Source organism: Ruditapes philippinarum, unplaced genomic scaffold (genome assembly GCF_026571515.1).
Source record: "Ruditapes philippinarum isolate M1 unplaced genomic scaffold, ASM2657151v2 ctg7367_1_1_1_1, whole genome shotgun sequence".
Lineage (NCBI taxonomy): Eukaryota > Metazoa > Mollusca > Bivalvia > Venerida > Veneridae > Ruditapes > Ruditapes philippinarum.
Window position 1 is genome coordinate 20,411 of NW_026862244.1, and position 133,350 is coordinate 153,760.

At 32.1% G+C, this 133,350-nt stretch overlaps 1 protein-coding gene and 1 long non-coding RNA gene across 2 annotated transcripts; both read left to right on the plus strand.

The window, feature by feature from the left end:
• Positions 1-19,174: 19,174 nt before the first annotated feature.
• LOC132718409 (uncharacterized) lies at positions 19,175-22,519 on the plus strand. Its single transcript, XR_009624083.1, has 3 exons — positions 19,175-19,918; positions 21,676-21,735; positions 22,400-22,519. It is a non-coding gene; the product is annotated as an uncharacterized LOC132718409 (long non-coding RNA).
• Positions 22,520-52,525: 30,006 nt separating this feature from the next.
• Positions 52,526-102,188, plus strand: LOC132718408 (chromodomain-helicase-DNA-binding protein 5-like). The gene is made up of 42 exons (XM_060702102.1): positions 52,526-52,749; positions 55,109-55,162; positions 57,602-57,717; positions 59,707-59,856; positions 60,160-60,328; positions 61,235-61,435; positions 62,238-62,362; positions 63,701-63,805; positions 64,626-64,817; positions 65,743-65,886; positions 66,491-66,672; positions 67,148-67,283; positions 67,917-67,997; positions 68,349-68,548; positions 68,961-69,089; positions 70,121-70,253; positions 73,624-73,815; positions 74,388-74,524; positions 75,075-75,276; positions 75,702-75,823; positions 79,891-80,064; positions 80,636-80,774; positions 81,172-81,303; positions 82,040-82,157; positions 82,842-82,966; positions 83,299-83,527; positions 84,013-84,182; positions 85,567-85,640; positions 86,614-86,717; positions 86,920-87,091; positions 87,253-87,439; positions 87,917-88,225; positions 88,680-88,866; positions 89,327-89,446; positions 90,329-90,546; positions 91,583-91,644; positions 92,080-92,212; positions 93,056-93,251; positions 94,761-94,982; positions 95,330-95,395; positions 97,515-97,674; positions 102,097-102,188. Exons 1-41 carry the CDS (start codon positions 52,683-52,685, stop codon positions 97,670-97,672), a joined length of 6,132 nt encoding a protein of 2,043 aa, XP_060558085.1. The 5' UTR covers positions 52,526-52,682; the 3' UTR covers positions 97,673-97,674; positions 102,097-102,188.
• The last annotated feature ends 31,162 nt before the right edge of the window (positions 102,189-133,350 follow it).

The following is a 133,350-nucleotide window of genomic DNA, read 5'->3' on the forward strand; positions in this document are numbered from 1 at the left end:
AAAGGCTCGAATGAGGATTTAAAAGCTTCATGCACGAAAAAACTCGAATGGCTGATTAAAGCAAAGATATACCATACATTTACTAACTTTACCAAATGAATGACATTTTTATGCATGTGTTAATTGATAGTTTGTCTTATTACTGTACATGCAAGTTGAATCATTATTATCCATCTAATGTACTTTATAGTTTTTGTATATTTGGTTATAAGATTTCCATATAATTGAAAAATGCTATTTTATAGCAAATATCAAAAAACTAAAGTTTTCCGATAAAAGTACCTTATAAACACCTCTTTTATAATAAAAGTCATTGAACAAAAATAATGATGACTGTTTCTATTTTGCAAATACATGTACGTTCACGTGATTTACAGAACACGCTCTCAATCATTTCTTCTGTAACGACTTCGTGGCACTTATTTACCTTTTCTTCATCGCAAAAATCATTTATTTATTTTTAATCCAGCAAAAACGTTAAAGTTTGATACCAGTTAAAATATTGGCAGATATACTTGATTAGTATTGTATAGAAAATTAAACCATGGGACATAAATTTTTCTGACGCAATGACATCATACAGTGGCAAAATTACATACTTATGCATGCTGTATCAAGGCAAAATGTTACAATAATGTTTATAAATTGTAGTATTTAGATTAATAAACTTCACTTACCTTTGACCATGAAGAATCGTTTGTTCTTTATAAGACAAATATTACATGCGTCACAATGAAATTGACCGAATCACCTCAAAACTGATCTCTTATTCAATATGGGTCATCTTTCAGTACACCAAATCTCTAGAATGTAGGCAAAGTCGTTTTGTTATTGGCCATGGAAGCTTATGAGAGATAGTGACCATAGCCTTGGATCTATTGGTGTTTGAATTAAAAGGAGTCCTTCATTTGTTATGTACAACCTTTCATACACATTCTTGCATTTAGCTGGACTTGTAAGGTTTGTAAGGTTTAAGGTAGACCATGGGTAATGCATTACCTCCACTTTGGAGAGTATTCAAATAGGCTAGAATCGCTTGTAAACTACATTGAAATTGAGGGGCGTGGGTTCAAACCCCGGAAGGGGCAACTTTTTTTTCTTTCTTTTTTTTCTTTTAAACATTATTTATGTATCTCTCTGATCCCTTATGGAAGAAAAAAAGTTTGATTTAAATTATATTATTATTTTAGGTATTTTTTTTTTGCTAAATAATGCCAAAATTTATAGCAAATATGATACCAGATATTTTCAAAGATCGATAAAATAAAAACTACACGGTAAAAGTTTTTTTATATTTCGCATGATCAACTAATATACCTTTGAGAAAATTTAGGCAAACTTTGAAAACAGACCCTCATTTCGATAAATTTAAGGGATATTTTGAATAAGGAATTTTAGATAGGGAAATGGTAAAATTAGTGTTAAAAGTGGGTGGGGTAGGGTAACATTTTTATATATTAAGAACATTTTGTTTAGAAACAAACATTTTGCTTGTGTAATGTGTTACCTGAATGTTATTATTTGTTTCTTATCAATGAGCAATAGAAAAACATTTTTTATAATGATGATATAACAGATTATTTACAGTTTCCTCATTTCTGAAAATAAGCCCTTGTAATGGCAAAGTCTTAGTTCAGAAATATATCCATAACTCATAAACCACAAGGTGAATTTTATTTAAATTTTGCATACAGGTGACCTTGAAGACATATAACTGTCCCATGTTGTCAATTTTACAGTTCCTTATGGTGCCCATTACCCATGGTCTATGGTTAAAGTGGTAAATGTCATGGTATTCTTGACCGTTGAGGTTATAAACTACGCTAAATCATAAGACTTTAGGTTAAAGCTTTCCTAGTTACTGGTTATACAATATGTCAGGCTCAAACCACAGTACTTAACATTCACTTTTCATTAGTGAACCTCAAAATCAAGAGGGATCACAATCTACCAGCCATTGGAAATGTTCTTACCAAATAACAAGTTAACTACGGCTTATTACTTCTCAAGTCATTTATCGAACAAGAATATTGTCACGACATAAAGCGAAATAAATATGAGAAACCGATAAACATTTAGTGTAGGTTTTTATGTTTTAGATTTATTTTACCAGGTTTATTTAGTGATATTTCATATTTTTAAATTTTTCAAAGCTCACAATTGTGTAGAGTAAAACATTTGAGCAGACGATTTGGTCTAATGAGAGCGTGGCCATGAATACCTTTATATCAAGTTCTAACATTATTAACAAAATGTGTATAATCTTTTTAAAAAATCTTAGTAAGGACAATAACAGTTTTGTTGGATATAAACCGGTATTAATTTATAAAATATTTTTAACGATTCATAATAAAAGATTGCTAACAATAAACATAGGGTATAACTTTGTCAATAACGAACGATCAATGGCCAAGGTTTGCTTTTTGAAGAATTGAATGATCGATATGGTTGTTTGAATGTGTTACTATTGTATTTGTGTATAATTAAAGCTCGTCAATTCATATTGTAAACTGTATCTTTTTAAGATCTAAGCCTATTCTACAACAAATAAATGTTCACGTTTTAAAAACCTTTAAAGGACAATATCACAGATCTCAGATAACTTTGTATTTTATGGATTGCGAAATGGTTTTTTTTTTCAGGCCCAGCTAGGTAACCCCATTTATTTCAAATTCTTCGGATTGCGAAATGATGTGCGTTAATCATGTTGGTACCCAAATGTACATTTTTGTTTGATATAATATATATGTCATATAAATTACATCTATTGGTTGGTAAAAGTTCTCAATTATTGTTTGAAATATGAATACCCTATACAAGTAAATCAATAAGAAAATCTCAGATTTACAAAAAATATATATATTTTTATATGTCAATTCTCCCTCAATCCATGTTTTAATCGACATGTTCTTTACCTAGTGTTATATTGATGAAATCTGCCTCACCTTGCTAGTCTTTGTTCTTATATATTTTTAAAAAAGTTAAATGCGTTCAAGACACATGCAACCATTTTACTTACTTAGCTATGAAAAAGCGAGGAACTGCAGCATCATGCGCACACATGCAGCACCAGAAAAATAGGTGATTTACTATTTGATACTTATACTATACCCGAAGCCTTTGGTAGTCAAAACAAAAGATATGTCATCAAATCTAATAATAGTAAAATTGTTTAATTACTTTATATAAAACATTTTATAAAATTGTACGCTGTTTTCCGCCATATTAGTAAAAGGGTTATACATTCTATTGAGATGAGAAAATAAATACAAATAGTATACAGTAGTCAGGTCGCACTATGGTTGCATTTTTGAAAATATTTTCTTGTACGTGTCTTAATTCACGTTTTATGATAAGCAATTTAATATATCCGCCAAAAAGCTGTAAGCAAATACGTAAAATATATCATTCTGAGATCAATATAAATAATATATAATCACATTCAGGTCACTATGTAAATAAATTTTCATGGCATTTTTATCATTTGTGAATGAAGTAAACTAATCATTTAAAACGCATTTGAGTAGTTTAAAATATAAACTGGTTATATTTAGATCTAAAACAAAACAAAGCAATCTTTAAAACAATCAGAACAATCCTACGCCTTATAATTTTGAATGACCTAGCATTAAATGGGCTATAATTTACGTATATAGAGACATAGTTGAAGGTGTGTATGTCAATACCAGACCTTATTGTCTGTGCCAAATCTCCCGGCATCTTTGATAACTTTAAGGCTGTATTACTTAATGCAAACGCAATAACAGTAGTAGACTTTTTGAAACTTGCCCCTCCAACCATCAAAAGCGAACTAGGAAGTTAATGTTATAACTTAGAGTGGGACATTTTTGTCGTTATTAAACCAAATACATAATTCTTTCATTATCTCCAATTGTATTCTAAATAAAAATGTCATGAAATGAATAAATGTCAACTTATTTTTCATATGGGAGAGAGATATCGCACTAAAGGTTTATTCTTTCGCATTCAGCATATAAATAGTTTACCTTTGCAAGAAAACAATGTAATGATTTTTATGTTAAATTCAAAATTAATCTTAACAGTATATCTTAGTATACTAGTAATAGTATAATATAATGGCCTTCTGTCTTGTTTATGCTCGCTATCAAAGAAATTTGGATTACAGATATAACTATAGAGCAGACTATATCATTTAAATTGTTTATATTACGAAACAACTTTCTTGCCTCTTCAAAGATAAGTATTATTGACGCTCTGTGTGGAAAACAAGTATTACGTCACCCAGATATTATGACGTGGTTTGATTATTCGGCAAAATATCATGATATCACACATTACCTTATTTATTTAACATAAATAAGTTAAAGGAAAAAGGAACTGAAACGACAATGATGTCAGCAATCATTAACAAAAGATCAATGGAAATTAGAAAACTATTGAAACATTTGATCAGTTAAAAAGCATACAAAACCAAGGAAATCGAGTAAACGTGCACAACCTCTTATACGGTCAAAGCATGGGCCATCTCTAAAAGATCACGTGGTACTTGTCAAAAATGGACTTATATGCCTTATTTTTTTCTGTATTGTAGAAGCTATGTAACATGTATGGATTTTAAGATAATATTATTGAATATAGACATTTATTAATTGACAGTTTTCTGGTCTGTCGTTTAAACATATATTAATAAGTATGTATGTTTGGCAATGTATAATGACAAATATTTTCTACAATGTACAAAGCCATTGAAAGTTAAAGAATCTAAACTGATTAATGACACATATTATATCATGCGTCATGTGCACGTGTAATCATTATACATGAATATATTTCAAAGTTATGTTTACGTGCGATGGTAAGAAATAATTAATATTTTGAGCATTACCTAGTATTTATCTCCTTGTTCTAGAATACGTATATAGTAAAGAAGCGTGTATTTTCTTTTTTTTTTCCCTTTAGGAAACCTTATTATCTTAGCATAATAAAATGTTTATATAGCCTTTTTTTCCGTTATTTTTAATATAAACCTCCGCCAAGGTTATCTGATCACCACATCATGATATACATTTACTAACTAGGTATGTTATTTCAAAGTTAGGTACATTAAGAATAATCATTGGTGCATTGAAATAAAGTCTTTTGTGCAATATGATACCTTTACCGACGTCATTATTGATGTAAACCTGACCTAGCCTATAACTTATAGTAAAAACATAATTCTTAAGAGTACCTTGATCATGGACTTGATCTCAGATTTGTTCAAGGTTAGATAACACAGTACTTATTAAACAAAATCATATTAGTTGTCATCTATTTCATTACTCTTCTGAGAGCTCTAGTAGAAAAAGTAGCGAGATTTAACCTTTAGAAAAATCTTGCGCGTCAATAGGTGTCATTTAAACTTGCCATATGTTCTTAATTGTTAAAAGTTCACTTAATAATAACTAACTTACTTAATGTTACTCAATTGACCCTGCTGGAACGCATCCGGGCTATAGAAGTTGTTTACAATATTATGGCTGAAGTTTAGGCAGCTAATTTCATTTATCAGGTACGTTAACTTATATATAAATAGCAAAGGTAAGTGTGCATTTTACTTAGAATATAGAAGACAACAAAATTAAAAATATTGCTGGCAACCTGTTTATGGTTCATGGACGGTATTAGGGAAATATAAGTTACCGCTGGGGTAATAGTTCGTGTAAAGTATAACACCTTTATTTTAGTTTAAAACAATGTTTCTTGAATTTTAAAGCTATATTTTTAACATTTTTACATGTTTCTTTTTCAGGTTAAGCTCAGAATTTCAAGACACGACAATACATAAATTCTTTAAGTGGGAAAAACAATGGCTTCATATAACCCTAAACTGTTAAACCAGAAATACATAAACTGGGTTAAAGGTCAGTTTAGCTGTGTTTTTTACTAAAGAAGGGGACTTGAAACCTTTTTTTGTAATGAAATTCAACAATTTCAATTTGAAATGCTTAGATGATATTTGCTACAACAATGGCATTTTAAGTGGGACTATATGCTCAGGTTGTAGCACGGAAAATGTTGTTAAGTGTCCTACAAGAGGTATATGTATTTTCGGGGGTGGACAATGCAGTTTTCACACAAATTCAAAGTACAAACTAACAGGCTGTCCGCATAGGATATGCCATTATTTCAAATCAGGAATACAGAAAGCTCATAGGCACCCTTGTCCATCATACAAAAACACTGATGCTACCCAGTGGTGCAGTAATTCATGGGAAGTGGCGAAATGCTTCATGCCCCCAGATGGTTATAAAGACAAAGCATCTGCAACAGAAACAGACTTTAATGGTATAATCAGCGTTATCCTCAATTACAAAGACTTTCAGGGGAAAGTACATGAAAACCTTAAAGAAGATACCAATGTGTTTAAAGCGGTAAACATTATTTAGATACTTTTTATGAAGACTGTACTTCACATCAGGGATTATATATTTGTCTGGCCCTTTAAAATCATTGATTCTTGCTCTTTAAAGTAATGAAAATTAAGTACCGCTCAAGCCAATGTTAGGAGGCGTAAAGGATGTTTGGCCTTTTCGTCATCCCTCATGTACAGACTGAATGGAAGGCGTGACTTGGATGATTATTCAGAAACATAAGTCATGCGCGCACCGCCGCACCGCATCCTTCCTTCTCATAGACACGTCCTACCGTCTGACATTTTGTCTTAAAGCATATCTTAAAACTATTTAAGGTATCAACTTGAAACTTCATAGGTGAATAGATCATATTGAGGAGGAGTGCAGTACACTAGAATGATAATTCTTGCATATCAGACAGGATTATCTACTGTTTACACAGGTGCTAGAAAAAACCTGTCTTACACCTCTATGTAAACAGTTACCCTCAAGATAGATATTTCGGTCTGTTCCGGCAGCCGGTGTAAGATTCTTATACTCTATCCTGTATAATTTTTCAGTTATTGCCCTTTGTTATTTTTCAAATTTAATTTTTGTCCAGTGCATAACTCAAAAAGCCTTTGAGATATCAACATGAAACTTTATAGGTGGATAGTGGAGGTGTAAACTGCACATGAAAGATAACTCTCCCCTTCATAATCTGAGTTATTGCCCTTTGTTATTTTTCATACTTAATTTCTCACCTGAGTAGAGCATAACTCAAAAGTCTTTGAGATGTCAACATGAAACTTCATAGGTTGATCGATCTTATTGACTAGGAATGTTGTGTGCAAGAATGATAACCCTTAACTTTATAATTTATGAGTTATTGTCCTTTTTTCATACTTTTTGTCCGGAGCTTATTTCAAAATGTTTTAGAGGTATCAACTTGAAACTACATAGTTTGATAGATCTCATTGAGGAGGAGTGCAGCACACAAGAATGATAACGCTACAGCGTATAATATTTCAGTTATTGCCCTTTGTTATCTTTCATGCTTATTGTTTCGCAGACGGGTACTCATTAAGTTTTTACTATATAAGGTATTCACCTGAAACTCAAAATATAACTTAGTCTCCATCCATCCGTCCGTCTGTCCTTCCGTCCTACATTTTTGTCCGGAGCATATCTTAAAAAGTGTTTAGATATCAACTAGTAAACGTTCATAGGTGGATAGGTAGCCTGCCAGCACATAAGGAATGATAGTTGCCTAGGAGCCGTGGAATTATTTTCTTTCAGATATATACTGTCTCTTCTCCCAGTTCAATAAATAGCTCTACATTTTTTGTTCTCAGTGATCATTTATACTCACAAAAAGAACTCCTTTGAATTTTCCAGTCAACTTAAATATGAAAAGCTTCATTAATGTGAGGAATATAATACTCTAAGACTCTGGTGAAGCTTTGTATAAATAAGTGTGGATATATCTCGTCTCAGGTGGTGCGCTTTAGATTAATTTTATTTAGATTATTTCGTCTCCCTTTGTTATATTTTCTATTATTGTAATTTATGCTTTCCTCTCTACTTTCTAGTGATTTGTTCAATGACCTCATTAAATTACTCTCTCTCTCACAACACTGACTCGTGAAGTCATTTGAAATTTCTCATATAGAAACAAAACTCTTACCTGTGTGTGTGTTATTAGTCAACTATGAAACTATGTGATAGGTAAGTAGAGTATCTTAGTTGCCTATAATGGAATGGAGAGAATAACCTCTACCTATATTAATTTGTGTGCGTGCAAGATGTGATATGTCCTGTGTATTCATACCTTCTTTCCGGAGATGCTTATCTACATAATAAATTGTGGTAGAGCTATTGTCCCTTTTGTTATTTCATTACTTTGTTCCGGAGGCTTATCTCAAAAGGTATTCAACTGTGTGTAAGAGAACTTGGCTCGATAATGCGTGATAGCTCTTAGATCTACAACTTTTGTGCAGAAGGAGTGCTGGGCACATAGCATCTCAATGTATATATGGAAGTAACGTCTTGCAAGCCCCACACTCAATTAAGAATGATTTAATCGACTTATTGCTCCCTTAATGTTCTTTTTCATACTCCTTTTCAAGTTTCTCTCTCGTCCAGTATTACTTATTTCAAGGCTCTCATCAAGAATGCTCTATTCATCAATTCTTCACACATCTCTCATGTCTTCAATCTCTACGTCAAAAAAGTAACACTTCTACGTCCTATTTCAGAAATTTAGATCATATTACCCTTAAAAGGCTTGCCTTCTCTACTACAATATAACATTACTAATCCTATTGTGAAGCTAAAATCATCATTCCTCGGTCGTTCGTGACTACATTAGTCCATCATGTTAACACATCCTCATGCTATTGAGCATTTCAACATAGTAAATTCGATGCGCATGTATATGCTGACTCAAGGGCCATGTTACAAGCTCTATTTCTCGTCTATGGATATATTTTTCACGTGGTTAAAAATTTTCTGTTACAAATAAACGACCAGGTTATTTTGTATATGACATGATCAGCGTGTGAAAACAAACATCTCTTTATAACTGCTCTCCATCGGAGTGAGTGATAAATATATTTTACGTCTTAAAACAATCTTTAAGTTAAACTCAAACACGAGACAATGTTGATATGTACATTCGACCATTATTATAGTAGATTTAAAATCTCTGTTATTGGTGAATCTTAAAGATTAGTAATATATATAAAGATTTCATCTTGTACCATATATCGAAACAAGCTCGTGACGAGAATTTGCACAAAGGATATGATGGAGAACGTTCTTATACTGTCATAACTTTGATATAGATAAGTGGTAGATAATAACAATGTATGCTTCTCTCAGGTCCATAATTACTCTCTGGATCAAGTATATTAACAGGCCAACTAACTTTCTGGAGTCCCGACAAATAAATGTTAGACTTACAAAAGCGACGTCTGAACATAGCATCAAGTAAGCTAAACAAACAAACGAAGTATAAGAAGATAGTGTAAAGACATTCCAATACGGCTCAACATATCATCGTCTATTGTGACAATAAAGCCAGCCTACTGGCATATTGCTATGAATTATTTCGCTCCAATAGGTGTGGCATAATCTTAAGATCAACAAGCAGGACAAGGATAGGAATCAAAAAAACATAATTAATGAAAATTTTTATACCTTTTTATAATTGAAACACTTTTTAACTGAAAATTAATGTCTGTTAATTTATCATCGACGTAGGTATAGATGGTGTTCGGTGACTGCAAAAGGTTGAAACAAATAATCTAAAATAGGAGTACGTACAACAACAATAATAAAACTATTTTCGGGAGAGAAATTATTATGTGTTAATATATGCTTAAATACCTGTTTATTGAAATGACTTGTATGAAAAATAATACAAAAGTGTCTATCATTTATAAACTATCTAATTTAGATTCCAATAGTAAATTAATCAAAACTCCCAACGAAAATATGCAAAGTTGGACGATTTGTTCAGTTGATTACAGCATAAAAATCCAGAAGAAAATTAATAGAGTCAGAATATCAAAATAAATACAACAATAATGAATATTACAAAAATAAGGTTAACAACAAGTATAAATGAAATTAAGAAACTTATAATACTAAATTTCCATAACGTATTTGGTCTGAAAACAGTCTAAACACGCAATTTTTTAACCACAATGTTAAAACCAGTGAACCTGGACAGTGCGTGTTAAATTTCAACGTGAAACCGAAGAAGAAAAAAATAATGAGAATATGCGTTTCGACAAAGCCTATTGCCGTAAGAAAAAATACAAGCATGTTTTTATAATTAAATGTATTTTGGAGTACATTTGTATTCATTTTAAATTTCCAACATTATTTTTGTTTACTACAGGTGGAATAATATTTGCTTTATACACTTTTTTCTTAATTTTAGATCATCATTTACAATTTTACATAATTATCATAGTGATGACAAACATTGCACACGTGTTTGTTAAATAAAGGCAATTGTAGATACAATATTTCATATATAATGTACACTTTAATAATTAACTGACATTATTTTTTTATTGATATAGTATTTTTTCCTTATAAATTACAGCTAGAAAATGACACTCTTGTCATTGGTAATGATGATAGAAAGAAAGCACTTGACGATGTTGTCAGAAGCACTTTCAGGACAAGATAAAGGCTGGAGTTAGATGAACAAATTTGACAGAAATAAAACTTATAATGCGATAAAACAGACTAAATTGAAGGAATATAACCAAAAAACAAAGGTCTTTGTCCCGAATATGAAGAGGAATTACGGAAAAGAACTAAAGACAGCATATTTTTAAAGACGGGGAAAGATGAAGAATATGTGAATAACAGAAAAAGTGAGTGGAATTACATTGTTATCACATGGCATAATAACTTGTAGATTTCCATTTCCAATAAACAACGTATTTTTAACTTCACACTTTATACATTATAACCACTCAAACGTCACCTTTCCCCACGTGACATTCCAAAAATATCCAATCATTATTGGATCTTATAAATTTATTCTCGGGTCCAAAAATCTGTATCAAATTCATATTATAATCTATCTAGCATCGCTTTTATTTTCCAAAGAAAAATCTAGTATCAAATCCAATTTATACCTCATCAAGCCTCGTTTTCATTTCTGAGGATCAAATTTTTATTGTACTCGAAGTTATTGAATCTCGTTTATACAATACTAAATAAAGGATATTAAATGTGTGATGATTTCAGTACTAAATCAATTGAACGAGTTGAATAAAGATCATATTATGTTAGATTCTGAAGAGCATAATATTGTTTTATGAAACAAGTTCAATTTATTTAGTATCTAATCTACACGAACATTAAATCCAATTTAACACATGTCCAAAATAAAAAACAGTTTAAAAGAGACATTTTTCATTGTCACGCCTCTAGGGATACGCTAAAATGAGCGAGCTTTAACACTGTATTTTGTATATACGCAAATGATGTCACGTAAATTTGTTTTTACACTACTAAACAAGAAGTCTCTAAATAAAAAAGATACTCGGCCGACATAAAACTGGTTTATTTGCATACCGTATCTAAGGAAACATAATGTGCAAAGGGGCTTATGTGTCTTTTGACATTTCTTGTTTATTAGCTCACCTTAACACAAAGTGCTCAAGGGTGAGCTTTTGTCATCACTCTGCGTCCGTCGTGCCTCGTGCGTCCTTCAAAAAAAGGCGTCAAACGTTTCAAACAACATCTCCTCCTAAACCACATGGCCGATTGCAACAAACCTTCACAGAAATGATCCTTTGGTGGTCACCTTTAAAATTGTTCAAAGAAATTAAATCCATGCAGAACTCTGGTTGCCATGGCAACCGAAAGAAAACATTTTAAATATCTTCTTTTAAAAAACCCAGAGAGCTAGAGCTTAGAAATTTGGCATGAAACATCTTCTAGTGAGTGTCTACTAAGTTTGTTCAAATAAAAGCCCTAGGGTCAAAATTGGCCCCGCCCCAGAGGGACATTGATTTTCCCTATATCCATATAGTAAAAAACTTAAAAAAATCTTCTTTTAAAGAACCCAAAGAGTTGGAGCTAAGATATTTAGCATGAAACATGTTCTAATGGGTGTCTACAAAGTTTGTTCAAATAAAAGCCCTAGGGTCAAAATTAGCCCCGCCCCGGGGGTCATTGATTTTCCTTAAATGTGTATAGCAAAAACTTAAAAAATCTTCTTTGAAAAAAACCCAAATAGCTAGAGTTTAGATATTAAGCATGTAACATCTTCTGGTGAGTGTCTACAAAGTTTCTTCAAATAAAAGCACTGGGGCCAAAATTGGCCCCGCCCCGGGGGTCATTGATTTTCCTTATATGTGTATGGCAAAAACTTAAAAATCTTCTTTGAAAAAAAACCCAAATAGCTAGAGTTTAGATATTAAGCATGAAACATCTTCTAGTAAGTGTCTACAAAATTTGTTCAAATAAAAGCCCTGGGGTTAAAACTGGCCCCGCCCCAGAGGTGTCATTGTTTTTAACTATATTTGTATAGTAAAAACTTAAAAAATCTTCTTTGAAAAAACCCAGTGAGCTAGAGCTAAGATATTTAGCATGAAACATCTTCTAATGAGTGTTTACCAAGTTTGTTCAAATAAAAGCCCTAGGGTCAAAATTGGCCCCGCCCCAGAGGGACATTGATTTTCCCTATATCCATATAGTAAAAACTTAAAAAATCTTCTTTTAAAGAACCCAAAGAGCTGGAGCTAAGATATTTAGCATGAAACATTGTTCTAATGGTTGTCTACCAAAGTTTTGTTCTCAAATATAAACCCTAGGGTCAAAATTAGCCCCGCCCCGGGGGGTCATTGATTTTCCTTAAATGTGTATAGCAAAAACTTAAAAAAACTTCTTTGGAAAAAAAAACCAAATAGCTAGATTTTTAGATATTAAGCATTGTAACATCTTCTGGTGAGTGTCTACAAAGTTTCTTCAAATAAAAGCACTGGGGCCAAAATTGCCCCGCCCCGGGGGTCATTTGATTTTCCTTATATGTGTATGGCCAAAAACTTAAAAAAATCTTCTTTGAAAAAACCCAAATAGCTAGAGTTTAGATATTAAGCATGAAGACATCTTCTCATAAGTGTCTACAAAATTTGTTCAAATAAAAGCCCTGGGGTTAAAACTGGCCCCGCCCCAGAGGTGTCATTGTTTTTAGCTATATGTGTACAGTAAAAACTTAAAAAATCTTCTTTTAAAAAACCCAGTGAGCTAGAGGTTAGATTGTTAAGCAGGAAACATCTTTTTATGGGTGTCACATGGAGGGAGAAAACATTCCAGCTGCATATACATGTATTCTCTAGCCTATGGGGCTGATTTGTGCCATTCGTGTTTTCACCCCGCCAAGCTAAAAGTCGAAAATTAGCAGGGCGCGGAGTGAAAACACGCTAATAACACGCTAATAAGCGAGGGCGCCGGGCGAAGTTTAAGCAGAAGATTTAAAAAAGAAAACGGCGGGGTCTCAGGACGAAAATACGCTAATCAACAGGGTCGTGTTGCGAAGTTTAATAACTAAAACTTCGCCGTGTTCCCGCTAATTAGCGTGTTTTTGTCCCGCGACATTGCCAAGCGAAAATTTGAGAATAAACAAGTTAAAATGGCGGTGGCGCGGAGCGAAAACACACTTATTAGCGAGGTCGCGGGGCAAATATTTATAAATAAAACTTCGCCCCGCGGGGGCGCGGAGCGAGATTTAAGAAAGAACACGATGGCGTTGCGGGACGAAAACACGCTAATAAGCGGGGGCGCGGCCGAAGATTAGTAATTAAAACTTTGCCGCGCGACCCCTCTTATTAGCATGTTTTCGTCCCGCGACCCCGCCAAACGAAAAGTCAACAATTAAGAAGTTACACTTGGCGGGTCCGCGGAGCTAAAACACGCTTATTAGCGAGGGCGCTAATTAGCGTGTTTTCGCTCCGCGCCCCGCCGTTTTTATTTCTTTAACTTCGGCCCGCGCACTCGATAATTAGCGTGTTTTCGCTCCGCACCCCCGCCATTTTAACTTGTTAATTTTCGACTTTTCGCTTGGCATCTCGGGGCGAAAACAATCAGGGCACAAATCAGCTACCAAACTAGCCAGTGTTTATTGCCAGTTTAACACCGGTATTTTTCTTCTTTGTCTATAGTGACAAAATCACGAGCAGTCTTAGGATATTTAATAAACGTCAATTATTTTTCTGAAGAAGACAAAACGTCGAAAGCTCAAGAAAATCATTTTTTTATTGAACTGATTATACATTGTTTTACTAGCGCAATATCGTTTTCATTAAATGGCTTTAATACACTCCTGTGCGGGGATTCTTGTGATAAAACCGCATATTTGTTGATTTTGTGTGATATATTTAATTTTATGTTTTCTTCTTAAGAAATTGTGGTGGAATTTATTGTTGATTAGGCCTTCCATACTGACGCTAGCGAACACGATGCTAGTTTAAGAATACCAATGCAACTACGCGGGAAATAGGGCATATACGTAAAAAAGTATATTGATTGGTTAATGAGCATAGCCAATACGAACTTAGGAATTTATAAAATAAGAGTCAACACTTTGTTGCTTTTTTCAATCACGACAGTCGTTGCAAAAAAGGCCAATATGTTATCCCGGATCAGTTATGTTATATGATTATACTCAACATTGTATAATAAACTTATAATTGTAGATGACAACTCATGTGAAAAGTTATTTTTGTGTATGATGAACTGTAAAATATATCTTGCAAATACTATCTAAAAAAAAGTATGCCTAATCAGTATTCTCTCCTTTTTAAATAATCTTGATTCATTTAAATCCATGCAAACTCATTTCATTACGATTAACACTTATATAATATTTTACTTGTTTGTGTTCATTGTATGTTAATGGTTTTAATTCTATAGACATATGAAACAAATAATTTCAGATGCTTGGATTTATAATGCTCGAAATACTCAATTATTTTGCATCATTTAGAATTTTTTTCTTAAACTTTATGGAGCAGATTATATAATTGTCTAATTCTTTTCTTGAATAAATGTATGTCAGTCCGTCTCTCTGTTTGTCCGTCACAAAACTACACAAGACTACTCCTCAAAAACAACTTATACAATTTCATCCAAACTTTTCAGGAATTATCAGTGCCAAGTCTAGTTGGGCATACCTCGGTATTTTCCGGTTCAATGATTTTTGTTAGAGTAATGGCCTTCTTATACCACTAACGAAATTTCAATGAAACTTTACAGGATTGATCAGTAGCTCAAGTACTTACGCATTTTACTTTGAGTTTTTGCTTGTAAGATTAACGAGTTATGGTCCTTCCATAAGAAAGGTGGTTTTTCGTGTTTCCAATTACACAGAAGCTTGTCCGGACTTCTTCTCAAATACTTTTGGTGCAATTTATCGAAAACTTTACAAGAATGATAAGTACCAAGTCTAGCTGTGCAGTATGTGCATATCGTCGGCATTTTTGGTTCAATGATTTTGGCCGAGTTATGGCCCTTTAATGATTTTAATACACTCCTTTTATACCATTAACGCAATTTCAATTAAATTTTACTCTATGATCAATACTAATTCTAGTTGTGCATATCATCGGCATATTTTGGTTCAATGATTTTGTCAGAGTTATGGCTCTCTTTTCATTTTTATTTTTGAAATTTATCCGGACTACAACTACTGCTTTTTTACCACTATTGCAATTTCAGTGCAACTTTACAGGATTAATCGGTACTTCAAATTCTTGCACGGGTTTTCCACTTGAATGATATTTTGGCGAAGTTATAGCTCTTGAATAAAAAATGCGTTTTGCACAGTTGATGATTGTGTCTCCTGCTACACAGTAGCTGCAACATGCAATTTGCTTTCATGAGGCATCACCATCTATCAAAGCCATATAGCACCAGTTGTAAAAGCAACGTCACCATTGGACAATTAATCAAAAAGATATCACCACTGTAAATATGTGTTTATAATATATATAATATTATAATACTGCACATTTGTAACGTCACTTTTCATTGGATAATCGTGACGTTTATATAGTTTTATATACACGGCTGCTGTCAATTTATAAAAAAAATCTCACCTTTTTCTTTAAAAGGAGGGAGTGTGCAGTATTATAAATTCGTTATAAATATTCCTAAAAAGTTATATGGCCGAACATAAATGGTTGTTTGCAATATAACCCTGGCTTGGCGGCTCGGGTTATATTTACAAACAACCGTTTTTATAGGGCCATATAACCTGTCAACAAACTTTATAAATAATATTTTAAATTTTTTTTTAATAGAACTGCACGTTTGTTACGTCGCTTTTCATTGGATAGTCATGACGTTTATATAGTTTATATACACGACTGCTGTCAATTTATGAATAAATTGTATTTGATTCCTCTAAATATGATGCTTGCTGTATTATAAATTCGTTATAAAGATTTTTTCAGGTTATATTGCCGTATATAAACAGTTGTTTGCAATATAACCTTCGTCTAGCGGTTCGGATTATATTTGCAAACAACCGTTTATCTAGGGTCATATAACATGCAAAAATCATGACGCATTAATAGTCTCACTAATAAAAAAGGAAAGCGAATGGAAACAAAAAAAAGAGTTTTTTTAACCATTTATTAACTTTACATTGCATTAAATTAAATTGGATATACAAAAAATATTGAAATTGATACAAATTGTATTCGTCTGCATTTTTTCAACTCAAATAGCAGACGGACATAACTTTTAGATAATTTGTACGAAATATTTTACTAAATTCATTCAAAATGTCTTAAGAATACCTTTTTGCTGTATTCACTGAGCATCTCACATTATATTTTTTCTACTGTATACATTCTTTTAAAAAAATCAACTTTGGTAGTCACGGTCATTACTAAATTTGAAATGCACCTAAGAAACTTTGCTCTGGCTTAACTGTAATGAACATTAAACTATTTATAGTACAGCTGACAGATGTCGATATATATGGAGCGCCGAAACTGCCTTATATTATTCCTTATAAAGATTTTTGACAGGTTATATGGCCCTATATAAACGATTGTTTGTAAATATAAACACTGACACCATTAGAATTGATTTGTTTTAATTCAACACGTGAATGAATTATAATAAAATGTCAATTACTTCTGTTTCAGAACTAAAAGATGAACTTATTACGTGGTACAACACCGATCACAGTACAGTTCCTCTTTCACCACTCATAGATGATCCCCATACACCTCTAGCCGGGTTCTACATTATGCCAGAAATTGACATACAGACTAATTTACTAGGCAGAAGGAAAGAAACAACTAGAGTCAAGTCGTTACAGGGCCTGTTTACATCTGGTAGAAAAGTTCCACGTGAAATATATTTATCAGCTGCTGCTGGATTTGGGAAAACAGCATTTTCAAAATATCTTGCTATAACATGGTGCCAAGCTCATAAAAAGGATGAAAATTATAACCACTTTAAAAAAGAAGAATTAGAGGCTTTATCTGGCTTCGAGTTTTTATTTCTAGTGCTATTGAGAGATTCAGCTAAAGTATGTGATGTCGACGACATGATTGAACAACAAGTCATACAATATATGCCTAGCTCATCTTCAATGCCGAAACTTCTTTTGAAGGACATTTTACATGATGAAAAATGTCTTGTTATATTAGATGGACTAGATGAATGGACTCATCCTGACAACAATTGTACAAGACTTCCTAAAAGTATTCCACATCGATATGCACGTGAAAAGTGTGTAATTTTAACAACGACTAGGCCATGGAAACTTGGGGTCTCAAACTTGAAGACGAATCAAATAGACAAAGCAGTAGAGCTAGTTAAAATAGATAAACACAATGCAAAGCAATTTAGCTTAAACGCAATGAAAATATTAAAAGGCAATATTGAAGAAGAAATTCTGATCAATGAAGTGTGCAGATTTGAAGAATCAATCAGTGACCATGATCTTGACGATATGGAATCTACCCCTCTTCTGTTACTCTATCTTATATGCTTATGGGTTGCAGATATTCCGATAGGTAATTCAGCAGTAGAATTATATACAGGCATAATTCAGCTCCTTCTATCTAGAACAGAAAAGTTACATGGAAAGTTTCATTCATCGTGTGAAATATCCCCTAGTAATGTTCCTGAATGTTTCAGAAAACATCAACATTTCTGTAGTTACTACACGTTTCTGAAGACCATTGGGAAACTAGCTTTTTACACATTATTCAGTAAGAAAAAGGAGCACAAATTAGTTTTTGATAAAAATGTTGCAGAAATATATCTTTACCCAGAAGATTTGAAATCAAGCTGTTTATCAGGAATATTATCAGAAAATAAAGTGAAAACAATAATAAATGAAAATTCTAAAATATCATTTTCACATAAAACAGTGCAGGAATACTTTTCAGCAATATTTATAAGTTTTCAAAATACAAATGAAGTTCAGAAAATCATCTTTAAAGAGTGCAACTGTTTACCAAATATTCTGGACATGTCAAAAGTGTTTGCCTTTATTAGTGGTATGAACCCTAAATTAATGTCTACAATATCAAGTGATTTCATGCCTGTAATAACCAATGATAAAAAAACAAGCAAATACAGAACTATGACATATTATGATCACATGTACATTGATCCATTACATAACATACAAGACATGTACATTTGTTGTGCCAAAGAAAGCCAGGAAAACAAAGACCTCAAATTGTGTTTACAAGATTTCTTCATTAATGAAAAATGTCAACAAGAAAACTACTTCAAGCAATTACAACGTCTTTGTCACCAAAATAAAGAAAATATAAAATCAATAATGATACATAATAAATGTACTTGTAGTGTACAAGAAATTATCAATTTATTTACACTCTCTGACCTTCCACATATAGAGAAATTATACTATAAAGGTGAAATTGTAGAAGAGGAAATAATGAGCTTGTTATTGAACCCTTTAAAATGTTTAACTGTGGCATCAAGTAAATGGGAAAATCATGAATTTGTAGAGAGAAACGTTGCCAGCTGTCCCTGCAGAGATTAAATGGAGGACTGGTAAAAATTTAAACAAACACCTGGAGTGTTTAAATATAGAGGTTTCACTATGACCCACGAGGTAATGGAGGTAATTGTTAAATTTCCTCACTAGTAAAAAATCAATGAAAGAAATATCATTGGACAGATTATACTGTAGTACCATGGTACTTTATGTAGGGATTCAACCTTGACCTGTCCCCAACATTCACAACTAAGATGTTTAGGATTGAACCTGATACCTGTGTACAAATTAAAAATGGATGTATCATTGTTAGAGGAATGTGGTGTAGGTGAATATTATAAACCTGGTGTTTGTGTCATCTTATCTCAGTCAACTACCAGCTGCCAGTAAACTACAAACATTTCAGTGTAGTAGTCTAGAATCTTCCAGTGACATAGAAACAATGTTACAAACATTATCATTGTTATATCATGTGAAAGTTGTTGGGTTGTATTACATCAAACTAGGTGAAAGATCATTAACACTGTCACCTCAAATGATCAATATTGAACGTGTTCACTTGTTTTATATAACAATGTCTTGTTCAGTGTTATATGATCTCATTACTGTTATAAACAAACTACCACATACAGTGACAGTATGGATGTATGGTTGTGATATAAAACCAGAAACAGAATTTGAAAACTTTAAAACATTTATAAAACAATCAGACAATTTTGTGTTCACCTATGATGGCCCCTCGAAGTCTGGAGAGTACAGGTTTGTGTTTAAAACAACAACAAGTACTGAGTAACTTTAAATGAACTTGTGAGAAACAATTTATAAATAGATTATGAGACAAGTGACAGGTGAAATAGACATCATTTTTTATTTAATCAATATTCTCAGGTGAATGTTTTATAGAGATGGATACAAACACCAACCTGAAAAAAATATTTTAATTATAAAGAGAACTAGAGAGTCATTTTTGATGTACGACACAATGGAATTATCCTCAATTTAGTGATGATTGATCTTATGCGTTGAAAGTCTAAAGGTCAGTAGTATTTACTCTTATTGTTACAGCATTTAAATCAGTTTTAGAGCTAAGATTTAAAAGTTTTATATTTATATTTATTAATTTTGATGTTAAATTATTAATTTTTAAAATTTAATTTATTTGAATAAGAATTTAAAGTTACACGAATTTAGCTTATAGTCTTCAACCTACCCGTTTATAGCTCGACTTTTTTTTCTTTTTTTTTTTTGAAAAAAAAAGTAGAGGTATTGTTATAGTCGCGACGGCGTTGCCGTCGCCGTCCGCAAACTTGTAACCTGGATGCATAACTTTTTTTTATTTCTTGAATGTATTGTCTTCATACTTGGCCACAACAACCCTTGGACAAGACCTTTCAGTAGACCACACTAACCTTGACCTTCAGGCCATAAAATGACCTTGACCTTCAAGGTTAAAAGTCCAAAATTTGCTTGTTCATGCTGTTATTGGTGTAACTTTTGTTATTTTTGAAAATGGATTGTCTTTCAAACTTGAACATAATAATCTTCAAGGATATCCCTTAAAAATAAACAGACCAGACCTTGACCTTTCACATCATTAAATGACCTTGACTTGAAGGTCAAAATTATTGAAATTTTCATTTTTTTGGCTATTATTGGCTGTAACTTTGTTTATTTTTGAATGAATTGTCTTCAAACTTGAAACCATAATAATCTTCAAGGATAACCCTTAAAAATAACCAGACAGACCTTGACTTTCACTCTTTAATGACCTTGACTTTGAAGTTCAAATTATTGAAATTTTCATTGTTTGGCTGTAACTGGCTGTAACTTTGCTATTATTGAAGGGATCAACTTCATATTATAACAGAACATACTTAAAGACAAGACCTTGTTGTGTATCAAACACTTGGGCTCTTTAATGACCTTGACCTTGAAGGTTAAATTACTGAATTTTCTCAGATTTGTGCATTAAATGACCATTTATATTTATTGGTGACACGACCACGTAAATCTACCACGTGACACCACCACGTCACTTTACCACGTCACTTCACCACGTGACTCTACTACGTCACTCCACTACGTGACTTTACCACGTGACACCACCACGTGACTTCACCACGTAAATCCACCACTTGACACCACCACGTGACTCTACCACGTAACTCCACGTGACTCTAAGACGTGACTCCACCACGTGACACCACCACGTCGTGACTCCATCACGTTCGTGACTTAACCCACGTGGACAGGCCCACACATGACTTTAAAACCACGTGACTCGGGGCCAGCGTGACTCCACCATGTGAATTAACCACGTGTTACCACGTGAATTCCACACGTGACTTCCACCACGTGTCAACCACGTGACACACACCACGTGTATCTATTAATAGAATTGCAATGTTTCTATTTATATAATTTTCTATTTATGAGAATTGTGTGTTTTCTATTTACATATATATATATATTATATATATATATATATATATATATATATATATATATATATATATATATATATATATATATATTATATATATATATATATATATATATATATTATAAATTAGTATATTTATATATACAAAATATATGACAAAACTTGTATGACAAGTCAGACAGGATTAATTTTATAAAAAGGAAATGTTAAGATTTTGTTCAAACATTTAGTGAAAGTAAAAAGTCGAGCGTTGCCCCCGCCCGGCGGTGGCTCTTGTTATCTAAGTAAGCCAGTGTATATACAATTTTTAACAGTACAGCACTACAGTGAATATTTTTTCTTCGTTTCAGTGCACTTTAATAGATATGTACATGCACCTACTCGACATGTGCACCTGTATGACAAACTAAGTAAGTTATTTTTACTTGTACCTCTTTGTGCTTCTCGTGTATTCCTTTTAATTAGGGTCTGTTATATGTCCGATAGTAATAACTGTAAAACTATATCTACACAGTGTATATACTTATGCACCATTTTAGCTCGTGTTTCGAGCAATTATAATTGTTGTGGCACTGTCGTCATTCAAAAACTTTTATGTTATTACTAGTAAAAGTATCAATATGAAACTTTGAATGACAATTTGCAGTTGTTAGACAAAGGGCACAATTCTGAAATCTATATTTTTGGAGTAATTCCCCTTTTTACTTAGAAGTTTTGTCAAAGGTGGTTATTTTAACAGACAAGCTTGAACACACACCGCATGTGGTGCTCTTGTATTTTAACCCACCCTCAGGAAATTTAGATTTTCTGACATCTTACCGTGTTCGACAATGTCCGTTCCAAAAGCCATTTAAAGCCCCTAATGAAAATACAATTTTTGATGCCGCATATGTCAGTTCTGGTGTCAGAAATTTTTTAACCATCAGTTGAATATTTCATTGTTTAACACAATGATTAAAATATTGCTCTATAGTTACAATGTAATAATGGTACAAATTGATGTGAGATTAACGATGTTACTTCAGTGTCTTTGCAACGTGATAGATAAGCATGTTTTATTTTTCTATATTTCAGAGGATCCCTTACTGTACAATTGCTGTATCACACCGTACAATCAAATGGGCAGACAGCTGTTCCAGCGTCCACAGCTGTACCAGTATATACATGTCGGCGCGGGGAATACAATTGACGTACGATAAGTATTCATCTATTTTAACCTATCCAAACTGTGTTCGAGTAAATCAATGTAATGGATTCATAGTCAACATCCAAAGAAGCATGCTAACAATTTCTGGCCCTGTGCAAGCTTTAACTTTCACATGAATTTTTGACTGAAAAAATAACCACAGTAGTCCGATGAGATGCGGTATTAATTTAGTTTGAAGTCACAAAAAACTTATATTTTCTCAATGATAATTAATCCTTTTTTCAAACGATTCGTAAACGTCAACATTTTGTCACTAAATATTCCAAACCATACCTTCAAAAAAGCTTTTCTGTTAAAGTTATAAGGTATTTAAGTTTGAGTGTCATCAAAATTTTAGTAACGTCATCAGCTGTTCGCCTCTTTTTAATGATACCATCGACAGCAATTCATCGGCAAGGATGAATAACGCTGAAAGCTGTTCAAAGAAACAATTTTCAGAGCTTTTGTCCTACAGTAACTAGGAAAAAGTAAAACTCTTTTGTTCATTTAAAATATTACTTTATTCATGATACTTTCTGATTATATTATTTTTATTATTACTTTCTATCATTTGTTGTATCTTAGCTGAGAGGCCTATATCTCCATTTACCGCACTGTATTTCAATATTGATATTGTTCATATGAATGAATGAATGAGTGAGTGAGTGAATGAATGAATTAATTAATTAATTAATTAATTAATAAACGAACGAACGAACGAATGAACAAACGAACGAATGATGCAATATAGTATATGCTAAAACAAATTGTCTGTAGAAAGTATATGAGTTGTTATATTCTAAAAATAACATATTATACATTCATTTTGCTTCCTATGTATGTCCTGTTGTTGTTGTTGTTTTCTTTTTCAGAAGGCCACATTGGAAATAAGATTAAATGATTGTTATTGTATGTTATTAATGTATAACCTTTTTTTAAATAAAGATATTATTTTTATTATTATTATTATAATATAAAAAGGTAGCAAGATCTATTAATATGTTTCTGAAATGTTAAATTCAAAGAAAGTAAAGGCAAATTAAACGCTTAATACGAATACTCTGTATTATAACTAAATCCATCAAGTGTTATTATAAATAATGGCATATAGTAGACATGTCCCATGCAGTAAATGGATGTGTAACCCGAGATGTCTGCCATATAAAATGATTTATTTAAAAAACAAAAATTTGAATATTTTTTAAGAATGGTTATTATTTCTATTGCACTATACATTAAAACAGATTTCAAGGATAAACAACAACATGTTTTTCCATGCACTTTCATATCTCGGGTTACACAGCCATTCACTGCGTAGGACTTGTCCATTTTGTGATTTTTTTTATAATTACACTTGATGGATGCCTTCATTTACAAGACTGAATATTCATATTAAGCGTTTGCCTTTTGACTTAAACATTTCATAAACCTATTACAGGAACTCCACTGAGGTTTATAAGCCTAAAACATGAAATTTTATTTTTTCACATAAAAAAACATGAGCACTAAAACATAAATATAAATAAAATATAACCAAGAAATATAGGAGAAATACATTGAAAATCATATGTTTGTGCTATTCTCAGTCCGATTTGAGTGAAAAGCGTTTAAACTCTTTTCAATTGTTGGTCATTTTTTCACTATTATAATATTCTGGAAAAACGGAGCAAGCTAATGATCGGAACTTTTGCATATAAGTTATTAGTATAGATCTACATCAAATGGAGAAATAATCTCAAAAAATTATTTTCAGTCCCGTCATGTCAAAAAACCTTAGTGGAGTCCCTTTAATAGGTTTTGCTACCTTTTTATATTGAAATACAGTGCGGTAAATGGAGATCAAGGTCTCTAACCTAAGATATAACAAATAATAGAAAGTAATAATAAAAATAATATAATTAGAAAGTATCATGAATAAAGTAATATTCTAAATTAACAAAAAAGTTTTACTCTTTCCTAGTTACTGTAGGACAAAAGCGCTGTTGTAAATACATGTAATTGTTTCTTTGAACAGCTTTCAGCGTTATTCATCCTTGCCGATGAATTGCTGTCGATGTTATCATTAAAAAGAGGCGAACAGCTGATAACGTTACTAAAATTTTGATGACACACAAACCTCAATACCTTATAACTTTAACAGAAAAGCTTTTTTGAAGGTATGGGTTGGAATGTTTAATGACGAAATGTTGATGTTTACGAATCGTTTGAAAAAAGGATTAATTATCATGAGAAAATATAAGTTTTGTGACTTCAAACTAAAAATTCCGCATTTCATCGGATAGTGTGGTTATTTTCAGTCAAAATTCATGTGAAGTAAAGCTTGCACAGGGCCAGAAATTTGTAAGCATGCTCCTTTGGATGTTGACTATGAATCCATAACATTGATTTACTCGAAGACAGTTGGGATATGTTAAAAATAGATGAATACTTATCGTACGTCAATTGTATTCCCCGCGCCGACATGTATATACTGGTACAGCTGTGGACGCTGGAACAGCTGTCTGCCCATTTGATTGTACGGTGTGTGTATACCCGAAAACATAGCAAACAGACCGCTTATGTCCAGTTTCCACTGATATATGACAATCGTGTATATGCCAAACAATACAATTTGATGCATTCGTTGGATAACAGATCTTGATCTTCAACAAAAAATAATACATGTGTTGAAAGTAATGAAAGTACTTGTGTGGTTTTTGGTCGGAAGTTTTATTATTGATATAAAATCATAATTGTCTCATATTAACGTAAATTAAAGTTGTTTACAAGTTTATGTCATGATCATTTCTGTAAATTTTTTACTCCGACATACAGTAGAATATTGTAAATGTTTTATTGTAAATATTATATTTTTAACTGTGCTATGAGAAAAAATGTGCAGCATGGTCGACAGTCGAGCCCAGTACCGTCAGAATACCGTTTTGCAGCACTGCCGACTGAACTTGACGGTCGCTTACACCTTGTCTCCCTATACTAGTTTAGCTTTTGTTAATGATGATAGAAGGAAGGTAACCTATTTCGTATTCAAGCCCTAATGTGATCATGATTATATTTCCTTATCCACGAAGCTCACATTGAATAAGTCTATAATACATTATTTGCAAATAGTTTTTCTATGCATCATACTATGTATATTATATAACTTTTGATTTTTTTTTTTTTTTTTTTTTTTTTTTTTTTTTTTTTTTTTTTTTTTTTTTTTTGTTTTTTGTTATTTTTTTTTATGTTTTTTTTTTTTTTTTTTTTTTTTTTTTTTTTTTTTTTTTTTTTTTTTTTTTTTTTTTTTTTTTTTTTTTTTTTTTTTTTTTTTTTTTTTTTTTTTTTTTTTTTTTTTTTTTTTTTTTTTTTTTTTTTTTTTTTTTTTTTGAAATGTGTTCCAGTGTATGACTTTTTACTCAGGGAACAGCAATATTTAGTACATCAATATTTAGTGCTGTAAATTGTAATATTCATCAATGTTTCAAATATGTTCAGCTTTAACTAAGGAAAATTGTCGTATCATAAATTCAGTGTATATATTTAACAAAATTGTTGTATCATAAATTCAGTGTATATATTTAACAAAATTGTTGTATCATAAATTCAGTGTATATATTTAACATCCCACATGTCATAAGTGCAACATCCCACATGTCATAAGTGCAACATCCCTCATGTCATAAGTGCAACATCCCTCATGTCATAAGTGCAACATCCCACATGTCATAAGTGCAACATCCACATGTCATAAGTGCAACATCCCTCATGTCATAAGTGCAACATCCCTCATGTCATAAGTGCAACATCCCACATGTCATAAGTGCAACATCCCTCATGTCATAAGTGCAACATCCCTCATGTCATAGTGCAAACATCCCTCATGTCATAAGTGCAACATCCCTCATGTCATAAGTGCAACATCCCTCATGTCATAAGTGCAACATCCCTCATGTCATAAGTGCAACATCCCTCATGTCATAAGTGCAACATCCCTCATGTCATAAGTGCAACAATCCCACATGTCATAGGTGCAACATCCCAAATGTCATAAGTGCAACATCCCACATGTCATAAGTGCAACATCCCTCATGTCATAAGTGCAACATCCCTCATGTCATAAGTGCAACATCCCTCATGTCATAAGTGCAACATCCCTCATGCCCCCTATCAGAGTGGTACTCGATTGACAGACATGTTGCTAAAGGATGCATTTTAAACCGGAAGACCCGTTATATTCAACATCTGATAAAGCATATAGAACGCTGGTATCATTAGTTGTATCTTCAGGAAAAACAGCAAAGTAATCAATCAAAATGAAGCTTGAAATCGAGGAAATTTTATTGCCAGCGTTTGTCTGTTTGATTGGGTTTTACGTCACACCGACACAGTGTAGTTCATATGGTGACATTCCAGCTTTACTGGTGGAGGACGACATGAGGTGCCTTCCGTGCATTATTCAGGCACGAACAGGCAACCGAGTAGAACCACCGACGTTCTGTAAGCTAGCTGGATAGCTTCCTCACATGAAATAATCCAAAGTCCCTGTCGGGAGTCGAACCCACATCGGTTAGGGGTAAGTGTTTCTCCTGCGTGTGACTACGATACATAGAGCCCGGCAATTTGGACTACCGGAATACTTGCTCGTGCATGGATGATAGATCAGCGTTTGGACTACAAACTGGTGCAATCTTAAGCGTCCAGAAGCAAAACTCATGATGTGACGGGCGGAAAACCTATGTCCGGAGGCTTCCTAGTGGTGTGCGCGTTTGTCAGTTTTTAGACCGAAAGTTGATGTCGGCGCTCTAAGTTGTCCTCTTTAGGTTCCTAGCTTTCCCACGAGATGTGTCCCATGAGTACAGGATCTGAAAATGGCGCCGCAGTGCAAGAAAAATGTTAAGGAAAAGTGGCGAAACTGGCTTTTTGACACACATATATATTGAGCAGGGAGCATCATCGTCGGTTATCGACGGTATATAATCCGTACACACTGCATTAGATAATGTAGTATGTACGAAATATATACCGTGGGTAACCGACAATGAGGAAGCATCAGACCGCAAAACCACGTTTTATAGAACGTTCCTATTTTAAGTGATATACATCGCTCTTGAAATAAACTAAAGGACATTTAGATAAGAGTGGTTTTACAATGAAAGCACTTAAATTTCATTTCGTAAGTATAGATTCGTTTTAACGCCGTTACGAGGGTTGTCCAAAAACTTCGTGCACTGCAGTTATTGTCGAGAGATTTATTAATAAAAACAAATAAATTATAAATCACTTGAAAGAGGAATCTGTCTCAAATAAGAAAACAAAAGAAAAAGTCGAGTAACCGGCTTGTCGTGTAAAAGAATGGTCATTGAATTACCTTAGTAACGTAATACCGGCGCACGACAAAAAATTGGGTTAGTTCATTAACTGTAATTGTATTAATTGTTTGTTGCTTGTAAAGTGGTATTATTTGCTATTTATGTTATAATTTGTTTTACTGTCAATAGAGGAATGATTGATGCAAAGTATTGTGTTGTTTTTATTGTTTTTATGCAAAGTACATGTAGCATATACCACCAGTGCAGGAATATATTGGATAACCCTCGTCACATGCGCCGGCATTACGGACGGATGTCCGCCTGACCGGTTGTCATCGTCTACCGACTCTATTTCTCTTCCAAAGATCGTTTGTGCTATTTAAAAACCAGCCTTCGTGACACTGAACTTGTCCTGCTTGCCCTTTTAAGTTCTTTGTAGGTATCTGTTGGTGTTTTACCAATATCTGCACCAAATTTAATGATCGTCCGTATTTCGGACGTTTAGCGACTGACATTTTCACGTAATTACAGTATTGACGACCACACAGAAATGTCTGTTTACGACTGTTACAATAAAGCAAATGACTCCATATTTTCTAGTGACTTTAGGAATACGTACAGACACTTTTCCCTGAATTTTAACGTTAATATGTAGTATTTAAAGAATACCGTGAAGTATCAAAGCAATGAACTAACCCAATTTTTTGTCGTGCGCCGGTATTACGTTACCAAGGTAACTGTATGACGATTCGTTTTCAGGACATGCCGGTTACATGTTTTTTTCTTTTATTTTCTTATTTAAGATATATCTCCCTTTCAAGTGATATATAATATATGTTTTTCTATCAATAACTCACACGACAATAACTGCAGTGCACGAATTTTTTGGACAACCCTCGTATAAGACAATTATTAAACATGTCAAATCGAGTATGTACGGTGTCACAAAGGTGACATGTGTGTGTTTTCATTTACCTCGTGGCTACGAGATACTATGTCGTGGTCACGAGTTACTAAGTTGTGGCCACGAGATATCTAAGTCGTGGCCACGAGTTTCTTTGTCGTGGTCACGAGTAACTAAGTTGTCGCCACGAGATAGATAAGTCGTGGCCACGAGTTTCTTTGTCGTGGTCACGAGTTACTAAGTTGTGGCCACGAGATAGATAAGTCGTGGCCACGAGATACTATGTCGTGGCCACGAGTTACTAAGCCGTGGCCACGAGATACTATGTCGTGGCCACGAGATACTATGTCGTGGCCACGAGTTACTAAGTCGTCGAAACGAGATAGCTAAGTCGTGGCCACGAGATAATTAGCCAATCAGAATAAACTATATATATTATGAATTTTTTAAACTTAACAACTTACTTTTACATGCAACATTAATCTTTGAAAATACTGAAGATATTCACTTTGAACATGTCTTTAAGATCATATTAGAAAGTCACCTTACAAGGCCCATCAAACATTAATTTCGACTATACATGTAGCTCTTTGTTGGGCAAGTTTGAGATAGAATTGGTCAGTTTGTACATACTTCGGCCTGTTAACCTTGTTTATACGATTACATGAGAAGGAATAAATCCTGTTTTATTTTATTTGTAAGGGACATTGCCCATGGACAGTAAAAAGCCAATAAGGTAAAATACTTGTCTGATGAATAATTTAGAAATGATAAGCCATGGCTAATGTTACCCAGAAAGATCATTGCACCTGATCAGTAGATGAAATCTAATAATTTCGAGGTCATTTGGGCAAAAATCAGGGTAACAGGGTAAACTTATTGACAAGTCAATAAGTTGTATAAGGCTGGTGAAGAAAGGGCATCCTTGTACTATATAGCACATGTCTAGTTAATTAGAGAAATTTACATAGATGGTGTAATCTCATTGGTTATTTATTTTGTGGCCACGACTAAGCTATCTCGTGGCCACGACTTAGTAACTCGTGGTCACAACATTGTAACTCGTGGCCACGACATAGTATCTCGTGGCCACGACTTAGTAACTCGTCGCCACGACATAGTATCTCGTGGCCACGACTTAGTAACTCGAAGGTTTATCCGGTTCGCTGCGAAAGTGAATCTTGGCTCGCTAATGCTCGCCAAGATATACTTTTTTGCTCATCCGATAAACCTTTCTCATCCCGACATCAACCATGTATTCTCTATTTCTTTGACGTCAGAAGACGCCATAATGGGCGAATAAGGGAGACGCTATAATTGGTGAATAACAAAGACTTATCTAACGTCGTCGAAAGACGCCATACACTTCAATGAAGGCTTTTCTGACGTTGGAAGACGTTATAATGGTCAAGTAACAAAGTGAGACACCATAATGGGCAAATAACAAAGGGATACGCCATAATAGCCATTTTTGCAATATGCTGAATGAGGTTAAAGGTTAATATTTGGTTAGAACTGTCGTTGATTCAGTGCCTTCTGTCGTATCGCATTGTCGTGCATCTCTTCGTGTTGTCGAATGTCGTCTCGCATTATTGCAATGTCATATCGCATTGCTGCGATCTCACTTTGATTGCCGGTCGCCGTATTGGAAATACAACGAGCGACATTATAAATGTCACTAATAGGATTCCGTAGTCTTTCGACTTCATAATGTTGCGTCGATCTACGTCAAGTAAGATATTAGAACACTCTTTTTTTAAGTGCGTCAGCATAAAAACACATCTTTAAAAATAAAATAAATATACTGCTGAGGCCGATGTTGTTGCTTCTGTTGTTGTTCTGGGGGGTGAAGTGTCTTGTTCCCGTTGTTATTTCCAGTTTTATGTCCCTCCAGCCTTTTTACGAAGACATTTTGGTGCTTTACATGGTAGGAGAAGACACACGGTACCCCTCTACCGGGCAATTTTCAGGATCAGGCGGGCACCTTGCTTGAACACTGACGTTCGCGAAGTAAATTTTTGACAGTGGTAGGTCTCGAACTCACATCGGTCAGAGGTAAGTAATTCGGAAACCTTAACCGTTCTGCCACGAACATGCCTTAGCTGAGACCGAATTACGCAGCCTCTTTTAAACATGTAGCGCTTTTGTGAACCTCAGGAGCGGAAAGATAGGGTACAGACTCACCAGAGGATTATTGTTTCGTCGTATCGAACCTTTGCCAGTAGAAACAGATTACCTAATGGAATTGGGACACATGAAGGAATCCTTTTGCAAAATGAAACCCCTGCAACTTTCAAAGTACGTACATGTACACTAGATACTATGCCGTTGCCACGAGTTACTAAGTCGTGGCCACGAGATAGCTAAGTCGTGGCCACGAGATACTATGTCGTGGCCACGAGTTACTAAGTCGTGGCCACGAGATACTAAGTCGTGGCCACGAGATACTATGTAGATGCCACGAGTTACTAAGTCGTGGCCACGAGATACTTTCAAAGTATATGTACACGGTACAATATACTTAGAACATGGACCACGAGGTTTTGTTACCTTCCGGTATAATAATAATAATAATGATGATAATAATAATAATAATAATAATAATAAACACTTTATTTTATGAAGGTAACATATTAAGAAATACTAATCTTATTTACAATATGGCCTTCAATTAAACAAGATAATGAAAGTCACAAATGTCATGAAATATGTACACACATATTAAAAACAACATAAACAACAACCATTCAAATTGACAGACACATGCATACATCAGATTCATTTAAATTGTATATCAATCAAATATTTTTTCATATTTCTTTTAAAAGCATATAGAGACGAAGACTCTTTAATATATAAAGGTAAATTATTCCATACTTGCATTGCATTATTTCTAAAAGTTCTTTTAACATATTTCGTATTAGATCTTACTTGTATTATGTTTCTATTTGTAGTTGATCTAAGTGTATACGTTTGATTTTTCGAAAACACTATGATATCTGAAATGTAGGAAGGAGTCAATCCTTGTATAGATTTAAATACTAATAATGCTGTATGATATGTGCATCTATTTTCGAAAGTCAACCAGTTTAATTTAAGGAAAAGCTGTAAAGAAGGCGTTTTAACTGGTTTACACAATATCGATGGCTCAGCGCAATACTGGTCTAACTGCTATTTTTGAAAATGTTCAGGAGAGACAAAAAACTGATTTTATTCAAAAATACTTAGATTAGAAAATATTTTTTTGCTATGTTAACATTAATTATAATAAGAAATAATGCCATTTATATAATTTTTTATTAAAATGTTACAAATTGTGTATTTTAGAGTTAGACCTTTATTGCGCTGAAATTCTGAGCGCAATACAAGACTAACTTGAGTTAGACTCAAATTCCCTCTTGCAATTTGGTAAAAGTGGTACAAATATTTGAGTTAGACCTGTTTTATGTTAAATATTCTGATATAAATGAAATTTTAAATTTTGAACAAAATTGTTTTATCAATTTAAACATTGTTTAAAATATTCTGCAAGTCTGTAGAAGAACTTTACAAAGACTAAATCCTTTAATATTTTTCTATTAATATATCATGCGAGCTGACTTTAGATGAAAGTACACTTCTTTCTTCTTTTTCAATTTGTTTGAGATTCAGATTTACTTAAGATCTTTTGCAGATTATCTGTGCAATAAATTTGAATTCTAAACAAAATGCAAACAGTTTTGATTCATATAGTGTTATGAACAGTAGTCATGAACAATGATGACTGACGATCCAGGTATATATTATGATATCAAACAGGGAATGTACATTTTGTATATCTCACATTTGTACAAAGAAGACACATTTTATTTTCTCAATGCACACCATTACCACCATTGGTGCTTAAATGCTGTGATTCCGATATTACTGTTATGCGCTAAATCTTAATGAATTTAATGTATGTGGTCCTCTTTTCTGATGATATAACATTGCTGATGGTATAATCATTTATAAATATCAAACATTTTCAAAAATGAAAACCGCTGTTAGACCATGCTTTAATTACAACTTTTGTATTTACTTTCTCAACTGTTTAGAGTATATTTTGAAAGTGTAATTTGCAAATTTTATGACATGTTTTGCTTAAACCGTGCATATCTTAAGAAAAGTGTTTCATTTTATATATCAAAGTCATTTTACCTCTAAATTTTGACCAAATAACAAGAGGTTGTCAAACATATTTTAGAGAAAAAAGTAGGGCAGTACAACCCACTATCAGGGATTCATAGAACAAAGTATTGTTAGCACATGATATAATTCAGAATCATTTTTGTAAAGTTAGAGGTGCTTTAAACACTTGCAACAACTTACTCATTCAGATATAAAAAGGCGCACACCTGAAGCACCATGTGCACACCTTAGATTAGCACTAAACAATTTGAATGGATAAATGTTTGAATTTTCTCATTGACACTGATACTATACCAAAAGCAGTTGATAGTCATTACATTTTTAATTTCATTAAATTTGATAGGTAAAATTAATGGCTTTTAGATCTAAAATGAAACATTTTTATCAACTTATAGCTGTTTCTGCCACATAATTCAAAGAGCTTTTGACAATTGCACTCTCGAAAATTCAATGGAGCTGAGTGATGTAAAAAATTATCAGAATACAAGAACTGAAAAGGTCATTATAATATATAAGTGTGCATATTTTGATTTTTTCTGCACATATCACATCAGACAGAAGGATATTGTATCAATAATATAAGTAAATTGTGAAGAGTGTGATTTGCACATGTTGACACTATGTTGTTATTGTATTGTTTGAGTTGATAGTGTAAAGTTTATATTTCTAACACGACCCGCATTTTTCCCTATTGAACATAGAAGAACCGAAAGTGTGTGTCATTATGCTATAAAATCGCTGTTTGACGTTCTATAATTTAGACATGTGACGTAATCATTATACACGTGACGTAACAACTAAAAATGTGACGCGCTGACAATAAGAACGGAAACAAATCAGGTGCAATTTAGCTAAATATCGGGTACGGCAGCATTTATTTGTTAATGTCGTGTTAGAATCGAAATAATATATCCAAATTGGTGATTTTATTGCTTGATAACATTACTGTTTGTCGTTTGGATGCGCATCATTATATCACTCAGGATACGCCCTCGTGATATAATTCCTCGCATCCGAACTCCAAACAGTGATGTTAATGAGCAATAAAATCACAGTTTGGGATATATTATTTCTTAAATAACTTTACTTGATTAAAGAGAGTGATACAGAAGTAGATACATAATTTAAAAATAAAAACCCAGGAACGGCTTCAAACCTTAAATTTGTTATTGTGTTACAGGCTAAGTTTGATTTGGCAGTGAAACAATGTACAGTCTACCCCCTTACACCATCTTAAGCAGAACACATTATATAAATATGAACAAAGTGTAAAATTAAGAATTAGGAAATTTCAGCATATGATTAAACAAAGGTCAAACTAAAAAACAATGAATTTTTAGAGGGGGATCAGGTTATGAATCCACTTAAAGTGTAACACATGTTATTTTCCATTTTAAATGTGTGCATGAGAAGCATACACCATGTACACTGTCTTTTACTAAATTGTACAAAAATGATAGTTTCAACTACACTTTATTTTATGAAATAATACAGTATGAGTATGATGTAATGACTTCAAAGACAAAATAAATGTTTAATTGTGACACTAAATTATTATTAATTTTTTTCAAGATTTTTCGTTAACAGTTACTTGTACATGTTGTAGCGCCGATATATGTCCAAACGTCGAAAAATGTCCAAACGACGATAAATGTCCAAAAATTGACGATAAATGTCTCAATCGCCGATAAATGTCCAAAACTCCTTTAACGATAAATGTCCAAAAATTAACGAAAAATGTCGCAACAAATTAGGTGCTCATAAATGTCCAAATCGGTTAACGATAAATGTCTCAATTTTTCATATGTTAATTGCACTTATTTCTCTGATCAACAGTAATGCATCAGCCAGTTATAAAGGTTTCCATAGGGATTAAAAGTTCCGATTTAAGTATCGTTCTCACCAGCATCCCGGCAAAGCCCAGGACCACCCCAGACGATCCGGGATGAAAATATTGTTGCAGTCTCAATAACCCCGGTAGCATTACGGCGATACCCAATTTCCATACTTATAACAACCAGGATGAACTCCGGGCTATCCATGCAGAGTCCAGTTGAAACTACGGATAATGCAGATAGTAAGTGGACGACGGATGACATAACACGATATTCAAACGCTGTTAAGTCTTCGATCAAAGATATCATAAAAGCTGAGATCCATGCTAGCACAGCCCCGGATGATGTCGGCAGAGTCCCGGATGATCTCGGCAGAGCCCCGGTACGGTCAGATAGAGTGCCGACAATCACCGGTAGAGCCCCGGCAGAGCCCTTGATCATCCCGGACGTTACCGACAGAGTTACGGACGTACCCCGGTCGTTCCTGGATCACCCGACCGACCACTGGGACTCTAGCGGGATGCTTGTGAGATTTTTAAAAAAGTTTAAAAAATATGGGCAACCGGTACCAACGATAAAAAAAGTCAAATAAAATAAATTATTATGCCCACTTCGAAGAAGTGGGGGTATATTGCTTTGACCATGTCGGTCGGTCGGTCGGTCCGTGGACCATGTCATTTCCGCTCATTAACTAGACAATGCTTTGGCTGATGGTCCTCATATTTGGTATGGAGGTTGGTCATGACTAGTAGGTGACCCCATTTATTTTGGGGTCAGTAGGTCAAAGGTAAAGGTCACAGTGACATCACCTTGAAAAGCTTGTATTTAGAAGATATTGAATTTTGGTCGGTTCAGTGGCGTAATATTAGAAATCTGCAATATTATAAGAGAATCTAGATTGGCCAATGCTTGGTTGCACCTTCGGTTATGTACTGATGCCCTTTGTTGGTACAAGATTGCAGATATATGGTACAGAAGACCGTAAGAAATGGCATCAGTACATTACCGAAGTTGCAACCCAGACATAACCAAGTGTAAACCAGTAAATATATGTGTAAAAACAGTTTAAAGATGAAAATATTCCTTGACAAATTGTGATAATTTCAAAATAACGTTTGTCGAATGGAGAAGAAATGTTAAAAGTTTTTATCAACAGATTAAAATAAATATTACACAGTATTCGAATAGTAACATTATAATTGCTATATGATGGTGTCATTTAAACATTTATATTATTATACTTCAATATATCCTTCAATGTAAAACTCCCATAGGGCTACAATGTGTTCTGATCGAATTTCACCCTCCTAGAATATATTCCCCGGGGGAATATTTCTTATATCACCTTGGAGCACAAAACTCTTACATAACTCATTCATAAAGCGATATTGCCTTAGTACCCAGTTAGCATATTATCATTTATTTCCTAGTCTGTCTGTCTGTCTGTCTGTCTGTCTGTCTTTTGTTTTTATCTATATACATTATACTATTTTTGTGTATATCGAACATTTACAGATCAAAATCGCTATAATTGTGAAGTGAAGGTATTTTCTTTCAGGCAAAGACTGCTTTTCGGTATAATAAAATAAATATCACATGGCTGTCGGGGTGATAGAGGATATTGCCAACCCTTGAACTGGCATATTATCATCGGCTGCGCCTCGGTGTAATATACCAGTTCTCGTATTGACAATATCCTCTATCACCCCGACAGTCATGTGTTAATTATATATTAATATACCTCAATATATCCTTCAATGTAAAACTCCCATAGGCCTACAATGTGTTCTGATCAATACCTGTGTTCTGATCGAATATCACCCTCCTAGAATATATTCCCCGGGGAATATTTCTTATATCACCCAGGGGCACATAACTCTTACATAACTCTGTATTCATAATAGCGATAATGCCTTAAAAACCAGTTTACATAATGCAAAAAAAAAAAATATACATACTAAAAAAATCTTTATTTAGCAAAGAATCCCACGTGGAAAGCGAAAGGTTCGTGCGAAACCGTTACAAGCTTGTACATGTTCACGTGTATAAAAGTTACTACATATGAAAATTCTATAGATTGATAATTAAAAATAATTGTAATTTTGCATCCATTAATAATAATTATAATAATTTGATTTTGTTGTTGTTATTTATTTTCTAATGAAGAAATAACGATATGTCTGTCTGTTTGTCTGGTTTTTATCAATACATTTTTGTGTTTGCAGATCGAAATCGCTGTAATTTTGAAGTGTTGATCTGTATTTTCTCTTATGAATGTTTTGGAGCCTAAGGTTTTTTTCGGTATAATAAAACAAATAACATATGGCTGTCGGGGTGATAGAGGATATTGCCAACCCTTGAACTGGCATATTATCCTCGGTTGCGCCTCGGTGTAATATACCAGTTCTCGTGTGGACAATATCCTCTATCACCCCGACAGCAAAATGTTATAATTTATATATTATTATACCTCAATATATCCTTCAATGTAAAACTCCCATAGGCCTACAATGTGTTCTGATCGAATATCACCCTCCTAGAATATATTTCCCGGGGAATATTTCTTATATCACCCTGGGGTACATAACTCTTACATAACTCTGTATTGATAAAAACGATAATGCTTTAGTAACCAGTTAGCATAATGCAATATGACAGCCATGTGTTATTCATATAATATTGTTAAGTTAATATTTGACATATAAGTAATTTTTAAATGTACATGTTTGTATCCTACCAGCACAGCAAGAAAACATACTATTACGTCAAGTGTCTATTACGGTGGAACAGATGTGACACATGGGTGTCTTTATTTATCTTGTTCACACGAGATATTATCTTGTTCCCACAAGATATTATCTTGTTCCCACGTGATATTATCTTGTTCTCAAGAAATAATTATCTTGTTCCCACGAGATAATATCTTGTTCCCACGAAATAATTATCTTTTTCCCACGACAAAATTATAGCCAATCAGAAGCTGTAAAATGGTAATATAGCAGTTACTTCCCCTTATTTTGTTGAACATTTACTGGTCTGGGTCGACACTGGAGGGAAACATGTAAGTAGCCTTTCAAAACTCTGTATTTATAAGGCGGTGGCCCCGCAGTGGCGTTCAGTCCACCACGCGCGAATGAGTAATAATCAAATACAAATGTCTTAAATCAATGTAGCATGAGAAGGACCGTCTTCGCAGCACTTCAGAGAAAAGTCACAAAACCCATTTAACACGTGTTGCGTATATGCTTATAACGACCATTGTTGAACCATATCCCCAGACAAGCAAATGCGTCATCCTGTCAAGGTCTGCACTGTTCGCTGTTTAATCAGTAGGTCAGATTTTAACTGTCAAAGCAGTTAACCCCTTGATTAGCTCACATGGTTTATACAGGTTAACTGCTTTGTTTGCCAGATTTAGTTGCATATTTTTCTTAACTTTTGACCACTTGACAGTAAAGGAATATGCAACTCTGTCCACGCCCACTTTTGGGACGGACACTTAGACACTCGGAACAATGGCAACGCAATATTGAAGAACACAAACAATGCTAAAACGTATTGCTTCGTTGAGTTAAGAAGGCACGTGCCCCCAACGGCCCATCCGGATCTGCAACTGGCCATGCACAATAATGTATGATACATTTTACGTCGGGGGGGGGGGGGAAACCAGAGGGTAAAATCACGGGTTACTTGGATAGACTGTTACATAATCCAATACAATAAATTACAAATTAACATATGAAAAGTTGAGACATTTATCGTTCGCCGATTTGGACATTTATGAGCACCTAATTTGTTGCGACATTTTTCGTTAATTTTTGGACATTTATCGTTAAAGGAGTTTTGGGCATTTATCGGCGATTGAGACATTTATCGTCAATTTTTGGACATTTATCGTCGTGTGGACATTTTTCGACGTTTGGACATATATCGGCGCTACACATGTTATGCAATTGGCTAATATTTCGCAATTAATACAAAGCACTGATGGAGGCAAATAATTTCTAGTGTTTTCATGAATTCTCACATTCTTTATAACACATTTTAATGGGATATGCATATTATTCTGTACCGGGAAATGAAACATTTAAGGTCTAACTCAAGCATTTTTGAGGAAAATTGATATTATTTGACATCGCAATAAGAGACCAACTCAAGTTAGACCTATATTGCACTGACAAAATTGAACTACCTGAGATAGACTTTTTATTTTAAATGTAAATAAAAAAGGCAATAAAAGCATAAATTACCCTAAAATTTTCACAGAATGTGTATTTGACCATACATTATCAAAATATGTAAAAAAGTGATTTTTGGTAAAAATGTCACTTAGACCAGTATTGCGCTGAGCCATCGATATAATCTTTGCTGCGCGTTTCTGCAGTTTATTCACTTTTTCAAATTCAGTTTTATTACAAGTACTCCATATAATACAACAATAATCAAAACAAGGTAAAATATAAGCATTGTAAAACATTTCTTTCATTTCAGCGGATAAAAAGTACGATATACGCTTTAAGAGAGCAATTTGTTTTTGTAATTTATTACAGACGTGCTTTATTATTTAGTTTCCATCTAAGTAAATACCTAATAATTTCTGTGATTTCGTTTGACTTAGGCATGTACCTTCTATATATATCTAAAGAAGGTTTTGATTTTAATTTATTTTCTGACCCTATTACCATGCAAGTGGTCTTTTTCGGATTTATTGCCATGTTGTTTAATTTACACCATTTGCTTATATTATCAACATCACATTGCAGAGTTCCCTGAATCACTTCAATTTTTTTATTTGATGCATGCATAGTTGTATCGTCAGCATATATGTCTATGTTAGAATGTGTTGTACTAAATGGCATATCATTAACGTAGAAAATGAAAAGTAAAGGGCCTTATATAGACCCTTGAGGGACCCCTGATTTCACTGTTTTACTATTTGAATGACTATTTCCATATTTGATAAACTGTGTTCTATTTTCAAGATATGATTTGAAGAGTTTAATTGAGGTGTTTGAAAATTTGTACAATTTTTACTTATGCAGCAATATGTTGTGATCTACCAAATCAAATGCCTTCTTTAGGTCTAAAAAATACTGTGCCTATCAAACAGCCCTCATCTAAATCGTTAAGGAAGGATTCTATGAGTCGTATTAGAGCAGCTGCTGTTTGACAAGAATTTTTTTTTCTGAAACCCGACTGACTTTCATGAATAATATTAGTTTCGTATATATAACTGTGTAATTGTGATGCAATATGCTTTTCAAAAATTTTTGATATGGTTGGCAAAATTGAAATAGGTCTATAATTATTTGGATCTTCTTTTGGTCCATTTTTGTAAATTGAAAGTACATATGCTTCTTTAAGTTTATCAGGAAAAATGCCATTTCTAATGGAATTATTTATTATAGAAGCTATGCTTAAATAGTCACCACAGGCTTTAAGAATACGCGGCCCAATTCCATCATTTCCTGTTGACTTGTTTACATTTAGTTTATCAATAAGTAGTTTTACTTGGAATGGGCTGATTTCATCAATAATAAAAGTATGCCCTTGAAGTTTTTTGTTCAGTTGTTCTTCAAGTGATTTGAAATTTTCTGTTTTGAATTTGTATTAGTTTAGGAAATCAGAAATATTGATAAAATGATCATTGATTGCATTTAAAATGTTATTTTCCCCAGTTATTATATTACCATCTATTGTTATGGAATTAGGCAATCTGATATTCCCGTTAGTACCATTATCGTGAGTAATATCTTTAATATTTTTCCAAAGCGTACTCGGGTCTTTCTTATCCTTGACGGCATTATTGAAGTAATTTCTTTTGTGTTGTTTAATTAAATTATTTGTTTTATTCCGCCACAGTTTATATGAATCCCACTGATTAGATTATTTATAATTATCTCTTTTCAAGCGTGCATTTTTAATTTCTTCATCGTACCAATGTGGCTGTGTGTCCTTTTTTTTACGTTTAATTTTAAATGGTGCATGCTTCATTAGAATATTATTTATCATGTTATAAAACAATTCTATAGCTTCATTTGGATCATTAAATGTCTCTATACAATCAAAATTAGAATCACTTAGTTCACGTTGAAACGATTCTGTGTCAAATTTAGCAAAACTCCTATATTTTATAGTTTTGTGATTACCTGCATGTGTGCTAGTATTTCCTCTAGTGAAACATATTAAATAATGGTCACTGACACAAATTTGTGATACGAAGTTTTCATTAATTTTATCAAGATTATTTGTGTAAATGTGATCAATTATTGATGAACTGTTTTTTGTCACTCTTGTAGGTTTATTAATGATTTGCCTAAGATCGTATTTCAGTAAAAGTGATGCCCATTTATTGTTTAAAAACCCTTCTTCTGAACTATATTGTATATTAAAATCACCTAGAATGTGCATTTCTAAATTCATCTGATCAGCCATTTCAAGATGTTTTTCATATAGGTCAGCCCAAACCTGCTTTGAATCAGGGGGTCTATATACAAAGTTTAAGAGAAATGGTTTACATTTCACAAAATTAATTTCTATCCATATCGATTCAATTCCGGCTGTTTCTAAATCATATCTTCGTTTAAAAGGGACGCTGTCTTTTACATAAACAAGTATACCCCCTCCCTTTTTACCAACTCTGTTTTTTCTCTCAAAAACGTAGCTTGATATTTCAATGTCTTTATCATTTACATTCATAGTTAAAAACGTTTCACATAATCCAAATACATGCGCTTTAAATTCGTTTAGAATTATTCGAATTTCATCGAATTTTGGGAGTAAATGCTGTACATTTAAATTCATGACATGAAAACCCTTTTGTTTAAATTTGACTCTTTCGTTTTCAATATACGAATTATCGCAATGGTCATTTTTACTTAACATTATATTAGAAATCCCATCAGAGGTTCTTGAGTTGTTATTAATGCTAGATAGTTTGTTTAAATGATTACAGCTGCTTAACTTACTATAAATAGTAGATTCTAAATTATTTAATCTTTTACATGTATATGCACAAATATATCTTAGTTCAGAGGATAATTGTTCCGAATTACAATTGTTTACAAAGTCGTAATAATCATAAGTACTTTTTGAATTTACCAAAACGGAATCGGAATTGCTCTGTTCAATAACAAATTTGTTACATATATTACTATAAAAAATATCATTATCAGTAGTATTTGGTGTTTTAACTGATAGGCAGTCGCATTTACATTGCTCTAAATTGCATTTGCTACAAAGATTTACAAGAAAAGCATTGATGCAAAGCATCAAAGGGCGACGCCAAAAGAATTTGATCCAGGTTTGCACCTTAATACTTAACAAAAGATGTGTACTTTATAGCAGTACCATTTCATGTGACCTGGAGGCTAGGCCCAGTTTAAGTTGAAACTTAAACCAAAAAGAAAAGACTCTGTCTTGCCAAGATGCAAAGACAATTTATAGTCAATTAAATAATCTTAAGATTTATTTTACCAGATACAAGGATACCTGAGTCATCATCATATAATCACATGCACGAGTATCGAACCTGGGAAGAAAAAGTATGACCAGATTGATAAAAAAACTGTGTTCATCTTAAAAGTGTCAAAAACCAAAAAAAAATGTAAATAATGACCCCCTTTAAAAATATACTATTAACTTAAAGTATATTTTTAAAGGGGGTCATTATTTACATTTTTTTGGTTTGTGACAATTTTAAGATGAACACAAGTTTTTTTATCAATCTGGTCATATTTTTTCTTCCCAGGTCTGATACTTGTGCCTGTGCATATAATAAAAGCTTATTGCTTAGGTTGCAGAAATGTCATTAACATATATTAGACATATATTATACATAAAAGAGGACCTAAAATGAACATCAGGGGGACACCATCATAAGGTACTCAGAGCAGTAGGAGAATGCGTACCAGCCACATCAAGCAGCTACTATCAGAGATAAGACTTGAACCATGTAAGAATGTCATTACATATGGCAGATGCTTGAAGTTCCATGAAGAAGAAGAAAAAGAACTTCTTCATGTGCAGTATAGTGTGATCAACTGTATCAAATGCTTTTTGTAGATCTAAAAGTATCATGCAATACTAGCTGCCTTTGTCCATTTCAAATAAAATGCAATCTATTAAATGAATCAAACATGTGTCAGTTGAAAAACCACTTCTAAACCCTGAGTTAAACTGCCTGACCATGACTCGAACCCATGACTTTCAGAAGACCAATTAACTGAGCTATTCGGCCGGTTACACATTTTCTCTTTAATAATGAAATAGTTCTAAACCACAACATATTTCCCCACTCTATTGGTTTATGTCCTTGAATTTCTGATGTTTACAGAGCATAGTGAATTAAACTCATGGTTTAATATATGCAGTCACTGGATGAGAAAAACTTTCAGCTTGACCAGAACTCAAACCTGTGACCCACAGAATAATGTACCGCGGCTGTTAGCGATTGAACTATCTGGCCGCTTACACATTTTCTGGCCTAAATAGTGAACAGTTCTAAACCGTGACAGATATTTAGATTTTTAAATTAACAGATAATTAATTCTTAATTAATAAATAAGAAATAAAAACCTTACATACTCATAGTCTAAATTAAAATAACAATTTATATATTATGTATAATTATTTTTTCTAAAAAGGGCTTAGACAGTAAACTATTGGTTGTGCCATTATTTATAACAAGTCAATTTGAAAGTGAACATAACTGTGCTAATACATGTACAATATCTATTTTTTGTACGGATAAAAAACTAACCTTTTTTCTATGATAAGAAATTTTATGAAGGCTGATTTGTATTTTGCATCAAGGGCACTGGGCGAAAACATGAAAATGCAACAAACACACCACTTTGTGTCTGGCGCCCGGTTACTTTTTTGTACTTTGTTGGTTTTCATGTGGCACAAATCACCCGCTATAAAATTTAGTGTACAAATTTATTCAAGTGCAAGTAACAATCTACTCTATGAAAAGTCTGTTGTCGGGTTGACTCAGGAGACCTAAGCTTGGAAATTGAGACCGGTGTCCCTCCATTACAAATAGATAAGACAGAAGCTGTCATTTTCAATCTATGCACATGTTAGAAAAAAGTTAGAATAACCATTCAAAATATGATTTTTTGAGACTTTATCAATTATATTGCTTGATCCAAGTTTCAGGACATTTTCAATCAATACATGTATTATCATTTATAACTTTAAATGAAAGTCTCATCCCTTTAATAATAATGACATAACTCACAGTAACTCTTTAAATTCAGAAATATTATAAGTCTCATCATATCAATATACTAAGATATACATGTATGCACATAACATTAATAATTCCCAGTTTCTATTAAATAAACATGAAATCCTAACATTAACATTGGTACTAATGGATGGAATTCAAAATCTAGTAGAATATATAAACTCTGTTATAGATACTATCATTAGCCAGCTAACACTGGGTATAAACAACTATAACCTGTAGACTGATCAATACATGTATTATCATTTATAAATTTAAATGCAAGTCTCATCCATCATAACTGTAAGTCTTTAAATACAGAAATACACATTATATCCATATACTATGATACACTTGTATGCACATTACATTAATAATTCTCAGGTTCCATTAAAAATAAATATAACATCCTATTAACAGGAATTCATAATCTTGTAGAAAGAAAACCTTTCATTTTTACCAAAGGTTATTTTAGTAACAATTCATATACAAACACATAGAAAATAATAATTTCACATAGTGATTAGAGAGATGCCTCTAGCAGAATACCTATAGGTATGTATCCCTGTTTCTCGTATTCTCGGGGTTTCTCGTATTCTCGTGGAATCATTTAAACGGATGGAAGCGACGCTCGCGACTTCCGTCGATACCCGAAAACATGTCTATTTAGCAGAGCATTTTCATCTCCATTAAAAAAATAAAAGAAATGCGACAAAAAAAGATAAAAAACCAAAATAATTGTGGAAATAATCGTAAAATCCAGAGAATAAACATTAAATTTATCAATTTCCCCCCAAAAATCATCAATTTTCTAGTTTTTTCCATGTTGCAGAAACCTGTAGCGGGTCTCTGACGCAAGACGCTTCAAATGACGGTCTCACACTACTATTTATACAATACAGCTCAAAATATTTGTTCCACGAATAGATAGAAAAAAAAAGATATGAACTCCAATTAAAAACCAATAATGAAACATTGTTTGTCCTAAACACATTTCATTTTTGACAACTGCAATGGAAAACAGTAGTATTCATTGTTTAAAGGAATAAGAATGGATGGATCGATGTCTGTCTAATATAAATATTCATCATTTAAAAAGAGGAAACATGACAGTATCCCTATTGACATCAACCCTATAAGAGAGAAATTCGTGTTTAAAGACACTATTTTTTACTTGAGAAATAAGTTCATGGGCGCCGCCATTTTGGCGTTCTGTCATTCTCGCGAGACAGACGAGACCGAGATTGTGACGTGTTATACCCACTTCCGGTATAGTTGTACACGCTGGTACAACTGAAATATATCTTGATGAAGAACTTATTTATTTAATTGCGTACATTATATATTATTTATGAAAACATCATATGGAACTGAATTGCTTAAATTAATTAATTGAAGACGCCGCGACATTAATTATCATTTGCCCGATACTCAAGCTTGCTGATGATCCCACCACATGATTTGAGCAATGACTGCTTAATTTTCAAAGATAAACCATAAATTTACTTTGGGAACTATGAGAAACTTCTTCAAATTGACGATATATCCTTTTATTTTGTACTTAATTTTCGCTAGACAAGCTGTCCAAATAGGGTACATCGCCGGTCATATTTTTCAGGTAAAATATCAACTAAATCCAATATGCTGAGGACGCGATTTTCCGCCATTGACGCTAAAAGTGAGAAAGGCGCAGGAAAATCGGCAGCCAGACTTATATCGTATGAAAACAAAACTGTCCGTAAAGTTATTTAGGCACCCAGTCAAAACTGGTACCAACAGCAACAGGTTGCCCATTCCGCTATAATTACGCATATTCTCGGGTTTATCCAGTTCCCCAAAGCTTTTTTCCACGTTATCTACTTACCAAATTACTTTCCCCGACAGATACGCATTTCTTCTACCGTAAATTTAATCCAATAAAACAAAAAAATCATAAATCTACTTAATATTTAAAATGATTATTGGGAACTGAAAAAAATGTGTTGCTATTCTATGACGTGCTGTAATTTACTACAGTACAATTTGACAGGTGTGGAACCGAATTACCCCTAAGGTCATTCAGTTCACTGAATAGATGTCTATTTCGTCATTAGAATATTTGACAAGGGTGATAAACCAATTAGGGCAATATTGTACATGATCAAAAGGTCTGTCGGCACAGAGGCATACAAGGAGCAATAAAAATCGTCAGTACACAGTGTGACAGGAGCATTTGGTGCAAATTAGGGACAATTAAAATGGACAATGCGCAGTATTAGACATAAGTAGTAAGAACCAGCAATTGTGTGAATAAATTATGCAAATTAGATTTTTGAGCAGCCAATAAAAATGATTTGTCTGCAGTTAATATTAGGCCACGATTACGATGCGCAGCATCATACGTTGACAGACATGTTAACAATTTACTTTTCAAAACAGTTGCTGATATTTTTGAAATGTGTACATCAATTATAACATATGTTCACACCTTTAAATTTGAAAGTCAGAATCAAACTGCAAAAAATTAATTATATGTACTATTAAGAACACGTTTTAGTAGGGTTTTTATAATGGAAGTGGCTAGCGTACGGGCCCGTACGGCTAGCCAAAAGTTTTAGCCGTACGTGAGTCACGTACGACTAGCAAGGACACGCTGTATTGGCTAGCCGTACGGCACTTTTCAAAATTTTATGGAAGTCGAAAATGCATATGTTATTTTATGACTTTAAGCGAGGATTTTAACCAAGAAACAGCATTAATTGTCTTTGGATGTTAACTTTTTAGAGATTAATCGCCTTGATCGCTATATATATCGATCTTTGTCATCGCAAGATGTCGAGAAAAAATAGCCTTTGCTTGCATTTACACCAATTGAAATAGTTTACAAATTTTTGATAATAATCCTATTTTGTTCCATTAAGTTTAATTTTCGACACCTTTTATATGGAAAAAGACCAACAACAACAAACACTGAAAATGATTGTTGTTGGGCTCTTGATAATTGCGACAATTACCGACGGTACTGTTTCAAGGAAAGTTTGCATTTTCCGTGAAAGGCATTCTAAAATTCTGAAATCAAGTTTTTATTTTAACCTTGTCTTTCCCTTTAATGTTCAGATAACTAATAAGTAACTAATAAATAAACGTACACTTAATATATATTAGAGAGATAATGTAAATAACAACACTAAATGGAGTTCAAACTATTTTTGGAACAATCAAAATCATTTGGTGCCAAAGAGGCGTCAATATGATCCTTAAAGTTTGATATGGCCTGCCAAGCTGTTATTAAAACACAATAAAATTACAGATTTAGGCCATTTAACACTTAATTAGGTGTGGCACTAATGATTTGAACTGGTATGTAGAATAAAATCATCACAAAGCGACCAGCCTTAACAACCAATCAAATTCCACGAGAATACGAGAAAGCACCTGCTTCACATAGAGGGTGAAGGTCAGTATATACAAGCAGATATATTTTTAGTTCTGCTTGCAGTTACGATCTTTCTTTCTTTGTATTTTGTTAATAAGGTATTTCTCTGTGTATCAGGCTAAAAATACTGTAACAGAATGTTTTATAAATATTATGCAACCAAGTTTAGTCCTTAACCCCCCGAGAATACGAGAAAACAGGATACCAACTGAACAAACTAGAAAAATCTGGTCTAGGGTATATAAAGCCAGTAAAAATATATATTAATATTCACTCATCAGGGCCTCTCTGCTTTTGATGACCTTACAACTGGTAAATTTTATAAAAAAAAACAAAACAAAAAATAGTAAGTAATACTAAAGATAGAGTAGACAGAAAAGAACAAATAATTTAGTAAACATGAGTTACTTCCCCTTAAAATAGAGAAAACCTGAAACCCAAAAGAACACCCTAAACATTAAAATTACGAAATGTTGCAGGCTCAGTCAGTTTTATTAAGCCATGCAAATTAATGGTAAAGTATTCATAAAAAAATAGATGACCATGTGACAGCAGTCATTGCAGAAAATCGGATAGCTTTCAACATCCGGATACTGGTACACTTTGTAAAAAACAACCATTCTGTGCAACAGATCAACGTAATATGGATAAAATCAATATGATAATCGTTAACAACAGTTCATTACCTATCCTTATACTCATTTGCATGTGAACTTTCTTCTTGTAAGAAAATTTTGAAAATATATAAATGAATGACGAATGGATACGGCATCAATGTAGACCACAACGATATTCGAAATCCGGGTTTTAGTATTGTCAATAAAACTAAGGGACAAGCTGTTAAACTGAGCCTGCAATTTCGTGAAAATAATATCACAATGCACATGCTTTCTATATAAAGTTATTAAATACAAATATAACAACATATTTGTTTACTTGATTTTTACGAATCAAAATAAATCTAATTAACTCAACATGAAATTAACTGCTAATAATAACAGCTCCTTCCATAGGCAAAAATAAAAAGCATTCCATATAAGACGACGCCGCTCACCGGCGTCGCCAATAAATAGGCTATCTGTATCAAATTGATTAATAAACAGGTGTCTGTCTGCTTTTTCCTACCATTCACGGTATCTACAGTCAACAGTTTTATGATTGTTCATACCACATATTTTACACAGAGATCCAAAGATTTTAGGTTCTGTTCGGAATTGCCAATATCCATTTTTCTGTTGTTCTTGACGTTTTGTGTTCTGTGTATCTGTATGATATCTACCAGTCATTGCTTGTTTCGTCTTTACAATAGTCAGCGATTTGTTAATACACCTTACCAACGCACTAGACCCTCTTGTATTATTATGAATTCCATCACGATGATACATATGCTTCACTACATTTCCATCTCCATACACAAATGAACTATATGAATCTATCAGTGTTGCACCTGTTTCATAACAAATTTTTCTAATGGCAATGTTCATCGGAGTTACATCGACGTCTATTCTCGGGCATATTGTACATAAATATACGTTAATGCCATGTTGATATAAGTAGTTGATGGTCTTTGTTAATTCTATGCTACTTACAGTTGTTGATGTGCTTGAAGCAACGTCATTTCCGCCTACACAAATGATGACATTTTTGCAACCAGATATATTCCAGTTACACAACTTATGTGATATATCTCTCACAACAGCTCCTCTTATGCAGTATGTCTCTGTAAAAGTGTGAAGCCCGCGTTGATTTATTCCCTTTATAATTGAATCGCCTATTATAAGCGTTTCCGGGATTGATCTTGAAACTGGTTTTTCTGGTGCTGTACTGTCTGATATATCTATAAAAGATCTACGTTGTCGTTTTACCATCTCTGTATTATTCGTGACACTTTTAGTATGACTGTCCGCAATATTAGTTTGAATATATCGAATAGTTTTCGGTATTGTTCCTTCCATCGTATGTTTTTCATCATGTTTCGGTGATTTTTCGCTAATGTGGATATTTTGATTTATATCATCCTTAGAGACATTCGTTTCCTGCGAATCCAAAAAACTGCACACCTTCATCTTAAGAATATCTGTTATAGATTGTAATTTTTTGTGGATAGAATAATCTACCGATTTCACTTGTGTTTCGATGGATTTTGCCGCTTCATTGATCACATCAACTTGCTTAATTAACGAATTGGATTCAAGAGATATCTTTTTCTTCACACTCATGATTTCATCTTTAATGTGCACGAATTGTTCCTTTGAAAAATCAATGTGTTGTGATACTTCCTGACGTAATTCATTTACACTGCTTTGTAATGCAAGTACAATTTCTTTCAAAATCACTGACTCAGAATATTCATGTCTTTCACTTACATTTTCATTGTCCTCAGTGATTTCATCTTCATTAGTATTATCTTGTGTATCAAGTTCATTGTCACTAACGTTCCCTTCCGAAATTATATTTAAATTTGTAGCCGTTTCGGGCGCTTCGTCATTCTGCCAATGCATAAAGGCATATCATATGCTTTAAGTATTTCAACAGTCCCCCCCCCCCCGATTTTCCAAGATTCGGCGAGATAGTACCTTTAACAGCCCCATAACCTTTTGGCTGTCTGTCATTTTGTCTGATTTCAATGCAAAACAAAACAAAACAAAAACAACATCATTTTGTTATTGCTTCCTATATGTTGCACTAATACCGTTATATTATGAGCTCGCGGACCATTATGAAAAAATGACGGTAAAAAGTTCAATTTCTGGAGTACCAGATTGTACATAAAGCTAATTCTGTCGAGGGGAAAAACAATAATTATACCACACCTGAAAGTGATGTCAAATATCGTTCTATATGTTACATATACATTGTATGTCATTCATATATATACTTTCAAACATAGGCGAAACGGGTGTAGGGTAGCCCTTATGACACCCCTCGTCGTTAGAAATTATTCAAATTTCAGTGTGCTGTTTTTCTTGGGGTATGTGTGCCATTTTTTATTTATTCATTTTTTTGCGTTTTAAGTACATGTACATTGTAGAAATAGTCAACTATTAAATCAATATAAGAAAAAGTAACACAAAGGGTCATGTGTATATATGCATACTTATTTATATGAAAGAAAAGGGTAAAAAGAGTTCCGGTCACACAAAAAAAATACACGTACGGACGCACTAACGGACGCCAACGGATGTCAATACCATAACTATATTCTTTTCCGATGCCTATCGGTGGGGATAATGGGGATAATTAATTATGTTGTGCCTTAGATAGGTGGCAACAACTTTATTAACAATGCATGTACAACTTTATATTTGTCGACAGTTATTTTATAGGGGGCCGGGGTCCATATTGTGTTCATGTGAGGGTCATTCATCATGCGTGGAGGAGTCATAATACATTATGATCCCTTGGATTAAATTTTTAAAAACAACATTCCTTTGTTGTTTTATTGAAAATAAGATGTTGTTTTTTTTTTAAATAGCGAACAAATATGAACAAACAAAGTGAACAAACCTATACCCGCGGACACCGGACATACGTACAATGACATATATTCTTCAATCTGATTTCGGATTTTTTTCATCTTATGTAGCATTGATTTCTGTTTTTCTGGCTAGACGTAATAGCCGGAGATCGTTGTGATAAGTAATTTGACATTACATTATGGAATTAGCCAATGGTCTTTTGCACAGGTTTCATCGTATCATCTCTGGCCAGCCTGTATAGCCAGAACCGGATTTCGGAACAGACGGAGTATACGAAAATGGGTTCCGGCTGTCTGGCTAACATCACGAACATAAAAATAAGTGGGCGTTGTCATGTACATATGTATATATATATATACATGTACTATCCAATTAACCCACGCACCGACTGCCTTTGTAAACAAACAGATACCAATTCATTTTTTCCAAGCTAGTTATATTTTTTCAAAACCAATTTAAAAACAAATTGAAGCTCAACGTACGGTGCTTTAGTTCCATCTCAAAAGGACGCATTTAGTTCAAATATTAAAAAGCAGCTATAAAATAATGATTTGGTGTGAATTTAAGCTGGGACATAAGATGTCCCAGATTTAAGCCACCACCACCACCTATGGCCGGACCAGTGACTTGTATACAATGTACGAGCACTAATTCTTACACATACTAAGAGCTTTACTTTTTCTAACTTAAAGCAGCAAGCCTCCAGATTCATGCTAATTTTTATGAAAATTTGAAAATGTATTTAACAGTATAATATTGAAAAGTTACCAAAAGAATGCTATGGCATTTACATAATTATCAATGGCACTTAATTACAGCCTACAAAGAGGTCAAAATATGCAAAAATAGCCCTTACTGCGTTAGTAACGCAGTAGAAGTATAGTTATCAATACTGAAAAATTCGGTCATTAATCGCACATATAACATGTAAATTTTTATTAGAATTTTGAATCTAAATTTATACCTTTCCTGAAATCATAGTACATTTTTCTCAGGTTTGATTTTATCGAAATATTTTTGCTCATCTGGAGGCGTGCAGCTTTAAAGGGATTGTTTAGTTCTGGCATCTATTTGAGATTCTTTTTTAGTTTCACTGTTAATAACATGATCTGAATTTTTAAAAATATCTAGACAAACAAACAGATAAGGTTGTCAATTTAAAAAGCTTAAATGGGATTGTACATATAACACTCGTCGTCATATATATATACATGTAGTAACAGAAACAAAAACAACATTATTATAATCATGGAGCTAAATATATATAATTTATATATCTGTGTTATAACACGGATTTATATTAGATCTACGTACATACAGTGGTTATATAATTAAGCATATTTAAACAGAAATGTGGAACATCATGATTTTTTTTCTGCCACAAATTTCTGATTATTTTGGTCCTCACATTAATTGATTCATGAATATCAAATCTAATTATCTTATTGAAAAAATGTTTCAGAACTAGGAGTTTAAAAAATACATTAAAAATATGGCAAGACATTAAAATTAGAATATATACATCACTATTAAATACTTAATTACAGCTGATTTATAACTAAAAATCTTTCAAAAACCGACTACTCTTAAAAATGACAAATGATTTATTTTGTATCTATTTTTAATGCAAATCGCGCATAATTTGTAAAAATCAATATCACGTGACCATTCATTAATGCGTACTACTATGGGATAGAAATTCAATCAGTGACGTCACGCGCTTCAGTTTTCGGGATGCGGTGAAAAGTGATCACAAATACGGACTAATCAAAGAATATTTTTCTAATATTTATTCTAAATTGTTATATATTATTGCAAATTCGTGCAGAAACATTTAATCTTGTAAAAATGGCTGCTATCGATAGAAGTGATGAGGAGATCGATGAAGGAATGGAAATCGAAGAAGGGGGCGAAGGTAAAAATCCATTGTGTTAATTTTCGGCGAACTAATTAGGCCGGTTGACATATAGGATAGATAGATATATAACATGATTAAGCAATTTAACGTTGTAATATTAATAATGAAATCTATTAGAAGGTCTATATTCTGAAATGGAGGTAAACCATTTGAATTTAAACGTTAAGGAATTCGTCACATGTAGTTTCCGTGATTGTCTTTTGTTCATTTGCATATTCTTTCATGTGCGATCTATTTTTAGCAACATAGACTTTTTAGCTTAAAAGAGGTTCGTTCTCAATTTCGTTTTTTAACAATTCTGCTATCCAGTTATATATTAATTTAGTTAATTATTAGTGCCATATCTTTTTGATTGATTTTATAAAAAAGGTAGGCCTAAATATTTATTTTTAAAGACAGTCGCTACTGCGCATGCTCTAATATTAATTGTAAACTAGGTCGATTTGCCGGTAGTCAAGAGTTTTTTTTTTTTTGACAGCAGTGAGTCTATATCTATTTTGCTTTAGGTTAAAGTATATCTCTGTGATTGAAGATTGAAGTGAATGCAAAGTTTGATTATGTTAATAGTTGAGTAAAATGACATCAATTTCACTTTTCTCAAATCTACTTTCACTTTGATAATTATATATGATACAACTATGGTGTGTTCAGCGGCGCCCTGTTCAGACCTGACATTATGAACTAGTCATCTATTAGTTCTTCGTTATTTAGGCCTATTTTGGGACAAATCGGATTATGACGGGGACAATTTTCATATTTTCTGACCTAGGCTACACTATATATCTATTGTTTTAATGAGTTAATAATCTATACAAATTAAGATATTTATAATATAAAGTTAAATGTTAAAAAAAAAGTAATTAAATACATTGTAACTTAAACTATGTTTGTAAACATAGGGTATATGCTTGCAAAAGCCTTTTTATAGGAAAAGTAGATAATGATATGCTCTGTTTAACTTATCTAAAACATAAATGGAAATGATTGACATATTCAATTTAACTAATTGATAATTAATATGACTTCATGCTTTTCTTTTTGTATTGCCATATTTATATTTAATGGTGAATGTTATATTGGATAGATGTAAAAATTTTCCAGGGTGTCTCATTAAAAGAAGATGCTTGTTACAGGGGTGTCAAAAGTCTGGAATTCCGGATTTTCCCGCCAAAAAGTCTTTTCTGAGATAAGTGCAAATTCGATGAAAAAATTATATGGGGATAAGGGTTCAGTTGTTTAAAAAAATCCTCTGTGATTGACGGATACAATACTGTAGTTAACGAGAAATCGACGAAAAATGGTATAAGTGCGACCGGTACAGGATATATCGAATGAAAATGGCAAATAATTATGACAAATACATTTAAAAAATATTGGTGAAGTGACTGGGGAAATTGTTTCTAGTGCATCTTAAAATGCTGAAATTCAATTTTTACTGGGGGGCTTTGCCCCCCACAGGGACTTTGTCCCTTCACCCCAATGGGGACCTGCGGCCCCCAAACCCCGGCTTTTTCAGGATTTTAAATTTAGACTTGTTGACACCCCTGTTGTTAGTTTATAGAAAAATTGATAAATAAATGATTATATCTTAATCTGGTTCGAAATTTCTAAGGCATAAACCAAATGTCCAGTGGATGCTCTGAAATGTCCAAATATCTGGTCAGAAATGTCTGGAATTCTGGTTAGAAATGTTTGATCAGTACTACAGACACCGGGGTCAGCTGGTGACCCCTTCATACTCGGGTTAATTCTCAGTAACTTCTTACATTTTAATAGACTATGGTAGGACCTAACTTATTTTGATTCAATTTCCATGTGAATTTTTAATTATCTTTCTGATGGTATATATAAGAACAAGTTGGTACCATAATTAATACTTTAGTGATAACGAAAGTAGATTAAGCATGATCCTGTTAAAGCAACACAAGTAAAGTTCCTGGCATTAAACAGTTTGTTTATTGAGGCAGGACACAGACACTTAATAATTTGGTTGTATTGGTTGGACCGTTGAACAAGAACTTGTTTTAGTGTCTGAACTCTATAAGGACTTGATAGTAAGTGGGATTTTTATTTGCCTGGAAACAATTTTTATAATTTATAATTTTATAAGATTTAAAGATGGATGACTCACGTGTGTCAAAATGTTTAAAAAAAAGTTTTTTTGACAGTTTACAGAGATGGATCAAGCATCCAAGTGTCTGTTGTTTATTATAGCTATGGTCAGTGGTATATCAGGGATATTCTGATGATCATGCAGATCGGTACCTGTTCAAAAAGCTAAATATTGATTTTATGGTCATTGGGCTCTGATTTAGAATAGGAATTGTTTACGTTAAATTTTTAAATTAATTTACAGAGTATGATGATTCAACACAACAAGGTCAGAATGGCGAGCACACGAGGGTGCCTCGTAAGTACTGCAAGCTTGTGCTGAATTATCCATGCTTTATCATTATTCTAGATATATTTGGTATTATGTGTTTACCCGGCAATTAGACAACTCATTGTGTACACTCATACTTGGTTTTTGTCATCTTTTTCATTGGTTGCTAATCCCATATACTTTGTTCCACATAATATAGATGTAATGTCATAGTTTGGCTATATTATATTAACCATAAAAATTATATAAGATTTACCTTCAAAATGTTAAATATGTTAAGAAAAACCTGCAACAGTCTTGATCTATGATATTTGAAATTTTCAAAAAAATTACTTGCTGTATCTGATCAATTCATTATTCACACCAACTTTTGTTTAATAGTACATATCGTCAAGTGAGTTTGGAAAATAACTATGATATAATATAGTGAGTTAGCTAGTGAAGGTAAAAATAAGTTTACATTTTACCATTTGTTATTTCTTTCAATTTCATAATTTACTGCTGATGATTATAAATAACTAACTTGTACGCTTGAAATTTCTGTAAATAACGATCAGATTTCACCTGTAATGATCAATTTATAAAAAGAGAGGGGCAATCTTTTCATATTTTAGGTAGATTTATATTTTATTCTAATCATTTTCCAGTATCAACTATTGGTCATTCACCATTATAATAGGCAGTCTTTAGGAATATATAGTCAATTCAGCTCAACTCCCCCCCCCCATGCAGGGACCCTGGCCCCAGTCTTAAAATGCTAATGAGAGCCCTGGTGATGCAGTGAAAAAAATGTCTTGCTCAGTGCCGCTGCTTATTAAAAACCAAAAAATTATTGAAAGCTCCTAACCTGAAATAAATGAAATAGAGCCGAGGGTCTTGGTATTAATTTAGTATTTCTAGTGCTATTTCTATCTCTACAAAATTTTAGAAAACACTGTCCACTGGTCATAAATAAACATGCTCTTTGGAGCTTTTCTAACTGCTTACCTTGAGATTGCTCAGGTGAGTAATTAAGGTAAACTTGTTCCGTTTAACTGACTTATAAGCTCCAAGTCAGCATTTCTGAATTATGTTTAAAAGGGATAAAATTACACTGAGGTTTTAGACATAATAAAGGGGGACATTCTTTAATTTTTCATGTGGCCTGGTTAATCTATAAAAGAATTCCAGTTTTTTTTTTGTTTTTAGGCATTGGACATCAGTTGAGTTCCTTGATATTCGTGTGGGTTTTATTTTAACCCTTATTACCCCTAATGTTTTAAATAGACTTGTAGATATTTCAGTCTTGACAAAACCATTCATCATTTGTAGGGAAATTTCAGTAGTGAATACTGCAGATGCGCCAGTTGATTTGCATTTCTTAATAAAAGACCTGATTTATAATTTGCATGCCTTTTCCTTAGAAATTTAACTTTTGTTCTATTATATAGTCAGGTGCATGTCTCTTGCATGTTTTGTAAGTTATATACCTAGGAACAAGGAGGACAGTAAAAAAAAGGGGGTCAATTGTGAATCATTAAATATTGTGATATTTAGATATATAATTATCTAAAACATATATAACTTTAGACAGATATTTATGGTTTTTCTTAAAACAGAACATCACATGTGTCAACTAAAACAACTTTAAGAGCTTACTAAGATTTCAGGCTAAATGTATCAGTCTAAGCAACATTTGAAATTTGCTTTTTTATATATTTTTAGTAATAAAGTTTTTGTTTTTACATATTTGTTTTTTAAGTATTTTAAGAATTTTGTCGTCTTTTAATTGTCAAATTGTGACACAAGACTGATAATTCAACTTGAGGACATTAAGAGTAGAATATGCATAAGAATCATTGGAGAAACGTAATCTGTGAGTACTCATCAAACAGGATGTGTGTAAAATTAACAGAGTAGGAGATTACTGGAATAAAATTTTGAGCCCCAGCATGACAAAATCAACATACTGCGTTTGCGCCTGCGCAGATGCGCAGTCTGATCAGGATCCATGATGTTCGCTATCAGTTTCTCTACTATAGGGTTGGTAAGCGAACAGCATGGATCCTGATCAGACTGTGCGGATGCGCAGACGCAGGCTGGTCTAGATCCATGCTGGTAGTAAACCCATTATGTTGGTTTTGTCATGGCGTGGCTTAATTTTGTTTGATATGTTAACATTAACAAAGGAAAACCAGAAACCAAGCTGAACTTTTAGGGTATGTTCGCAATGAGCTTTAAGTAATTTGCTGATAGATTCAATTTAAGCAGCAGTTACATTAAGAAAATCACACATAAAATGCAAGACAAGAAGTGTCATGTGTGTATGTAGGAGAGGTAGCATTTATTAGTCTCTAGTTTTGCAAGATGAGTGGCTCAAATTCTTTTTAATTTCTGTTAATGTTACATACATAGATCTGAGACTTATATAATTATGATTGTGAATACTTAGGTATGTTTATGAAAACTTAGTTATGTTTGTTACAGAGGAAGAACTGGATGGTGATGAAGAAACCGGAGAAAAGAAAGGAAAGAAAAGGAAGAAGAAAGATGGAAGTGGGAAGAAGAAGAAAAAGAAAAAGAAGCATCATCATGACGATGATGTAAGTTTTAGATCTCCAGACAAATTTTATTTTATGTTGTGTCATTGTGTGGTAGCAAAATTTTACTTTAGTGAGGTTTGTTAACACCAGTTTTACAGTGTGTAATTTATATTACATGAAATTCTAGGGGTGTCCTTGTGTTTACTTCAAATGCTTAAGAAAATTTAAATTATGCATTTTGGGGCAGAATGTTAGGTGACTTGTCTTATTAACAAATTGTTAGAACTTGGAGATAATGCAGCATATATAAATTGAATTAAGTGGGTAAAAGTTAATTATGAGTCCTTTGTATTGTAACTTACGAAATGATAAAAACTCAAGCCGGTAGGTAAAACTGCAACCAGTAATTCAAATTAAATTGAAATTTGTTGTTTTGTTAATTGGATTTTGACGTCCACCAACAGTTTTAAGGATTCAATGGCGACGTTGAGCTTCCCGACAGAAAAGAGCCTGTCAGAATGCACAGATCAGTGCTTATTATTATAGAAAAGGGCTAATGATTAGCCACCTACATTCTGACAGGCTTTTCCATTGAAAAATCCAAAATTTAAACTGTCATGATTTGAAACCAATACTGATGACGGGCACAATTGTTTAGACCTAGCCCGTAACAGAATTCAAATATGTAAATATTAATGTTACCTGTATTGGTAAGGGGTGACGATCAAAATAGAAAAAGAAGAAGTTTTATAAAACTAGATTTGTGCACCACGGGTAGAAGGGTTTTCACTCGTTACATTACTAGGACATTATTTTAGCTTGAATTTCAAAATTCTTGCCCAGTATAAGGGATTTATTAGAAACATTTCGAACAAAAACAGAGTTAGGGCCTAAATAGGGCCTGTCAGAATGCCAAAAGGCTTGGCGGCAACAATAGGAAAAAGCTTAATGATTTAAGTGGGTAATGTGTGGTTAAAGGGAGGTTATCTATCATTATAATAAAGCTAACAATTGTAATCAAACTTTATGACATCATCAGTCACATAGGCTTGGTTGTTTAATTGTGCACAAATAAGAACAAGTTGAAATAAATGTGGTCAAGCCTTAGTATATAATATCGAGCATGGCAACACAAACAAGCAGATGAAATAAAGTAAAGTTCTCAGATATAGCCAGTAGAAGAAGAAAGGCTGCTATGTTGTTTTATCATATGTATAGTCTAAGTAAGTGGAAATTAATATATAATATATATAATAACTTCAGTACCCGCTCTTTAGATAGGCCATGTGTATATCAATAACATCCCTTATACATGTATTAAACTTGGAACATATTTTTCAACAACACATCCACTTATACCACTTGATAGTGAAAATATCTGCATCACATTTGAATGTGATCCAGAATGAAATTGCTGGCATTGTGCCAATTACGTTGTGGTTGAATTTGTAGTTTAAATTTCAAAAGGCATATAATCAATAGACTACTTGATACTGTACTTGTATTAGATTTTGTGGGTTTTACTAGAACAGATTACAGTTTGTTCCTCCACTCGAGATAAATACAAGTTGCATTTCAAGATAATCCTTGTGATAGTCCTATTAAGTATCTGTTCAACTTATCATAGAGTCAATCTCCAAAATGTCACAGCAACTATAACTGTTAATCACACAACCATGCCGATTTTGTGACTTAATGAAAATGGAATTGCACAGCCGTGCATATATTTTGATGTGACGTCATTAGTGTTGTACAAACATATCGTAAAGACTCGCTAAATGTTATAGTTATACTGTAGATGCCTCAATAAAAAAACACTTTTTCACTTTAAACAGTCTTTATTTTTTTGGTATGTGATAAATAGAATATTACATTCGAGTAAGTTCATTACTGAATTTATTGAACTGGTTGAATAATATTATATGCTTGCCAGATGCTCGCATAATATAATTTTATTCAACTCGTGCAATAAATTCAGTATTGAGCTTACACTTATTCAATATTCTCTATATTATAATATGATTGTAAACTATATATTTATTATTGTAGCCTGGTCCAGAAACATCAGAAGATATAGCTAGGAAGAATGGGCTTGCAAATATTGAACTAGAATACACGGATGAGGACTTTGAGGCATTGACTAACTACAAGTTGTTCAGAGAACACATCCAGCCATTGCTTGCTGAACAAAACCCAAAAGTAAGTGAAAACATTAACTATCTATATAGTTGCAGTTTCTATACTGAAACAATATGATTTATTCTGTGGCTGAGTGGTTTATGCCGTTGACTTTAAACCACTTGCTCCTAACCGTTGAAATTTCAAATCCTATACATATATAGGACTTCGGAATCTAACATGTGAAGTGGCTATCCAGTTAGCTTACGGAACTTTGACATACCTTAACAACAGACATACATATATTTTATGTAAGCATCTGACATTATTATCCAATGAAAAGTTACTTTACAAATAACAACAGTATTGTTCATGTTTTAATAGGTTCCTCAGGCTAAGCTGGTCACACTAATTGCTGCAAAATGGCGGGAATTTGCTGCTGCTGCAGGCCAATACAAAAAGTCTAAGTTGGGTCTAGTAAGTCCCACAACAGATGCTCCGCCTACTGACAAATTAATGGACACACCCACTTCCAGTGCTGCTAGAGATTCTGGTAAGAAAACATGCATTAAAATAATTTAAACTAACCATTGATACGCTGGTTCCATGCTCTTTTAGGATAAAATATAGGGAGACAATTTGAAACAGTTAAAAATTTTCTCAATTTTGTACTGTGAACTCTCACTTATAGTTTAAAAGAAGTAAGATACTAGTGTTAAGATTCTCAAGAAACCAAAAACAAAGCATTAAAAAACAATAATATTACATAAAGCTACTATCCCACACATTGTCGTTTGAGCGTTTTTGAAATAAAATGTCATCAAAAGATAAATTTCACCACAGGCTCGTACATTTATATAGTACTAGGTAATTAATACATGTCTTGGGTCTGAACCTACAAATTAAACTTCTATGCACATTTAATAACAGTTACTGTATATGTTGATTTTTTACAGACCAGTTTTGTGTGTAATAAAACACAGCTATTTCTAAATTATAAAACCCGAACAATCTCGGACTAAACAATCTGAAATATATTCCAAAAACATGTAATTAACAAACCAGTGTCAAGTATCTACATTTCCCTTCAAACTTTCACAAAACTGAAAAATCTACATAAACTTGCAGATATCTATAATTGTCTGTGTGCAGTAACTTAAAGGTCAAAGGGAGGCAACTTCAATAAATGACTGAAAATGTTTATTTATTTGAATTTTGACCCTGTTTCATACATTTATTGTACAAATTTGAATTCTTGTGAAATATTTTACATAAAAATTGACCAAAACAGGTAAAAATAAAATCCCAATATATCTCTAATTAAATGACACTAATTGTTTGTTTTGGAAGCCTGACAACTTATATTTACATCAGACAGATTTTTAAACTATTTCCGATTTAATATCCGGCGGTGTTTATGACGTTAAGTTTTTGCTACATTTCAAACGATTGTTTTCAGATGAAGACACTGCAGAAGATTACTACACTGAAGAGAAAGCTTCTACGGGAAAGAAAAGACGCGGTCGAAAACCTAAGAACGTGGAACGAGAAGAAATTGAGGAGGAGGAAGAACAAGTTGAAGAAGAATACATGGAAGAGAAGCCTACAAAACGTCGCCGAGCAACCAAAAAATCAAAGAAAGCTCTCGATGCTATGGATGGTAAAGAGTTAATGTGTAGCTGTATTTATAACACCAGTCAAATTTTTACTGTATTTATACCATCACTTAAAATTTACCTTCAGTCCCATTATTTAGCTGTATTTATAACATCAATCAAATTTTTCACCTTGCTTTTCTTACAGGTGTTAGTGTTGATTGGAGATTTAAGTTTTCTGTTATGAGCTTGTGATACTTGAAACTGAAAGTGACACAGTTTTTCATTGGATTTAGTTGTAATTCTGTAATTTGATATTATAGAGGAGTTAAAATTTATATTAGTAAATAGAATAAGTTTTCATGAAATATTCTGGTTTTGTTTTTGCAAAATAGTAAGATTAAGAAAAATCTGGAAGAAAAGTGATCCCTTGGAGGCATAAATCACAACAAATTTACATGGAAATTGCAGACTCAGTTTGATTGATTGATTAAGCTGATGCTAGGGGGCGTGGACATATAGATTGCAATTATCCCTACCTTCCATGACCAGACTCATTCAAACCAAGGCTGCAAAATTTTCAGCTTTGGCATTATTTGACGATTCTTTAATTTTGGTTCTTTGGTTCTATTATGTAGAAGTGTGATTTCATCCCTTTTATTCAAGATTTCAATATATTATGTTATATTTCTGTAGGAACACATTAATTGCTTTTATTTAGATCAGGAAACAATGATCACAGGAAGAATATTGTACAGGGAGATGACTGGTTTACCAGATTTTAATTAATCTCCTGATAGACTGTGTCTATGTTATGTGTTTTAGATGCTATGTTATGTGTTTTAGATGCTATGTTATGTGTTTTAGATGAAGAGTATGACGAGGAAGAGTTTGTTGAAGAGAAACCGAAAAAGAAGCGTGGACCAAAGAAAAAGAAAGGAGCTGATTATGATGATGTTGTGGAAGATGAAGACGATGAGGAGTCATTCCAGGTAAATGTCATAACTGGTCAGCATAAATGTCATAACTGGTCAGAGTAAATGTCATCACTGATCAGGGTAAATGTCATAACTGATCAGGGTAAATGTCATAACTGGTCAGGGTAAATGTCATAACTGGTTGGGGTAAATGTCATAACTGGTCAGGGTATAAGTCATAACTGGCCAGGGTAAATGTCATAGATGGCCAGGGTAAATGTCATAACTGGCCAGGGTAAATGTCATAACTGGCCAGGGTAAATGTCATAACTGGCCAGGGTATAAGTCATAACTGGTCAAGGTAAATGTCATAACTGATCGGTAATTGTCATAACCAGCAAGTACTTTCGTCATAGCTAATATGTGTATTTTAATATAGCTTCAAGTCTTAATTTCTTAGTTGATAAGTGTTTGTTTCAGATCAGATCAGTATTTATTTCAGATCAGTTTAGTGTTTATGTCATAGGTTATCAGTGTTTTATGTCGTAGTTGATTAGAGTTTATGTAGTAGTTGATTAGTGCTGATGTCATAGTAGATCAATGCTTATGTCAGGTCAGAACAGTGTTTATGTCATAATTTATTAGGAGAAATATCATACCTATCGATTTTCATGTCATGAATGTCAACCATTGATGAGGATTTATGTCATAGCAGTTAGTTTTTATATCATAGCTGAATGTTACAGCGGTAGTAAATGTTATAGCAGCACAGCAGTACAGGGTATATATGTAGAAAATTGGTCAATATAGATTTATATTATGTCAAAGCCAAACATGGTTAATGTCATAGCAAAACAGGTGGTTTATGCTTGGTTAAGAATGCATGTAATAGATTGTAAATTAAAGAAAAAGTGCATTTTTTAAGTAGCGAGTAGTAAAATTTTAAAAATTGCATGAAAATGAAGCGACTGGTACTTTTAAGTTTGAAAGGGCATGGCTTTTTTCTTAACTTGTGATGTGTATGTTTAAGTTGAGAAATGTGTAGCTAAGTTGAGATGTGTAGGTTAAAGTAAAGGACTGTTTGCTGATGTTAAGTACAGTATATAGTGTATTTGAGGAGTATATGCTGAAATAAAGTTGAAGAGTTAAAAGTTGAAACGAGGATAATATTATGGTGCACTGCTTGTCACATATTGAAGTTGGAGAGATAATATGAAAATCCAATATTTTGATTGAGTGTATTTTGTCAGGGATTAAATTTTGATAATTGGACACTTACCATAGAAATCTCATAGAACTGAAAGTAGTTTTTGGTGAATATTTAACTTATATTATGATTGTTTGGTGTGTAAGTCATAAAGTCATTGCATTTTATTATTCCTTTTATTCAACTGGAAATCTTTACTTTTGTAGGAAGGTAGTAAATCATCTGGTAAGAAGAAACGTGGGAAGAAGTCTGTGGCTCCTTTAAAAATTAAACTGTCGACCAAGAAAAAGAGGAGAAAGAAGGGTAGCTCTGTAAGTAACTGCTGTCTGTTATAGTACAGGAAATATGTGTTGACAAAAATACCATTATATGTTTTATTAAGTTTTATACTTATATCACTTTAGAGAGTCTTATTTGAAGAGATAACTTTTCCTGGAGCTTATTTATGAAAAAAAGAAGAATTAATTGGTAAAAGATTAACATTATGCCTATTCAAGTGTAAATAGTGTTTTTGGTAAAGGCCAGAATAACTGTACATTTATCACAATTGTTTTTCATTTTCAAGTTCAAATGATAAAAAGTGTGGGGCAGTGTTTTTCATATCTTCCTAAGGCAGTTTTTATCTCAACTTTGACAAAGAAAAACTTCAGACTATTGCCAAAGTCAGGTTTAGGAAAACTGTAAATAGGCCCTTTGAAAAAACACTTTAGAATAAAAAAACCCGCCCAAAAATTTTTCTGACCTTTTTATCCGACCCTATTGAATGTCATGTCTTGATTAAGTTTTTAATGAAATAAATGAGAAGAATTGTGATAAGAAACTTGTTTTTTATCGAAAAAATTGTGATAATAAACTTGATTTTATTTTGTATCAACAAAGTCAATAGTTATAGGTGATATTATATTTAAATAGCTGTTGAAGATTCCTCGAATTCTGCCATGTTACAAATTTTAATAGCTTCACATACTTTTCATCCTGTCTTACTTAAACAGCTGATGCCAATGTGTTAACATAATTCCAAACTTCTGAATTCTGGAAACTTCCAAAATTCAAACTTTTTGTCTAGTCCCACAGGTGTTTGGTTCTTAGAAAATATACTGTAAAAATGTGAAGATGACATTATTATTGTAGGATGAAGGGGAAGGTAATAACACAAGTGATGAAGAGTTTGAACGTCAGCTAGAGGAGGCAAGTATGATAGCTGAGCAAGAACGTGAAGAGAAACCAAAACGTCAGAAAAAAAGTGCTAAAGGCAAGAAAGGCAAGAAGAGACTTAAATTGGGAAAATCATTTGGCGGGGATCCTGATGCAGATGGCTATGAGGTCAGTTGATTTTCATTTTTTTTATTTGAGCCCCGTCACGACAAAACAAACATAGTGTGTTTGGGACCAGCATTGATCCAGACCAGCCTGCGCATCCGTGCAGTCTGATCAGGATCCATGCTGGTCGCTTGCAATCCCTTAACAAGTAGAGAAACAGATAGCGAACAGCATGGATCCTGATCAGACTGCGCGGATGCACAGGCTGGTCTGGATCCATGCTGGTCGCAAACCCATTGTGTTGGTTTTGTCGTGACGCAGCTCCTTTCTCTTTTTATTAATTTGTGAAATCTTGAATACAAAATTTTTGATGTTGTTTTGTATTCCAAGTTATATTTCCATACCTACAGTTTTCATTGTGAAACTTTACACATACCATCCAGAGCATGATCCTATTTTGTAGTTTAAGATGATGGAAAATTATGCTTGTCTATTTTGTCAGACTGTTAACCTTTTGTCAAATGCTATCAAGGCTAGGGTAAGTCAAATCAGTTACAGGCATATGTTATAGGAGAATAATATTTCTTCAGAGTTAAAAGAAAAAAAATAACTGAATTATTTGGCTTTGTAACTGATACTTCAATCTATGTGATAAAAATTTCCTTATCATAGATCATAATTTGTATAAATGTGTAGAACAAACAACCATATTCTTGTATATTATTTTTGTATCTTTTTATTATTGAAAACTTGACCAGGGCTTCCATTAAGTTCCAAAATTTGGAAGTCAGAGACTGCAAAATGACTGTCACTGGAAGTCATATTATAAAGGTAAAGAAAGGAAAGGGTTATATATTGGAAGTCAAAATGCTAAAACTAGGAATAATTGTCTTCATCACATGGAAGCCCTGCTTGACCAATTTTTAATGTGTAAGATGCAATGACGGTTTTGTAATGTTTTGACTTTGATTTTATTATATCTTCACAGACTGACCATCAAGATTACTGTGAAGTTTGTCAACAAGGAGGGGAGATAATTCTGTGTGACACGTGCCCACGTGCATACCATCTTGTCTGTTTGGAACCAGAATTGGAAGAGGCCCCTGAGGGGAAATGGTCGTGTCCTCATTGTGTATGTGTATTAAACACTTAAAGCTTAAGATTTACAATTTCTGTGTTTAATGTGGAGTCTATATATAATTACAAACATAGGAATTATTTACGATTACAGTCTTATGACACCATAAAGATGTTTCGTTGAGAACCATTGATTATGACTTGACATCACATGTTTTAAATATTTTACTTTGTGAATAGGTATCTCAGACTGTTATATTAAAGATACCATGTGAATAGTCGAACATTTTATATTCACATTTAGCCTGTCACAATGTCTGCTAATTTTATCAATATTTTTATGCAGGTGTAATGTTTGTCATCTTAATACATACTTAATTATCTTTATCCATATACATTAATGTAGCAATCATACATAGTTAACGACAAAACCAACATAGTGTGTTTGCGACCAGCATGGATCCAGACCAGCCTGCGTATCCGGGCAGTCTGATGAGGATCCATGCTGTTTGCTTTCAGTTTCTCTACCTGTAATATGGTTGGTAAGCGAACAGCATGGATCCTGATAAGCTGGTCTGGATCCATGCTGGTCGCAAAGGCATTATGTTAGTTTTGTCGTGACGCGGCTCATATGTAAGTAATTACTTGTATTGTGACAGGAGAGTGAAGGGGCCGACACGAAGGAACCGCCAGAGGTTGAGGATGATCATAATGAGTTTTGTCGTGTTTGTAAAGATGGCGGTGAACTTATGTGTTGTGATACATGCCCTTCCTCGTACCATCCACATTGTCTTAACCCACCTGTTAAAGGTATTCCAGATGGGCACTGGATTTGTCCTAGGTAAATTACTTGTGTATTTAACCTTTCATTGCTCTAATTTTTTACTTGTGCTTCATATATATGCAAAGGTTCATTACAACAGCATATAAAAAACGTGAAAAGCAGTATTTTTTTCTTGGTTAAATGGTAAGATATTTACATGACAAGGGTGTTTACATTTTGCCACTGTGTATTATATATGATATGTGACATATTTTAGAAAATATTTTATTTTAATTATCTTTTACATAGTATTATAAGTATTGTTATTAAAATTACTTCAGTGTAGGACAAAAGCCCTCGCGTCCAAAAATGACAAGGCAGACAGTCTGCCCAGTCATTTTAACGGGAGGGCATTTGTTTGCCCTGCCCTGTAATTTGTACAGGAGGCTTTAGTCTGCCCAGTCATTTTTACTGGAGGGATTTTATCCGCCTTGTCATTTTTGGCAAGAGGGCTTTTGACCATTTCCCATATTGTATCATCATTTATTTGAAGGTGTTCGTGCCCTCCTATGAAGGGTAAGGTAGCTAAGGTATTAACATGGAGATGGACGGAGCCACCAACACCACACAAAAAGATGGAGGAAATGGATCACACCCACGAGCATCATCTAGAACCCGATTCTACACCGGTATAACACTTTATATATACAATACATTAGATCATTTAACTGACTCATTGTCTTTTCTAGAATTTGAAAAACAAGGGTGATTTTTTATTGAAATGTGAGAGTTTATTATATTTGTTGATTTTTTTTTTGCTTCTTTCTGTATGTAAAATTTTCCCCCTGCCTAGGGGGAATTCTCAAAAATATGGGTGAATCCCCCCATCCACCCTCCTATAATAGACACTGTGACTCTTCATAGGTATAACATTAAATATTTAACTAGATGTCTACTCTAGTATTTCGCTTTATAAAATACATAAAATATTTTCACTCATTTTAAATTAGTATTTCACTTTATAAAATACATAAGATAATTGACTGATTCTACAGCAGTATAACAAAAAAGTTATTAACAAGTTTCTGCACAAGTATTTCACTTTATAAATTTCATGATATAATTGAACTGATTCTACATTGGTATAACAATAAAATACATATGTTAATGTGATTATCATAAATAATTCATACACAAAATCATTTAGCCTCTGTTATTGCAAGTATTCTACTTTAATATTGTTATATTTAATTAAACATATCTTTTCCAAAGCCTTTTTTTTATATGACTGAAGTTGAACAAAGGTATTTTATATATGGTAGGATCACAGACCTGAGAGGGAATATTTTGTACGTTTCCATGGTTTGTCAATGTGGCATTGTGACTGGGTGTCGGAACTCCAGGTAACATATCATTAGTTACAGACTGTATACATGCATTTTGTATTTTCATATAATTTACTGACAAACAGTATAAAATACATATGATCAAAGCCAACACTATCCTTTCATATGTTTTACTCTAGTAACATAAACTTGACCTGCGACCTTGATTTGTTGACAAGTTATTATCCAATCAGAAAGGCTGTTATTGCCCAAAATTCTATTTATAAACCAGATGCTGTTGATTTAAATTTTTTTATTAAACAAATTATTTGAAGTTTGTTCAGTAACAAGTTGTTTGTCTTATACAAATGTTGGTATTAGCAAATGCACAAGGAATGATCTAGAAAATGGACTTACTTTATATTGTAGCTGGATGTTTTCCAAACAGCACTGTTACGTATGTACATCAGAAAGAATGATATGGACGAGCCCCCGCCTCTTGAAGACGGCTCAAGTTGGGGCGGTAAGGACAGGAAGAAAAATGATAATGATGATAATTTAGAGGAAAGGTTCTATAAATACGGTGTTAGACCGGAATGGCTTCAAATACACAGAATTATAAATCACAGGTACTGTCAAGATTTAACAAAATTAGAAAGCTTTTTTTTATCTTTTACTGTTGGATTTTAGTAATTTCTCTGACAAGAATACATAAATGCTAGCGTAGAGCCAGTAACAGCTTGATTGTGTAACTAATTGATTGATATATAAACTATTGTTAATTTTGCACACTAGACAACTAAAATGAATAAATATTTTAGAATATTATAATTATATAGAAATTTTATAAATATTGTGAAGAATTTTACATGTCTTTGAGTTATTATGTTTCTGAACTATAATACCGCTATTGGGGGAAGTTAATATTTTTCACCTTATTTTTATGTACAAAACATTTAATCCGAAATTGCCTTAGTTTTGATGTAAAATCGAGGCATTTAAAAGTTATTATTAAACAGATTTTATAAAAAAATATTCCAGAATTGAACGAGGTGTGAACTATTATCTAGTAAAGTGGAGAGATTTGAATTATGACATGGCTACCTGGGAGCCGGAAGATAGTAAAGTGCCGGAGTTTAAAACATATGTGGAGTTCTATGATAATCTAAGGTAAGGAAACTGTTGAAATAAAAACGATCTAGATATTGATGCTTGCTTGATACAATGAAGGAAATTTTACAAATGAAAGAACAAGGAATTAACCCTTGATTGAATAGAAAAATTATGAAATCTTGTTGGTTTTGTATAAAGTGACATTATGCTCATTTTTTCGTTACTCAGTTCAGCTGAATTCGCTATATATGTAAAAAGACTGACTTTAATTATGGTGATTGAACCGATAAATGATGCAGAAAAAAATGCTTAGGATAAAATTTAGCATATGCCTAAAATATAAAAAGACTGCCGCCACTTCTATTGAACATTAACAATACATTCCAAAGAATATTTGTGGAATTTTCTGTGAGTCACATGAGTAAAACTAATTATACATATACTAGACTATAACAAAATCTAAAGTTAATTTGACCTGTATACCACACACTGACACTGTAAAGGTTTATATAGGGACTTTCCAGCTATACTGGTGTGGTAAATTCTCATGTGACCCTTGATGCATTATTTCAAGAACGAGTAGGCACCTGAGTAGAACCACTTACCATTTGTTTGTTTTGGGTTTTACGTCACATCGACACAGTATAGGTCATATCGCAACGTTCCAGCTTTACTGGTGGAGGAAGACCTCAGGTGCCCGTCCGTGCATTATTTCAGGCACGAACGGGTACCTGAGTAGAACCACCGACGTTCCGTAAGCTAGCTGGATAGCTTCCTCACATGAAAGAATCCAAAGTCCCTGTCGGGATTCGAACCCACAGAGGTGAGGGGCAAGTGGTTTGAAGTCAACGACCTTAACCACTCGGCCACGGACGCCCCTCACTTACCATTTGTAACCCAGCTTAAAAGTAAGAAAAAAGTTGATAAAGCATATTTGAAGTGTTATGTTTTAATAATTCACAGAATTGATGTTTTTTTACCTTTCTAGCAGTCTGGTTTCAGAGATGAACTAGATTTTTGCATTTACAATATATACCATCATTGTTACAAAACATTTAAGTGAACAGTTTACTTGATATTGATTTCAGACGTATAATGTTTGGAGGTGGTGGCGAGGAGAAGAAAAGTAAGCCAGGTAAAAAAGGAAAGAAACGTAAAGATGATGACTCTGTGGATTCTCCACGTCCCCCTGGCATGCCTCCACAGTATCCAATCTCAGATGTAAGTATAAGTGCCTGCTATATTTTGCCATACCCTTTTATGTTAACATAATTTCCCACTGTAGTTCCAGCATGTTGTTATGTTAACATAATGTCAAATTATGCCCTGAATATCAATCAAACCTCTTATTTAGTGTTCCAGTAATTTAATTTGTATAACAAACATTCTACTATAATTTTACCATAACATCCAGTTAGATCCATCTATAGTACATTTAAGGTAAAGATAATTCTTGTTGACCTTTGATCCAATTATGTTGTTCTAGTTGACTAACCCTATAAGGAATAAGTGATAGTATCGGGGGTGAGACTAAAATAGTTTATTGAAGACGGTAAATATTTCCGTGATAACTGTATTACGAGGGATGTCCAGAAAGTTCATATACTTCTTCATTTTTTATTAGCTCGACTATTCGAAGAATATGAGCGCTATTGTAGTTGCCCCGGCGTCGGCGTCCGCGTCGGCGTCTGCGTTGGTTAAAGTTTTTTGTAAATTCAAATATCTCAAATATTGCTTGAGATATTCAATTGAAACTTACAATACTTATTTATAGTAACAATGTACATCAGATTGACAAGTTGGATAACTCTACCTACAATATTGACGGAATTATGCCCCTTTTTAACTTAGAAATTTTGGTTAAAGTTTTTTGTAAAGTCAAATATCTCAATTATTGCTTGAGATATTCAATTGAAACTTGCAATACTTGTTTATAGTAACAATGTACATCAGATTGACAAGTTTGATAACTCTACCTACAATATTGACGGAATTATGCCCCTTTTTAACTTAGAAATTTTGGTTTATGTTTTTTGTAAAGTCAAATATCTCAATTATTGCTTGAGATATTCAATTGAAACTTGCAATACTTATTTATAGTAACAATGTTCATCAGATTGACAAGTTGAATAACTCTGCCTACAATATTGACAGAATTATGCCCCTTTTTAACTTAGAAATTTTGGTTTATGTTTTTTGTAAAGTCAAATATCTCAATTATTGCTTGAGATATTCAATTGAAACTTACAATACTTATTTATAGTAACAATGTACATCAGAATGACAAGTTGGATAACTCTACCTACAATATTGACAGAATTTTGCCCCTTTTTAACTTAGAAATTTTTTGTTAAAGTTTTTTGTAAAGTCAAATATCTCAAATTATTGCTTGAGATTTTCAATTTAACCTTACAATACTTATTTATAGTAACAATGTATATCAGTTTGCAAAATCGCATAACTCTGCCTGCAATATTTGTAGAATTATTTGTTTTGAAACTTAGAAATTTTGGTAAAAGGTTAAAGGTCTTCAAAGATATTTACTTGAAACTTTACACATGTACTTAGGGTCATAATTGGAGAGTCATAATTGTTGTATGTCACTGACCAAGTTCCATAACTCTACTCGCATTAAGGCTGATTCATCTCCCCTTTTCTACTTAGTCTCTTGGTTAATGTTTACATGCAAGTTTTACATATCTCAATAACTATTAAAGATATTTATTTAAAACTTCACATATGCATTTAGAATCATAATTGTAGGTCACTGACCAAGATCCATAATTCTATCTTGCATTTAGGCTGATTTTTCTCCCCTTTTTCAACTTATAAATTCCTGGTAAAGTTTTGCTTGTAAGCTGTTATGTCCATAACTACTGAAGAGTTTGTGCCTTTTTGGGACATTTTTTTGCATTCATAATAATAAAGCAGTGATTTACTTGATAAAACATCTTAATAACAAGCCTTTGTACCTTTTTATGTCAATTTTATGTATTTATAGGTAATTAGCATTATTATACTCAATAAAACACCCTTGTGACAATTTTTGGATAGTCAGTATTGGCTTGACTATTCAAAAATTGTCACAAGGGTGAGTATAATAATGCTAATTACTGACTAAGAATTTACGTTCAAATTGCATACCACCTCAGATATTTTCCTATTCCATTGACATCTCGCTTTGAAACAAGTTGAAATTTTATGCACTTCTTTGAGAGCATATTATAGGACTCTCCCGAAGACCTTTAGCCGTAACATGGATTTAAAGAAAAAATTGGCCCTTTTGTTAATTTAGAAAATGTTACATTATCAAGGCTCTTTTAATATCAAACACTTAGAATAGTCGAGCATGCTGTCCTACCGACAGCTCTTGTTATATAACAAAACATACATTGTACAAATTTTGTCAGCAAAAGTATACATATCAAGCGAACACATTTATCAAAAATTACTGAGTTGTGACTTACGTTTGTATTTTAACAGCATTTACATACAACATATAGACATCGTCATGGAGCACTTTGACAACGTCAACGGCGTCAATTTAATTTCATGTTTATCCACTATTCAATTTCTTCCGATTTAAACAGCCACGGAACCTGCCTGGCGTATACTTTATACATGTTATGTTCCCTTGCTATTACTTTATGAATTTCATATACTACTTTTAAAAAAAAAACAACAACAACAACAAAGGTGTCACTGGTTCCCATACAGTGTGTGAAATGTCTGTCTTTTTCAAGGATTGTTGTAACACAATCTACGACATTTCGGCCATGCTACTTTTGGTCGTCTGATACGTTTCTACGTTTCTTATACAAAATACTGTCATCACCGCTTCTTAATCGTATTTGACGATTAAACACAAGTTGTCCTTAACAATTTATGGTTGTTTTTCAAGTAAAGATTATAATCATTATTAGCGTTACTTTGAAGTTAAATAACATTACGTTGCTCCGTCCTTGAATTTGACGTCATTTTTGCGACACAAAATTTACGCAACTTCATTGCCTATAATCGTCGTTAACAAGTTGTTTCTTTGCGTATGATGACTTAATTTTCACTACATATCACGCAATAGTACCCTTTGATGTCACAACATTAAAACAAGAGTTTGCGTTAAAATTACAACCTTTAGCCACTTTTTATTCGAGTAGCTATTGCCATGAAATCAAAGTGCTCCGTGATTCGTTGATCATGTTGCCATGGTGATTGGCGATTTGCCAATACAACTTTTATCATGTTTTTTAATTTAGAAATTTGTAGCAGAATAAATACTTAAGCAAAATATTTAATCATCATATAAATATGACTGCTTATAATAATTTTATAGCCTTGTCTACGAACTTTCAGGACAGCCCTCGTAGATATGTATGGGGATGATAATCACAAATAAAAGAGGGTTTGTTTCATGCTATTGTAAATATATCTACATTTTCCATCTTGTAGTTTACATTACCTACTATTTAAGAGCTCTAGATAAAAACTGAGTGAATTATATCTTTAAGATTAATTTAAAGAGATTCAACATAATGTTTTTGTCTATGATATTATATATTTTAGAAAAATCTTTTTTCCTTTTTTTTCACAGTTCAAAAAGCAGCTTGCCACTGACCCCGATTATATCCAGGCAACTGGTGGAACCTTACATCCGTATCAACTAGAGGGCTTAAACTGGCTCAGATATTCCTGGGCTAACGGTACTGACACAATTCTTGCTGATGAGATGGGACTAGGAAAAACTATACAGACAATATCATTCCTGTCATCTTTATATAATGAGGTAATTGTCTTCACTAGAAGATATCTGTAAATAATTAGTTAATTAAAGATGATTACTATAGTTAAAGATGATAACTGTTGTAGTTAAAGTTTGAACCGCCTCCATGATCGAGTGATTAGAGTCGATGACTTCTAATCCATTTACCTCTCTGGCTTGGGTTTGATCTCTGGGAGATGCTTTGGTAGTTTAGCACGGAGGAAGGTAGTCTAGTACTGGTGTAACTCTCCAGGAATGATGGTTAGGAAACTACCCGCCTATATGACTGAAATACTGTTGGGGAAAAGGTGTAAAATGAAACAAACAAACAAAAACAAAAGTTAAAGATTGTTACTTTAGTTAGAGATGTTTATTATAGTTAAAGATTATTTCTGTAGTTAAAAATGATTACTATATTTAAAGATGATTACTACTATAGTTAAAGATGATAACTATAATAAGCCCAATCGAAGTTCGACACATCAATGTTTTTCTGTAGAAATTATTTGATTATCCTATTATTTACTTTTGTTTTTTATATTCTTTTTATTTAATTGTAGCATCATGTATATATATATAATATAACTTTTTTATAGGGCCATTGTAAAGGACCTTTCTTAGTAGGAGCACCTTTGTCTACTATTATCAACTGGGAGAGAGAGTTTGAGTTCTGGGCCCCCAACTTGTATGTAGTGACTTACACTGGTGATAAAGATTGTAGGGCAGTGATCAGGTAATTGTGATGTCAGACTGTTTTTTTGATAACATTACAACATAAATGGAAAACCGGTTTTAAGAAAAAGAAGCTCCGACTGAGAAATTATTTGTCACAAAGTATCAAAATGTAAACAAAGGGGTATTTTAACTCCATACAAAATACAAATCCTCTAAAACTGTTCTAATTGGAAAAAAAATAAATTAAAAAGTTAATTAGCCAGTGAGTAACCTGACACCAGAAAAAACAAATTTTTGAAGGAGTTTAAAGCAATTTCAGAGGGCAAATTTGGGCTGTAAATTTTTAAAAATTTTAAATATTTTTCCCCAAACTAAATTATCAATTTATTTTATTTGCAACATTTTCCCATAAATTTTATATTTTGAGAAGCTAAAATTGATGTTTTTATTCTTGTAAATTCTTTGTCTGCCTAAATGCCTTAAAAAGGAAGAATTCAACCCTCCAAATTTTCCTTTGTTGGAATAAAAAAATTAAGAATATTTAATCAGAAAGAAAATATTTTCAGCATAGAGTATATGGTATTAAAATGTAACCTTATTTTTCTTAGGGAACATGAGTTTTCATTTGAGGAAGGTGCAATAAGAGGAGGTACGAAGTCCTGGAAGATGAAACAAGGTAGTCAAGTGAAGTTTCATGTCCTCCTAACCTCGTACGAGTTAATTAGTATAGATGCTGCTACCCTAGGATCTATAGACTGGGCTGTATTAGTGGTGGATGAGGCGCATAGACTGAAAAATAACCAGTCCAAGGTAATATACAGTGAATTATTTAGACTGAAAAATAACCAGTCCAAGGTAATATACAGTGAATTATGTCCTTTAGACTGAAAAAAAAACCCAGTTCAAGCTAGTATACAGTGAATCATATCCTTTTAAATGTGAAATGCTAACCAGTTCAAGTTTATATACAGTGAATTATATCCTTAAAACTTTTTATTGATCTCTTTAAGCTTTATAAAAGACAAATTTAACATATTGTTGTTCAGGGTTCTAGTCATAACAATCTTGTAACTTATAATTTATATATATGTAAATGTATTTATAGAAACTGCATTAATTTTAAAGTTGTGCAGTGACATTTCAGTTCTCTTGTATCTGGAATTGTATAATTGTTTTAAAATTTCTGTACTAAGCAAGGGACTTTCGCTTTGACACATCATAATTGTATATTTCAGTTTTTCCGTATCCTTAGTAACTACAGACTGGGTTACAAGTTATTGTTGACTGGTACACCACTTCAGAATAATCTTGAAGAGTTGTTTCATTTGCTCAACTTTATGTCTCCAGATATCTTTAAGTAAGTTTTCATGTTTAGTTAATAGTATTGTAATATCTTCAAAGAAGAAGGAAACATTAATAATTATATTTATATTCATAATTATATTTCACCAATTAGAAAAATGATTTTAATACATTTCCTTAAGTAAATCAATATATGAGCCGTGCCATGACAAAACCAACAAAGTGCATTTGCGACCAGCATGGATCCAGACCATCCGCGCAGTCTGATCAGGATCCATGCTGTTCGCTATCAGTTTCTCTACTTGTTTTTGTTTGTTTGTTTCATTTTACACCTTTTTCCAACAGTATTTCAGTCATATAGGCGGGTAGTTTCCTAACCATCGTTCCTGGATTCTCTACTTGTAATAGGGTTGGTAAGCGAACAGCAGGATCCTGATCAGACTGCGCAGATGCTCAGTCTGGTCTGGATCCATGCTGGTCGCAAACCCATTATGTTGGTTTTGTCATGACACGGCTCATGTTGAGTTTGCTGTGACATAACCAGTTTTCCTCTTACTGTTGTTGGTTATTATTCTTATTGTTTTGTCAGAGACTGTGTATTCTTTCATGCGGGAAAGTTATTATCCCCCGCCGAAAATTTTCGGCGGAGGATATAGAAATAGTCTCCGTCCGTCCGACCTTCCGTCCGTCCTTCCGTCCGAAATTTTTGTCCGGAGCATATCTCTAAAAGTATTTGAGTTATCAACTTGAAACTTCATAGGTGGATAGACCTCATTGAGGAGGAGTGCAGTGCACAAGAATGATAACTCTACCTTGCATGATTTTTGAGTTATTATTCAAAATTGATTTTTGTCCAGAGCATAACTCCAAAAGCCTATGAGATATTAACATGAAACTTCATAGGTGCATAGATCTCACTCAGGAGGTGTGCAGTGCACAAGAATGATAACTCTTCCTGTCATAATTTTTGAGTTATTGCCCTTTGTTATTTTTCATACCTAATTTTTCACCGGAGCATAACTCAAAAAGTGTTTGAGATATCAACATGAAATGTCATAGAAGGATAGATCTTATTGAGGAGGAATGTTGTGCGCAAGAATGATAACTCTTCCCTATACAATTTTTGAGTTATTGCCCTTTGTTGTTTTTTTCATGCTATTTGTCCAGAGCTTATCTCAAAAAGTATTTGAGGTATCAACTTGAAACTTCATAGGTGGATGGATCTCTTTGAGGAGGAGCGCAGTGCTAAAGAATGATAACTCTGCCCTGCATTATTTTTGAGTTATTGCCCTTTGTTATTTTTCAAAATTAATTTTTGTCCAGGGCATAACTCAAAAAGCCTTTGAGATATCAAAATGAAACTTCATAGGTGCATAGATCTCACTCAGGAGGTGTGCACTGCACAAGAATGATAACTGTACCTTTTATAATTATGCCACCGCAGCATCTGCGATGCGGTGGCATTTAGCGATTCACCTGTGTGTATGTGTGTGTGTGTGTGTGTGTGTGTTTGTTTGTTTGTGTGTGTGTGTGTTATATAGATTATATAGTGAAATTAAAAAATCTTCTTGTGAAAAACCACTAGTCCAATTTCAACCAAACTTGGCAGGATTGATCCTTGGGTGAAGGGGTTCCAAAGTTGTTCAAAGAATTTCATTCCATGCAGAAATCTGGTTGCCATGGCAACCAAAAGGAATTAAAAGAATAAATTTAAAAAATCTTCTTGTAAAGATCCAAAAGGCCTAGAGCTTAGATATTTTGCATAAGGCATTGTCTGGTAGACCTCTACCAAGATTGTTCAAATTATAGCCCTGGGGTCAAAATCGGCCCCGCCCCGGGGGTCATTGATTTTCACTATATGTACATATAGTAAAAACTTAAAATACCTTCTTGTAAAGACTGAAAAGGGATAGAGCTTAGATATTTTGCATAAGGCATTGTCTGGTAGACCTCTACCAAGATTGTTCAAATTATAGCCCTAGGGTCAAAATTGCCCCTGCCCCGGGGGTCATTGATTTTCACTATATGTACATATAGTAAAAACTTAGAATACCTTCTTGTAAAGACCCAAAAGGCCTAGAGCTTAGATATTTTGCATAAGGCATTGTCTGGTAGACCCTTACCAAGATTGTTCAAATTATAGCCCTGGGGTCAAAATCGGCCCCGCCCCGAGTGTCATTGATTTTCACTATATGTACATATAGTAAAAACTTAAAATACCTTCTTGTAAAGACCCAAAAGGCCTAGAGCTTAGATATTTTGCATAAGGCATTGTCTGGTAGACCCTTACCAAGATTGTTCAAATTATAGCCCTGGGGGTCAAAATTGGCCCCGCCCAGGGGGTCATTGGTTTTCCTTATATGTATATAGTAAAAACTTATAGTAAAAACTTAAAAAAAAATTCTTCTAGCAATTGACAAATGCTAGAGGTTAGATATTTTGCATGAAACATTGTGAAGTGAACTTCTAGCAATATTGTTGTTGAATTATAGCCCTGGTGTTAAAATTGCCCCCGTCCCAGGGGTCATTGATTTTAAATATATATATAGTAAAAAATCTTATTGTCTGAAGGTACAAGGCTTAGAGCTTTAATATTTGTTAAATGATATCATCTATAGGAACTCTACCAAAGTTGTTCAAATTTTGCCTCTAGTGTCAAAATTAGCCCCGCCCCGGGGGCCATAGGTTTTCCTTATATGTATAAAGTAAAAACTTAAAAAATCATCTTCTTTAAATTTACAAAGACTAGAGTTAAGATATTTTGCATGAAACATTATGTAGTGAACCTCTAGCAAGATTGTACAAATTATAGCCCTGGGGTCAAAATTGGCCCCACCCCCAGGGGTCATTGATTTTCACTATGTACACATAGTAAAAAAATAAAAAATATTTTTGTCTGAAGGAACAAGGGATAGAGCCTTGATGTTTGCTATATAATATCATCTATAGGTCCTCTACTAAAGTTGTTCAAATTTTTCCCCTGGTGTCAAAAATTGGCCCTGCCCGGGGCAGTGATTCTCATTATGTACACATAGTAAAAACAGAAAATGAAACAAATGTTTTCTGAATGGGAGAAAGCTACAGCTTAGATATTTGACTTGAAATGTTGTTTGGTGGACCTGTATCAAGATGTACCTAGATTTTGTTGATGTGACCTACTTTCTTGTCCTTTGATGTACAGCTATGACATTTGAACCCTGTGCACAGATTAAGATGTAAAGTGAACTTTGATTTCAGCTGACCTAGATTTTGACAATTTTCTTACTGTGTTGTCCTTTTGATGTAGTCATGAAATTAAGGCTATGTGAAATATGACCTTCACCACCAAATTCACTAGACTCGAGTGCATTGATATATTTCTACTCTGATCTTTTATTGAGTTAACATTAGATTTAACCACTAATCTGATAATAAGAATAAGATAGGTCAGGGATCTATGCTTTATGACAATCTTCAAAATTGTAAAGAAACAAAAAAAATCTGTTCCTACACTACTATTCAGTGTTGTATTAATGCGGTGGCATAGCATTTTTCTCAAATGCAATCTTGTTTTTGAGTTATTGCCCTTTGTTATTTTTCATACTTAATTTTTCAATTCAATTTTTTTCTCAAAAAGTATTTGAGGTATCAACTTGAAACTTCATAGGTGGATAGATTTTACTGAGGAGGGATGCAGCACACAAGAATGATAACCTACCCTGCATTATTTTTCAGTTATTGCCCTTTGTTATTTTCAGCCATCAGTATTCACATAGGTTTCAATTCTGTAATCACTATAGCCATCAGTTTTCATTACCAAAAACCCTCAAAATGGAATTATTCTACTCTACTACATATACATTCTTCCAATGAGCGGGGGATGGCCATGTTGACATGGCTCTTGTCTTTCTTGTACTATTTTCTATATCAATTATTTCATCCAGGTGTCTGTCTCTCATGTGGGTCTTTTTCTACCACTGAACATAAAAAAGTAGAAAAACAAAACTTTAGAAATTACCAATAAAGCCACATTTGTATTGTGTGCAAGTTGTTTTAATTACTTACTGAACGTCGTATAAAAAAAAATTACGGAGTTATTATATCTTTTTATGTTTATTAAATGTAATATTTTGATTTTTGCAGTGATCTACAAACGTTCCAGAATGAATTTGCAGATATTGCCAAGGACGATCAAGTTAGAAAGTTACATGATATGTTAGGTCCACATCTTCTACGTCGACTTAAAGCCGACGTGTTGAAGAATATGCCTAGTAAAAGTGAGTTCATAGTTCGCGTTGAACTCAGTCCAATGCAAAAGTGAGTTGTTGTTTTTTTGTCTTTATTTTTTTTTCTTAAAATTTTGTGAAATGGACTGGACCAGTTTTGTAGGAGGCATTGTCCATTGTTAAATGTAACAGTGTTGTTATGTTCAAAATAGAATATTATGTAGCTGGGGAGAGTGTAATGCTGGTAAAATATGGTTGCTGACAGAAAACTATAGATTCTGTCATCATGCGAGTTAAGATTTCCAGCTAGTCTAACCTCTCCCCTGCCCCGCACACACACCTGCATCCCCGTCCAAATAAAATCAATATGAAAAAAAAACCAACACAGGAACAAGTTTGTTTGACAGACAATGCAAGAGTGAATATTTATGATTACTTCATCTTTTAAAGCAGTCGTCATTTGCAAAGAGAACATCAGCAGCAAACTAGAATAATTCTTTTGCTCTCAATTTATCCTGGAATTTAAAAAAATCATAACAGAATTGAATGACAAAGAAAGAAAAAAACCTGTCATACAGATATAAAATAGTAGCTGTTTTACTTTTAACTGAGTTGAAATAAGAAGTAAGAAAAAAAACATATACAACTTTTGTACATTTCAGGAAATATTACAAGTACATTTTAACGAGGAACTTTAGTGCTTTAAACACAAGGGGAGGTAATCAAGTGTCACTTCTCAACATAATGATGGATCTGAAGAAATGCTGTAATCATCCTTACCTCTTCCCAACAGCTCAACAGGTAAGTGTACTTGTCTTCATGCCAGCCTAACCTCCCTGCTACACTGGCAACCCGTCCAAGAAAAAAAAAATAAGGAAAAATTAACACAGGTAGAAGTATGTTTGACAGACAATGCAGAGTAATTTATTGTATGCTTACCAGATGAAGCAGTTGGTTTACCTAATTTTCTTCAACTTGTCTAGTTTGTAAAAAAAACAAAAAAAAACAAAATATAAAAAAAACAAAAAACTACTTTCTGTTTATGACTATACCTATACAACCCCCCCCCCCCCCTCCCCTAACCCAAGAAAAATCTGTTAGCTAAGAGCTGAAAGAAATGAATAATTTATATACTTGAAGAAGCTGATATTTTGTATTTGTTACAAGTTGTATAATTACATTAATTTTGTGTTTACAGGAAGCTCCTAGATTACCTAACAATGCCTATGAGGGCACAGCGTTGACAAAGTCATCTGGTAAATTGATGTTGTTATGTAAAATGTTACGTAAACTGAAGGAGGATGGGCACAGAGTACTTATCTTCTCACAGGTAACACTTTCATCATTTGGTTGTTTACAATATAAACCTTGCCTTGTGGCTTACATTTTATAGGCTTACAATCTTCTGTACAGGGTGTACATGGTAGAGAGTGGTTGAGATCTTGGACTTCAAACCACTTGCCTCTCACTGCTGTAGGTTTGAGTCCTGTCGGGGACTTTTGATTCTGTTGTGTGAGGAAGATATTGAGCTAGCTTATAGAATTTTGATGGCTCTACTTGGATGCCTGCCTGTGCCTGAATTAATGCACGAAGGAGCTTCTGAGGTATTCCTTTAGCAATAAAGCCCAAAAGTCACCATATGACCTTTACTTAGTTGATGTGACTTAAAACCCAACAAAAAAGAGAAATCTTTACTAGGTGCTATTACTTGTTAAAAATCTTTTTTAACTTGAAATAACAAATGAGCCATGCCATGACAGAACCAACATAGTGCGTTTGCGACCAGCATGGATCCAGACCAGTCTGCGCATCCACGCAGTCTGATCAGGATCCATGCTGTTCGCTTACCAACCCTATTACAAGTAGAGAAACTGATAGCTTACAAACTTGATTACAACATGTACAAGTAGAGAAACTGATAGTGAATAGTATGGATCCTTATTAGACTGCACATGCTGGTTTGGATCCATGCTGGTCCCAAACACACTATGTTTGTTTTTGTATGGTGGGGCTCAAATCATTGGTCAAAAATAAAGTTCTGTATGAATTGTTTCTACTATTGACAGATGACAAAGATGTTGGATATACTAGAAGACTTTCTGGAGCATGAATCATACAAATATGAACGTATAGATGGTGCTATCACAGGCTCAATGAGACAGGACGCTATTGATAGATTCAACGGTTTGTTTTTCTTTACATTATAGAAATTTTGATCTTTAATGCATGGAAGCTACCTTATGTCAGGTTGGTTGTTCAACTCTTGATTTAGCTTCATTCTGAAATAATGGACAAAGGTGTATATACACAAGTTCTTTTCTGGTCAAAGAAAGCTAGAGTTATTTATTGTATAATGCATATAGATGGGTCATTTAAACAAATCTTCAGAAATCAAACATTCTTTTGAAATATTGAAATTTAAAATGAAATACATGATAAATTTGAATTTGGCAGCAATTAAGAGTCAATTATTCATTTATTGTTGAAAATTAAGTAATGGCAGGATATATATATCAAAGTTACAGAATATAAATGTATATAATATTTATCACATAAACTGAAGGAGTGTAATAAAGCCATTTGATAAAAACAATATTACACTTGTGTAATATTACTTTGATGTGACGTCATTAGCGATATATATATTTGTTGTATATAAAGTGTAAAATGGCACTAATATCAGCATTATACTATTGGGGCATCATTGATAAATTACTCTTTTTGACCGTATACAAATCTTGTTTCCAATATGTAATAATTAGAATGTCACCATAGGATTGCATATTATGATTTTATTCAACTTGTTTAATAAGTTTAGTATTAAATCTACACATATTCAATATCCTCTGTTTTATATATCTATAACAGCACCAGGAGCGGAGCAGTTTTGTTTCCTACTGTCGACAAGATCAGGAGGCCTGGGTATAAATCTTGCTACAGCAGATACTGTGATTATCTACGATTCAGACTGGAATCCCCACAACGATATACAGGTATTCTTTGTTCCAGTATCACCTCTGACCTTTAGATACAGTTTAATACAAATTTGAGCTTTATTTTTACTAGTCTGTAAATTGTTCAAGGATAAGCCAATGTAATAGCTTACATAAACATGTATAACTATATAAATGTGAAAATGGGAGCTGTCTTATGATATAGTTGATAAGCACGTGTTTGAATGTTAAATGCCTTTTATTTTATACCTACACATTATATACCATTTTTTACATTTCATATTCATACAATGTATACCACTTCGTAAATTTCATATTTACACAATATATACCAATATACACAATATATAAGACGGTATCTATATTTACAGGCATTTAGCAGAGCTCACAGAATAGGTCAGGCAAATCGGGTGTTAATATATCGTTTTGTGACGAGAAATTCCGTGGAGGAACGTATAACACAAGTAGCGAAGAAGAAGATGATGTTACAGCATCTAGTTGTACGTCCTGGTGTCGGTAATAAAACTACCTCTATGTCAAAACAAGAACTCGATGATATCCTCAAGTTTGGAACGGAGGAATTATTCAAGGAAGTGGAAGGTATTTATTAATTGATAAATTATTTATATCAAAATATTATTTGTAATCATTATCGTTAAATAGTATGTTAGATTTTTTTAAATTTCAAAAAAAGAAATACTGATATATTTCTGTGAAAGTTTTCTATTTTCAGTAAACTGTAAGTTTGTTCATATGTTATTAAGAATGTTCTGCTACTTAAAAATAGTGCTAAAATGAAAAGTTAAAAAAAAGTTCATAGTATTTCAAATACATTTTCTTGAATGTTTGTTTCCACTTTATGATATCATTATTTTATACGAGTCTCACATTCATTGTCATTTATAAATACTTGCAATTATATCATTCACATAGGTTCATTTAAAACAAAATTCTCCAGACGTTATAATTTAGATCATTTAGAACTCTTGTATTGTAAGATCTTAAGATCCTGTATATAAATGAAACCAGTATAATGGTTGAGGTTGCTATAGAAACTGATATAGAATACTCACTATGATAACTAGGTGAAGGGGAAGCTGAGGGTGAGGAGAAGAGGATTGTGTACGATGATGAAGCCATTGCCCAACTCCTTGATAGATCTAAAGAGGCACAAGAGGAGAAAGAAGTAGCTATGAACGATTACTTTAGTTCATTTAAGGTGGCCAGCTACGCTGTCAAAGAAGGGGAGTCTGATGTAAGTTTAAACAAAACAAAAAAAATTAAAAACAAAAAATTCAATTTTTGTCCACAGTCTTCACCACTGATTTTGCATATTGTATTCTTCCTTATTTAAATCTTAACTCTTGCACGATTATTAATATTTCAAGTTATGATAAACAAATTAAAAGTCAACAAATTAAAAATATAGACAGGTATCACAGGCCTGTTCGTCATCACAGTTGGCATTGAGCATTAAAGGTCTATATTTATACTGAAATACTGTGTGTGTTTGAGTTTATTTATACTTGCCACCGGTTGCCCATATCGGCAAGTCTTCCAGAAGAGTATTAGTCATTTTATATTTTGGAGAATATAGCAAGATACAAATACAGAAAGATGCCCCAATTCCTGAAGCTCCTCGTGGTTCTTTAACGTGCCAAGTGTTTAAACACTAATGCACGGGACCTCGATTTAAAGTCTCATCCGAAAGACCAGTTAGTAATTTTAGTATATAGCGAGCTATACGGGCTGGCCATGCGAGTCGGGTGTTATTTTTATTTTTTTAATGTGCCCTATTACGGGGGAGGACCCCAGAGACAGAAGTTTTAAAAACAGGAGGGACATCCCCCCGCCTACGGGGGAAAATTATTAAACATCATTATAAGCAAAAAAGGAAGTTTAGCTAAAAATTGGGAAGGGTAAACAGTTGGAAAAGGTTTAACTATTGATGTGCAGGGTGTAAGTGTGTGGGGGAAGGAATTTTTGTAGTTCCGTTTAAAATTATTTTAAATTTTTTTGGAGAATTTGTCTTGTGTTTTTTAAAGACAATTAAGCCCCAAAAAAAAATTTTTTTGTCAAAACTTTAAATTTTATTTTGTTTTTTTTTAAACTTTTAAAGCATTATTGGTATATAATGAAAATTTTTGTTTTAATGTTAGAAACTTCGTGGTTTGAATATTTTTTATGGAATTATTACATTTGTTTTCCTTTTTCTAATTAAGAAAAAATTTAAAAACCCCTTTTTTTTACTGGGGAAATTGGAAAAATTAAAATTTTTTAAAATTTTTTGTTTAAAATAAAAATTTTTAAAAATTTCTGGTTTAACAAAATTAATTTCGGGTTTTAACCTTTTTTAATTCTGGTTATTAACCATTTTTTGAATTTTTGGTTATTAAACGTTTTTTTTGAATTTTGGTTATTAAACTTTTTTTGAAACGGTTTTTAAACAGTTTTTTTTGAATTTTGGTTTATAAAACAGTTTAGGGTTAATTTTTGGTTTTTGCCCTTTTTTTAAAATTGGTTTTTGAGTTTTTTTTAGTCGCCCAATTTATAAAAAATAAACTAGCAGTCCCCGAAAACGTTGGCGTCGGGTAACCCCTTATGTTAAAATTTTTTTTAATAGTTTAAAAATTTTAAAGTCCCTGACATATGGCTTTTTAAACTTTGCCCCTTGTTCACCAAACATGACCCCCAAACCCGTAGACAGGGAGGAGTAACTCTATCAAGCATTTTGACAGAATTATGCCCCTTTTTCGACTTAGAATTTACGTTTAAAGTTTTTTGTAATAGTTCAAATATTTTCAAAGTCCAGAATTTACGTTAAAGTTTTGTAATAGTTCAAATATTTTCAAAGTCCATTGACATATGGCTTTTGAAACTTTGCACACTTGTTCACCATCATGACCCCAACCTGTAGACAGGAGGAGGTAACTCTATCAAAGTATTTTGACAGAATTTATGCCCCTTTTTCGACTTAGAATTTACGTTTAAAGTTTTTTGTAATAGTTCAAATATTTTCAAAAGTCCATTGACATATTGGCTTTGAAAACTTTGCCACCACTTGTTCACCATCATGACTCCAACCTGTAGACAGGAGGAGGTAACTCTATCAAGCATTTTTTTACAGAATTTATGCCCCTTTTTTCGACTTAGATTTACGTTAAAGTTTTTGTAATAGTTCAATATGATTTTCAAAGTCCATAGACATATGGCTTTGAAACTTTGCACACTTGTTCAACATCATGACCCCAACCTGTAGACAGGAGGAGGTAACTCTATCAAGCATTTTGACAGAATTATGCCCCTTTTTCGACTTAGAATTTACGTTAAAGTTTTTGTAATAGTTCAAATATTTTCAAAGTCCATTGACATATGGCTTTGAAACTTTGCACACTTGTTCACCATCATGACCCCAACCTGTAAACAGGAGGAGGTAACTGCATCAGGCATTTTTTTTACTATCAAGCACTAAGAATAGTCGAGCATGCTGTCCTACCGACAGCTCTTGTTGAATTTACTGGTTCATTAAGCAGTTTATATTGAATTTACTGGTTCATTCAACAGTTTATATTGAATTTACTGGTTCATTAAGCAGTTTATGTTGAATTTACTGGTTCATTAAGCAGTTTATGTTAAATTTATTGGTTCACCTGGCAGCTAATGTTGATTTTCAGTGTGCATTAAAGTATAAATGCCTTTAATATATATGTTTACATATATTTCTATATTTTAGGTGAGAATGAAGATGATGATGATGACGACTTCAATGAACAGAAAGAAGGAATGTCATGTATGTACAATTAATTAAGTTGTTAAATCAATATAACCTAATAACCTTAATAAAATATGTCATTAATACCCTTATACAGCTGTATTTAGTCATCATTTTTATATGACAAAATTTACTGTGTTAGTACATATTATAGGTTGAATATTTGACAATATTTATGAACTAATACTGTAATTATAAACATAATTTATTTGGTTCACAGCACGTAACAAGAGAAATGAGAGACGAGAGAGAGATCGTCCATTACCTCCATTACTGGCGAGGGTTAACGGGCAGATAGAGGTGCTCGGTTTTAATGCTAGACAGAGGAAGGCATTTCTTAATGCTGTTATGAGATATGGAATGCCACCTCAAGATGCTTTCAACTCACAGTGGTAAGTCTTAATCACATGTGTAATAACGATAGTGTCAACTTTTCACAAAATGTTTTGTGTATTTAATTAAATGAATGCACATTTCTGAATTAATTATAAATAGAATAACTTAAGTTATATAGTTTATATTCAATAGTCAATGTATATTATTGTCTTTGTAGGCTAGTAAGAGATTTAAGAGGAAAAACGGAGAAAGTTTTCCGTGCCTATGTGTCTCTATTTATGCGCCATCTGTGTGAACCAGGGGCAGATAATGCTGAAACATTTGCCGACGGAGTTCCGAGGGAAGGGCTTTCAAGACAGCATGTGTTAACAAGAATCGGCATAATGTCTCTAGTCAGGAAAAAGGTATAGATTATTTATGTATATTGTGAATCATGATTATTTTATTTTGGTGGATTTCTGTTCTTACTGTATCTAGTAATGATATTAAGATGTTGAATGAATTAAAAGTCAAGTTGCAAACAAATGTGATAATTTCACACCTCCTGATGAAATTTAGAAATAGAGAATAATGATGTTTATAAATTTTATCAGTTGCCAGTGCTTCTTCAAATTGATATTAATAAGCAATTTTGTACATGGATAAGGCATGCATTTGTAGTTTTATATATTTGACAAAATGATTTTTTTTTCTAATCCATTGTTCTTTAAAATTATCAATAGAAATAAACAGGAATTTTATTATTTGATTTAGCAAATTGGTGTTCAAATGCTGTTAAAATTGGTTGTATTTTCTGCATATTGGCACATCTGTTGCCTCAGGTAAAAATGGAGACACTACATAAAGTTTTAGATATTACATTTATATTATGGTATGTTTAGGTTCAAGAATTTGAAGCCATCAATGGTGAAAACAGCATGCCCTATACAAAGGCAACAGAAGCTGTTGATAAACTGAAGAAAGAAAAGGATTCTGCTGCTTCACCTGCTGTTGAGAAAGGGGCAGGTGACAAAGTAGAACCAAAGACAGAGAAAGAGGCGGAGTCAAAAGAGGAGGAGGGAGATAAAAAAGTAGAGGAGGAGCCAAAAGAAGAAGATAAAGGTGATGGCGATAAGGATGAAAAAGCAGAAGAAAAAGTTGAGGAAAAGAAAGAAGAACCAGAAAAGATGGAAACAGAATCTACAGAAAAGGTAATACACTGATACTGATATTTTAAAAAGCAGATGGGTCTACAATGGGTAAAAATTCCATAGATATATTCAAACATTGATTAATTCAATAGAAATGTATCATTTTGATATTCTTATAAATCTGGATAACTAACAAGTGATTACCAATTTCCTCGCAAATGACCGACTACTTATCCCACATGATTTCTGAATCAGCTGCAAGAGACAATTTACCATTATAGACATAATGTGCAAGATCATTTGCCCCAGAGAAATTTCCCTTCACCTGAGGATTGGACCATCAACCCTTGTATTACAAAACCAATGCTCAACCAATGGAGCAAAGTGAGCGAAATTGTTTTAAAGTCATCTCAATAAAACTTAATGTACTTAAAATTCAAATTGACTTCTTATGAAGATTGGAGCGTATGAAAAATATCATCATGTTACTTTAATTGCATTTTTTATTTCTCAGGAAAATGAGGAAGTTAAAGAGGAAAGTAAAGAAGATAAAAAGGAAGATGAAGAGAAAAAAGAAGAAAATAAGGAAGAGAAGACTGAAGTCATGGAAACTGAAACTACTGAGGAAAAAAAAGATGAGGAAAGTGAAGATAAAGCTATGGTAGTCGATACTGAGGAGAAAAAAGATGAAGATCAAAAAGGTCAGTAAAACAGAATATATATATTATGTTAGCATTACAAGATTATTTTTTTTCTCTTTTATATTATAGATTTATATACTTTTTGTTCCTAGACACATTCATTATATATAACAATTTTTACGTCATCAACATATCTATGGGTGAAGCATTTAAAAACAATGATTATTTCAATCTTTGGTTTTTATTTGAGTGTGAAAGTCAAAATTATACATCTTGTTTCTTTGTACATCTCACAAAGAAACAAAGTGTCCTTGGTGAACTTAAATCAGTGTGTAAACTTAAAGCCTGCAGACGGAGGAAGGTTGTCTAGTACTGGTGTAACTCTCCAGGAACGATGGTTAGGAAACTACCCGCCTGTATGACTGAAATACTGTTGAAAAAGGCGTAAAAATGAAACAAACAAACAAACAAAAGCCTGCAGACATCCATATTTTTGTGTTTTTCGTTGTTGTTTTTTTAGAAGAGCAGACAGAGGTGAAGGAAGAAGTTAAAGAGGAAGTGACAGAAGAGAAAAAGGAAGAACAAGGAGAAAAAGGCAGTGAGGATGAAGCAAAGAAGGAGAAAGCAGAGGAGCAGAAAGGTAGTCAAATTTTGAAATTTTGTTTCCAATCTATGTGATTAATAAATAGAAAGAGCATCGAAACATGAGGACAAGGCTATCTGATTTCAACAAGAAGGCGTACCCCCTGAGTATAAATCAAAGTGCCAAGTGTTTTGATGTTCTTTCTCTTTTGTATCGTAGGCAAAAATAAAAATAATTATGTTCCCTGTTGTCACAATATAAAACCCCAGAAAATATTTATGTAATGTAATTCACACTAGAAGTAATGCTACCACATTTACATAGATGCCTACATCATATAATGTAAGGACCCCAAAATGTGGTTAAAGTAACTGATCAGAATTTAGGGATTCAAACAGGAGATTTTGTTTGAATCTAAAAGGCACTGATCTACAGTTTTGCTCCTTTAAAGAAATTGTACCCCTGGATGAAAGATAACAGGAAAGGGCTTCTTTACAATAAACAAAATGTTATTTAATGAATACCTAAAATAAGTGCAGAAGCTGAAAAAAAAATTAATGATACACAAATTGTTAACAAATTTTTTGAAATTAAATAAATTATTCTACTTTTCAACAATGAACGAAGAACACAGTTTACCAGAAATACATGTTGAGTATTAAGGTGTAGAAAAATAACCCACACTCTCTTATCAAATGCTTCATGTAAATTTTTTAAAAATAAATTCACAAAAATTTGTTCACAAATTTTTGAAATTGAATAAATTATTCTACTTTTTAACAATGAGTGAGGAACACAGTTTACCAGAAATACATGTTAAAAAAAAATGATGCACAATCTCATCACAAATGCTTTATGAATTTTTTTTTTCATGATGAATGAAGGTCATTGTACATATATATATATGTTTAACAGTTCATCACCTTTTTATGATTTCAGAGGAGACTAAAGATGATGAAAAGAAAGAAGAAGAAGGTGAAGTGAAAGAAGTGAAGGAAGAAAAGAGTAAAGATGAAGAGAAGAAAGAAGAAAAAGGAGAAGTAGAGGAAGTGAAGAAGAAGGAAGAAACCAATCAGAAGTTTATGTTTAATATAGCTGATGGTGGTTTTACAGAGCTCCATACTCTCTGGCAGAATGAACAGAGGGCGTTAGTTAAGGTATGTTTTACTCTTTTTTTTTGAAAGAATAGACAATCAACTCTCAAAAATGTCCTTTGTGACAAACCACAAAATATTGTACTCATTTAAGTAAATTCACAGTAAATACTAATGTCAGTGGAAAGTGTGTAAAGAGATAAGATTATTCTAATTGAGAAAGAAGTCAATATGATTTTGTGTGGCATTAGTTTGTTTTTCTCTTTCACCTAGTTTGCAATTTACTTTTAGGTTTGATATATTAACATGACATCCTAGTATAGAATTGTTTTTCAATAAATCTGGTACCATTAGTGAAGCAACACGGTTCCCTTATGAGTCCAACATTGTTATTATTGCATTAAATACAGTAGATAACATTGACACACATGCAATTGTCTTGATATAACACTGTCCAAGTATAAATTATAGTGTTTTATTACCTGTCACTGTAATTAGTATAACTTACTGTCTTTTTCATGTGCTTTTAAAGGAGCCCTAATGAGATATAAAATCATAATCTTTAAAATTTGACATACATCTACTGGGGCACCTGAAACAATTTATTAGAAAAAGTTTAAAGTGAATTACACAAAAAATTGAACTGAAATCAATATATAGTGTAATTCTTGGCCTGATATGAGGTTATTTTGTACAACAAAGTTAATAATTCTGGAAAAAGTGAGGGGATGATCTGAAATTGTGCACTTAGTTATTTGTCAATAGCTAGCATAGATGGAAGATTGGAGTTATTTCAAAATAATTCAATTGATCTTACTCAGTGAGGAGACGTTGTGTTGATTCATTCCTATATAACATTAGTGATCGTATATCGCAGGGTCCTGAGCAAAGAGCTTGATTTATTCACTCAACATTAATGTCATTATTTGTGTGACAATGATTATATAATAGGGTTGCAAGTGTTATAGTTGTCTTACTGTATATTACAGAGTCGTTTGTGTCATTATTTGTGCAATCATATATATTACAGGGTCGTGCATGTCATTATTTGTGTTATCGTATATACTACAGTCTTTATTTGAGTTATTGTTTGTTACAGGGTCGTGAACAAGAAGTTTGGCATCGTCGTCATGACTACTGGTTATTAGCTGGTCTAGTCACGTATCCTTTTCTATAAAATTAATTACCTGTCTTTATTTATTTCTTTTGTTTATTATGAAATATATTTATTTTTTTACAGTTGTAATAGGCAACATGATTAACTTTGATATCATAATAATTTTTTAAATGTAATTCTTTCTGTGGTACAAAATCTTTAAAAGAAAAAAAAAGGCTGTTTATATTAATGGGCCGCGTCACGACAAAACCAACATAGTGAGTTTGCGACCAGCATGGATCCAGACCAGCCTGCGCATCAGCGCAGTCTGATCAGGATCCACTAGTTCGCTATCAGTTTCTCTACTTGTAATAGGGTTGGTGAACAGCATGGATCCTGATCAGATTGCAAACGAAGAAGTCACAAACGTACTATCTTGATTTTGTCATTTATTAAATTCTTGAGGAGTATTTTGGTTATAGTCTTTAACTGTCATGTAGTCATGGTTACGGTAGATGGCAGGATATACAGAATGATGCACGTTTCCAGATCATCAATGAACCCTTCCTATCAGAACAAGGCAAAGGAAATTTCCTTGAGATCAAGAATAAATTCCTAGCTAGACGGTTTAAGGTTAGTAGATTCTGACCATGAATCAGATATTTATGCATATAGTGATTCACCTGTGTGCATGTGTGTTTGTCTCTTACATAGTTAACTTAATCTCCTTAAAAACCGCAAAAATTCAACCAAACTTGCCATAATTGTTCCTTGGGTGAAGGGCTTGTAAATAAGATATGTTTATTCTAACATGCTTCACGTTGTTTGGAAAACAGACTAAGCTCACTATATGAAGAGGAATGTTAACAGGCACATAATGAAGTAACAACCAAATAATGACATGACAATTACTTCAGTGTTCAGTGAAGTAAATGTTTAAAATGCACTAAAGATTTCAACCTAACCAAAGCAATTGTAATGCTATAATTTTTCAAATTGCAAATTCAAACACACTGAGATTTTGAATAATTGTTGTAGTTAAAAATTACTGCAGAAAATATAACACAAGTACAAATTGTAATGTAATTTGTAAGCTACATGTTACCAGGAAAGAGATACAGGGTAAATTATACAGTGATCTTGTAACTTGGTATATTTGAGGTTTTATTTGATACAGATGTCAAGTGTGCGAAAAAAAAGAAAACGGGTTTAACCCTCAGTGGAAATGAAAACAGGGGTCCATACTCTCAGTGTCTGAATGGGCAGATGGACCCCTATTTAACTTAGAACACACACAAACAAAATAACATGAAAATTGCACTTGGTTTGAAGGAGTTTGTGAAGGTACATTAGTAAGTTTGTCTGGGACTCTCTTGTATAAACTAATTGGTGTAATTTTGACATGTATTATTGACACTTGAAGAGTCAACCCTTTATTGATGTACTACCTTCAGTTATTATAACTTCTATTTTAAGTTACTGGAACAAGCTCTAGTCATTGAGGAACAGCTTAGAAGAGCAGCATATTTGAATCTCACGCAGGATCCTGCTCACCCAGCCATGGCGCTGAACACTCGCTTTGCTGAGCTAGAATGTCTGGCAGAGAGTCACCAACATTTATCTAAGGAATCTTTAGCAGGCAATAAACCAGCTAATGCAGTCTTACATAAAGGTAAAACTAGTAATACAACTATTATGATAAAAATAATAAGAAAACAAATTTTTTTTAAAGACCAACTTTGCCTTAAACTTTTATGTTTATTTCTCAAAAGCTTTTTATTTCTTGCGTCCCAATTATAATTTCCAAAAAGTTGCTCACTGGCCAGTTTCCTGCATTATTTTTTGCTTCTGTTGCTTTTTGGCAGTAAAAGTCACAGGTGCTAGTTGCATTGATTTGACCTAAAATGTGTTTGACCTTGTTATTTATACAATAAAATATCAATATATTAAAAAAAAAAAAAAAAAAAAATTTTTTTTTCACTGTTATATTATTATAGACAAGGTATGCAACATTCAGGTACGAAAATTATGGGTACGCCGGTTATCTGTGTTAAAATTTTGCACCGGGCGGTAATATCGTCGGATTTTTGCATGGAATCAATGTACAATATATTTTTCTATTACAATTTACTATTTACAGATCCCCAATTAACCACTAGTTAATGTTTTAAAGCCTGAAAGTAAGAAATCACCCAGGTCCGAAAGATGAGACCGTCATGACATGTACATTGTAACCTGGTATTTACGCTTGAAATACATCAACAAAGAGATCAAACGGGTCGAACTCACATGCAAACAACTGGATTTTACATACTTTTAAATGGTTTTATCCTCCACGAGTGGCACTAAGTCCTATGTGCCCGTATTTTAAGAAAAATTCTACATTTATAAGGTAATTCCTAAATCGGAAGTGTTCTCCCGCAACACGTGCTTGGTTCCCTGTTTCGCTCTTTGTCAATGTATGTGAAACGGAAGCCGGAGAATACTTCCGGTGGGAATTACCTTCTAAAAATATCGTCTACATGTAGGATATTTCTTTAAATACAGGCTCATAGGACTAAGTTTGACTCGTGGAGGATAAAACCATTTAAAAGTATGTAAAATCCAGTTGTTTGCATGTGAGTTCGACCCGTTTGATCTCTTTGTTGATGTATTTCAAGCGTAAATACCAGCTTACAATGTACATGTCATGACGGTCTCATCTTTCGGACCTGGGTGATTTCTTACTTTCGGGCTTTACAACATTAACTAGCGGTTAATTGGGGATCTGTAAATAGTGAATTGTAATAGAAAAATATATTGTGCATTGATTCCATGCAAAAATCCGACGATATTACTGCCCGGTGAAAAATTTTAACACAGATAACCGGCGTACCCATAATTTTCGTACCTGAATGTTGCATACCTTGTCTATAATAATATAACAGTGAAATTTTTTTTTTTTTTTTTTTTTTTTTTTTTAATATATTAATATTTTATTGTATAAATAACAAGGTCAAACACATTTTAGGTCAAATCAATGCAACTAGCACCTGTGGTAAAAGTCAGTCCAGTTTGTTTTAATCTCGATACATTTTTACCTGAGGTAAATTTAAAGGAGATTTATCATCTTTGTTTGCCAGTAAACTTAGCTTCTTTGTAATAAATTGCACTAATTTTAATCTCATTGGTTTTCTAACAGTATTAAATCAGTTAGAAGAATTACTCAGTGACATGAAACAAGATGTAAGTCGGTTACCAGCTACTCTGGCTCGAGTACCGCCAGTAAGTCAAAGACTGCAGATGTCAGAGCGCAGTATCCTCGGTCGACTTGTTAACCCAGCGCAGCAGGCAGCAGCAGCAGCGGCTACCCCAACACAGAGTACCTCCACTGGTCAAACTAGCATTGTTCCTTCAACATCAGGTAATAAATCTCTTGCACATTCTATTCATATTATTTTCTTTACTGTGAAGACTGTATTTAAGGATTAGGATTAAAAAAATAACTAGTAAAATGGAAGTAACATACAGTTAAAACAATGCGGCAACAAGAAAATGATTTATGTTATCCAAGTACTTGTATATAGCCATGAATTGAATGATTTCTGAATCAATGTCTGAATATTTAAGCGCTTATTTGCGGTGAGGGTCTGATTGTTTCACCCCTTATCAACGGATCTTCAGTCTAGCAATTGACATGTTACTAATAACATATTTGTGCATTTTAAAGGATATATTTCAATACTAATTGCATAAATTCTGTTGATACAGGTCAGAAACCACCAGTACAGGCATCACCAAGTCCAGCTGCTCATAGATCACAGCCCCCCACACCAGGTACTACTAAATAATCTCTCTTAATTAAAGAATTTTGTATATTCTATGTGTAAATTGAAAGTTAAAGTGTACTTTTTTTAACCCTCCCTGATATTTTTCAGGGAGTATACAGTGAATAGTTTGTCCTTCCTTACTCTCATCACTCATTCTTTACAGTTTCACAGTATAAGGTTTTTATTTATAATCCAGTGTCTTGAGATAATTGGTTTATATAACAAACTTTCATTTTTCTGAGTTTTTTTAATGTGGCGCCTTTTGTCTTATACAAATATAGTGAAAAGATGTGATAAATGATAATGTTACACAATATGCGCATCAATAGAAAACTGATTCTTTTTTACTGTAAACAGTTGTTAGTTTGGTTATGTGATGATTAAAATATTATTCTTGTGTAGGCTCACTACTAAATTTATTTAACTCATTGAATAAAACAATATTCTGTTTTGAAACTACATATCCTTTATTTCTGTCATAGTTTAGTAATATCTTTAAGCTGTATTTTAGCAGCATCAGGGAAACATCAGTGGTACCGGTGTTCTTAATTAATAATTGAGCCGTGCCATGACAAAACCAACATAATGGGTTTGTGACCAGCATGAATCCAGACCAGCCTGCACATCCGTGCAGTCTGATCAGGATCCATTCTGTTCGCTATCGGTTTCTCTACTAGTTATAGAGTTTGTAAACAAACAGCATGGATCCTGATCAGACTGTGCGGATGAGCAGGCTGGTCTGGATCCATGCTGGTCGCAAACCCTTTATGTTGTTTTGGCATGGTGCGGCTCATATTTTCTCCTTTACTCATATAAGTGTCTCTTATACTCATCTGGTCTATTTGGTATATGTATTGTTTTCATTAATCCAATATCATTGTTATTGCTATACATACACATAAGTCCACTATTTTTACTCCTGTTTAAATATTATTGATTTATTTTCCATATTTTACATTTTGTATAAATAGGTATATGCAGAGTGTAGTTGAATATACTTTGTTTGGCTCTCGTTCAATTTTACAAATTTCTTAAAGACACTAAGTTGAATACTGTTGCTTATCTGTAGTTTTCTGTAGTAAAGAAGCCAAAAAAAGTTAAGTTTCAAGTCAATACATACTCTCTCATTTTAAGACTGCCATCCACAGACCTTTTGCCATTTTGTTTGTCTGGAATTTTTATTTTAAAGAATATATATTTATACATGGTATAAGTAAAAAAAAAAATACCCATCTTTTAATTTTTGGGTGCTGAGAATGAAAAGATTTGCTATGATAATTTTTCCAGTATATTGCTTTATCTTATTTTTACACACTGACCCTTAACACTTGTTCATTAGAATCACTACATCATCATAAAATAATTATCATTATCATTCTGATCATCATTAAATTAAAATTATCATCATCATTATTATTACCATCATTTAGTCATTATTATCATCATAAGATCATTATTATCATCAAAAAATCATTATCATCACCATTATTAAATCATCACCATCATAAAATCTTTATCAATATCAACAATTCATTATTATCATCATCATTAAATCATTATCATCATTTCAACCGCCTCCGTGGTCGAGGGGTTAGAGTCGATGACTTCTTATCTAGTTACCTCTGGCGTGGGAGATGCTTTGGTAGTTTAGCGCTTTGGTAGTTTAGCGCTTTGGTAGTTTAGCGCGGAGGAAGGTAGTTTAGTACTGGTGTAACTCTCCAGGAACGATGGTTAGGAAACTACCCGCCTATATGACTGAAATACTGTAGGGAAAAGGCGTAAAATGAAACAAACAAACATTATCATCATTTCACCATCATAAATCATCATCATCATCATAATTCAATCATTATCATCATCATCAATTAATCATAAAATCATCATCATCACCATTTAATCATCATCACCATCATTAAATCGCCATTCAATTATTATCATCATCATCATTTAATTAACATGACCATCATAAAATCATCATTAAATCATCATCACCATCATTAAATCATTATCATCTTTATTAAATCATTATCATCAGATTAAATCATCATTATTATCATCATAGAGTCATCAGATATAACTATTAATCCTAAAACAGTAACCTCTATGTTTTTTATCACTGTGAACAGTTACATTTGAACAAGGCGTGTTACCTCCTCCCCCAACATTCTTTGGTCCGATCCCCGGCCCTGGCGGAGAGGTGCCAGCCTACTGGACATCGCCAGAGGTTGCTCGTTCACTCGGGCTTGAGAAATTTGGCTTGCCATCTGCATCCTCGCATCAATAGTGGTATATAATTGAACAAATTATTATCTGTATGCTTTGAAAGCATGAGAGAATTAGCTTTTGGTGCTTTTTGTGAGCTATTTTGCTGCTGTATTTTTGTAGGTGTGATTCCAGTTGTTTATCTTTTATTTGTATGAGCTTTCTGAAATTCAAGTTCATCTGGAAGATTTTTTGTTGTGTTTTTTTACCCCTTAAGAAATGTCACAAGAAGTTTTAATTTTCCTCTGTAATAGAATTTAAATGGTTGGTATAATTCAATAACATCTTAATTCATATATGAAATATTCCTTTATAGTTAAAGCTACATGCCTCCAGATGAGCCAAAATATTTCATGAAAATCAAAGTTGAGAAAAATGTACTATTATTTTAAGAAAATTATAAAGATTAAAGTATTTTTTTTACAAGTTATGTGTGGTTACTGATTTTGCAGTATTTATCACCATAATTCTACTGCGTGACTAACACAGTTAGGACTTTTTTTGTGCCGTTTGCAATGTGTTAATTACTTTCTTTGTACACAATATTTTTTCTTTTAAATACTTTTTCAAAATTTACATGAAAATTTGCATGAACTTGGATGTAAGCTGCTTTAATAAGATGTCAGTAATGTTACCTAAAGGCAAATTATTTAACCTTTTGCCAAGTGAAATTTGAACAGTAGATATGATTTTATTTGATGATAGGTTGAATATTAAATTAATGTTATTAAAGAAGAATAATGTGTAGGTATTTGAAGATTTGTAAGTGTATATAATCATGGTCTGTGATGGCAAATACCTCCAACATTCAGATAACTAGCTATCTATTTCTTATTTCTCATTTTTTAGCCTTTAAATAAACTTAAAAGGAACAAAACTTGTTGAACTGCAACTTTTTTTTTGCCTGTTAGATTTGTTCATGTGATGCTTGATTTTTTTTTGTCAAGAGAAAAAAAGAAGATTTGTTGTCATTGATAAATCTGAACAATGTGTGTGCTTAGAAGAATTTACGTCATTGATGATATATTTTTTATTATGATTAAATTTGGAGCATGCCAATTTACTATCTTCCAGAATTGCACTGTAAATTCACTTCTTTTATTATTTTGGGTACATAAATGACATTATTGTTGTCATTGGATAGACCTGAGACTTGGCTCAGATCCGTCATTCCATTATGATCTGTCACTGTTAGAAATAAGGCCATAGCTTTAGAATTATATTTACAAAATAAGAGCCAGAAATGGGAAAAAAACTTTATTTATAATTTAATGAAAGTATAATTATGTTTTCATCACAATCTGCTTTATTCCAATATTTTATTAGTTTTACTAGTTTCTTTTGAATTTTTGTATAAATGTTTAACCTTGATGAAATGTAAAAAAAAAGTATTTAGTTTTTAAAATGTTTATACCTTTTTCTATAAAGTTTGATTGATAACTGTTCATGACCTTGAATATATCTATATAATCTGTCTGATGTAAAATTATCATGAAAAAATTAAATCACTTACATAAGACCAGTAATGCTGCAGACTGGGTTTAAAGATAATATCTAAGCTTGTGTAGCACTGGCTCAAACAATGTTCAACATTTAAGCACAAAATGGTGTTATTTTGAATACGTAAACATCTGCAGATATGTTAATTTAAGTGATTACATGTGATTTCAGATCTAATTGACTTCATTTACTTGTGCCCACATTTGCATATTATAGGGTTTACATGTGGTTTTTGTCCAGACACATTAAAACCTTTTATGTGAGAATGATGCCCAAGTCATTTTACAAATTTTATATTTGGTTGCTTGCATTGTACCAGAAATAGTTTAAACTAAGAAACTTTGAATCTTTCTCCACCAACAAAACTGGCAAAAAGGTGCCACATAGTGTGTGCAACAAAGCCCTGGTGTTAGTTATACACTCTTTTACAATAGATAACATTGATGTGACCAACTGGGTCACATAGTATGTAATAGTAATACTTAAAGCGTACCTTATTTGTCTGATATTTTGGTCTAAAAAAGGTTGGAGAAAGTGTTGACTTGATGCGGTTCACATGTATCATTGAATCATTTCCCTTGCTAATTTGCATTCAAGTATATACTCTTAAAACAGTTTTAATATATAGCCATTTTCCAAAAATTTATCAGAAATACCAACTTGAATAACATTCTAGATGAGATCATGAGATGGAAATTAACAAACTGTTAACATGTTGTTTTGTAGCAAATGGTCAATAATTTACAATTGTGGATATGGTATGTATGCTAAGCTTGGTGACTGTATGACCTATACGTACACTATTTTACCATATATGTTCAGCTAGTGTGCCGCTACTGTAGAGTAGTTTATTTATATTACACATCTTAAAACATACTTATTTCCCACATACAATCCACGCCATGACAAAACCAATGTAATGTGTTTGCGACCGGCATGGTTTCAGACCAGCCTGCACATCCGCACAGTCTGATCATGATCCATGCTGTTCGCTATCTGTTTCTCTACATATTATAGGGTTTGTAAGCGAACAGCATAGATCCTGATCAGACTGTGCGGATGCGCATGCTGGTCTGGATCCATGCTGGTCGCAAACACAATATGTTGGTTTTGTCATGGCGCGGCTCAGTCTTATTTCCCACATATGTTTTTTTTAATCTACAGTAAATTTGAAATTTGCAAAGACTTTTCGCTATATTTAATGCTTTTTTTTTCCTTCAAAATTTGCTTCAAAGATTTGGGAAATAATGTGTGTTTTATAATGTATTTATGTTGTACTCTAACTCAAGTACATAGTTACATATATATACCAAATTAACACTTTCCTGACAGTATCATCATTTTCTTCTATAATCCATCGTAAACCTTTAACCTTGTCTTTGTAGCTATATATACATGTGTGATATTGCTGTCTTATTCTCTAATTATAAAATTATGATCAATAGTGTGTCTTTGACTGAATTCTTTCAAGCTTACATTCCTGTATTAAAGTTAATATGACCGGTACAAATATCACTCACTTTATTGGCTGGTACAAATGTCTGTCACTTACTATAGTAATTGTCTGGTACAAATAATACTCACTTAATTGTCTGGTATAAATAAACTCACTAAATTGACTGGTACAAATATCAATCACTTAATTGACTGATTTGAATATAACTCACCTAATTGACTGGTACAAATATCACTCATTAATTGACTGATTTAAAAAAACTCACTTAATTGACTGGTACAAATATCAATCAATTATTTGACTGATTTAAAAAAACTCACTTAATTGACTGGTACAAATATCAATCAATTATTTGACTGATTTAAATAAAACTCACTTAATTGACTGATTTAATTGACTGGTACAAATATCACTCACTTATTGACTGATTTAAATAAAACTCACTAAATTGACTGGTACAAATATCAATCACTTAATTGACTGATTTGAATATAACTCACTTAATTGACTGGTACAAATATCACTCACTTAATTGACTGATTTAAATAAAACTCACTTAATTGACTGGTACAAATATCACTCACTTAATTGACTGATTTGAATATAACTCCCTTTATTGACTGGTACACCAAATTTGCAGAAACAAATGTCACTGAATGTAACTGACATGTACAAATATCACTCAATTAGTTGACTGGAACAAATATATTATCATTTAATTAATTAGTAGAATTAATATTCACTTAATTGACTTGTACAAACGTATTAAAGCTGAAAGCCATAGATAGTTCAATGAACAATGTAATATAACTTAACAAACGTTACATTTTTTCTGCATATTTCTATTCCAAGAAAAGCATGATTATACTGGCAATGTACATGGTTGGCATGAAAGCATGTAGAAAAGATGTGTGATTTTGATTAAAAGTATATCTAAAAAGAAATACATTCAGCATATGGATATAGTTTATCCGATATATAAAACACAGTGGCACAGTTCTCAGTGATTTTATGTGTGAATTATTACATCTTTTTTGTAGGAATGAAGTTAGATTTCATTATATACAACCTTAAACCTGAAGATATGTTAGTGTAAATGATTTATAAAAAACTGATTAGAATTGATAATTTATTGTTTTTTTTTTTATCTTCATTTTAACTTTATAAATTTTGAACCATTCTTAATTATTAAAAAGACATTATACAATATAAAACATATAATGATATAGTAAGGATTTCTGTTTATCTTACAGGCTATATATTCATTCTTGAAGTTAATTTTTTTTTAAAATTGATAATATATAATCATATACAAATAGAATTTATTCTATGTCATATAATATACGCTTCTCTGGTTATTTCAAATTAACACTTGTTGAATTTTTTAAGCATGTATAATGGAATATAGATAATTTCACTACATATTGTAGTATACTGCTTGATTACAATTCCAACATTTATTTTAACAGTTGTTGTTGTTGTTCTTTCAGATCATACAAAGAAAAAGGAAGGAAAACAAGATGGTGATTGTATTGTTGTAGAGTGAAGACATGGTGTATAAACATGGAAACGGCCGCCAGACGCCAACATGAGATACAGACTTGTATAACTTACATATGACTTCACTTTTAAAAATTCCAGGAAGAAGTGATTCTGTGAAAATAGAAACAAACTAACAGTGTTTTTTGTATCTCTCTATAAAACTGATAATCGCTCAAGTGTTTAAGGCATAGTTAGAAGGTAATGAAAGTATTTGAGGGATTTATGATAAAAATCTTTATAGGTGCGTTGGTAAATTATTAATTTTGCATTAATATTGTGGGTTAAATCGTGTACATTGGTCTATATAACTTGTGTACATTGGTCTATATAACTTGTGTACATCAGTCTATATAACTTGTGTACATTGGTCTATATAACTTGTGACAAATAGTTTATATAACTTGTGAACAGAGACATGCTTGGTGCTTAAGTTTTGTTTCTGGTGTTTCATTATAATGGAAGGTTTCCAGTTCAAAGCTCACGACTCTTTTAATAGAAGATGACCTTTTTAGAGATACCCAAAAAAAAATAATTCACATACAAAAGTGTTTTATAAAACTAATAAAAAAGCATTTTAATAATTAAAACCCAGATTGTATTTTAAATAGATCAATAAGTGTTGTTTTTAACCCAAAATTAGATAAGGTAAAATTATTTACAAATAAAATTACCCTTTTACCCCAAATGGGGAGAAAAACATTTACCCAATTCAAAACTTTAAACTTTAAAGTTTTTAAAAAAAGACAATTATGTGTTTTCATTTATTGAAAATAATTTGGTTCAAATTTTTAGTCAGAGGGAAATTTTTGGAAATATTCCTTCTGTTTTTCCCCATTTATTCATGTTATTTAAATCATTTAAACTTATAAAATTAAAAACTTGTTCCCAATTAAAAAAGGGATTTTTACATTTTTTTTTTACAATGATTATTTTTAGAATTGAATTTTAGCATTGGAAAATGCTTTTCATTTTAAAGTTTCGTATAACATATAGTAAAGCATCTTTGGGAAATTTTTGAACATTTGGTGTTTACCAACCCATGCTAAAATAAAATTTATGATAATATATTTCACCATAGTGCTCAAAGCATTCCATATATACAATATAACAATATGTCATTTGTTAATTAAACTTATTTTTATGTAACATTGTTACCGTTTTGGTATATAATTATATTTTGGTTCCACTTTAAAAGTTAGAATCTTTCAAGAGGTAAGTGTTAATTAGAAACTTGATATGTTAATGTAATAATAGTAAAATGTTGTCTTATCAACACAGTTTTCAAATTTTTGCCTTTCTTTTAAGAAAAATAAACTTGTTAATTTTGCCTTACACCCTATTTAATGTATTTCCTCAGTTTAAACTTTTTTTCATTGAATTTAAAATTTCGACGGTCCTAAATGAAATTTAAAAAATCATAGTAATTTTTTAAAAATTTGATAAAGGTTTACCTCATTTAAAAAATTTCCTTGAAATTTGTAAGCAATTTGTTGTATGGGATGGCATTTTTGCCCTTTGGGTGAACAAAAATGGGAAAGTTTTTTGTAATTGTTTGGGGTTCCAAAATTTTTTTTTTGGTGTTTTTTTGTATGGTTTTTTAAATTTAATTGTCAATGTTTTTAAACTAAGAAAGCAAAAATTTTTAACTGCATTATAAACGAATTCTGTTTCTCTTGTCCATATGGAGAATATCTAGCTTTTTCAATGTAATTAGTTTAAATGTCACAGTTTATTGTTACCAACTAGAGTCTTATACGTTAATTATTTTTCATAACCTACGGTAAAATATATTATGGTCAGGCTCGTTGTTTTATAATACACATATTTGATGTAAATACAGGCCGGAATACATGTATGTATATGTGTACAGAATGTCGGTGGTTTGTCTTTGGAGCAACTCATGGCAAACGAACCAGTGGTATTTCCCACAGAAAAGCTGGAAAGTCGACCTTCTAAATGACCAACAAAAGCTATAGCGAGAAAAATTGCACGTCCGTTTGGCGAGTGCATTCATTATGAACAAAAACGCAAATACCGTTTTTATTATGAAGTTTAAATATTAGAGACATGAAAGCAAATAAAATAACATGTGTGCAAATAAATACGGAACATAATGTTGAAGTTGCTTTCTGAGGCTTTGTTTTTTGCTACGGCCAGCGTTGGAATGGACCGAAGGTCGAGCGGGATATAATTTTAGGAAAATACATGACATCGGAAAGCTTCTACAACAATATTACCCTTTATTGTCCGACAATATTGACCTGGCACTTCATTAATTTTCGGAAAGGTCATATGGATAAACATTGACTATTACCTATGGAATATATCGATATTTTTGCTATCTTCACTCGTCAGTGAGGTGTGGTGTATTGGTATACATGTTGGACTACCGATCTGATGGTCTCTGGTTCGATACCTAACCAACACCACGATATAATTTTTTTAAAACTTAATTGCAAGAATTAATTTGAAATCGTTTTACTACACCTGGTTTTATAATGCCTTTTAAGTGGTGTTTTTATGCACAATTGTGTCTTATTTCATTACAGTATCTTCCAACGGTTCTTTTTGTGACATTATACAATCGTATATGCTTTAGCACATACATGCTACAAAAGCAGTTATTAAAAATTCTACTTAAATAGTACACACAATAAGGTTTTCAATTATTAGAAATTAAAGAGAATGGCAATTTCAAAAAAAAAAAAAAATAATCGCTGAAATAGGATTCGAACCTACCAGTCTACGTCTACATTCTACATGTGTAAACTCTTTAACAACTGCGCTAAGAGGGAATTTTAATTTACATCATTTTAACAATTGGATATTTACATTCATATCGATTTACAAGTAGATCGTAACGTTTACGGAATATACCGACTACAGGGTCAAATGCAAGAGTGCCAGGTCAATGTTGTTGGACAATACAGGGTCTTTCAAATAGATTTTGAAAGACCCTGCCCTTTATCATATACTTTCACGTTTTAAGACAAAAATTATATACTTCTCTAAGTTATTTAAGCTGTCACGAATGACGGATGATTAAGTTATTTTTGCAAAAGAGGCCACGCCTTTAATAGTTTTGGTTCCCGTTTCCAAATCTTACGTAACACACAGCTAAAATGGGAGCCAACTTGAAAAATATTCCTGCACTTCCATATATGGAACGGTATTTGTCACTAACATCACACGGATTTTTCTATCCGTTGAAGAGTAATCGCGCTTCAAGATTTGAGTGTATTTCAGTAGGTGTATAAAAAGATATTTATTACACGGCTGCTTTCATATGAAAACATCTCATTTTTTAGCTCACCTGACCACGAAGTGGTCAAGGTGAGGTATAGTGATGGGGCTATGTCCGGCGTCCGTCGTCGTGCGTCGTCAACAATTGGGTTGTTAACAGTCTAGCAGTCACAGTTTTGATTGGATCATCATCAAACTTTGTCAGAATGTTTGTGTCAATGAAATACAGTTCGAGTTCGAAGATGGGTTATCTCGGGTCAAAAACTAGGTCACAGGAGCTAAAAATAGAAAAATCTTGTTAACACTCTAGAGGCTGCAGTTTTCATCCAAATATTCTGGAAATTTGTCGGGAAGGTTGTTTTAATGATATCTAGGTCAAGTTTAAAAATGGGTCATCTTCGGTCAAAAACTAGGTCACAGGAGCTAAAAATAGAAAAAGCTTGTTAACACTCTAGTGACTGCAGTTTTCATCCAAATATTCTGGAAATTTGTCAGGAAAGTTGTTTTGATGATTTCTAGGTCAAGTTTGAAGATGGGTCATCTCCGGTCAAAAACTAGGTCACAGGAGCTAAAAATAGAAAAAGCTTGTTAACACTCTAGTGGCTGCAGTTTTCATCCAAATATTCTGGAAATTTGTCAGGAAGGTTGTTTTGATGATATCTAGGTCAAGTTTGAAGATGGGTCATCTCCGGTCAAAAACTAGGTCACAGGAGCTAAAAATAGAAAAAGCTTGTTAACACTCTAGTGGCTGCAGTTTTCATCCAAATATTCTGGAAATTTGTCAGGAAGGTTGTTTTGATGATATCTAGGTCAAGTTTGAAGATGGGTCATCTCCGGTCAAAAACTAGGTCACAGGAGCTAAAAATAGAAAAAGCTTGTTAACACTCTAGTGGCTGCAGTTTTCATCCAAATATTTTGGAAATTTGTCAGGAAGGTTGTTTTGATGATATCTAGGTCAAGTTCGAAGATGGGTCATCTCCGGTCAAAAACTAGGTCACAGGAGCTAAAAATAGAAAAAGCTTGTTAACACTCTAATAATTGGGTTGTTAACAGTCTAGCAGTCACAGTTTTGATTGGATCATCATCAAACTTTGTTAGAATGTTTGTCTCAATGAAATACAGATCGAGTTCGAAGATGGGTTATCTCAGGTCAAAAACTAGGTCACAGGAGCTAAAAATAGAAAAAGCTTGTTAACACTCTAGAGGCTGCAGTTTTCATCCAAACATTCTGGAAATTTGTCAGGAAAGTTGTTTTGATGATTTCTAGGTCAAGTTCGAAGATGGGTCATCTCCGGTCAAAAACAAGGTCACAGGAGCTAAAAATAGAAAAAGCTTGTTAACACTCTAGTGGCTGCAGTTTTCATCCAAATTTCCTGGAAATTGGTCAGGAAGGTTGTTTTGATGGGTCGTGTCCGGTCAAAAATTAGGTCACATTGCCCAAATATTGAAAAATCTTTATAACACACTAGAGGTCACATATTTGACTCAGTCGCATCAAACTTGGTCATGGTGCTTGTTTAAGACATTGCTTGGATGCGGTTGTGTCAGGTGAGCGATCCAGGGCCATCATGGCCCTCTTGTTTTCTAAAAATGCTTGCTAAATAAATTCGTTTTAAATATTTCTGACTGGTTACATGGACGTATGTAAACGGTTGTTTGCAATATAACTCTCGCCTATATTTCCAAACAACCGTAAAATATAAAGGGCAATATAACCTGTCGAAAATCTTTAAAGCTAATAATATACACGACTGCTATCAATTTTGAAGAAATCTCTTTTCTCGAAAAAGGGAAGTCTGCTGTTTTATAAATTCCATAATTCTAAATTCTATATATAAACTGTTGTTTGCAATATAACAATCGCCTAGTGACTCGGATTTTATATACAAACAACCGTTAATATAGGACCGTAAAACCTGTCAATAATCTTTATAACTTATAATATATGTCTGACATTTTTCTATTTGCTACGGAGGACTTACCTTTGGATGAAAAACGAAATTAAATTTCATATACACTTGAAGGTCCTTCAACCAAACATTTTATATTTGATTAGAATTAATTTATGATTAAACATGTAATTAGTATAATCATGTATGTAAATAACTAAAATATATAAACCGATATTTCATGGAAGGGAAGCCAAAATTTTAATGAATCAATGTTTAAGATATTGGCTTATTTAAATATACCACTTTTCTTCAAAGATACATTGTAGTACACTTGTTCAAATAACAATTTTCCTGTCCGACTGAATGTAATGATACCCATTTAATATTGCAGTCGGTTTTATTTCCCTTTATTGTTGACATAATGTTAAGATATGATGCGTTTAGGGGCAATTCTGGGAATATATGATACGTTTTGTACCAGTGAATAAAGACAAATGGCACACATTAAGGCAATTGTAGCATAAATTGACAATATTTGTATTACCGCTTTATTCAAGCTTTGATGTCGACACTGTTGATTATTTCAACAGTAAGAGCTTGAAATTGTCAGGGACTCTCAAGTTTTTGTAAAAATGAAGATTAATGGTCAACATATAAGTAAACTTTATTTTCTGAAAATTCAACGTGACAGATTTGAGATAACTGCAACACGTTTTGTTTCATAAAATTTTAATATTGAGTGTGTTCAAACCAAAAATAACATTCTTGTACCTTCTATAATTAAAAACATACTTTTTAGTTTAATTGATGATTTTATTCAAATTTGATGGTTAAACATACGGATTTGGTAAAAGTTGTTAAAGCATAAGTTCTTTAAGAAGATGCTATGATGCCGTGGAGCTTAACCGACTGGAAAAGCATTGATTTAAACACGTGGTCTGCTCATGTTAAGATAAATTGAATAATCTTCTTTAAAATGAACATTTATCTATTTGACAAAGCAAATATAGGAGAGTTTTACAGTGATAAATTAATGTTTTCATTTCATTCGTATGTTCGTTTTTCTTCTACAGTGAAATTTGTTTAGATTTTTAACATAGCTTAAAACACCACAAGGGACAATTCCAGACAATTTTAATTCTAATATTTCATAGAATTCCATGAAGAGGCATTTACGAAGAAATATTACAGAGAGAGAGATTGTTTTATGGTTATTGAAATCCCTTGTATTTAATTTGTAACTTACTTACTTTTCTTTATTTATTACACATAGATCTTATATAGATGACATTTCCATTTGATCATCAAGTCATTTAAGATATTAGAAAACAAGATAGTTTACATATTAGTTATTCAAATTATGTTGTATATATATGTAGTTTGTATAAATTTTCATATGATGACAAAATTCTAGGTAACTTAATGACACTGATTAACCATCTGTTGTAGAAACCCTCCAAATTTTTCTGAAATTGTGTTTTTGTTCATGAAATATATGTTGATCAAATTTGGAATTAAAACTTTAAATGTTTTTAAGCAACACCTGTTGACCAGATTATATCATCTTGAAGTTTGTTAGCGTACAGGTATATATAACATATTTTCTTTTTTATTCAGTTAAAATGTTTCTTTTGTATTTCTAAAAGGGTGTACATATATTTTAAAATGATTTTTATAACATTTTCAATTTACTTTCGACCGGTATAATGGACTTTTAAGTGTCCATTTGTCTAACATAAAAATTATTAATTAAGTGAGTAAATCATTGATATATATATATATATATATATATATATATATATATATATATATATATATATATATATTATATGACATTTCTCTAACACTATAATGTGCAGAAGTTTCAATATACAAATGTTTCATTTCGAACGCTAAATATGATAGAGACGGTGTTAGGACTGAATCTTGTTGATCAAAAATGTTTATTTGAAGCGATCGTTGGTTTGCTATTTGCGGCGACCACATTCGAATAAATCTGCAAATTAAACATACAAACAAAATATATACATTGGTCATTTGTTATGCTGAGTCACAACCGAAATTACTAATAAGGAAAGACCACTGAAACAATAGGTGATATTTGTAATGCTAATTGCTATTTATACGGCAGTATGGGGAATGGAAACATGATTATTATCTGTTATTGTTGTGTAAAATGTGAAAATCCCCCGTTGTTTCTTATATAACGTCATTGATGTGTTAAAGATAGTTTTATTTTCTTTACTGCATCTAAGTTAATTAAAGAAATGAAAAGTTGGGTGAAACGAACACTTTTTTGAGTTGTATGCCTATGAATTTGAATTGTTGCTTATTTGAATGGCAGATAATTCAGAATCATGATACGCCAGACCTGATTTTCATGAAGTTTACTGGCCTATAAAATAATAAGTCATTTAAGAATTTGTAAAGGGCGATTTGCTTTTTCTTTTTTGTCCTGCGCCAATACGGAAAATGGACATTTTTTTCTGTTAACCTGTCTCTTTACTAAAAGTTAAAAAAGAAGATATGGAACAACAATGTTTAAAGAATTCCAAATCACATGATAAAACATAAACTAGAAGTAAAAATAAGACTGTTCAGATTGTGAAAGCTATCTGTTACAGGGAAAATTGAATAAGCAAGAACTTAAATATCACACATTTAAGATTTTGCGCTTAATACATGTATTATCGTTTCAGACGGTCGGTGCAACTTAACAGGGCAAGAAACATCGCTGAATTTATTTCAACACACCGCACAAAAAGATCTTATATTATGTCTGACATATAAGGTTTAGCACAATAACTTCCATGTACACATGTCTTCAGATGAATACCGAAATTGATTGATTGCTATTACTATTTGATTGTAATGTTTTTAGTTTGTTTTTTTACCGCCTAACTATGCATTTAGGTACGCAGATTAACATAGTCGATGCCCAAAACATGATAGTTAATACTGTTAATAATTCTCTGGGTGTTTTGCTCTAGGCAAATATTTATTTTATGCAATGTTATTTTAGATCGCGTGTTAGTTTAAACAATCATCTCGTACTTCATCTGAGAACTGTGCCGAATGAGTTAGAATTATCAAACAGAAAGTAGTGCAACTACAAACCAGCGACACGTAAAAACGCTTGTGGTTGTTTCATTTTGTTCCAATCTGTTTAAGGCGGTTATAGAGTTACGTGCAGCTCATGAATAACAGCTTTAGCCAAACAAATCCTCCAATGTTTTCAGGTTTGCCATCCGCCCCTTACGTTTGAATAACTATGCAAATGAAATTCACATTGAAACAACAATGAACATTTTCAAAATCTTTTCTGACAAATATGATGTTTTTATCATTTTAAGATATATCATTCATGTGTAATCAATAAATAGTTTTCCTTCTAATATTTCTTTCTGCATCAACACTAATTCAATGATAACCAATATTTTGTCATGCAAATAAACTTCATTACATTCTGAATGCATCAGACACACGGAATACAAATCATATTTTGTCACGATAACAAATCAAGTTTTCTCTGACTTGTTTTACATAGAAAGTAATTTAATTGTGAAACATGTCAATAACAATTCAACTTTAAAAGTGAATATAAATGAATATTGGTAACAAAGATGACAATAGGGTATTCAATAAATATGTGTACAGGTTAATGTCTAATAGATTACAATTTATCATACAATTCTCTAAAAGAACGCTTCCAATTACAACATCGTCGTATTTGCGATTTTTTAATAAATAATTTCCTGAAAATATAAAATCTTATTCACCATGTCATTGTTTGTTTCTCGCGAAATAAATCTGATAAAAGAACTAGACCATTTTATTTTTCAAAAAGCAATAGCCTTTAAATAAATTACAAGAACAGCATCATATCACAGTTCTATTGGATTTTTTGACATATTATCTCGGAATATTCTTAAGCTATGTCATTTACAATTCTAAAATACAATTTTATTGCAAATTTATCAAACAATCAAACAAATCCCTCTGGAACTATTGCAGATAATTCAATGTTATTTACCGTGTTTCTTACTAAGAACTTCTTTACATTTATCGTTTGAAATGTTTTTACCCTATTTTCATGTAATGTTACTTTTAACAATGCGAATGTCTCTTCCCGTAAATCATGTTATATAGTTACTTAAAGTAATCGTGTGAAATATTTCTATCCGTTATTGTGTTAAATACTTCTTTTAGAATTTCATGTAAAGCATTTCTATTCCGTCATCATGTAATGTATACAGCTATCGTGTGAAATCTTTGTACCCTGTTATCATGTGGAATACTGTTTAACTAACAGTATTTGCGAAAACAACTGAAATAAAGCTGCATTGTTTTCAGGCATGAGGATTTTCATTATATTATATAACATTTGCAGAAGAAATAGGTTAAAAACGTCTAATTGACAATCAATCTCAATTCTATATTTGCAGACTTGAATAGACAATCGGGAAAACCTGTCTGGCGAAGATAATATACTCGCCTTCATATTCAACGACACTATTGTGAAGTTTCTCTTAATATATAACTATATGTAATAACAATTGCTCACAAAATTACTCGTGCAATTGTTTATGTAATAATTAATGATACACTTTCTTCAAGAGTATAATAACTGATATACAGTGCTTCTTGATAAAGTAATATTAAGTTCCGGTATATCTACAGGTATATATGATGAAACAATCAAACGCTTACAATTGATTTTATTTTTAATTAAATTTTATTAAAATTATATACATGTACATTTTTTCCACATATAAAACAGAAAGGAATGAGACAAAGAACTGTGAAAGCCCATGTACCTAGTACTTTCTGTATGCAGCAGTCATATGGAATATAAGTCGTAATTTGTCACGATATTAAATCAAGTTTCACTCTTTGTTTAACATAGAAAGAAATGTGATTGTGAATTAAGTCAATAATAATCATAGGCACTTGGTTTCGGGATAAAAAGCCTTTTAGAGGTTTGTAGAACTCAAATTTGATTGAATGTAACGATTTTTTTAACGTAGATGTCTCTTTCCTAAAACCGTCATTTTTCCGATATTACTAAAAAAACACGTGTTTTTAGTAATATCGGAAAAATGACGGTTTTAGAAAAGAGACATCTACGTTAAAAAAATTGTAACATTCAATTATATTTGAGTTCTACAAACCTCTCAAAGGGTTATTTTATCCCGAAACCAAGTGCCTATGATAATAATTCGATTAAAAAAAATGAAAATTGTAAACAAACATGACATGAGGTTAGTCAATCGCTGTTAAATGTAGATCTATAGAGGTTTATGCCCGATAGATCATTTCTTCTGAACATGTAACAAACAAACTACCAGAATACTGCCAATAACAACACAGTCGTAAGTTTCGATTTATTTTTTCTATCTCTCTTTGTTTACTATTGAGCAGTTATATGTGTAATAGATTATCAATTCTCCTGCAAATGTTACAAGCAAACCAACAAAATACTTCCAATAACATCATGTTATATGATGCTATTTTTCTTGTTATGATTTTAACCCTTTCTTTGTCTGAAAATAAAATTTTTATTCAGTTTTTCACAATACAAAATCCGATAAAGACATTTAACGAGACAATTTAAGTTTACCAAAACCAATAGCCTTTAAATCAATTACAAATGCAACAACATATCTATCACACTTTTATTGCATTTTCTGGCGTGAGGGATGTTGCACTTATTTATTATCCCTCATGTACATACTCAATCAAACCGAGTCTGCAATTCTTATGTAATTTTGTTGTGATCATTGCTTCCGAGGGATTACTTTGTTTCCAGATTCTTTTACTGTCTCGGAAAGAACTTGAACTTTAGAATTTACAATTCTAAGCTAGATAAAGTTTTATCGCCAATTTTTAAAGACAGAAAAAGTCCCAGTGGAACTTTTCCAGAAAGTTTCAAACAAGTTATTATAAAATATTCTAAGCGATTTTGATTCCAGTATCAATTTATTGCAAATATAATGCTCAAAATTTCATTAACATTTTCTTGCCTTTTTCAGTAGAACCTGTCAAGTTAAAAGTGATCAAGGCTAGCTTTCAAGCTGCCATGTAAAATACTACTTAATGGTTCCAGTGCATTATGTTTATTCCCTGTTATCATGTGGAATGTGCGAGTACAACTAAAATATATTTTTCTTGCAAGAAGATTGTTCTTATATCATAATATGAACTTTGCTGAAGAACTAAATTGAATAACGTTTAATGAATAATCAGTCTTAATATTATATTTGCACAGTTGAGTAGGCAATGTGGAAAATCTGTATCGGCACGGATTATATATACAACTACATTTCCGATCGAATTATCGTTCTTTATCTCTGTATATCTTAGTATAGTTTAAGATTGCATGCATTGGAATTGGTAGCCAGTTAACAATAGAAATGTGCAACACCTGTACTCTAAAATGTTATATTGGTGACTAGTTATCTTCATTGGCTTTCTGCTATAACCTCTACGATAGTTTTATCTGAAGGTGTACTGTATTCCTAGACATTATTACGAGCTTTGCATGTTAGTTGATTTTCCACAACCTTTACCTACGCTTTACTGATACACGTTTCGTAAAGTTCCCCATTTCAAAACGGTCTTGTTGTTTGAAATTATCAATCGTAGACATATCAAATAGAATCATATAATGCATGTTTCATTCTGATCTAGAGACAGTTAGTGCAATCATGTAGATACACCATTTTGACTGATACATTTTTGACCAAAAAATGTGACCAAATAAAAAAACAAAGGGTTAAAACTCCAAAAACAAGCGTAACGGGGTTATTTTTCTTGAGCACTGAATCTTTGTCTATGCAAAATCTTAAATATGCAATGGAAGACACCTGAGGGTTTGTACTAATAAACCACTTGAAAGTCCACATTTCAATCAGTCAGTGTCTGTTGGTGTTACACGCAATTTATTCTGCCTAAACTCATCGTGATGGTAATGCAATATACATGTATATTATATTTTTTACATCACTAGATAAAGACAAATGACACGTATTAAGACAATTATAACGTAAATTGACACTATTTTTAATATCGATTTATTTAAGCTTTGATGTCGTCAACGATGAGAATTTCGACAGTAAGAGCTTTAAATGATAATTAAGGGACTCTCAATAAATTAATTCAGTTTTTAGAAATAAAGATTGAAAAAAAAACCCATCTCAGCTTTGTGTCCACAGTTGAAATCTGGTCATCATAATAAGTAAACTACTTTATGAAAATTCAATGAGGGAGATTTGAGATAATGGCAATACGTATTGTTTCAAAACGTTTGGATATTTAGTATGTTCAAACCAAATAGAACCTTCTTGTACCTTCTATCATTCATAACATAGATTTTAGTTAATCTTTCAATTGATTAATTTATTCAATTTTGATCGTTAACCATACTGCAGTACAGATGTGGTTAAAGTTGTTAAAGCATAAGTTTTATAAGCAGATGCAAAGATGCCGCGGAGTTTAACAGATGATTTAGACACTATACACGTGGTCTTCTCATGTAAAGATATATTGGATAATCTTCTTAACACGGAACATTTATCCGTTTGTATAAGTAAATTAGAAGACTTTTACAGTGATAAATGAATGTTTTCATTTCTTTTGTAAGTTTTAATTTCTTCTACAGTGTATTTGTTTAGATTTAATACCAATTTAATTTGGATAAAAAAACCACAAGGGACAGTTCCAGACAATTTCAATTCTAATATTTCATTGAATTCCATGTAGAGGCATTTACGAAGAAATATTACAGAGAGTTTGTTTTATGGTTATTGAAATCTTTTGTATTTTATCTGTAACTTACTTACTTTTCTTTATTTATTGCACATACATCTTAAATAGATGACATTCCTATTCATTCAAGATATTAGACAACCAGAGAGAATGTATCTAAATTATTTAGATTATAATTTATATGTATATAAAGTATGTATAAAAATTCATTCGATGACAAAAATGTAGGTAGCTTTATAGCAATTTGAATGACTATCTTTTGTAGAAACTTTCCAGACACTGTACATTTCTTTATAACTAATTGCTTGCGAGTATGTATAATATTTTATAATGACTTGAACATCTGCAACAGTGGACAATTAAATCAGCAAGAGCTTAAATCTGCACAAAACCGTATGTGGTGTCGTTTTCCTTCAGAGAAGCTTTTTCCTTGATTTGAGAACATTTAAGATTTTTATGCAAAATAGATGCATTTTTGCTTTCAAACGGTCGGTGTTGGAGCGTGTTTAAGCTCAGAAGAAGCATTTCAACACACCGGACAAAAGTTATCTCCTACAAACACTTCAATATGTCTGATATTTATGGTTAAGCAGAATAACTTATATGTTAGAATTAAATTTAATTAATTAATTATGGTTACTCTGAAATAGAAATTTTCTTCAACAAAAACTTTTATTTGATTACTATAAATTGTCTCTGTATTTATTCGTATTTAAATCATTTGCAAAGTTAACCTTAATGTAAATTGAAAGACTGGTATGAATAAACCGATATTTCACAAAGGGAAACGGTATCGAAAATAATCCAGCAATCGAAAATCAAGAAAACGTCTCAATATCATAAGCTTTTTCAAAGATAGAATACAAATTTTGGTTACCAGTTTATGCAAAGATGTTGACTGTAATGATACACGTTGTAGTCAGTGCTATTTCCTTTTATGGTAAAAATAATCTAATTAGTGTTCAGTGGCAATTCTAGGACAACGTTCTGGGACAACGCTAAGCACATATATAATATTTTCTTTAATACAGAATAAAGACAAATGACTCACTTTGAGGCAATTTTCGCGTAAATTGACAATATTTGTATTCTCGTGTGTTTTAAACTTTGATGTTGACACTTTGACGAGGATTTACTGTAATCTTCTAAAGTTGTAGGGCTGAAAATGATACGAGACCTACAATATAATGTCTGGGAATTGAAGGAGAAATCCAGATTAGTTAAATCAGATCAAAATGTCAACAAACTTATTTTCGCTGAAAATTCCAGTTTGGTTGTATTAAGAAAAAGTGTTGATATTCAATATGTTTAAACAATTAGAACATTCCACTTCAATCATTCTGAACATAATTCTTTAATAATTATAAGTGTAGAATAAATGAATTGTCAATGTGGAATGCAATATTAAACAAGTAAATTTGATTAATCTTTAAGACGACGCCCTGATGTCGACGGGCCTTACGGGTAGTCTGCTCGTGACTTCAAGTGTATACTATTGTATTACCAATTTTTGAAAAAGATCGAGTGAGAATATATTTGAATAAGGCTCATTCTGCATTTTCGCTAATTTTAATCGCATAATATAAAAATTGCAGTATTGAGTTATGTTAAAAATTATACATGTTTAGAATACGTATGCTTGAAATTAAGGCACCAGCTCATGGCCGAAAAAACGACGATATTAGATGGCACATGAGTACGTTGTTAGCAAATATGTAACGCGGCCTAATCAAGGTGTCCAACGCATAATCTGACTAGCCATCCTTTTTACATGAACGGTTACAAACATATGTGTAAGTATTTATATAAAAAGCATGTCACCTGGCTTAACAAAGATTTTTTCTAAAAGAGACATTCAGCAGCTTATACTGCCGAACCAGTATTAGATAAAATATTAAAACAAAAGGATGACATTCCTATTTCGGAAGATTGAACGCTTTTTTTCGGATAACTTTCGTTTTAAACACATTTAACCATTGTAAATAACACATAGTGAGTAAAAGTAACAATATTTTCCCGAAACAAATATTCAACAGTATTTTTACAAGGGATGATATATTTGCTGTCACTCACAAACTTATATGTTATTTTTATTTTGCTTCAAACAAATTCTTCATTGGGACACCGTTTTTAGTCACATGGTACACTGTTGATCAAAAATTTCCATAAACCTTTTCCATGACTTACAGAACTAAAACAAAAATCTAAAAATATTATTGAATGATCAGATTTATAACTAATGTCAATATCACATTTTCGTACATACTGATATAAACTATTTGATATAAGAAAAAATCTAGTCTACCTTGTTGTATAGGGTTGGTTCGTCTCCATGTATATTTTTTCATATTACCATGCAGTTCTCTAAAGGGATCAATAAGGTCTTTTTCTTCAATAATACTTATTAAAAAATTTCTTGCCTTTACATTATTGTTTTTTGATTTATAATTATAATAATCTATGTCAGGATTTTGAACAAGGTTGTAATCTCCACAAATAATTAGAGAGTCATTATCATCAAAAGAATCTAAAGTATCAAAAATGTTTTTAAAGAAACTAGGACTGTCTATGTTTGGCGCATAAATATTAACTAATGTGAAATTTATAGAATCAAGCATTATTTGTAAAATTATGAAATTTCCTGAATCATCAGTTTTAACAGAATTAATTTTTATATCTAAACCTTTTCTGCATAAAATAGCCACACCTTTGGCATTAGACCTACCATGGCTGTAAAAACATAAACCATTCCATTCAGAATAATTTTTTTTTCAATTTCTTTTATAAAATGTGTTTCCTGTAGGCAGAGAATATCAGCTTTTTTGACTGAAATAAATCTAAAACATCTTTTCTCTTGATACTATCGTGTAAACCTCGACAATTGTAAGAGAAAATATTAAGACTACTCATAACTAATATTTACAATAATACATTCAACACTATATCTACAATATACATAGCTACACTTAAGTAAAGTAAATACAATATGTACATGGACCCAGAGAAACACTTCTAAATAACATATTGACCTCAAAAATATAAAAAAATGTGCTTGTATATAAAGAAAGAAATACATTTTGCCAATAAACAAGTAAAATTTACTTATGGAAGAAAATTTTTTTTGTAGAAGATGCATACTATGTTTATGTTTCATCTAATTATATCAAAAATTGAAACATTCTTTTTCATTGTTATTTCTAAATGAATAACACATTCAATGAATGAAAATTATAAATTAGAGGATATCAAAGATTTTCTCATAAACGTGTGATTCATTCTCTTAGAGGTGTATAAAACAAACAATTTTCACTTGTTGTGGTATTCACAAGTAAACAAATGAAAAACAGAAACAAATGTTTTATTCATAAACAATTTAACAAACTGAATTTTCTGTAAATTATATAGAACAGAGAATATGTTTTATTTAGACTTTGTTATGCAAATAGATAAATAAAACAATTATAACATCATGTGATCATGGTAACATAAAGTGTAATATGAAACTTAGAGTAAATATTAGACAAAAAATAATGTTATAAGTAATAAGTCAATATTTCTCTATCATAGCAGTAATAGAATTACTACTGGCAACCTCACAGGATATTGTATACCATATTTTACCCAGTGAGTCTAACCATCCCACTGAAAGTAAAACTCCCTCCCGATAAAGGCGAGGGATAGATGTTAACCAGCAGCAAAACTAAATACTTACTGGACAGGTTTTTTGTATATAGAGAAATTGGAATTCTTTACAGTATCATTAAAAGTGATACATGAATACACACAAATATCATATGATAATGAATCAAATAAGATTTCTATTTCGAAAAGATGAAAATAAAAGTAAGTGTTTATTTCATCCATATTTCACTCACAAGTTTTATGAATATATAATTACCAGTTCAAAATAACAAGTACTTTATTTAAGATATAGACCATTTATTTAATAAATATACCTATTGCCAGATCAAAATAACAATTATTGCATTTAAAAATATAGACAATTTTTATACAAGAATTTATAAATTGTCAAGGTCTTCAATCCACAAATCTATTTTAAGCATTACTTGGCAAATAGGATTTATCATTTATAGCATGAAATGGCCTTATATGATAATACAATTTTCCAATATTCTATAAATAACTAAATAATTTACATGTATATAGGTATAGCATGTTATTAAGAATTAACTATCACCTGCTTAGAAAATCACTTAGTTATAAATATATTAAAAAGCTACTTAAATGTAGCCATTTTTGCTAATATCAACATAAGAATTTATTGAAAAAATAATCTAGAAATATGTACATTTTAACTTTTTAAATAATTGTCTTTAATTGCTGGACACATTAATTTTTTGAAAACAACTGAAAAAAAAAGAAATCATTATATTTTAGTCTATAATTACATATATATTTCATCTGTTCTCTTCGTCCTGTCTATGATACATTTATCTTGTAGATGTTGTCTTTACATGGGTCTTCTTTTCTCTGAAAGTTTTTATCACTTCATTAATATTGTCATACAAGTCAAATTTTATTCTTTCATCCATTTCAGTTAGTCCATAGACAGATCCATTAAAGAACCATGCACTTTTTATTGAAGGGTGCAACAGTAAACGGTTTATTAAACCAGAGTTTAATGTTGTAACATCATCTACCAGCTTGTGTCCTGCGTCTTTCATGGTTTTCCTTTTCCTCATTATTTTGGACTTGGCATCATTGTTGATTGTGTTTATTAAGACAGGTCTTATTTTGTGATTCCTTGAAGGTAGTCTGTGGATAGCTGCTATTTCTTCTTTCTCGAGTTTGACATCTTTTTGTTGCAGAAGGTTTATTACTTTATCTGTCAATATTTGGATATTTTCATTTCTATCTTCAGCTATGTCCATTATTTTTATGTTATTTTTTCTGGAGTACTGTTCATTATGATTTGCTTTTTTGTTGGCATCTTTGACAGCTTTTTCATTTTGAGATATTCTTTCTTCTATTGTGCTTAGCCTTTTTCCGGTCTCTGTCTTTGTTTTTGTCAGACTTTCCTTCAAATGATTATTTTCAAACTCAAGTGAACTTATTTTGTCATTTAACTCTTTAGTTTTTTCTTGAATCTCTTTTTTTATAATGATTTCCATTTTTTGCTGTAATTGGGTCATGGCATTTGTGATTGATCTTGAAATTATTGATTCTATGTCTTCTTTTTTTATGATACCTTTTAAGTCTCCTTTAAGCTCTTCAAGATTTTCTGACATTAAGTCTAGCTGATTTTGTATTAATGACATATTCATGCTGTCATTACTTAATGTGCTGTCATTACTTACTTCTGAAATTGCTCTTTTAGCTGGAGGTTGTTTTCCTGTGTTCCCCTTCATTGATGTTTTAAATTTTGTACCAGTAGAGTTGTCCTTTGACCCTTGTCCTGATCCTTGACCCTTACTAGACATTTTATCAATTCTTATCCTTGCTGTCAAAGTTTACTGTTAAACAATTATTCAAAGTGTAGTATCTATTATTGTCCAATTGTATCCTTAGAATTCCTTTGTATGTGATAAATTATAGTCCAGCTTAATCCAGCTTAATCCATTATCCTTACAATTACAGGTAAAAATCCAGGTAAAATAAAGTCTTACACCATGTACATAATCCAAAAAGCAAATGATTTCAAACAATAGAAAAAATTTTCTTTATCAAATATCTCCATAAATCTTTATTTATTTTTCATTATATTTCACCATCTAATGCACTATTTTTTAAATTTCCATTTGATATAAAAATTATTACTATAATATCACTAAAACAACATATTTTGCAGAAAAACTTCAGAGCAAATTATCTGCACATTTTAAACTGAAAAGCCCTGAGGCAAAAAAAAAACAAACAAATTATTTAGACACTATACACGTGGTCTTCTCATGTAAAGATATATTGGATAATCTTCTTAACACGGAACATTTATCCGTTTGTATAAGTAAATTAGAAGACTTTTACAGTGATAAATGAATGTTTTCATTTCTTTTGTAAGTTTTAATTTCTTCTACAGTGTATTTGTTTAGATTTAATACCAATTTAATTTGGATAAAAAGACCACAAGGGACAGTTCCAGACAATTTCAATTCTAATATTTCATTGAATTCCATGTAGAGGCATTTACGAAGAAATATTACAGAGAGATTGTTTTATGGTTATTGAAATCTCTTGTATTTAATCTGGAACTTACTTACTTTTCTTTATTTATTGCACATACATCTTAAATAGATGACATTCCTATTCATTCAAGATATTAGACAACAAGAGAGAGAGTGTATCTAAATTATTTAGATTATAATTTATATGTATATAAAGTATGTATAAAAATTCATTCGATGACAAAAATGTAGGTAGCTTTATAGCACTTTGAATGACTATCTTTTGTAGAAACTTTCCAGGCACTGTACATTTCTTTATAACTAATTGCTTGCGAGTATGTATAATATTTTATAATGACTTGAACATCTGCAACAGTGGACAATTAAATCAGCAAGAGCTTAAATCTGCACAAAACCGTATGTGGTGTCGTTTTCCTTCAGAGAAGCTTTTTCCTTGATTTGAGAACATTTAAGATTTTTATGCAAAATAGATGCATTTTTGCTTTCAAACGGTCGGTGTTGGAGCGTGTTTAAGCTCAGAAGAAGCATTTCAACACACTGGACAAAAGTTATCTCCTACAAACACTTCAATATGTCTGATATTTAATGTTAAGCAGAATAACTTATATGTTAGAATTAAATTTAATTAATTAATTATGGTTACTCTGAAATAGAAATTTTCTTCAACATAAACTATATATTTGATTACTATAACTTGTCTCGGTATTTAGTTGTATAATCATTTCCAAAGTTAACCTTAATGTAAATTGAAAGACTGGTATGAATAAACGGATATTTCACAAAAAGGAAACGGAATCGAAAATCCAGCAAACGTCTCAATATCATACGTTTTTTTCAAAGATAGAATACAAGTTTTTGGTTTCCATTCTGTACAAAGATGTTTACTGTAATGATACACGTTGTAGTCAGTGCTATTTCCTTTTATGGTAAAAATAATCTAATTAGTGTTCAGTGGCAATTCTAGGACAACGTTCTGGGACAACGCTAAGCACATATATAATATTTTCTTTAATACAGAATAAAGATAAATGACTCACTTTGAGGCAATTTTAGCGTAAATTGACAATATTTGTATTCTCGTGTGTTTTAAACTTTGATGTTGACACTTTGACGAGAATTTACTGTAATCTTCTATCTTGAAGGAGAAATCCAGATTAGTTAAATCAGATCAAAATGTCAACAAACTTATTTTCGCTGAAAATTCCAGTTTGGTTGTATTAAAAAAAAAAGTGTTGATATTCAATATGTTTAAACAATTAGAGCATTCCACTTCAATCTATCATTGTGAACATAATTCTTTAATAATTCAAAGTGTAGAATAAATGAATTGTCAATATGGAATGCAATATTAAACAGTTAAATTTGATTAATTTTTAAGACGACGCCCTGATGTCGACGGGCCTTACGGGTAGTCTGCTCGTGACTTCAAGTGTATAACATTGTATTACCCATTTTAGAAAAAGATCGAGTGAGAATATATTTGAATAAGGCTCATTCTGCATTTTCGCTAATTTTAAAATCGCATCATATAAAAATTGTAATATTGAGTTATGTTAAAAATTCTACATGTTTAGAATACGTATGCTTGAAATTAAGGCACCAGCTCATGGCCGAAAAAACGACGATATTAGATGGCACATGAGTACGTTGTTAGCAAAATATGTAACGCGGCCTAATCGAGGTGTCCGACGCATAATCTGACCAGCCAATCTTTTTACATGAACGGTTAAAAACATATGTGTAAGTCTTTATATAAAAAGCATGTCACCTGGCTTAACAAAGATTTTCCTAAAACAGACATTCAGCAGCTTATACTGCCGAACCAGTATTAGATAAAATATTAAAACAAAAGGATGACATTCCTATTTCGGAAGATTGAACGCTTTTTTCGGATTACTTTCGTTTTAAACACATTTAACCATTGTTTATAACACATAGTGAGTAAAAGTAACAATATTATCCCGAAACAAATACTTAACAGTATTTTTACATGGGATGATATATTTGCTGTCACTCACAAACTTATATGTTATTTTTTTTTTGTTTCAAACAAATTCTTCATTGGGACACCGTTTTTAGTCACATGGTACACTGTTGATCAAAAATAAGAATATTTCCCATTTGGCATGCTTACAATGTAGGTACATTTCCCAAGAGAACAGATAAGAAGTATTTGCCATGGTTATAATGTAGGCACATTACCCACAAGAACCGTTAAGAAGTATGTTATTTTCTAACAGTGTAGGGTTATTTCACCCAAAAACGTATTTTACATTTTATCAGCGTGATAGCAATCCTCGATCACTCGAACAGAAAAAAAAACACAAAATAAAACACACACAAAAAAGTAAACAAACAACAGCAAAAAAATGTTGATGATATTTATATTTACAATAAATTGATATTAGAATTGAAATCGCAATGCAATATTTGACAAAACGTCTTAAGAATTGAACATATCTGGAATAGTTCAACAGGGATTTGTTCTATCTGAAATAAATTGGCAATAAAATTGTATTAAGGACTTGTAAATTCTAAAGTTTAAGAATATTCCGAGACAATAAGTTAAAAATATCCAATAGAAGTGTGATAGATATGCTGTTGCATTTGTAATTTATTTAAAGACTATTGGTTTTGGTAAACTTAAATTGTGTAGTTTTTAATGCATTTATCGGATATTATATTGATTAACATGGTGAATAAGATTTTACATTTTCTGGAAGAGGGAGGGATACAATCATTAGTAAAGCATCATACAACATGTTGATATTGGCAATATCTTGTTGATTTGTTTGTAACATTTGCAGGAGAAAAGGAACCTATCAGACATTAAACTACTCTACACAATAGTAAACAAAGAGGGATAGAAGAAATGCGACAATGTTGTAATTGGCAGTATTCTGGTGGTTTATTTGTAACATGTACAGAAGAAATGATCTATCAGGCATAAACCTCAATACATTTACCAGCAATTGACTAACCTAATGTCATGTTTGTTTACAATATTCAATTTTTTTAAAGTCGAATTATTATTGACTTATTTCACAATCACATTACTTTCTATGTAAAACAAAGAGTGAAAGTTGTCTGAGAAAACTTAATCTAATATTGTGACAAATTATGATTTGTATTCCATATGTCTGCGACATTCAGGGGGTCCTGAAAGGCGAGGACTACCATGAGCCTTACCAAGTCTTTGTCTCATTCATTTCTTTGCTTTATATGTGGAAATAATGTACATGTACGAATATATAATTTTAATGAAATTTATTTAAAAAATAAAATCAATTGTAAGCGTTTGATTGTTTCATCATTTATACCTGTAGATATACTTTAAACGACTTTATCAAGAAGTACTGTACATAAGTTATTGTACTCCAGTGTATCATACTTATATTACATTTTTTAACGAGTAGTTGTCTGGGCAGCTGTTATTATATACTGATATATAAAAAAGAGAAACATTACGATAGTTTGGTTGAATATGTAGGTGTGTGAATATTATCTTTGTCCAGACAGATTTTCTTTATTGTCTATTCAAGTCTGCAACTATAGGATTGAGATTGATTGTTAACTAAACGTTATTTAACCTAGTTCTTCAGCAATTTTTTACCGTTTGATATAATGAAATCCTCATGTCAGAAAACAATGCAGTTTTAATTCAGCTGTTATCTCAAGTTACTGATAGTCGAACAGTATTCCATATGATAATAGGGTACAAACATTTCACACGATAACCGTTAAGAAGTATTTTACATTTCAATAGTATAGGAACATTTCACACAAGAACCGTATTTAACATTAATACAGCGTAATAACAGTCATGTCTAGCTTAACAGGTTCTTCTGAAATAAACAAAACAAACAAAAAAGGAAAAAGAAACAGCCAGAAAATGTTGTTGACATTTAGATTTACAATAAATTGATATTAGAATTGAAATCGCATTCCAATATTTTACAAAGCGTCTTAGGAATTGAAACTATCTGAAATAGTTTCACGGGGATTTGTTCTATCTTTTATAAATTGGCAATAAAGTTGTATTTAAGAAGCTGAAGGATATTCCGAGACAATAAGTCAGAAAATCTAATAAAAGTGTGATAAATATGTTGTTGCATTTGTTACTATTGGATTTTGGAAAACTTAAATTGTTTAGTTGAAAATGCATTTATCAGTTTGTATTATATGAAACTGACAATAATATTGTGAATAAGAGTTTACATTTAAGAAAGAGAGTTGCAATTATAAGTAGATAAACGCATCCTTCAACATGTTGTTATTGCCAGAATTTTGTTGGTTTATTTGTAACATGTGCAGAAGAAATTATCTATAGGACATAAACTTCTATACATTTACCAGCAATTGACTAACCTAATGTCACGTTTGTTTACAATTTCATTTTTTAAAGTCAAATTTGTATTGACTTGTTTCACAATCACATAAATTTCTATGTAAAACAAAGAGTGGGAGTTGTCAGAGAAAACTTCATTAAATTTCGTGACAAATTATGATTTGTATTCAATATGTCTGCAGCATTCAGAAAGTGCTGAAACATGAGCTTTACCAACTCTTTGTCTCAATCCTTTCTGTGCTAAATATATGGACATAATGAACATGTATATGAGTATATGATTTGTATAAATTCAATAAAAGTAACATAAATTGTAAGCGTTTGATTGTTCCATTGTATATACCTGTAGATATACTTTAAATGACTTTATAAAGCAGTACTGTATATAAGTTATTATACTCCAGTGTATCATACCAATATTACCAAATCAATTGGACGAGAAGTTGTCTGGGCAGTTGTTATTATATACTAATATATAAAAAAGAGAAACATTACTATAGTTTGGTTGAATATGTAGGTGTGTGAATATTATCTTTGTCCAAACATATTTTTTACTATTGTCTATTCAAGTCTGCAACTATAACATTGAGATTGATTGTTAAATAGTCGTTTTTAGTCTAGTTCTTCTGCTAATGGTATAGATTGTTCTCGTAAGTACTGTTAGTTGAACAGTATTCCACATGATAACAGGATACACATATTTCACACGATAACCGTTAAGAAGTATTTTACATTCAAATAGTATATGAACGTTTCACACAAGAACCTTATTTTACATTATAACAGCGTGATACCAAGTCTCGGTCATTTCTAGCTTTACAGGTTCTTCTGAAATAAACAAAACAAAACAAAAAATAATGAAAAAAAAAACAGTAAGAATTTAAATTTACAATGAATTAATATTAGAATTGAAATCGCTTTGCAATATTTCACAAAACGTCTTAGGATTTGAATATATATGGAATAGTTCCACAGAGACTTACTAGTATTCTATCTTTAATGAATTGGCAATAAAATTGTATTTAAGAATTGTAAATCCTGAAGCTGAATGATATTCCGAGACAATAAGTCAGAAAATTCAATAAAAGTGTGATAGATACGTTGTTGCATTTGTTATTTATTTAAAAGCTATTGGTTTTTGGAAAACTTAAATTGTTTGGTTGAAAATGCATCTATCGGGTTTGTATTTTATGAAACTGACAATAATATTGTGAATAAGAGTTTACATTTTAGAAAGAGAGAGAGTTGCAATTATAAGTAGAAAAAGGCATCCTACAACATGTTGTTATTGGCAATATTTTGGTGGTTTATTTGTAACATGTACAGAAGAAATGATCTATGATGCATTAACCTTTATACATTTACCAGCAATTAACTAACCTCATGTCATGTTTGTTTACAATTTTCATTCTTTAAAGTCGATTTATAATTGACTTATTTCACAATCACATTACTTTCTATGTAAAACAAAGAGTAAAAGTTGTCAGAGAAAACTTGATTTAATATTGTGACAAATTATGATTTGTATTCCATATGTCTGCGACATTCAGAAAGTCCTGAAAGAAGAGGACTTCCATGAGCCTTACTAACTCTTTGTCTCATTCATTTCTTTGCTTTATATGTGGAAATAATGTACATTATACATATGTACGAGTATATAATTTTAATGAAATCGATTTAAAAAATAAAATCAATTGTAAGCGTTTGATTGTTTCATTCTTTACACCTGTAGATATACTTTAAACGACTTTATCAAGAAGTACTGTATACAAGTTATTATACTCAAATGTATCATACTTATATTACATTTTTTAACGAGTAGTTGTCTGGGCAGCTGTTATTATATACTGATATATAAAAAAGAGAAACATTACGATAGTTTGGTTGAATATGTAGGTGTGTGAATATTATCTTTGTCCAGACAAATTTTCCCTATTGTCTATTCAAGTCTGCAACTATAGGATTGAGATTGATTGTTAACTAGTCGTTTTAAACCTAGTTCTTCTGCAGATTTTATCATATGATACAATGAAAATCCTCATGTCAGATTACAATGCAGCTTTAATTCAGCTGTTATCTCAAGTACTGATAGTTGAACAGTATTCCACATGATAACAGGGTACAAACATTTCACACGATAACCGATAAGACGTATTTTACATTCCAATAGTATAGGAACATACAAGATAGTATAGGTCCACACAAGAACCGTTTTTAACATTATTACAGCGTGATAACTGTCATGTCTAGCTTAACAGGTTCTTCTGAAATAAACAAAACAAAACAAACAAAAAAAAAGAAAAAAAAACAGCAAGAAAATGTTGATGACATTTAGATTTACAATAAATTGATATTAGAATTGAAATCGCATTGCAATATTTTACAAAGCGTCTTAGGAATTGAAACTATCTGAAATAGTTTCACGGGGATTTGTTCTATCTTTTATAAATTGGCAATAAAGTTGTATTTAAGAAGCTGAAGGATATTCCGAGACAATAAGTCAGAAAATCTAATAAAAGTGTGATAAATATGTTGTTGCATTTGTTACTATTGGATTTTGGAAAACTTAAATTGTTAAGTTGAAAATGCATTTATCGGTTTGTTTTATATGAAACTGACAATAATATTGTGAATAAAAGTTTACATTTTAGAAAGAGAGAGTTACAATTATAAGTAGAAAAACGCATCATACAACAATGTTGTTATTGTCAGTATTCTGGTTGTTTGTTTGTAACATGTGCAGAAGAAATGATCTATCAGACATAAACCTTTACACATTTACCAGCAATTGACTAACCTAATGTCATGTCTGTTTACAATTTTCATTTTTAAAGTCGAATTATTATTGACTTGTTTCACAATCACATTACTTTCTATGTAAAACAAAGAGTGAAAATCTTCAGAGAAAACTTAATTTAATATCGTGACAAATTATGAGTAATTTTCTATATCTCTTCTGCATACAGTACTGGAAAGAGAGGACTACCATGAGCATTCACAACGCTTTGTCCCATTCCTTTCTGAGCTTAATATGTGGAAACAATGTATATAATTTTAATAAAATCTAATTGTAAATAAAACAAATTGTAGGCGTTTAATTGTTTTATTGTATACACCTGTTGATATTCTTTAAGTGGCTTTATCAAGAAATACTGTATATCAATTATTATACTCAAGTTTATCATTAATTATTACCTAAACAATTGAACGAGAAGTTGTCTGAGCAATTGTTATTATATACATGTAAAGTTATATATAAAGAGAAACATTACGATTGTTTGGTTGAAAATGTAGGTGTGTGAATATTATCTTTGTCCAGACAGATTTCCTCTATTGTCTGTTCAAGTCTGCAAATTTAGGATTAAGATTGATTGTCAATTAGACGTTTTTAAACCTAGTTCTTCAGCAAATGTTATCATATGATACAATGGAAATCCTTATGCCAGAAAAACAATGCAGCTTTACTTCAGTTGTCCTCGCAAATACTATTAGTTAAACAGTATTCCACATGATAACAGGGTACAAACATTTCACACGATAACCGTATGCATTACATGATTATGGAAAAGAAACGCTTTACATGACAATCTTAAATAAGTATTTCACACTATAACGGGTAAAAGCATTTCATGCTATTACTTTAAGGAATTATAATACATGATAACATGGTAAAACATTCGCATTATAACTGTAAAGAAGTATTTTACATGAAAACGTGTTAGAAATAATTCACAAGATAACTGTAATTAAATAATTTACGTGAAAACAGGGTAGGACATTTCTTACAATAAATGGAAAGAAATTTTTTACATGATTACAGGTTAGAAATATTTCACACGATAAATTTAAAGAAGCATTTAATTTTTACAGTGTATAAACATTTCACACCACGAAAGCCTTTAAGAAGTATTTTACATGATACTAGCGGAAGAGCAAGTCTTGATCAACTCTAATTGCGACAGACTCAACTAAATGCGAGAAAAAATGTTGGTGATATTTTGACCTTTAGATTCACAATAATTTTATAGAAATATTGAGATCGCATTTACAATATTTTTCAAAGCGTCTTAAGAATTGAAAATATTAGGAATAGTTCTACAGGGATTTGTTCTATCTTTAATAAATTGACAATAAAATTGTATTAAAGACTTGTAAAGTCTCAGGCTTAAGAATATTCCGAGACAATAAGTCAAAAAATCCAATAGAACTGTGATATAATGAGGTTTTTGTAATTTATTTAAAGTTTATTGGTTTGTGAAAAATAAAACTTGTCTAGTTTAATGCATTTATCAGATTTATTGTGTGTCAACAAACAATGAAATGGTGTATAAGATTTCATATTTTCAGGAAATGAGGCGGTTAAAATTGTTGACAGAAAAAGCACAACATACGGCGATGTTGTACATCGGAGAGTTCTTTTGGACTCGTAAACGAGAAATTTATTAGACATTAACCTGACCACATATTTATTGAATAATCTAATATCATTTTTGTAATATTTATTTTCATACATTTTCAAAGTTGAATTGTTATTGACATGTTTCACAATGACATTACTTTCTATTTAAAACAAAGTATGAACATTGTCAGAGAAAACTTGATTTATTATCGTGACAAAATATGATTCGTATGCCATGTGTCTGATGTATTCAGATTGTAATTAAGTTTATTTGTATAACAAAATATTGGTTATCATTGAATTAGTGTAGGTGCAGAAAGAAATATTGACAGTAAAACTGTTTATCCATTACACATGAATGATATATCTTAAAATGAAAGAAAAAACATCACATTTGTGAGAAGATATCTCGAAAGTGTTCATTGTTGTTATGCTTCAATGTGAATTTCATTTGCATGATTATTCGAAAGTAAGGGGACAGACGACAAACCTGAAAACATTGAAGAATTTGTTTGGATAAAGCTATAACATACGAGCTGCACGTAACTCCGTAACTCCAACACCGCCTTAAACAGATTAAAGGACCAAAATGGAACAAAATGAAACAACCACAAGCGTTTCTGTGTGTCGCTGGTTTGTAGTTACAGTACGTTCGGTTTGATAATTCTGTCTCATTCGGCACAGTTCTCAGATGAAGTACGACTTAACATGAACTTTATACGCAAAGATAATATACACACCTACATATTCAACAAAACTATCGTAATGTTTCTCTTTATATATAACTTTACATGTGTATAACAACAATTGCTCAGACAACTTCTCGTTCAATTGTTTAGGTAATAATTAATGATACACTGGAGTATAATAACTTATATACAGTGCTTCTGGATAAAGTAATAATAAGTTCCGGTATATCTACAGGTATATATGATGAAACAATCAAACGCTTACAATTGATTTTATTTTTAATTAAATTTTATTAAAATTATATACATGTACATTTTTTCCACATATAAAACAGAAAGGAATGAGACAAAGAACTGTGAAAGCCCATGGTAGTCCTCATCTCTCAGTACTTTCTGTATGCAGCAGTCATATGGAATACAAATCATAATTTGTCACGATATTAAATTAAGTTTTCTAAGACAACTTTCACTCTTTGTTTTACATAGAAAGTAATGTGAGTGTGAAACAAGTCAATAATAATTCGACTTTAAAAATGAAAATTGTAAACAAACATGACATTAGGTTAGTTAATTACTGTTAAATGTATAGAGGTTTATGCATCATAGATCATTTCTTCTGTATATGTTACAAATAAACCACCAAAATACTGCCACTAACAACATTGTCGTATATGTATATTTCGATTTATTTTTCTATTCCTCTTTGTTTACTATTGTGTACTTTAGTTATATTTCTAATTGATAATTATTTCTCCTGCAAATGTTACAAACAAACAATAACAACATTTTGTATGATGCGATTTTACTACTAATAATTGTAACCCTCTCTCTCTTTCTGAAGATCCTAGTAATCCTGTTATTGTCGGGGTTTTTTTACAATAAAACCCCGGTAAATGAATTAAACTAGACAATTTAAGTTTACCAAAACCAATAGCCTTAAATAAATAACAAATGCAACAACATATCTATCACACTTCAATTGGATTTTCTGACTGATTGTCTCTGAATATCATTTAGCTTTAGGATTAACAATTCTTAAATACAGTTTTATTACCACTTTATTAAAGCTAGAATAAGTCCCTGTGGAACCTTGCCAGATACTTTCTAAGACGTTTTATACAATGTAAAGCGATTTTAATTCCAATATCTAACGTTTGAAATATCACCAACGCTTTTTTTGCTTTTTTCAATAGAGCCTGTCTAGTAAGAAATGATCAAGGCTTGCTTTCAAGCTGTTGTCATGTAAAATATTTCTAAATGGTTCTCATGCGTTATGTTTATTCCATGTTATCATGTGTAATGTGTGAAGTCAACTAAACATATATTTGTTCTGGCATGAGGATTTTATTATCATAATATAAACTTTGCAGAACTAGGTTAAATAACGTTTAATGAACATTAAATCATAATTCTATATTTGCAATCTTGAGTAGATAATAGGGAAAATCTGTCTCCACACAGATTATAAATACACCTTCTTATCCAGACGAATTATTTGCCTCGATCTGTATATATTAGTATACACATATACATTAACAAGACAACTACAGTTTTGAGCGAAAGATAATAAGACAAAGGAATGAGACAAAGAGCTGTGAAAGATCATGATAGTCCTCTCCTTTCAGTAAAATGAGAAATCTTCATTAATTACTGGAAAGTCAACGGGTCATGTTATTGTTTTAGTTAACATGCATTTGATTTGGTAGTAATTATAACTATTTAATAAACAAATGAAATTTGCAGAACGTGTACTCCATAGCATCGTCGGATACCCACGATTGATAAACATGTCACATAACATGCTGATGAATGTTAATGGTTCGGCCGTGGGTATCCGACGATGACTCCATAGTGTGAAAGTGGTGAATAGTTATCTTCGTTGCTTATCTACTATAACATATCATAAAGTCAGATAGTTGTATAGTTTAGTTGATAGTTTTACTATAAGGTGCATTATAATGGAAATCGTTACACAGGAACAATGGTAGCGCTGAGAAAATGAACAACTGAAACATTCTTCAAGTCCCATTGTGAGATAGAATCAGTCAATTCAATCATATTTATACATCATATTGACTAATTTATACAACAATTTAGAACAAAAAATAAAATGGGTTATAACTCAAAACGAGCTTAACACAGTTATAGTTCTTGAGCACTGAACTTTCTGTATTTAAAAGATCAGAAATTATGCAATGATAGAAACCTGAGATTTGACACTAAATACATATATCACAGTTTGAAAGTTCCCATTTCAATCAGTCGGTGTCGGTTGTGGTGTTTCATCTTAACTTGCTAAGACTCATCGTGATGTCAATGCAATGTATGCTATTTTCTGTATCACGAGATAAAGACAAATGATACATATCAAGACAATTGTAGCGTAAATTGACACTATTTGTATTATCGATTTATTTAAGCTTTGATGTTGTCACTGTTGTATTTTCAGGGTGTAAACATAACAATCTAATATAAACATGTGTGTACCATTTTATTCAGTAACAATCTATATTAACACCGTCTATGGGCTATGTCTAAATACAAAACTTTCCTAGCATGATGACATACAATTAACTAGGATATTACATTCCTCCCAACTTAGTCAGAAAATTTGATATACATTTGTACATTAAATCTAAAATGAATATCATATTTATGAAATTAAATGTATAGAATAAAAAGATGATAATCAAAACCTTTAAATGACTAGATCAAATCAAT

Bases quoted from the DNA above. Each gene is read 5' to 3' on its own strand.
- LOC132718408 (XM_060702102.1), top strand. From the start codon at position 52,683: ATGGCTGCTATCGATAGAAGTGATGAGGAGATCGATGAAGGAATGGAA. The intron at 67,284-67,916 runs GTATAACACTTT...TATATATGGTAG, and splicing joins TAGAACCCGATTCTACACCG to GATCACAGACCTGAGAGGGA. The intron at 75,277-75,701 runs GTAATATACAGT...TGTATATTTCAG, and splicing joins TGAAAAATAACCAGTCCAAG to TTTTTCCGTATCCTTAGTAA.